This window comes from Canis lupus, chromosome 23, assembly GCF_011100685.1.
Source record: "Canis lupus familiaris isolate Mischka breed German Shepherd chromosome 23, alternate assembly UU_Cfam_GSD_1.0, whole genome shotgun sequence".
Taxonomy (NCBI): Eukaryota; Metazoa; Chordata; class Mammalia; order Carnivora; family Canidae; genus Canis; species Canis lupus.
In genome coordinates this window covers 52611971-52756149 of record NC_049244.1, presented here as the reverse complement: position 1 = coordinate 52756149, position 144179 = coordinate 52611971, and the positions used below count along the sequence as shown (strand labels likewise).

The following is a 144179-nucleotide window of genomic DNA, read 5'->3' as shown; positions in this document are numbered from 1 at the left end:
CGTCCCTCTCTGCCTCCGCACTGTCCGTCCCTCTGAGGGGCCGGGTGGCGCCCGAACTCCGCCGGGTGCGGCAGAGCAGGCCCTCCCGGGAGGAAGGGAAGCCGCGGAAGCTTCCGTGGGAGCTGGCCCGTGGTGACTCCCGAGGCCAGGGCTCTAACCATCCTCTGGGCCTCTTCCTTCCCTTCCTTTCCTGACAGAACCGAGAGTGTGGCTCGCACGCTTCCCAGCCGCAGATCCTGAGCCTTCTGGAACTCTCTGTGCGTCGCTGCTCCCCCAGCCGGAGCCCTCGCGGGCCCTCGGGGTGCACAGCGGGCTACCTGGTTAGGAAAGGGAAGTGCCCTTCAGCGGCACCACAAAGGCCACCTGGCAGGTGCTAAGTCTCCCCAGGCCCTGGCGCCCCGAGAGGGGCAGGTGCGTGTCCCGGAGCCAGAGGGCCCGGCCGCGGCCTGAGGCTCTCCCTGTCGCTGGATCTCCCAGGAGGCCGCAAACCCATTTAAACAAAAGCCTGGAGGGAGGCTCCGCTCGCTGAAGCCCGTGTGCTTCGGTCATGGCTCCGGAGGTATAAATACACCCAGATGTTTTCCACTTTTCCCTTGTTGTATCTGATCAGCAGGACAACCGGGCCCCCCCACCCCCGCAGGGACACGCAGAGAGCCTAATTAGACGGGGTCTCCTTTGTTCCCCTAATAGCTCTCAGCCCGGGGAGCCCGGAGCATCTGGTCAGCAAGAGACTGTCGAAGGCTCCCCGTGAGGTGACTGCAGGGAGCCGAGGGGTGGAAGGGGGAGCTGCGGCGGGGACCCCCCTGACGTGGGTCTGGGCGGGTGCTGGGGGCGACGCGGAGCCTCCTGTCCGTCCAACCAGCGGCCACTGCCCAGGTGCGCCAGGTGCGGGTCTCTCCCTCCAGCCTCCACCGCCCCCTGGGATCGCCAGCGGCCCCCGCGCAACCTCACCGCGGCTTGAACCATCTTCCCCCTCGGTCCCCGGCTCTGAACCTGCTCCTGGGCCATCCTTGCATCTAGAGTCTGGAGCGAGGCTACAATCCTCTGGCTCCGGGCTCATCTTCCCCCGGGGCCCCGCCCGGCACCCGCCGCCTGCTCCTTGTTCTCCCGACGCACCACCCGCCCTTCTTGCCCTGCTTTCTACGTGCAAAGCAGCTTCCGCGGTTTGGTCTGGAAACAACCCAGTTGCCCCTCGAAAACAAATCAAGTGGCCTCCTCGCAGATCGATGGAGGTCGATGGCAACTTTTCGCGTCCTCCCAACTGTCCCTGAGGGTCCCCACTCTGCAGCACGGGCCCCGGCAGGACAAGAGGCCCGACCAGGCCAACCGGCCGCTGGAACCTCCCCCCTGCCCCCCAGCACAGGCCTAGACGGGTCCCGGAGCCCGGCCAAGGAACACCCCGGCCTAGCCTGCGTGTGGGCAGGAGACCATCCCGGGGCCCCACCTCAGACAATTGACCGCAGGCTCTGGGATGAGGCCCAGCCTGGGTGGCTCTGAGCTCCCCACGCGCAGTCAAGACTGAAGATCACGACTTCAGTCCAAAACAGCAAAGCCCTTGCAATCCACTTTTGAACCCTCCAGAACACAACCAAAGCAGGCTTTCCGGGGCAGTTCTGTAGAGACGGCTGCGGCAGCGCCCGGCTGGTTGGAGGATCGAATGGAGCCAGCGCCGGTGGCTTCTCACTACGCAAACCGCCGGCTCCGCGGTCACAGGAAGGTCGCAGGGACATTAAGGAAACTCCTTCACCACCGCACGGGAGCAGACTGGGATGGAAGCTCACGCCCCCCCCCCCCCGGGGGGCCGCCTCCCTGGTGGTGCTTCCATCATCCCTAACATGGGTTTAGCCGCGATTCGGGCCTCGCCGTCCATTGCGGAGCCCCCGTGACCGTGACGGGATGATGGCCCTTGTTCCTTTTGGCGCTGGAGGGTGCGCTTCGGGGACTCAGGGCCCCGGCTCACTCGTCCTGCGCCCTCACGCGAGACGCCGTGTGGGGCTCAGGCCCTGCCCCGAGTGCGCACTGAGCACCTGAACGAACCGATGAGGGGAAGAGTAAGCTCGCAAATGAGTGGGCAAGCGACGGAATGGGGGACGGACGCCGGCCTCCTGGGCCGCCGGGTCCCCGCACCAAAGCTCTGCAGGGCAGAGACAGAGCCTGTCCCCTCCCCGGCCTCCCGCCTGCGGCTGACGGGACCCACACGTGGAGCGACTTAGCGGGAGGCAAACATCTGGGCGCCAGAAGCACCGTTGACGAACCTCCCTGGACCTGCGCCCGACGCGCAGGATGTGTGCAGAGCCTTGCGGTTCCCGCACCGTCCTCACGCCCTTCCCTCTGCACCGCGGCCGTCCCTGGGCGGGGGCTGGCCACGGCCCGACGACCAGGACGGGGGTCGGGGCAACGGAGCACGACGGAGTGGGGCCTCCCCAGCCACTCCAGGCCCTCGATCAAGGTGGCCCGCAGCCGGAGACCAGCCCCCGCGGCCCGGGCCGGGGTCCCCCGTCGTCCTGGGCTTGGAACCCAAAGACCCATCTCAGTCCAGGGGCCACGGCTCGAATCCACTTTTGTCAAAAGGAGCCACTAACTCCTGGGTCACAGAGCTGCGACAAGAAGTGGCAAAGAGATCTTTCTGGAAACTCCTAGCATGATGCCTGGCTTTATTTATTTACTTTATTTATTTATAAGATGTTATTTATTTATTCAAGAGAAACACAGAGAGGCGGAGACGCAGGCAGAGGGAGAAGCCGGCTCCATGCAGGGAGCCCGACGCGGGACTCGATCCCGGGTCTCCCAGCGCCCGGCGGGGGAGCGAGCCGAGGGGAGCCCCGCACACAGTAGCCCCGAAGCCGCTGCACCGCACCGCGGGGGGAGCAGGGCCCTGCAAGGCTGCGGAAAGGCCCACCCAGGTCCTGTTGCAGTTGGAGGAGCCCAGGCCACAGGACGCGGGGTGCGGGGTGTTTGGGCTGTGGGGTGTGGAGTGTGTGGGCCGCGGGGTGTGAGCTCCTCCCGCCCCCCCCTCCAGAGCCCGGGGACCCCCACCCCAGGCACAGCCCCCAAGGCGCCGGCAGCCCCCTGGTGTCCCGGCGCCCACAAGCACAGGCAGGAGGTGCAGGGCCTGCGAATAGACTGTCGCTCGGGGTCCGCAGCACCCAGCTCTGTGGCACCCGGTCACCCCCACACCACCACGTCTCCACGGCAACGCCCCCCCCACGGGCCCCCAGGGGGCGGCTTCCTGGACACGGAGGCAAACCCAGCGCTGCACGGGCGGCCCCACGGCCCCAGCCTCGGCTTGTGTTTGGGACAATGGCCCGGGGCTGTGACGGCACTAATTAGGGCACCAGGGGGACGTGCACAGCGTTTGCACAAAGAATTAAGGCCGGGCCGCGGGGCTGGAATTTGTCAACACAACCGACATGCTCTTTCCTGGAAACCCTCGAGCTGAAGGAGCCCAGAGGACCCGATTTCAAGTGTCCGGCTGGGGACGGGGGTGTGGGGAGAGACGGTGCAAACCAACAGCCAGCTCCGCGCCACAGAGGGGGCTAAATGGGGGGCCTCTGACCCCGAGCAGTCACCCCTCCACGGGCCTGCACCCACGGGCATCTGGGGAGAGGGTGGCCCCCACCTCAGCATCAGAAGCCTTCGGGGGGCTGTGCTGGGAGGGAGGGAGCCCGAGAGCCAGTGCCGAGAGCCAGCACCACCAGCCCCCAGCCCCAGCACCAGCACCGGCCCCACCGGCCCCACCCCCAGCGCCGCCACTGCCGTCGCAATCAAGGACAGGGACAACCCAGGAGGCAGGGGCTCGGTGCTGTCCACGTCCTCACATACTGAGGCTCCGGGAGGAGATGGGGCACCGTGTCAGGAACCCAGTCTTTCCAACGGCCGACAGCTGGGCCCAGGCACCCGCCCTGCCACCCTGTGTCCCCGTGGGCCGCCCCGCGCGTCCCAGGGCAGGGCTGCAGGAGAAGCGGAGACCGGGGGGGCTTCGATGGCACACAGCCTCCCGCCTCCGGGCCTCCACCAACTTCCCCGCGACTTAGGCAAGTCCTCAGCCCAGCTTTGCCTCCCGAGCTTCACCGGACGCCGGGCTCTGCTTTTCCCTTTTCCTCCCATTCTGCTCGCTCTTTCAGAGTGGATCCTCCTTGGATGCGGCGGCAGGAACCGCGATGATCATTTGTTTTCTAGTTTTCAGGAGCCATAACGAAAGCCTCTCGATTTCTTTCATATCGAGACGCTCTTAAACACGTATAAATTAGACCGATTAAATCATTCCCTTCCCTGGGATCCACGCGTCGAAGCAATGATCTCTTATAGAATTAAAAAACTCTATTTACACGGTTAAAATACACACTTTATATCCATTTGAGACGTAGCAAATATTAATTTCACTAATATGCACTGACTTCTCTACGTCACTGTTAAACTGTATGACTCCTATACATTTGTGGGAATTTCTACAGGGGCTGCAAGACTGTGAGAAGGACTTAAAATATGTAATTAAATTTATTTTTTTCTTCCATTTAATAAAATTTAAAAGAACGGCACTTTTAAGTTCAAAAGCAACCAGTTAGCTCACTCAATGACTTTTCATTTAATTTTTAAATCAATGTCTCTCCGGGGCAGCTGGGTGGCTCAGGGCGTGACCCCGGGGTCCTGGGATCGAGTCACGCGTCGGGCTCCCTGCATGGAGCCTGCCTCTCCCTCTGCCTGTGTCTCTGCCTTTCTCTGTGTCTCTCATGAATAAATAAAATCTTTAAAAAAATAACAATAAAAATTTTAAAAAATGTCCTCTGTGACACAACGACGATATGAATGTTTTAATAAACTACCTTGGTTTAAATGACTGGTATTAAACCTTATAAAAATCACTACCCGTTCTTACTCTTTTAAAGATACTTTTTATAGTTAAATCAAACTTTTCTTCATTTTCACCCTGCCGAGAGTTGGTTTCAGCCCCGAAGAGAGATCCATGTGTGACTGTGTGGTTCATACCCCTCGATGATTAACACACGTGGAAAGTGCCGGTTTTCTTTTTTTCTTTCTTTCTTTCTTTTTTTTTTTGAAAGTGCTGTTTTTCGACCCTGTGCTCATTGAACTGATGACAATTGTCATCTCTCCAGGCGTCGGCACCTCACATCCTCAGCTGTCTGCTTTTGAGCTTGGCCAAACGATTGAGTGAGCTTCCGTTTATTTTTCGCTCCAGGGGGGGCTTGTGGAGGTCTCTGCGTCCCGCTGCCCGGCCCCTCTCCCTCCGCTGCCACCGAGGGACCAGCAGGAAGGTCACCGCCTGAGGTCCCGTCAAAATGCAGGCCCCACGAGTCCTCGGGCCCGAAGTTCCAGGAGACCCTCCCGAGCACAGGACGCATCAACTTAAAAAAAAAAAAAAAAATCACACGGTGAAGTTGGGGCCAAATGCTTAGGAAAGGGGTTGTCCGCTGACTTGCTCAGGACTGGGGTCGAGGTCATGGGTCCCAGCAGCCTCGCCTCAGAGCATGGCGGGGGCAGGACCGGGCGGGGCCCAACCTCGGGCTGAGAAGCCCTGAATGCTACCTCTTGGCGTCTCTTCCTCCAATAGCCGGGCAAGGTCTTGGCGGATCACAAGTCTCTTTACAGACAGGGAAACTGAGGCCGCAGGGCTGTACCTGCCCACGTTCATGTGGCGAGTGAGACGGGAGCCAGGTGCGCTGGCTCCATGGCAAGGCGGCCTTGGCCTTGGGAACGACTGGGTCAGCCGCATCGCGGGCAGCGCTGGGCCCCCGTGCTGTGGTCTCCGCGTGGGGACCGCGATGGGGGTCACAGCCCACGGGGCTTACTGGGCCGCGCTACCCACCTTGGGCCCGGAGCAGCCCGCCGGCCAGGCAGAGAGCTCCGGGGTCAGGAGAGTAAGGGATGCGGGGCCCCGGGGGGGTGCAGTAGTCAGGGCCTGGCCACGGGCTCAGCGCAGCCCCCCCGCCCCCCAGGCTACATCCACGCGGCCCTTCGGAAGCCACGAGCGCTCGGCGGCCGCCAAAAGGGAAAAAGGCACCCGGCGGCCTTCCGTGCGGTTCCTCCTTCACAACCGAGTAACACCTGCCCCGTGACCCCTCCCCAATGTGGGGCTCGGCGCCGGCGGGGGCTGCGCCAGGGTCAGGGCCAGGTGGAGGCGGGCAGGAGGGCAGCGCAGCCGCCACAGCTCGCAGCAAAGCGTCCGGGGAGACCCGGGGACCCCGGCCCCATCCCCGGGTGCAGCTCAGAGCCAGGACACCGCGCCCCGTCCCGCCCCGCTCCCCCAGTGCAAGGGGCCGGTAGGTGGGCGACCTTGGGCCCCTGAGGGCACGAGGGGCGCGGGCAGCCTCCAGCCCAACAGGTGTAAGTGGGGAGCCCTGCGCTCTTGGGTCCCGTCCCTGCGGAGGAGGAGTCCTTGGGGCAGAGGCCGGGTCTTCTCTCTTGGAGCCCCAGGCTGAGGCTCACGGGCAGAGGGAAGCTGCCCAGCGTGGGGGGCCCAGGCCGGGGCCGGGGTGCAGGCTGGCTGGGTCCCCGGAGTCCCAGTTTCATTTCAGTCCCTACAACTCACCTTTCCAACTAGTCTGATCCCCAAAAAGTAGGTCCTGTTATCACCTCCATCCTACACATGAGTAAACTGAGGCACGGAGGAGTGGAGACCCCTGCCCGTCACCCGGGGAGCGGCCAAGGCCGAGCAGGGGCTTCTGGCCCGGGCGGCCCGGTTCCCAATCAGCTGCGCACAAAGCCGCGTGTCGGGCGTGGGAAGAACCACAGAGGCGACAGAGGACACCCCACGAGGAGGCCGCCGGGGGCTCCACGGTGGGGCATCGGCCTCCAGCCCAAGGCAAAGAGATTTTGTCATTTTGGTGGTTTTTATTAGTTTTTATTGAAACATTGGCTAAAGAGCTCTCGGGGCTGAGGGTGCGCAGAGACTCCGGCCCTAAAGCTGCTTCTTGTGTCCCTGCCCCAGCTCGGGGGGCGCCCACCTGCCTCCTTCCCCACCGGGCTCCTTGGCACCGCCTGCGAGCCTGGTCCTCACGGGGACTCCAGGGCACCACCTGCGCAGAGCCGAGCGGCCCGGCCGTGCTCACCGTGGCCCCAGCTGAGGGCGTGGGCCACAGCAGCTCCTCCCGCACCGTCCAGGCGCCCACACTGCGTCACACCCGGGGAAAGCCCGCAGGCCGGGGAGCCGGCGACAGGGGAGGGCGCCTAGGCCCCGGTGGCCGTGAGACCTGCCTCGCCGCGCGCTTCGCCGCCTTTGCCCTGAAGGACAGGTAAGAGAACGAAGAAGAAATGAAACACGGGACCCCAGGTGACCCCGCTGGGAAGCCTGAAACGGGGACAGAAGGTCACACTGGAGATGGCCGGGCAGCCCGCCGTCTGTGCACAGAACGTGCGTCCTCCCGGGGACGCAGGCGACCTCAGGGCTGCGGGGCCTGCAGGGGGAGTGACACCGCGTGGCCGTCCCCCCCGAGCCCGGGGCCTGGCCTGACCCCTGGAGCCTGGCTCCCCCGCAGGGCCCTGCCCGCCCGGTTCTCTGCACACCCCCGGGTGACGTCAGCAAGGCCGGGCCGGCTGTGACCTCACTGAAGGTGTTGCCCCCGCTCAGCAGCTGGGACTGTTCTCACCCCGCAGAGGCCTCCGGGGTGCACCCGGCTGAGCCCCAAGGGGGCCGTGCCTTCCGCTCCGGGGCCGCCGGGCGTCGAGGTCAGTGGTCCCAGCGGCCCCAGGCTGCGCTTTGGGGAACCTGACGCCGCCCGCAGCCCTGCAGCCTCCAGACGCAGCAGCCAGCACGAAGTCACTTCCAGTCGCCCAGAGCCAGCAGGACGCCGGACAGTCCCTGACCCCCTCTGGGCCCTGCCGCCGCGCTTTGAGCTCTTCCTGTGGCTCCTCTGAGTCGGCTTCGGATCAACGTTAGCTGTCTGGGGGGCACCGGGGAGCTCAGGGTTAAGCGGCTGCCTGCAGCTCAGGTCACGATCCCCGGGTCCTGGGATCGAGTCCCACATCGGGCTCCCTGCATGGAGCCTGCCGCTCCCTCTGCCTGGGTCTCCGCCCTCTCTGGGTGTCTCAGGAATAAATATATAAAACCTTTAAAACCAAACCAAACGCGCACGCCAAGCGCTCCATCGGGAAGAAGCCCTCCCCGGAGCAGGCCGCCGCGAGCAGGCCGACAGGGCGTGGGTCTTTGGGACGAGAGCCCGAAGCCGCCGAAGCCCCGACGCAGCCTTAGGGCACATACACCCTGGTCCCCGTGGGCAGGGTCCCTCAGTCGGTTCTGCAGGGACAGCTCCGTTTTCAGGGGAAAAGTAGCCCTTGACAGTCACCTCTGGCCGCGTCCCTGTGGCCTGTCGATCAGACACTGCAGCTATTCAGGAACTAATCCTTTCTCTGGCTCAAATCCTTAAGTCCCTCTGTGCATCCTTTTTGGCTGAACCCCAGAGGACTCGGTTCACTCGGGGACTCACTCACCCGTCCGCTCGCTCGAGGAGCGCTCACTCCCTGGCTCCTGTAAGCCAGCCACTTCCTGGGGCTCCCGGCCTCGAGGAGCTCACGGTGCATGACAGCGGGGGGCGGGGGGGCGGCTGGAGATAGCCCCGGCGTCCGTGTGGTCACAGGCGGCCTAGGGGCACCGAAGTACGGGGCGGGGGGTGACAGCACGAGTGGCAGGTGCACTGACTCACCCCGAGCACGTGCCGTCTAAGCTGCGACATTGCGAGGATGCGTGGTGCCCACCGGCTTCAGGCAGGTGTCCTCTTTCCGCCAACCTGGAGACGGGGACCTTGGGAGGAAGAGGTGAGGGCGACGGGGCCACGGCTTCCGCGCTCCGGCCCCACGCTCATCCCCCAGGTGGAGGAGCCGCGGGGGCTGAGCTCACAGGCCGAGAAGGTACAGCCGCCTCTCGGGTCACCGAGCACCTTGGCCTGTTTGCGGTGACGCCCCGTGGGCGACCAGCCGGCCCAGCCTGAAGGGCCGCGGGGAGGGTCGCGGCGGCAGGGCGGGAGCGGAACGGGGAGGCCCCGGGCCCCACGGCGCCGAGTGGGGGCGCCCTGAGGATTCACCCGGGAAAGCCCCCCTTGACCTAGAATTAGGGCCAGATCTGAAGCTAAGCACGAAGCAGACACGGACTCACTGTGGCAGAGAAAGAGACAAGCCTGGCTGGACCCGAAAGATCTTTCCGTCGGGTAACTGCCTTCAAGAACAAAGTCCGACGCCCTTCAGAGGACGACACCGTGGTCCGGGCTCCTTACATCACTCTACTCGTCCTGGGGAACGGCCATCAAAAATGAGCAAACGGAAATAAATAAATAATAAATAAATTAATTAATTAATTAATTTTTTTTAAAAAAATGAGCGAACAGGGATCCCTGGACGGCCCAGCCGTTTAGTGCCTGCCTTTGGCCCAAGGCATGACCCTGGGGTCCTAGAATCGAGTCCCACGTCGGGCTCCCTGCATGGAGCCTGCTTCTCCCTCTGCCTGTGTCTCTGCCTCTCTCTCTCTCTCTCTCTCTCTGTCTATCATGAATAAATAAATGAAAATCTTTTTTAAAAATGAGCAAATAGGGGACACCCGGGGGAGCTCAGTGGGTTAAACGCCCGCCTTCAGCTCAGGTCATCACCCCGGGGTCCTGGGGTCAAGCCCGAATCGGGCTCCCTGCTCAGTGGGAGGGTCTGCTTCCCCCTTCCTCTGTCCCTTCCCCTCCCCTCATGCTCTGTCTCTGGCTTTCTGTTTCTCAAATAATAAATAAAATCTTAAAAAAAAAAAAAAGAGTTACCAACCTGTGAAGTAGGAAAGGGTGACCCCACGGGATCAAGAGAAAAGACTCAATTTATAGAAACGGCCCCTGGGGTGAAGGAGACGTCGGAATTAACAGACGACGCTGTAAATCCAAAGACGCTCTTGAGAGACAACACGTTGACCTGAGCCGCGATTAAAAACACATCATCTCGGAGTTTGTGAGCCTCCTGGTGCCAGTCGGAAGCTGCTACGCTGGTCGAGATGATCACTCGGGACCAGACTTGCTCTTGCGGCCGAAATGACTGGCAACAAGGAGAAACCCAGTGGAGTCCCAGGGAGCAGCCGCCCTCGAGACAGCGGACATCGGGCCGCGAGGACCCTCAGAGAGGCAGGAAGCACGCGGCCGAGCCCGTCATGGCCCTGTGGCTTCTGGCCTGAGCCGAGGAGGCAGGGTGGGGAGGACCCAGGGGCCCAGGGGCCTCTCCCACTTGAGCGGATGGAGGCGGGAGTCCTTGGACAGGGGTCGTGGGGCGGAGCGCCAGAGGTAGCAGAGTAGGGGTTACACAGGGAACTCGAGGTTCTCAGAGGCGCCCACGAGCCCCTGATGGGCGCAGGTGCATGAGAAAGCCACCAACGTTGGGGAAGAACCTCCCCAAAGGATCAGGGGAGCAGCACCCAGAGTTCACGTAGGGCTGGGAATAGTATCTGCTACCAAGAGCTACAATGGACGGCCCCATAGCTGTGAGCCTATAGGTTGGAGGACAAAGAACGGTCATTGAAAGGGCGAATGTGGCCCCGCTAGTCATCTCGCCCGAAGCGAGAGCTGTAGGAACCCAACAGCGTCCAACACCCGAGAAGACCGAGTCCACGCGGTGCGCCCTTGGGCACTTCCCGACAAGGTGCATGAAGACACAAGCCGTGACGAGGAGGAAGATCCTGCAGGCGACACTGACCCGGAGATGGTGGCACGTGAGTAAACAGAAGCTTCTCACGTATGGAACCGGTTCTTGACAAAGACACGGAGGCAGGTCGGTGACGACCTGAGGTGCTGCTGGGACGCCCGGACGTCCGTACGGAGGACACGCGCCCCGGTCCCCATCTTAGGCATTTCCAAAAAATTAACCCAGGATCAACCCTAGATCTAAACCTTAGAACTATCACTAGGACATTTCTGGGGAAAGCAGACGAGGACATCTTGGGGATTGGAGATTCACCGAGTTCTCTTTGAGACGGCGCCAGAGTCCCAGCCACGAAATTTAAAGATCAATGAACTGGAGTCGTCACAGTTACGCTTCTCTGTGCATTAAAAGAAATTTTTTTAAAAGTGAGAAACAAGCCGCAGCTGGAGAGAAAATACGTATAAGAAAAGGTCCCACTAAGGGGGTCAGGGGAGCCCCGTGCTCTGTGCGTGGGGACGCCAGCTGGTGCCCCCACCGTGGAAAACGGTATCAAGGTTCCTCAGAAAATAAAAAATAGGATGACCCACTGATCTAGCAATTCCGCATTTGGGTATTAATCCAAAAGAAATAAAAATACTCACCTGAAAAGGCATCTGCACACGCGTGTTCCTTGCAACCGCGCGTACAATGACCAAGACACAGAAACCACACCTAAGTGTCCACCGACGGACAAGCGGATGCACACACGCGGGCGTTAGGCCGAGGGGAATGTCAGAGAAAGACAAATAAATACCTTACGATCTCATTTACGTGGGATCAAAAAACAAGACAGGGGATCCCGGGTGGCTCAGTGGTTTAGTGCCTGCCTCTGGCCCAGGGCGTGACCCTGGGTCCCGGGATCGAGTCCCACGTCGGGCTCCCTGCAGGGAGCCTGCTTCTCCCTCTGCCTGGGTCTTTGTCTCTCTGTGTCTCTCATGAATAAATAAATAAAAATTAAAAAAAAAACATTAAAAAAAATAAATAAATAAAATAATAAATAAATAAATAAATAAAATAAAAATAAATAAAAAAATAAAAATAAATAAATAATAATAAATAAATAAAAAAAAAAACAGACACAACAAAGTGACCTGAATTCCTACAGCGGGTGGGTGGTTGCCGGGGAGGTTGTGGCGAGGTGAACCGGGTTGGCAGCGGTCAAGGCACGCAGCTCCGGCCATAGAACACATCCGTCCCAGGGACGTAAGGCGCAGCGTGGTGACCGGGGTGACCGGGGTGACACTACTGCCGTGCGCGTTTGAGAGCCGCCCCAGCAGCGCCCGGGAGGCTCAGTCAGTCGAGCACCCGACTCTTGATTTCAGCTCAGGTCGCGACCTCGGGGTCATCAGATCGAGCCCTGCATCAGGCTCTGCACTGGGCATGGAGCCTGCTTCGGATTCTCTCTCTCCCTCTTCCCCCCACCTCTCTCTCTCTCTCTCTCTCTCTCTTTTGTTTTTTTTTTTTTTAAAGAAGGAAGTTGTTACAAGAGTAGATCTTAAGAGGTCTCATCACAAGAAAAGTCGTTGTGCAACGTAGACATCACCCAAGTATTCTGTCCTTATGTACCAGGACTAACATGTCCATTATTATAACTCAGGTTTTTTTTTTTAAAGATCTGATTTATTCATGAGAGACACAGAGAGAGGCAGAGACCCAGGCAGAGGGAGCAGCAGGCTCCATGCCGGGAGCCCGATGCGGGACTCGATTCCAGGACCCGGGGTCACGCCCTGGGCCAAAGGCAGGTGCTAAACCGCTGAGCCACCGGGCTGCCCCTCAAGGAGGGATTTAAGGCTGCGTGACACCCCCCTCTGATCCCTCATCCCCAGATGGTTCCCAGCGTCGGATCCCACGGGGAGCCCCAGGAGGCTGCGTCTGTGCGGCAACCCTCGACGTTCGTCCAGGTGGTCTCCTCGGGACAGACACGCCGCTTCCTGGCTTTTTAGGAGTGAAGAAGTTTTGGGATCGTGAAATAGAAAATGTGTAAGTGAGAGCGTGTGGAAGAGGCGCAGGCCCCCCACAGGACGGAGGAAGGCCAGGAGGCCGGAGCCGAGGCCGGGGAGCAGCCTAGGCAGGAGTCGGGGTGCTGGGGGCTGGGGGCTCCGTGGCCGCCCTCCTTGTTCCTCGCGTCCCCTTCTCCAGACGGAGCCTACACACGGTGCTGAGGCCGGGACACTGGCTCGGAGGCGAAGCGGGTCCGTGCGTCGGGTGCCCCGGACGTTACCCTGCCCACGTGTTCCGCACACGGGAGTTGGTGTGCGTCCTGGGGGCCCACGGGGTGGGGGGTCCATGCTGAGGCGCCCCCGATCCCCTTCACTGGCCCGGGATCCTGCACACGGGGACCCTGATCCCCCTCACCAGGCCGGGATCCCGGACGGGCAGCATTGCCCTGCAGCCAGCTTCCCCCAGCTCGTCCAGAGGCCCGCGGGGATCCGGCTGCCCTGCCCCCGACTCTGGCCTGTGGCCCCACGATCAGCTGTGAGGACCCCGGGGGGGCTCAGTGGTCGAGCATCTGCCTCCAGCCCAGGGCATGACCCCGGGGTCCTGGGATCGAGTCCCCATCAGGTGCCTGCATGGAGCCTGCTGCTCCCTCCGCCTGCGTCTCTGCCTCTCTCTCTCTCTCTCTCTCTCTCTCTCTCTCTTCTCACGTCCGCTGTGAGAAGGCAAGGCTGGCGGGGGGCGGAGGCGCTCGGCGGGGGGGGGCGGCCCCGAGCTGCTTATTAAGCACTTGATGTCAGCGAGCGCGTCCCCGGGGACCTGGGAGCCACAGGGCCGCGCAGATAATGAAGATCTATTGCGTCCGCGGGAAAAGCTCGATGGTGGAGCCCCACGCCCCGTGGCCCCCCCGCCGCCGGCCTCCTCTTCATTAGCTGGGACGAGGCTCGCAGGGATCTTATTTTCTCCCTCGTTGTGGGAAAAGACATCGATTGGCCTAGAAGCCCCGAGCCCCTGCCCCGGGCAGAGCCGGCCTGGGCGGACGTGGCCAGGCCTCCAGCTCAGGCCTGCCCTCCGCAACCGGGGTCCCGGGCGCTTGCTTCACCCTGAAGGCCCGCAGCAAAGAGGAGATGCCCGGGCCTCCCGGTGCAGCCGAGGTCCAGGCGCCCGTCGGGGGGTGCAGGGTCCAGGCTCATCCTGAGCAAGGGGCCTCCCCGCCGACCGGGCTCCCTGGGCCCCGGGGCGAGAGAAAGCGCTGCCAAGCCCCCTGCTCATCTCCAGCAAACGTTTCTCGAAGCCTCCCTGGCCGCGTCCCTTCCTGCCTGCCTGGGCCTCGCTGCCCAGTGCGTCCACGCCAGCCCCCCGCCCCCGGTGTGTCGCTGGGGTCCCTGCCTGCACCCCGCTTTCGGTGCTCATCCCACTCTTGGCCTGGCCAACCCCCCCAGCCCCGCCTGCACCCAAAGCCACAGCTGTGATGCCACGAGGCCGCGAGCGCCCCCGGGGCTGGCTGTCTCCTGCGCGAAGTGCCCACGTCCCCTTGTGGCAGAATGGTGACCTTGCGGGAACGTCAGGAAGAGCTTTCCTCTTGGATGCGGTGAACCACCTCGCCCGAGGCAGAGGCCCACCCGGGGCAACGAGCCACACACCCGCCCCCGGGGCGCCCACACCCGCCAGGGGAGTGGGAACAGGACAGAGGCGACCTGGGGTGAGGCGAGCCCAGCAGCACTGCCGCTGCCACCCAGGGGCGGCCCCCAGCACTCGGCCGGGACCCCTCCCACCCGCAACAAGGCGCACGTGCGCAGCAGGGGGCTGGCACCCGGCGCCCAGAGGCCGCGTGACACTTGCCACTGGGAGGACAGAAAGAAAAGAGTCCAACATCTACATATTTTTGTTTGATGATGAAATAGAGCATTTAAGTGTGATTAACATGAACGATGCCATCCCCCGTGCGCTGTCGTGAGACAGCCGTAACCTGGCAGGTCCACGGAAAACTCATTTGTTCCATCCCTCCCAGCTACCAGGAGGTGTAGTTCACATGGTCCCAGTCAGGGGGATTTAGTAATTATTTTACATAGTAGATGGTAAACAGCCATAAAGACCCCACGCATTATCTCATGGCAAGGCCTTAAAAATGAGGCACATGTTTTTTTTTTTATTATTTTAATTATTCTAAAGTTTTCCTTTTCTGTCGGAGGGAGAATGGAAGCAATACACCCCCCTCCCACTAGACATTTCCAAAATACACACAACCCATCCCTTCAAAAAAGAAAGAATAAAGGTGATATTTAACAACGAAGTGACAACACGACTACTTTCCGAAAGGAGGTCATGCTGTGGCACTTCTGGCAAGTGGCTAGAAAGCTTGGAAGTTCCTCCCGCAAGAGAGCATCCAGATGCTGCGGGTAAACTACTCCATGCACACCGTTAGGTTCAGAAATGAGCTGACTTGACAGTAAGGGAAACGGCCAGGAGCCGGGACAGAAGGGCAGGGGGTGCTGAGTCTGCAGCTCCTGAGCGCTGGTCGATCCCTGGACGCAATCCGGGTTCCCGTGCTCCTGCACCCCGTGAGACCACGCAGCCTGAGAGCCCTGGGGAACTGCAACCGGGCCCCCACGTCAAGTGGGAAGCCTTAGGGAATGGGCTCGGTAGAAAGCTGGACTGGAAATAACCACCCATTGGTCAAAGGAAGATGAAGATGAAGCTTATCTGCAGGAAGGGCTAAATCCGCGCCCTCTGTGTTGAGGGAAGCCCCAAGCAGAAGAATTAACTTTAAAATGGCCCGGGGGTTACAGCATCCCAGGGCCACCCGGCCGGAGCCAATGCGTATCCTTCTGTGAGGATGCACTTATAAGCCAGACGTCATGTGTCCCCACAGAAAACCCCAGCTGGACATGGGATTGTGGGAGCCCACAACCCCAAAATCTAAAACGAAAGGAAACAGCCGCTCTAAACAAAAACCAAAAGAAACAACAAACAGCCTCATTAACGCCCGAGGACTTCACATATATGGATTAAGTGACACAGAATAAAAAAATCGGTACGTTTTAAGGAAATTAAAGGAAATGCTTTAGGGAATAAATGAGGGGATCAAAAAACTTGAGCAAAAAACAAAACACTCTCAAAAAGGCCCAGGCATTTGTGGCAAACAACCCAGTAGAATTCTAAACATGAGAAAATAGAATTATTGTAGTCAAAAATTAAGTGGATGAGAAAAAAAAAACTAGATGGCCATTAAACATTAAATTGGGCACAGCCAAAGAAAGAATCTGTGAACTGGGAAGTTGATCCAAAGAAATACGAAGAATACGTATTTTTGGAGTCAACAGAAAGAAGGAGGTCTAAAAGAAAACAATTGTCAACCCAGGATTGTAAACTCAACGAAAAACATGATTCAAGAAAAAGGAAAAAATACATTTTCAGATGAATAAAACTTGAGAAATTTTGCCATAAACAGAATTACTAAAGTTACTAAAGGATTTTCTAAAAAAAAAAAAAAGAAAAGAAAAGAAAAAATTATTTAGAAGGACGAAAACATTCCTGCCGGGAAGTTTCCGAGCTTAAGAAGGAACGATTTTACATGTAGAACGAAGATTCCTTTAATAGTTCCTAATTGCTAACTATTTACATACAAATTTATGTTTCTTTAGAACTTAAATGCAGTGCTATGATTTGAAAAATAAATGTTAGACATTAAAGACTTTTTGTCACTTATGCACATTAAAAGGTTAGACTTATTTTTTTAATTTTTTAGACTTTTTTTAAAAAGGAGGAAAACAAGTAAAAAAGAAGTAATAGTATGTTAAGGTTATTTAAAAATAAATGCTTGCTTGGAAGTACAAACATACAGATTGGGAAGGAAGGGAGAAATAAAACTGTCTTCGTTCACAAATGATACGATTGTCTATGTAGAAAATCCAAAAGAACTCGCAAAAACAAACAAACAAGCAAACAAAAACAACCGCCAAACCAAAAACAACGCGTGGAACTAATAAGCCATGGTAGCAATTGCAGGAAACGAGGGTGACACACAGCCAAGAGCTTTTCTGTATACCATAAAAATGAAATACTTGGGTATAAATCTAACGCAAAACTTGCAAGATATAAATGAAGAAAAGTGGAAATCCTAACAAAAGAAATCAAAAAGAGGGCAGCCCTGGTGGTGCAGCAGTTTAGCTCCTGCCTTGGGCCCAGGGTGTGACCCCGGGGTCCTGGGATCGAGTCCCACGTCATGCTCCCTGCATGGAGCCTGCTTCTCCCTCTGCCTGTGTCTCTGCCTCCCTCTCTCTCTGTGTCTCTCATGAATAAATAAAAATGTTTAAAAGAAAAAAAAAAGAATAAAATCATTTTTAAAAAAAGAAATCAAAGAGAAACTAAATAAATGGAGAGATATTTTATGTCTGTGGATAAGGAGACTCAAAATCATCAACATGCCAGTTTCTTCCCAATGTGATTCAATGCGACCTCAATCGAAGTCCCAGAAAATTATTTTGTGGCTACGAACACGCCGATTCTAAAGTTTACATGAAGGGGCAAATTATGGCTGCACAACATTGAAGGAGGAGAGCAAATTCAGAGGATTGGTATTGCCTGGCTGCAAGTCCTACTGTAAAGCTATCGTAATCAAGACAGAGTGGTATTGATGAAAAAACGGACAAAGAGATCAATGGAACAAATAGAGAGCCCAGAAACCGGCCCCCATAATACAGTCCAGTGATCTGGGACAGAGGAACGAAGACAAGATGATGAAGAAAAGATCATGTTTTCCACAAATGATGTTAGAGCCGCTGGGCATCCACATGCAAAAAAAAAAAAAAAAAAAAAAGGATCTAGACCCAGACTTTACATCGTTTACAAACATTAACCCAAAGTGGACCAGAAACCTAAAAGTAAAAGGCAAAAGTCCTAGGAGATAACAGGAGAAACTCTAAATGACCTTGGGTTTGGTGGTGATCTCCAGGATGCAGCAACAGAGGCGTGATCCATGAAACAAAGGATCGATGAGCTGGACTTCATTAAGATTAAAGGCTTCTGCTCTGCAAAAGACTAAGAATATAAGCCACAGACTAAAAAAATAAAATAAAAAATAAATAAGCCACAGACTAGCAGAAAAATATTTACAAAGGACACCTCTGATAAAGAACTGGCGTCCAAAATACACGAAGAATTCTGAAAACTCAACAATAAGAAAATGAGCAACTCGATTAAAAAATGGGCGAAAGGTCTGAACAGACATGTCACCGAAGAGGCAACACAGATGGCAAATACGGAAACGAAAAGAGTCAAGGCCGCGAGGCATCGGGGAAATGCGAATGAAAACAACGGGATGCCACGTCGCGTCTCCTGAACCGGTGAAAATCAAAAATGTTGACAACGCCAAATGCTGGCGAGGAGGTGGAGCATTGGGACGGTCACTCTGCTGGTGGGAATGCAGAGCGGCGCCGCCGCCCTGGAAGACAGTTGGGTAGTTTCTCGGAAAGAGGAGCGTCGCCTTACCTTACAGCCCACCGATCACACTCCTGGGTGTTTTGCCAAATAAGTTAAAAAGTCACGTACACACACACCTGCACAGTGATGTTCACAGCGGCCCTATTGGTGACTGCGAGAAATCGGAAGCGACCAAGAGACCTTGCTGCAGGCGAACCGATCAACTGTCACACGGCCAACCGCGTGTGTACGGTTGCTGCCCACGGAGGAGAAGTGAGCCTTCGAGGTATAGGAAGACCTGGTGGAACCTTCGGGGCAAATCGCTAAGTGACGGAAGCCCGTCAGTCTGATTCCGACTGTGCCATTCCGGGAAAGGCAAGACTGTGAGGACAGTAAGCAGAGAGGGGGTCTTGGGGGCGGGGGGGGGGGCGCACAGGTGGGGCACTGAGACGGCCTAGGGCGGCGGACGAGACCTGTAGGACCCTGGGATGGTGCACGCGTGACGCTCTGGGTTTTTCCACATCCATAGTCCTGACGGCACGAGAAGTGACCACGAAGCTAAGGACTAAGCTAAGGACTTCAGCTCACAGGAAGGAAGTCACCAGTGTGACAACCTGGGCCTAAGGTAGGGGAGGCGGTTGTGCAAGGCGGGAGTTCACAGGAGGGTCCCTGGGATGATCTCTCTGTACCTTCCACCCAGCTGTTCTGTAAACGTCAAACTGCCCTAAAAAATAAATTATGTGTAAAAACTAATAGAGGGGCACCTGGGGGGCTCCGTGGTGGGGGGTCTGCTTCCGGCCCAGGGCGTGACCCCGGGGTCCCAGGATCAAATCCCGCATCGGGTCCCTGCAGGCAGCCTGCTGCTCCCTCTGCTGGGTCTCGGGCTCTCTCTGTGTGTCTCACGGAGAAACAAATAAAATTTAAAAAAAAAATTAAAAGCTACTAGAACGACTGAATTCAGCAAGTTTACAGGACACGAGGCCAACATTCAGAAAGCGGCCGCACCAGGCTTCCCGCAGTGCACAGCCCGCAGGGAGGCTGCGGCTGCCCCGGCCCCGGCACCCCCACCCCCGCTCAGGTGCACCCCACTGCCCTGCCCCCCCACCCAGGTGCACCCCGCTGCCCTGCCCCCGCAGGTGCACCCCACTGTCCCAGGCCCACCTCCCTGGTGCACCCCGCTGCCCCAGGCCCCCCAGGTGCACCCCATTGCCCCAGGCCGGCCCCCACAGGTGCACCCCGCTGCCCCAGGCCCGCCCCCCCAGGTGCACCCTGCTGCCCAGGCCCGCCCACCCAGGTGCACCCCGCTGCCCCAGGTCTGCCCCCCCCAGGTGCACCCCGCTGCCCAGGCCCGCCCCCCACGTGCACCCCGCTGCCCCAGGCCCGCCCCCCAGATGCACCTCGCTGCCCCAGGCCCGTCCCCCCAGATGCACCCCGCTGCCCAAGCCCGCCACCCAGGTGCACCCCGCTGCCCCAGGCCCACCCCCCCCAGGTGCACCCTGCTGCCCAGGCCCGCCCCCCAGGGGCACCCCGCTGCCTCAGGCCCACCCCCCAGGTGCACCTCGCTGCCCTGGCCACCCCAGGTGCATCCCGCTGCCCCAGCCCCCCCAGGTGCACCCCGCTGCCCCAGGCCCACCCCCCAGGTGCACCCTGCTGCCCAGGCCTGCCCCCCCAGGTGCACCCCGCTGCCCTGGCCCCCCCAGGTGCATCCCGCTGCCCCAGCCCCCCCAGGTGCACCCTGCTGCCCAGGCCTGCGCCCCGCACCCCACTCAGTGCCTGGGAAATGGAGGCCGTGTCGCCGTCACGCGTTGCTGTGACTACTCTGCCAAATGTCGGGACCGCATTAGCGGTGAGCGCGGCTACTGTCCCGGTGGGGGGACGAGCAGCAGCCGTGCTGGTGACTGGAGCGAGCCCCGCCCGGCCCCCTCGGGCCACCTCACCCCGCCTGTCCCCTGGTGGCGCATCCCCCGCCTTGGGCCGCACCGTCTGGGTCTGGGAAGCGCGAGAGTCGCAGGGGGCTTGTGACGACATTTGAAGAGCCCACGGATCAAAGGCTCGCGCAGTGACAAGTGGTTAAAGAAACGCTCCCACGGCTCCACAGGACCAAACCCTGCCGAGATGTCGAGAAAAGGACCCGCAGAAGAGGACTTTCTTCTTTTCACATTTTTACGAAACGACCTAGAATTCTTGGCAATTCCCTGGTCCCACACGCTGAGGGAGGAAGGGCGCGGGGCGGGGCCGGGTGGGGGGAGACAAGCCCCCGAGCTTGCAGGTTTGCTGACCTGTTCCAGCTGGGGGGGGCGGGGGTGTGGGGACACTTGACCCCCGAGTATCTGCCCAACAAAGCGGGAGGGAAGGGCTTCCTGCGCCCTTTGTCATCGGGCCGGCCAAGCCTGGCTAATGGGACCTGTCACCTGGGCCTTTCCAGGTCAGAAACGAAAAACAGCAATTAACTCCTCCCCGCGGCCAGCAGGCCCTGCGGGGCCCGGAGCTAAATCATTAGAGACGCGGATCTTTTCGGTGATAAATTGTGCAGGCGCGTGAAACCCGCTGCTGGCCATTAATCTGGGCTAATCAGGTTGAAAGCTCGGTTGTTTTATTTAGTAATTAACGGGTTATGTGAAAAAACATGATCCATGGCCTGGGGCGGGAGCCGAGAGCCCAGGCAGGGCAGGGCGGGAGTGGGTAAGGGGGGGTCTGGGGGCGGGGGGGGGGCCGGGGGTGAGGGGCAGGGGGTGGGGGCAGGGGGTGAAGGGGTGAGTGGCAGGGGGTAGGAGGGTGAGGGGCCGGGGGTAAGGGGCAGGGGGTGAGGCGGGCCGGGGGGCAGGGGAAGGGGTGAGGGGGTGGTGGCCCGGGGGCCGGGAAGGGGCGGCAGGTTCTCCGGGCCCCCTTGGCAGCCGGCGAAAACCGAAAACCGAGCGCGGGCCAAGGGCCCAGCCGAGGAAGCCCTCCTGCCAGCAGCCCACGGCTTGCCGCCCACCCCTGCAGCCTCCCACCTCCCCGCACCCCCACCCCAGCCCACCCACCCCCGCCAAGCCCGAGGTCTCCCGGGGCCGCGGTTGTGCTGCACGGCGGGCTGCCCGGAGGCGGCGCCTTTGCAGAGGTGCACCCGGGTCAGGGCAGGCTTAGGGTTTGGGACACAGGGCCCTGGGCTCCAGGCTCGGCACCCTGATGCCCGGGGGCGGCCCCGGCCGCAGACAGGTGGACCCGGGGCCCGGGGGATGCGGAGCTGGCTGGGCCCACGTGGGAGCTGGACGCCCTGTGCTGCCCGCCCCCCCACCCGCACCTGCCCGTGTCCCCCTCCCACCCCCCTCGCGGGCCACGGGCCTGCTCCCACATCCGGGCCCCTTCCACGCGGGCGCTGGGGCTGCAGTGGCCGCTGCGCAAGGCCGCCCTCGCCCGTCCCCTGGTCTCCCACGCCGGTCCCCACGCAGCCGGTGACCTTCCTAAACATCTGAAATTCTTGGGATGCTCTGAATCCTTTAAAGATAAAATCAGGGGCACCTGGTGGCTCCGCAGTGGAGCTCCCGCCTCCGGCCCAGGCTGTGACCCGGGTCCCAGGATCTAGTCCCCTGTGGGCTGTGGCTCCCCGAGCCCTCGGAAGGCGAGGACCCCGTCCCCGGGCGGCTCAGGGCGCGTGTCCAGCCCTGGCGGGCTCCTGTGCGTGGCCGCTGCCCCACGCTGGTGGGTGGAGGGCGGCTGATCAGGGAGCTCCCGGGCCGCTCCTCCGTCACGCACCCCCCCCCACGTGGGCACGGCGCAGCCCTCAGCAAAGTCAGGCGTCCCTGAGCCCCGACACAGCAGCGCCGCAGCTCGGACACGTCCTAGGAGGCGGAAGGGACAGTGCGAAGGCTGAGCCTGGACCCCGGCAGCGTCTTCTCCAGGTTGGGCCCAGGCTGCGTGAGCCCCGTGCCCGCACGTCCTCCTGTGTGCCCGGGGGCCCCTCGCAGCGCCGCCTCCGTGCAGCTCTGTGGGCGTCATGCGTGGCAGCCCCCCAGGGGCGGACGGCTGATTCTCACTGCCGTGACCGCGGCTCAAGCCCGTGTCCACTTGACCCGTCTGGCGACGGGAAGCTCAGCACCTTCAGGGCTGCTGGGCACTGGGCCAACCGTCACTGTGTGGCAAGTGCAAAGGGCCTGGGGCAGGTGGACGTGTCCGAGGACGGGCCGACGTCCCACACGCGTCCAACCAGCAGATGTATCCCAACTCGGCTTGCCCGGCCCACCCCGCAGGCGCTCCGGGACCGGCAGCAGACGCCGGCCCCCCGCCTGGGTGACTGGGTCCCAGGGCGAGGTCCCTGCTCGTCACCTGGCAGCTGCCCACCATCCAGCCGCGGGGCCGGCCCGTCCTAGACCTTGGCCGAGACTCACTGGCTTCCGGAGCCGTTTAGGTTGGTGTGAAGGCAGCGGGGGATCTGGAACTAGCGCCCGAGAAATCCCGTTGTGGGGGGGGGCGGGGGGACAGCCAGAGGCCCCGCCGGCAGGGAGCCCATGCGGGTCTCGACCCCAGGACCCTGGGCCCGTGACCAGGACCGAAGGCAGACGCTCGAGCCCCCGGCGCCCTGCTCTGGTTCCTCCGATGGACAACAGGAAGCCCGCGAACCAGGGCCCCCGTCACCCTGTCAGGCCACCCCGAGCCTCCCAGAGCCCCCCGCTCCCCTCCCCTGTGCACCTGCCGCCCGCATGCGCAGGGGAGTCGGATCTGGCGGGTGCTGTTAGGTGGGCGCCGCGGCTCCCTCCTGGGACGTGTGCACGGGCTGTGGGCGCCTGCAGGCCACCCCGTACCCCTTAGTTCATCAGGAAGCAGGCCATGCCGTGGGCCTACCCCCATCTTGCAGGTGAGGGACGGAGCCCACGCGGGGGCGGGGGGCTGGCGGGTCTCTGCCTCCCGGCTCCTCAGCGAATGTCCTCACTGCCTGCCTGGCCCGGGAGCGTCCTCACTGCCTCCTGCCTTTGCGCTGGGCCCCTTGTGCTGTGCCCTCACGCCGTGGTGGGGGGGGGGCTCCGCAGGACACAAAGGGCCGGGAGGGCCGGGGGGCCGGCAAGCACAGCCGAGGGGTGCACACCCCGCGCAGCCCAGGGGCCGAGTGCGAGGCTCGGGCTGAGGACGGGGGCGGGGGTCGTGCACGCTGGGCAGCCGAGCTCTGGGGGGGCCGTGGTCCACGTGGCTCCGAAAGGGCCCGGCAGGTCCTGGTGCCGCTTCCTTCAGCAGAGGGTGCCCGCGACCCGGGTGCGGCTCCTTGGGCTCAGGCCGTGACCCCGGGTCCCGGGATCGAGTCCCCATCAGGCTCCCCACACGGAGCCTGCTTCTCCCTCTTCTGCTCCCCCTGCTTGTGCTCTCTCGCTCTCTCTCGCTCTCTGTCAAATACATAAAACCTCAAAAAAAAAAAAAAGATAAGGAACAGCAAATGCTGTCGGAAGTTGACAGGGACATGCCCTGAGCCTTGATCCTCGGGCATTAGGGTCCCCTGTGGACACAGGAGCTGGACACAGAGCCTCGCGCTGCCCCGCACACGGGGACAGGGCGGGGGCACGGGGTGGGGCAGCCCACAGTGTCCACGGAACCCACCGGGTGCACCCCAGCTCCCAGCCCGTGTGGCTCCTGGGGACCCCACTGTCCCCCCCACAGGGGGCCTGGTTCCTCTGGGAGCCCGTCCCCGGGGAAGGAGTGGGAGACTTCAGCCGTGGAGCTGGACTTTTGTGTTACTACAACTGGGTTTTGTTCGGGAGTTTTGTCTTTTTTCAAAAACCTCCATACAGAGAACCCGAAGAGAGTCCTCACCTGCGACCCACGGCCACCCCGGCTCCTTTTATCCCGTCAGTGAGGGGAGAAAAAAGTAAGAGAGAGGAAAGAAAGGGACGAAAGGAAAAGGCAGGCCCTAGAGCCGCTCTCCGTCCCCCCTGACCCGTGGGGTCGCCGCTCCCGCTCGTGGGGCCCGCCCTCCCCCCAGGGACCCTCCTCTCCGCACGGGTCTCCCGCCCTGGCTGCTCCCAGCGACGGAGCCCGAGTGGCCCAGGTGGCCCGGCTCCCGCCTGGAGAAGCTTCCAGAAGCCACTGGCATCCCGGGCACTTGTGAGGCTGCAGGGGCCGCCAAGTGTTAGGCCCCGAACATCCGGACAGGACGCGGTTTGCTCAGGTCGGGGTTTGTCCTATTGAGGATCCATCTGAGGCTCCATCAGGATCATGTGCTTTCAAGATCCTTTACTATTTTTTATTTTTAAGACATAAACTTTTGATTTATTATTATTATTATTTTTTTTTTTTAAGAAACAGACTTTTTAAAAAATTTTTATTTATTTATGATAGTCACACAGAGAGAGAGAGAGAGGCAGAGACCCAGGCAGAGGGAGAAGCAGGCTCCCTGTGGGTGGCCCGACCTGGGACTCAATCCTGGGACCCCGGGGTCAAGGCCTGGGCCGGAGATGGATGCTCCACTGCTGATCCCCCCCACCCAGGTGCCCCTGTTCCACATTCCGTTCTATAGACCCGTATATCCACCTGGTATCATTCTCAGTGGCTGGCCGGTGACCTTTCCTGCAGTGTAGACCTGCTGCTGACGAGCCCTTTCGGCGTTTTATGTCTCAAGAAGTCTTTACTTCTCCTTCCTTTTTGGAGATATCTTCGCTGGGTATAGAATTCCAAGTTGGTTTTGTTTTCCAGGACTTTAATGATATTCCTGCAGCATCTCCCGACTTGCGCTGTTTTCCACGGGCAGCGTGCTGTCCTTCTTGTTCCTTTTTTATATACTGTGCCTTTTTCTTTCCGGTTGCCTTCCCCCCTCCCTTTTCACCATTGTTTTCAAGCTATTCAATTAGGATATGCCTTGTACTTTTCTTTACATTTTTGTGCCGGGGGTTTGTTGAACTTCTTGGATCTGGGGGTGTCTTTGTTTTTTTTAAGTAAATGTACAAGGACTTCAGCTATTGCTCTCTCGGTGTTTCCCTGAGCACCCTCTCCTCTCCTTCTGTGACCCCATTACCTGTATCAGGCCACTTGGAGCCATCCTGCAACTCGTTGATTGAATATTTTTTTCTTGTTCTCTTTTTATCTCGTTTTGGCCCTCACTTGGTGTTCTGATGCAATGTCATCGAATTCCCTAATCTCGTCTGTAGTCACCAGCCTGCTCTTCATCGCATCCAGAGGATTGTTCACATCAGCCCCAGGATGAGGGGAACTGGGGGCAGTGGATGAAGAGCCTGGCGCCTGCGTCTGGAGGAAGCAGGGAGGTGTCAGGGAAGAGGTGGCATTTGAGATCAGCCTCAAGCGATGGGGAGTAAGAGTATTTCAGGAAGAAATGGGCACAAAGAGAAAAAGGAACGTTCATCACTGGCAGATGGGCCAGCAGCCAGCCGAGCGCAGAGGCCAGGGAGGCTCCTAGCAGCGGCCTGGAGTAGGGCGGCGGGACGGGCCATGGCGGGCATGGAGTGGGGAGAGCACTGAGCGGCAGGACGACTCTGTTCCATTTTTAGAGGGAAAAGCATTAGGCTGGGATTGCAATAAAAGTCCTGCTGTACCACAACCAAGTAAGGACAGCGGAATCCCTAACGGGTGGAGTCACAGAAGCCTTGCGTCAGTCGTTGCTCCTGGCGTAGTCAGCTCCGGCATCGGAACCAGGAGGGGTGAGCGCGTCCTCACAGTCCCGTCTGCTTCATCTCTAAGGTCTTTCTCCTCTGCACGTGCACAACTCCGTGGGTCCACATGACGTTAGTGGCGACGGGAGCCATGCGTCGTGTTTGCACAGGAGAGGGACATGCTGTCAAGGAGGGGATTACTGGAGCAGCGTGGACAGGCCTGGTGAGGAGGTCCCCGGGATCCTCATGCTCAGGGGGACTTCGAGGGAAGGTGCCATACGCCCAGGTGAGACTGCTTTCCGCACTCCCGCGGGGCGCGGCGATGGAGACGCGGTGGCTCGAGCGCTGCAAGCAGCAGGGCGAGTTTCGGAAGGTCTGTTTTGCCGTCACGCTTCAGGGGCTGACTAGGCCCCAGGGCGTTGCAGGGAAACCGAGGCTGACGCTGACGGCCGGGCCTCGTGACCCACCCAAGCCCGCCAAGCTCTACAGCTCTAGCAAGAGCTGCGGCGGTCGTGGGTGCCGGCTCTTACTCCGTCCCAGACGACGCTGTGACCTAAGGAGTCTCGGGTTCTTCATCTATGAGACACTAAGAATAATGCCAAACACAAAGATTTTTCGTAAAATTTAAGTATAATTAGCATGTAGTTAGCAACAGGCACTTCATCAATATACCAGCAGATTTTCAAAAAAATTTTAAGGGCCCCTGGGTGGCTTGGCTCAGGGCATGACCCCGGGGTCCCGGGATCGAGTCCCGTGTCGGGCTCCCTGCGGGGAGCCTGCTTCTCCCTCTGCCTGTGTCTCTGCCTCTCTCTGTGTCTCTCATGAATAAATAAATAAAATCTTTAAAAAAAAAATCAAAATGAAGAGGTACAGCTAATATGTTGATAAAGGAGATAAAATGGTCACAAAATACATTGAGTTATTTCAAAAGGAGGAGAAAAGGGGGAACAAAACGTCAATCAGACAAGTAGAAAGTATCCAGAGGACGGACATAAAGGGACGAGAGGACAGGTGTGAGCCCGACCCGCCAAGACTCACACTCAGGGAACGGGCGCTGAAGGCCTGAACTCAGAGGCGGAGCCTGCACAGCCGTGTCAGCCTTCCAGCCCCAGTCCAGTCCGTGGGTGACACGGACACCGAGTACCTGTCACTGTTCCTCTAATTGTTCTGTGACTTTGAAGTCATTTAAAAATCATTATTTAAATACAATTTAAGAATATGATCCTTGTGGGGCACCTGCGGGGCCGTGGGTGGAGCACCTGCCGTGGGCTCAGGCCGGGATCCCAGGGTCCGGGGACCCAGCGCCTCCTCGGGCTCCCTGCTCCCCGGGGGTCTGCTCCCCCCCATGCTCGAGCTCCTCGCTCCCTCTGTCTCATCTGTGCATGCGCGCTTCCAATCTCTCTGTCAAAGAAATAAAATCTAAAAAAAGAGAGAATATAATATTTGTAATTATTTTTTTTAAAAAACCCAATAAAGGGGATCCCTGGGTGACTCAGCGGTTTAGCGCCGCCTCCGGCCCAGGGCGTGATCCTGGAGTCCCGGGATCGAGTCCCGCGTTGGGCTTCCTGCAGGGAGCCTGCTCCTCCCTCTGCCTGTGTCTCTGCCTCTCTGTCTCTCTCTATCATAAATAAATAAATAAATCTTTTAAAAAATAAATACATTAAATAAAATAAAAGAAATTAAAAACCCAATAAATATTGTTTGACAAACCCCGTGAGGTGTCTCTCCCCACTGTGCTGTAGGCCTGGGCAGCTGTCAGCGGGCTCAAGGCCGGCAGGGTTGTGCTTGGGGGGGGGCTGCGCTCGAGGGGGCGGGGTCCGCGCTGGGGGGGCAGTGTTTGCGGGTCTGTGCTCCGGGGTGCCATGTTCTGGGGGCTGTGCTCAGGGTGCGGGTGTGTGGGGGGTGCGGGTGGGGGTCCAGGTGTGTGTGGATGGGGGTGGATGCGGGTGTGGGTGCAGGTGGGAATGTGGCTCTGGATGGGGGTACAGGTGCAGGTGCAGGTGCAGGTCCAAGCAAAGGCCCAGAGAGCTCTCCTAATGGGAGCCGTCATTTTTGTTGTGTGTGTCCATCCGTCTGTCCCTTGACGTGACACCCCGGGTCCTCCGCAGCATCCTAGCACCCCAGGACTGGCCAGGGCCGCCCGCAGAGAGCCCAGCCACACGCCGTCCACCCCTGCCGGGTGAGTCCCCTCCACTCCGGGCCTGTGTCCCGCCGCTGCACGAGGAAGCTGACCGCGACGCCCGGCAGGTGACCTGTCGTCCACTCTAGGCTCCCGCCGCGCCCTCCCGCATGTGTGTTAGGGACGCAGGGGCACTGGGCTATCGCAGAGGGAGTGCGGCCAGCGGAGCTTCCCCGCCCGTCTCCGTCCGTCTGTCCCTGAGGGTCTCCAGGCGGGACAGTGGAGCAGACTCAGGGCGGAGAGCCAGGTGCAGCGTGTGGAGGGACCCCCCGGGACTGTCCTCTCGTGTTTCTGGACCGAGTCACGGCAGGTGCAGGTGCAGGGAGGCAGCGTGCGCAGGGTTGGGACGCCTCCGCCTCGCATGCCACCCTCATGGACGCTCCCCCCGCGGTCGCCCCGCCGCCCATCACACTCAGGACGGGATAGTGGAACCAGGGGCCACGGCAGGCCCCGGGACACTGAGACCCACTCTTCCCTTCACCGGCGTCCCCCTCGTGCCGAGCAGGGCAGGGCCTCACGTGGGTGACGGCACAGCCAGCCTCGAGCCGGCCCAGTCGCGCAGGTGATCCCCAGGTGGCCTTGGGGTGCTGGGCCTGGGCAGGTGCCTGAGCTGTGGCCTGTGGGGCGGGGGACGCGGGTCCCTACACACCTACTGGGTCATCTTTAAGAAAATCGGACTGAGGGACACCCAGTGGCCCAGTGGTGGAGCATCTGCCCTCGGCCCAGGCCGTGACCCCGGGTCCCGGGATCGAGTCCTGCGTTGGGCTCCCTGCAGGGAGCCTGCGTCTTCCTCTGCCTGGGTCTCTGCCTCTCTCTGGGTCTCTCGTGAATAAATAAATAAAACCTTAAAAAAAAATCGAACTGAAAAGACAAGGAGGGAGGCACGGAGTCCGAAGCCGCGCGGGGCCCTCGTGGGGCACACCCCGTCCCCCCGCGTCCCCGCTGTCCCCGCTGTCCCCAGGCGGTGCTGCAGGGCCGGGGCCGCGGGTGTGGGCAGAGCAAACATGGCTCCGAGCCCCGGCCGCCTGTGTACACAGGACTTAGGCCTCCGGCCGCACTTCACGGTGACAAAGGCGACAATGGCACCATCTCGTAACTGTCAACAGCCCCGCTGCGCTCGAGTCTTTGGTCCAATATTTGCGGAGCCCGAGGAGCCGCGTCTACTCTGCCGTGTTGACTTAGGTTCTCCACTGGCCGCGCGGGGTCCCCGGGGTCCCCGGGCCGCTCAGCTGCGGGGCCTCCAGGCCAGGGGAGAAACCTGCTCGGTGGCCCGCGTAGACCTGGGGGCTGGGGGGCTGCGGGGGCCTGAGGCTCCAAGTTCACAGCCTTGAAGTTTTCGGGAAATGGCAACTAGGAAGGGGCTTGTTCCCCCCGAAGTTTTCTTTCTCGCCGCGGAGTTAAGGCCCGCAGATGCCAACCGCGCCGGCCCGCTGGGGTTTCCTGCCCCCCAGTAACTTCTGAGTGAGACACCGTCAGCGGGGGAAGGGAGGGGGGCAGGGGACAGCGGTCGGGGCGGCCCAGGGTCGCCTCCCACCTCGCGGCCCAGGGTGGGCAGGCCGGGACCCCCGCCGCCCGCCTTCCCTTTTCATTGCTGGGACAAGCTCCGGCCGCCCGCGCCCTCGCGGAACAATGCACACATGTTCCGGAGAATTCCGTCCGGCCTAATCCGGGCTGGGAAGAAAAGGGCTTTTCTTCTTCTTGTCAAAGGGGGTCTCCGATGCTAAGATACCATTTTGTGTCCCGAGTCATGTCACGGGACTTCTGCCTCGGCCTCGCTGCGGGCTCTTTACAAATGAAAGACGCAGCCCGGCTCCACCTCAGGACCAGTGCCCCCCCCACCCCCCGACCCCCACCCCCCACCCGCCCTCTCGGAAATAAAGGGGGTCGGCCGGGAAGCAGGAAGAGCTCCCCGCTCCCACTGTTCCTTTCTCATGCTGCGACCCCGGCTTTCTGGACTATTTGCCCAAAGGATGAGCGGGGAGGGCCGAGCCTCACCTGCTGATCCCAGGGTCATGAATATTCTTATAATCCCCTGGAAAGAGGCTCCTTTCAGCACGGGAGCCACCCTCCTGCCTGGCGGCCTGCGGCCTGGGGGCCTGGGGCTGGGGGCTGGCCGCACGCTGCCCTCCCTCCTCCTGGCTCCCCATCCCTCCTCCTCCCCTCCTCCCCTCCTCCCCTCTCCCCTCCCCTCCCCCCCTCCACTGCCTCCCGGCCGCCTTCCTGCTCCTGGACGCCCAGCACAGGTCGTAGGCCCGGGTCTTCTTCATAAGGCACTGCCCGCCGCTCCCTCCCTGCCCTCGTCCCTCTCTAGGGACAAATCACAGGACACACAACCCCCGTAGGCACAGTGCTGCTCAGGAGGAGCTGGTGCGGAGGGAGGCCCCCCACAGCGCAGCCGGGGGCCCTTACCGTGCTTCCCCCTCACTGGGCCCAAGGGGGTGCAGGTAGCTTGGGCCCCGGCCAGGTTCACGGAGGCCAAGGTGCTGAGCGCGAGGTGGAAGCAGGGGGGGTAACTGACCCCAGCAGACGTGAGCGGCCGGTGACGGGGACAGGTGGCGGCCGCGTGCAGCGGGGCTGAGCTGAGCCTAACGCTGGGCTCCAGCAGCCGCGGGAGGGGGCGACAGGGGGCGACGGGGTCCCGGGTCGGCCAGGCCGCCCGTGCTCAGGGGACGCGCCGCGGGGGTGACACCCTCCCCCAGCAGTGGGTCCCCAACTAACAAAACCTGCCGTGCGCTGCCCGCACAGGCCGAGCCGAGTCTTAGGGCGTCCCTGAGTGTCGCCCCAGGGCCCGGGCGCGGGTGCCACCACCTTCTGACACCTGTCCGCACCGACACCCGCGCGACATCCGCCTGGACACGCGGTCGTTCTCCGGGTGCTGCGCCGCCCCAGCGCTTTTAGACGAAGGGTCAGCGGGTCGGGCCGTGAGCTCCCGGGGTTCCAGGTCCTGGAACTGGTGCTGGTATTTGGCACCTCGTAGGGCGCTCGGTGCGCTGTATTCGAGCCTGAAGCGGAGAACTGTTTAAAATCTGTGCTTCTTAATCAACTTAAAAAACAAACCAGCTCCGGGCCGCCCGGGGGCTCCACGGTGGGGCGTCTGCCCTGGGCCCAGGCCGCGACCCTGGGGTCCCAGGATTGAGTCCCGCATCGTGCCCCGCAGGGAGCCTGCTGCTCCCTCTGCCTGGGTCTCCCCCTCCCCTCTCTCTCTGTCATGAATAAATAAATACAATCTTTAAAAAGTAATAATAATAATAAAAAGAGCGACTCTCCCCAGAGCCTCAGCCGTCCTGCGAGGAACGGTCCCTGGCAGGCTCGTCTCGTTGTCCAGGTCCTTAAGGTGTAAGTGGCGAGAGCGGCGCAGACCCAGCTGCCCCCCGGGAAGGTGCCACCTCGGGTCACCAGGGTCACCAGGCAAGCGGCGTGTCCCTCCCAGGACGGGCGTCGTGCTCGGGGTCGCACAGGCCGGCACGGGAACCTCCTCCCCTGCCACACGCGCCGCGAGCAAGACGCGCACTTGTCGGTGGAGGCAGCTTCGTGAAACTAAACCATCAATAAAATACTACAAATTACTGAAATAAATGATGCGATGATGCGTGCTTGCTACGTTACCAAACCAGTGTTTAGGGAAAAAAAAACAGCTTTTCTTTTTTCCTAAGCTGTGGGTGCGAGGCGGATGCCCGGGAGGCCCGGGGTGCCACCGCCCTGAGTCGGTCCCGCAGCGTCACCCCCCACGATCCTGCACAACCCGCGCCCCCGCCGTGGTGAGGAGGGCCAACAACCGTGAGTATTGTCGGGAAACCACGGTGACCTCGTGAGCGCCCAAGAGGGGGCCCTTCCATGACGAAGTCGAGACCAAAGATGAAAGGGACTTTCCAGGTCAGACCAAATCCCAATTACGGGCCCAGGTTTTTGCCGGTTGAAGTGCAAGCTAGCTGCTTGCACCAGGTGGCAGTGACACACACACACTCGCAGACGCACCGTGAGGACGTGAACAATTTGCTCATTTAAATGGTCTTTCCGGATTCGTGAGGCGCTGGGCACTGTCGGGAGGTAGGGAGCCGGGGGACCCACGGGTGCTGCCCCGGGGAGGAGGGGCCCGGGGGGTCCCGCCCTCGGGGACCTCCCAGGGGCCGCAGCAGGGTCTCCGGGCTCACGCGGGTGCGGCTGGGGCCTGAGGAAGGACCCACGGGTGCTGCCCTGGGGAGGAGGGGCGGGGGGGGTCCCAGGGGGCAGGGGGCGGGCGCTCACCCGAGCTCCGAGCTGGGGTTTGCTCCGGGGACATGCGCTGCCCTGAGCCACAGGGTGGCCACGCCGCAAGCCGCATGCCCCCGCCACCCGCCCGGTGCCCTCCCCAGAGGCCAACCAGTGGGGAGCGCACCCACACACCTGTGTCCTGGGCGCCCGGCGGCCTCCCCGATGGTCCGGGCCTGCGTGCGCCCTGCGAGCCGGGGGCCTGCGTGCCTGCCCCACCTGCCCCACCTGCCGCACCTGGCCGCAGCCCTGCTCACCTGCAGCTCCCAAGGGCCGCCGCTCTCTTCTTCTTTTAAAGATTTTATGTATTTACTCCCGGGAGACCCAGGGAGAGGCAGAGACACAGCAGAGGGAGAAGCAGGTGCCCCGCGGGGACCCGATGGGGACTCGATCCTGGACCCCGGGGTCGCGCCTGTGGTGGGGCGGGGTCCACCAAGGCCCAGGCTGCGGGGCTTCCGTCCTCAGGGGCACCAGCCCCGGGCACGACGTGTGCAGGTGCGGGCCGTGCCCGTGTCCACACAGACCTCCTGCACACCGCCCAGCTCCTCCTGCTCCGGGCCGCACCTGGACCTGGCGCCGGCCCGCGGCTTCCCCTCAGGCTAGGGACCCTTCACTCGGTGACCCGACGGCACTGGAGCTGACCACGCAGAACGGCGGCGGGACCGCTGGGCTGGCCCTTCCTCGGTGACTCCACGCGGAATGAGCTCCGCAGGCTCGGGGTTCAGTTAAAACGCGTCGGATCGGCCTACGTTCACCAGCGTGACTTCCAGAGCTTGAGAAAGTCAGATGGTTAGAACAAAAGACTTTCGTAGACGTACGTGCACGTTGCCGGTCAGGCCTTCCTCCCGGCCGGCTTCTCCGAGCGGGTGAAGCGTGTCCTTGCGAGTGTAGACGCTTGGCGTGAAGGGGGCTGCCGCTCGGGACGGGAGAGTGCGGCCGGCGGGGCTGCAGGCGGGCGCCCACGCGGTGACACCTGCTGCTTCCCGGGCTCCGCGCAGACTCGGGGGGACCCCTGTGAGCGGCGCCGCGGGCTGCAGAGCGGCCTTGTCCACCCTCGGGACCTGCAGCCACGCTCTGCCCAGAGGTCCTTGGCAGGGCGGCACCTCGGGCGTGCAGGCTGCGGGGTGGGGTCGCCGCGGGTCACACCCAGGGCTCGGGGGAGCCGCCAGGCCGCCAGCTAGCGGGGGGCTCCGGCGCACACAGTTTAACCTGGGCTTTTCAAGAGAGAAGAGGGACAGGGGCAGAGGGGGAGAGAAGCTCAAGCAGACGCGGCGCTGAGCCCGATGGGGGGCTGCATCCCAGGGCCCTTGAGGTCATGACCTGAGCACAAGCTGAGAGCCAGACGCTCAGCCCACTGAGCCACCCCCGGTGCCCCAAGATTTGTTTTTAATTAGCTGCTAACATTCAAAAGTAGGGAAGTTTTAAATGCATATCTAGATCCCCAGCTTCTTTTACAAACCGCGACTTTGGAGGCCCTGGTTTGTGGCCTTAGATGGTCTAGGAACAGAAGCACTAGGGCCGCCCCGTGCTCAGCAGGGGGACCCCCGAGCCCCCGAGGGCACCTGAAGCTGCAGGCCGTACCGGCGCCCCAGGTCCCACCTCCCCCCGACACCTACACCGATGATGGAGTTAACAGGCAACGAGCAGTAACGAACTAGAACCATCCCACACGGTGCCCTGGTGGGAGCTGCTGGGCGCGGCCTGTCCCTCACCGTGTTCACCCTCCTGCGACGAGGGGAAGCACAGGGAGCGGCAGAGGGGCTGTGGCGCAGCGTCAGGGTCACTGGCCTGATGGCACCCCAAGGGGTGACCCAAGGGCAGCCTCCGCTTGGGAGCACAGCCCTGCCTCGGACTCCGCGGCGGACGGCTGGGGGTCGGCCGCTGACTGAGCCGGTCGGTTCTGCCCTCCGCCCGCTTTCCTCCTTTGGCAAAACACGAGCTGTCATCGTTCTGAGACCAAACTCCCTGCCCGATAAAGTGAGGCCAGAGGAGTCTCGACCGCCGGGCGTCACGGCCACCCTGAGACCTCTGGGGGAGCCCAAGATCGTTAAAGAGGACCGAGAGGTTCAGCAGCACGAGTCAGACCGATGATGGGTCAAAATTAAGTGCAACTGGCGGAAACCCAGAGGCACCGACAGGAGGGCACATGGGGGATTCGAGGGCCAGGTCCTGGTGCCCGGCGTTGGTTACGGGAGCAACGGGAAAACCAAGCACGTGCCGCCCAGTGGCTCCCGAAGTTCCTCGTGCACAACGTCAAGGACGGGAGGTGCCGCTGATGTGCAACAAATCTTACTTTGCTCACAGTGTCTCCTCCGAGGACCGCAAGCCACTGCGGAAAGAGCAGCCCCGCTGGCCATCAGAGTCACCAATCCCAACGCCAGGCTGCGTAGCGAAGGAAACGAGTAGACGGCTTATGTGCGGGTCAGTTGTGTTAATAAAACCATAAAGCTACCAAAAAAAAAAAAAAAAGTGAAGCTGAGGGCAAAAAAGATGCTCTGCAAACCCCTCCGCTCTCTAGTGGAAGCCTCCGCGGGCGCCGGCTTGGACGGGCCCCTGAGTGTCGCCTCCGGTTGCACAGGTGACCCAGCGACGGGCGTGAACGACGGCTGTGCTGCTCATGATTCGATGGTACAGGTAAGAACAAGGGCCACGCTCGCCCGCAGAACCACTGATCTGATAGACGCGGGAAGAGCTCGCTTCCATGGTCAGACGGGAAACGTGTGCATGCGTCGCCTTCGCATCTGCTCTGGAAACTTCCCCCGTCCACACTCCCATCGAGCGGCGTCGAGGAGGCTGGGGCAGCGAGCCACGCCCGGCCCGCTGGGGCTTTCCGCTCCGCCGGCGTCGGACAAAGTCACCATGAACTCCCCAACCTGCCCGAAACCATCCAACACAAAGGATCCCCGAATGTCCTCCTCTCCCCCTACAAGCCTGCAAACAAATGGTACAGGGACGAGGTCAGGGAGGGATCCCCGCCCACCAGGGCCTGGGAATTCATTTACCTACCTCGGAGCCCGCGGGGAGGCCGGGAGGCGAGGAGCACATCTGAGCGGCCTTTGCCAGCCCTCCGCGTCTTTGTGGCGCCCGCACAATAGAGGAGCACGAACTGAGCAGCCCGGCGCCCCGAGGACCCGCTCTTTGCAAATGCTAATGGCATTGTGGCTCCTGTCGCCCGGCGCAGAGGGATGTCGATCTTCACACGAACCAGAACAGGCCCATTGTACGCAGGTTTGTGGCCGACGTGCGGTGTCTGCACATCAAAGGCGCAGCCCGTGGCAGGGCACCCAGGCGGCCAGCTGCACCCGGGGTGCCCGGCGGGGTGCCCGGCGCCTCACCCGCCGCCTCACGGTCCCGCTTCGGCCACGCGAGTACAACCGGCAAGGCCGAGAGTGCGCCCAGGGTTCACGGGGCCGTGGCTGCTCGAGCCGAGAGCCCCCTCCGAGGCGGCAGGGGAGCGGGCGGTCGACTGGCTCGGGAGGGGGGCCCAAGGGAACATCGATTCCACGCTCGACGTGCTGGGAAACTAGGAAGGCAAGGCAAGAAAACTAAATAAACTGTGTACGATGTTCTGCAAAGTGAGTCAAGACTGCAGAAGCTTCTGCCAAGAGCCTAAGTTTATTAGAAACAAAAAGGGAGTCAAAATTTGGGGAAATATTCGATGAAGGTCTTAAAAACGGGGGTGGAAACACTTGTGGATCTGAGCGGCTGGGCTAACCCTAAACCTTCTCGAGAATCCACTAGGTCGGGTGGGAAAATCAACGAGAGTAACGAGTTGAGGAAACCCACGAAGTCCTCATCTCTGCTCCTGCCGCTGGGGGCCTGGGGCAGACGCGGGGCTGCAGCTCGTCCTGGGTCGCAGGGACCGTCGCGGAGGCCCGTGCCCGGGGGTGCCGCAGCCGCTCAGCTCGTCGCCTCGCAAGCGAGCTCCGTCCTCTCGGGACTCGCGACAGATGGCGGATCCTGCAAACCGCACACAGGTTCGTAACCAGACTTGCTTTCCAACCTAGACTCCGCTACCCACTAGGGTGACCTTGGGCAGGTGACCTTGGGCAAGTGCCGTGACTTCCGGGCCAATTTCCCCGCCGACGAAATGGCAGTAACGCTGCCTGTGGCAGGGAGCGCAAACCACCAGTCATGCTGGCGCCTTCGAGCTAGATTCAGGTTTTCCTAACTTCAAGACTTAACCCCCCCCAATTCCAGGGGCTCAACCTTTGGCAAGACCGATCCCAAAAGGGCTTCGGGGTCTTCTGGAGGGTCCCAGGGCGCCGGGGCCGGCGACCGCTGTGAGCTCGGCCTGCGAAGCCCTTGGACGGGCCCTGGGGAGGGCGTCCCCTCGTCCCCCCGGCCTAGTGGGGTGCGAGCTGTCACCGAGGCACAGCCGGGCTGCGGCGGGTGCGGGTCCTGCCCACCCAGACCCTGCAGACAAAGGCGGTCCTTGGCAGGGAAACGGGGAGCACTTGCTGTGCTAAGGGCGTACGGCCACCCCCACGGGGCATCTGGAGGCGAGAGGCTGGGGACTCCTCCGGGGAGCAGTGAAGGAATGTGCGCCTTCCTGGGGGCTGGAGCGAGGGAGCGGGCTGCGGCCTGGGCTGCAGGACAGACGTGTGTGGGGGGGGGGGGGGGCAGGTGTAGGGCTGCGGGACCAATGGGGGCGGCACAGACGGGGGGCAGGCAGGGGTAGGGCTGCTGGCCCCAGACCTCCAGGCCATCCTTACTGGGCGGCCTCCGACGGTAGGACACGCTCGAGGTTCTACTCCTGCCAAGTACCTTTTGCAGAAAAGCGGACTTTGCTCTAGTGGGCACATCACGCGGTACTCGTGAAAGCTGAGGACAAGGGAGGGAACCGGGGCGGGGGGTCAGGCCAGCCCGGGCACTGCTGCCCCCCGAGGCCTTGGCCTGATCCTCAGAAAACCTGGGGTGCAGCCGCGGGGTTCGTGCGTGGCAGCTCGGGCCTCACCAGCCTCCGGTCGGTGCCAGGCCCGGGCCGCCAGGGTGAAACCCTCCATTCCAGGCCGCCGCTGACCCCCGACGGCAAGGGCCTTCCGCTTCAGGCCGCTCGGCGGGAGGCGGGAGGCCGGAGGCGGTGGCCGGGCCCTCACTGGGGCTCGGGGCCTGTGGGCCTCTAAAACCCGAGTTTTTTACATTTTCTCAGACAGCAGGACAGGAACCAGGCTAACACCTGGATTCATCAGTTCAAAGCGACGAAGAACTCTGGACCACGAAGGAAGAAAGGAAGCGCACGGCTGTGAAGACGGTGGAGGGACTCCCTACCCCGTGGCCGGACACACGAGCTCGACGCCGGTCCTGCGAAGCGAGCAGGCTCGTCTGCAGTGACCGTACACGCGCGTGTTCAAGCTACGGACTCAACTCCAACATCTCAAGGTACTTCTTTAACCTGACGATGTACTTTTCTCTTGCCCTTACTTTATGGAACTGTCCTCTTGAGCATAAAGGTCACTCATGTTTAAACTGTCCTGAGACTGTGCTGCTTCCTCATCTTTGACAGTTTCTGCGGTGCTCACCTTAGCTCTTAAGTTTTCTACATCCATCAGCTTAGCTTAGTACGTGCACAATGTGACCGTTTTACTTCTTACAAACTGGGTGTGTTTATTTTAAAACATTTTGGAATAGGGCAGCCCGGGTGGCTCAGTGGCTTAGCACCTGCCTTCGGCCCAGGGCGTGATCCTGGAGACCCGGGATCGAGTCCCGCGTTGCGCTCCCTGCATGGAGCCTGCTCCTCCCTCTGCCTGGGTCTCTGCCTCTCTCTCTGTGTCTCATGAATAAACAATAAATAAAATCTTTAAAAAAAAGTTTGGAATACAATTAAACAATACATCTGTGAATTTTTCATATACCTGAAGCTAATTTAATATTACGTGTCAACTATATTCAAATTAAAAAATAAAGAATGAGTAGTTTTTAAGAAGATTTTAATACTTCAATTGGAAGTGTGAGAAGGAAACAAATCACTATTGAATCGATAGAAAGTAAATTCTTCAAACTTTTTTGATACATGAAGTTTTTTTTAAAGGATTTTATTTATTTATTCATGCGGGACTCGATCCCGGGACCCCGGGGTCACAGCCCTGAGCCGGAGGCGGACGTTCAACCGCTGAGCCGCCCAGGAGCCCCATTACATGAAGATTTTGACCTTGAAGTGTACAAAGGATAAAAAAATTAAAGTAAAACTACTATTTGAGCCTCACACTGTGACTGACCTGTTAACTGTGTCAAGTGTGTCTCAGGCTGATGAGACTGAAACATTCTTCCCCAAAAACCTTCCAAAGGAATTCAAAGACTGTCTCTTGACATTTACTCACCCGAAATAAAGCACATCCAGCTATGAGGTGCCACCTAGTGAAGCAATCACGACTTTGAACCTTTCCCTAGTTTTGACTTCAGCCAACCACAGCAGTCCTGGAGAAGGCACAGCACACCTATGCGCTGCTGCCTTATTTTACACATCGAATGATGAACAGACAAGAAGTATCAATTAGACGCAAAGTTCTGGGGGAAAAGAATGAGAAAAGGGAGTTCACAATTAAGTGGTAGATGAAAGTAAGGGATCCTCAAGGGTCCTTCCCATTCTGAGACTCAGGTATGACTTTGCAGTAGGCCCCGTACGGATGAACGTGCTAGCATCATCAATGAAAATGATGGCCGTAGCAGCAAAATCCAATTAAAAGACATTTTTAATATATTTTATCAAAGAAAATAGCAAAATGTTTTGACAAGTATCAAGACACGAAAAAAGACAGCATTGTCTGACTGTGGATTACAAGTGTGAGACGTGAAGCATGTGAAGTGTAAGGACCCAGAAGAGCCACGTTAGGCGGCCTGTGAGACCACGGATTTGGTGGCACCGTGAGATCACATGAGGACCCTGTGCACACAGGTCTCTCCTCTCTCTCTCTCACCCCCTCATTAATACAAAGAGAAGTTAAAAGATGCTCTCCAATGTAGAATCGGGATGTGACTTAAATATCTTTAATTACTCATCTACACAAATGACCTTAATTAAGCACAGGCAAAATATAAATTGCAGTGACGTCTACGCGGAGTGTGATGGTTTCAAGAAATAATACAAAGTTCATTCACAGTGCACAAGTAAACACCAGGTTGAATTTTAGGTATTTAAACACATAGCCATGATCATTCAAAAGTAAGTGTATTTGTAAGCGCGTCTCTGTACTCCTGAAGTACCTGAAACTACGGCAAACACCAGCATTATTTTGATCCCTCTTACAGGAAAACTAAAATACCGTATTTCTTTCTGCAGATAAATACATCCGAAATATACAATTATTAAGTAGTCAAGGAATTCACCTCTTAAGCCTATGCTCTGAACCTTTATCACGGGTGAATTTCCCAAATTATACGGTGAGGAAGCACCACTCTGCAATGTTCCCTACTCATTTTTACACACCTCCTTTGCACGTGGAGGCCACGCCGCTGGTGGGAAGGGGCCCACTGGAGTAAAGCCTGAAAAACGGAGGGAACACAAAGAGGAGACGACGAAGCCACCAGGAAAGGCGGACGGCTCACCTGCAGCTGGGGCTCCGCGGCCCCGTGAAGCAGCAGGGCGGCCTGTCTGCTACTGTGCATTGCCCACCAGTACTGAGCTCGGACACTCCTACTCTGTGTGGCTGTTCGTCTTCCATACGGAGCTCTCCTCGCTCCGTTCTTGGCAAATTCTGCCACGAGAAACAAAGGATTCCTGCTCGAGTTAGTACTTGACTCCTGTACGTTGAATTTCTGAAGTGATTTGTTTAAATTTGAATCATTTGTGATTTTTGAACTATAGACACAACACACCGGGTTTACCGTTGAGAATCTGAATTTTATTTTTTTCTTTTAATAACATATTATCAACCTAACATTCAAGGAAGAAACTAAAAAAAGCATGCTTAGAATGAGATCAGCTAAAAAGGAGAAAAAAATACGTAGTCCATGATAGAAAGAAATCCTATTACTGCGGGGGAGGAGGTGGTGTCTGGACTCTTACGTGGGATTTTTAATCACATTAACTTTTATCATCTATTTGTAAGTTTAAATTACAAACACTGACCTCGAAATGAAGACCCTCCCATCCCCGTTTCTTAGATTTATACAAAGAGATGTGAAAAAAGTACTGACTTAACATCAGCCTTTTGCTTGGGAAACATCTACAGACATACAGCTGAGGGTATTTTTCCTATCCACAGCACAAATAAACGTGGTCCTATTTCTTCAGAAATAGATTTATAGTTGTAGGTCGTTGTGTTTTTACAACTATAAAAATATTAATAATTGCATGGTGCCTGCTTCCGTGAGGGGTAGTTGCCACCAAGCAGCACTGGTTAGAGGAGTTAACCAGTGAGGTCATCTCCAAATTCGGCACAGGACGCTGGGCGGCTCTGCTCCCTTTCTGTTCACCCATCAGCCCTAGGGCTGAAAGACGTGAAATGTCTTTGGCTACTTATCGGCCACAGAACGATGTGGGCTGCTGACAGCCGTGTGCAGCTCGATCTACCTTTCTTCTCAGACAGTATAAAACAAATATTCACCAGATTCTGAATTTGTGAAATAACTTTGTGATATCCCTCCAACTTTGCATATTGTCATCAGACCTTGAAAGGAATCACAGTGAAGAATATATTGATGCTAAATTAAAAAAAAAAAAAAAAGTGGGGTGGCAAGGGAACTGTTACCCACCATAATTCTAAAAAAGCTGTAAAATTAACTATAAAATAAAAGCTGTCACACAATGGGCCTTTTTATTAGAATAATAAAGGCTTAATGAAATGGCAACAAACAGCAGAGACGAGAAAGACTATCTAAGTCAAAAATGGCATATTTCTGTGCTTTAAAGTCCTTTAGCCAATAAATAAAAGTTATTTGTATGAAACACAAGAAAACACTGTGAAGGGACTATAACTGAATAGCAATGAACCAAATCTTAGGTTTTTCTTTTTTACACCTTCAGCCAAGAGGGAGGTGGTCAACATTATTCTGTTGAAATAAGTCCTATTTAAAAGAGTCTTGTAACAGAAAGTAGTCTCGTTCTCGCTTTTCCCGATGCCCACCTGAAATGCTTGACCACCGTCTACATGAAATCAGTCAGCTGATGACTCTTTGTCTTCCTTATCCTGTGTCACAATCCAGTAGCTCTGTCAACAGGCTCAAAAAACCCCGCGAGTTAACAAAACCCGGCTTGCCTATACAACATTCAAAATGAATGAATCTGAAATGGGTGCAGAAAGGACAACAGGGCCAACGGAAGCGAACAAGGAAGCGCTGCTGACTTCACCTCGAAGGCAGCGAGCGCTCTCAGCTGTCACCGGAGGCGGGACCTCTTTCACTGGACATGGAGCTGTGATCGTCCAAATTAACTTATTTGAGGTGCTCTGCTCTTAGCTAGTCCTCTTTTCACATGATAAATGTACACTGAATTTTCATCATCAGCTTCTGCACATAGAACGTTACGGATACAGACAACAACTCCGCGGGTTACCATCATCTTATATACAACTGATAGCTTTTCACAACACCTGGCATTTTCTCCCCGGAAAAAAATGGACACTGCGTAACATCCCCTCATGAATTAGTTGAACGAGTGCCACCACAAATGAGACAAGCAGGAGAGCAAGTTTCTTATCTTCAAGGACTGACCCTAAGGGCCACACCGCTTGTATTATCTCAATTTGTCACTTCAACACAGTAAAATAGGATTTTAATGCCATTTCCACTGTTCTTGCATTCGAAAGGCAACTGATGGTTAAAGTGCCTCGAACACGCATAAATTATTTTTATCCCATGACTTTATTTTATGTTTAGAAAGGTGAAATAGAAGGAAAAAAGGCAGGACAAGAGACTTTGGAGTTTTCTTTCTTCACATGTATGCTGAGGTGATTATATTATGAGTAGGATTCTGTAAAAATAAACACATTTGATAAATTAAGGCATGAGGAGACATATGCAGACTTTCTAAATTTTATTACTGCATGATCCTAAAAATACTGAAGCTTAACTGCCTGTCTGCTAGTCTTATTAATTTCAAAGTATCACCTACTATAACAAAAGAATGATATTACTAACATGATGTATGAACCAAAAAATACTGTAATTCATTTTTTTATGGAAAAAATTTAAAAACACACGAAAATCAAGCAGCAGGAGGAATCTGTATATGGCTGTGCTGGGTATATAATCATCAGCAATTATCGGAATGAATTACGTGTAACTCTCAGGCTGAGGAACTCCACACATGTTAAAACTATTACTAAGAAACTATCCTTAAAGTGCCTGGTACCTTTTATAAAATGGTCAGCATGAAGCAAGGCGACTACTAGTTTGCCACATTTATTCTTTTCAATGGATCCGCAAGGTATAAAACAGATCATGTGTCCAGCAACACACAGATAATTCTAACAGTTCCCAGGGTTATACATCCCAAGGGTTGGGAAGGGCTGTAGAATCTAAAGACATGTAAGGAACAAAGTTGGGATGGTTTCCCCATAGATGATTAATCATCACAACTCAGCTCTGGGGCCTGCCCTGGCCTCCACCTGAGACACACAGTCTGGCAGGAAAAGGCATGTTCCCAGGAGCGACGGTAACACTAACATGTCACACTGACCAGCTAGGGAAGTGACACTGGCCACTGTGTAAAACACTGGCTCACTTTAGGCTTCCTCATTTTATTAAAGACAGAAAGGCAGCTTATATCTTTAATGGGTTTCTGTGATTTTCATGAATGTCCCCCTACCCCCACCTGTCCCGAACCACACTTATAAACAAAATTATCAAGAGAACTTTGGTACTGAAGAGGAGAATTTCCAAATCAAAAAGGCTCTCAAAATGTTTATTTCTCACATTAATTATTGATAATAATTATGACAACAAGGAAGATATCATAACAACCTTATGGCTTTAACAGAAAATTTTCATACACGAAGTTGTGTAAAGCATTTATGAACACAGGCACTGAACAGCAATGAATTAGTCTGGGGCTGTGTTAAAGACGATTGATATTTAGTCTCTAGATACATTCTGCATCCATCCACACCATCCACAGTAGCAGGTGTACTTCGCTTCCCGGAGAGGAAACAAAGTGACAAAGCATTACTGGAAAGCTTTCTAACTCCTTCCTCTCTCCTTCATCCCTAGTAAGCTGTTCTGAGGGATAAGGGTCTGAGCTGTGCTTCCTTTTCTAGCTTGCTTTCTCAAATATACTGTCCTCCAGTGGAGGAAGACCCACAGTTTGGGTAAAGAGCCTCTTTTGAAATGAATGCAGCTGGGGAGGGGAATCTTCTCCTCCTTCCAGTTCTGCCTACGGGGCAGGCTGCAGGCTGCCTACAGGGTGAGGCTCACAGATAAAGTGATGAATTAAATATTTTAAATACACAATAATGTCTTAATTATAGCATTTTCCCTTTCTCAACTTCTTCAATAAAAAGCAAAAGACTTACTAATTAGAATTCTTTAGCAATAATTAGGAGGTTACTATGCTACTAAGGCAAGTCTTTAAATATGTAATACTTTACTTGGAACATGCTTCCAACGCCAGACTAGAGACCTACACTAAGAGTCCACGCATTCAGAAGAGTACCACATTCTAAGGCTATCTGAGTAATTTTAAATGGGAGAAATGTTTTTAAATATAAGAGAATAAGATTAAGAACAACAGTTAGGATTATTAATCAAGCCAAATAAATGCTTTGCAATTTAACACACACGTAATTATCCACTGAACGTGAACAATGAGGAATAAAATAATGAGAGCTACAGTTCAATTCTTTACATGCAGAAAACTGACGAGCCACATGCGTATTATGAAACAGCTTAGCTTTGTTTACCTTTGTTCTGTCCAAAATGAGTTCTAGGGAATATTTTTAGTTCAGCCAGAGGCAATCAAGTATTGAAAAGGAACATTACACATATGAAATGTAGAATTAGTTTCAGAGATTCCTGCCATTAAAATGATTTAATTACATTAAAATTGCTATTAAGGAATAAGCAGGATATAGTCAAATACAATGATAAACTATAATAATAAGTTAAAAAATATAAATTTTGCATCTAGTCAGTACCAATGCAGGAAGAGGACTTTGACTTATTACCATTTATTTTTCCTGATGAAGAGCTTCAATAAAAGCATCAAGTTTTTCTTGAATTTCTCTAACTTTCTCTGTGGAGTAAAAAAAGATAACAAATTAGTTAAAAGTGAATTTCTTTCTCAAAGACAATACAAATCTTAGAAGATAATTATTCAATAAATGGTCTGGGATACTCTATTTGGGAAAAGGGGAAAAAATTACTTTAGCACCACACACCATCTGATATCCAAAAAAGGTTCAAATGGATTGTAGTAGTAGCTCTTAACAATTTTTTGGAAAGGGAAGGACTATGGGGTTGGTGACAGACTCTTCTGAGAATGTTTTAAGAGTTATGGAATCTATGTAGAGAAATGTATGTATAAAAACATATGTAACTGCTTATAGAATTTTAAGGAGTTCTCTGATTCTCTGGAGTCCAACCAAGGACTCAGCAATATCTGGAACAGAAGAAAATATAAAATAAAATAATGGAACTATTTTTAAAAATTAAAAGAGAATACAGGTGAGCATTTAATAGGCCTTAGACTGGAAAGAGACTTTCTAGGATAAATGGGAAAAGTTATAAAGGATAAGATTACCAGTATTACCACATTAAATCGTATACTTTATATGTCAAAATGTCCTAAATTTAAAAGATAAAAGAAATTGTAGGAAATATTTGCAACAAACATGAAAAGGGAAAAACACTTTAAAAATACATACAAAAAAATTACTTTTCTAGCTATAAATTAATAAAGTTTAAAAACACCACAGGTACTGGAGAAAGACTTAGATTATTTTATCTGAATTTTATATTTTCATGTTTACAGCCTTCCAAATAAAATCTATACCTTCTCTCTGAAAGATTTCCTTCACAGGAAAATAAACTAGTCACAGTACACGTCAACCTCTGAATGTCAAAAAAATAAATAAATAAATAAGTCATGATTTATTCTACTTCATCGCTAATTTAATCATGCAACTCCTCCTTTAAAATATAGCTTGTGGTAAGCCCAGTAACAAATATTTTTTGCCTGTTTAACATAATTCTACACATTAGTGGGAATTAGCAATTAAAGTGAAGTGACTGGTTCAAAACTATTGGTCTAGAGGCAAAACTGTAAAGCATTCTGCTTTGTATCTGGAAAAATCATTGTAATATTTTATTTATTTATTTGTTTGTTTATTCATGTGTTTGAGTGGGAAGAGAGGCAAAGTGAGGAGAGAATCTCAAGCAGACTCTACTGAGCATGGAGCCTGACGTGGGCTCATCTCCTGACCCTCAGCTCATGATCTGAGCTGAAACTTCAGGTTTCAGACACTCAAGTGACTGAGCCACCCAGGCACCTCAGCACTTCTATATTTTATATTTAAAAATAATCTGCAATTGAAGACATAAACATTTCTGAAGCTGGACAATCTGTGAGCGGGCGGTACAGTAGCATCACTCACGAGACACTGTTCAGAGCAAGATCTGTTTGTACTGAAAGAGACCAAGGGCTACTGAAGCAGTTGTGATGAACAGCAATGAAAGGAAGAACTGTCCTCTTTATGAATTCTTATTAGCAGTGCAGGAACTCAACAAAGCCTATAAGGCTGCATATCAAGAACATAGTGTCTTCATCTTTTTTTTTTTTTTTGCCAGTAATTTAACACTTCTACCTCTTGGTATTAGTCTGAGACTATCACAAAATCAAAAGAGAAAAAAAAAAACCCTACTGTTTTTTAATCAAACTATTTACTGAGCAAATATGAGAATAGTTATCGCAGAGGTGGCAATAATTCCTTAATTGCAAAAGTAAACTGGAGAAATGGTAAAAAATAATCCTAGCCCATCTCTTGGAAGTTTAGTCTGTACTATCTGTAAAAGAACAGTCAAACCCCGTAAACTACATCCTTTCTCAAAATAAGGCCACATTCTTATTTTTAAAATTAATTCATCTAGTTGCTTAGAAATAGCTTCACCTATTTTCTTCAGTACATTTTAGAGAGTTCCACATAGTGCAGTTCATCAGCTGGAGAAATTTTTTTTTTTTTAAAGGGGAGGGAGAGTAGGAGAAAAGGAATTTTCTATATGGCCTCTGAGAAATTTGGAAATGAACAGGGTATTTAAAAAAATCATCTGGCTTAAATAGCACAACGCATGAAATTTAAACAGGTGTTTGAAAGCCTTGGAAACCCCTTTAAACATTTCACTAAGAACTATTTCTCCTTGGGAAACCTGTACTGTATGAAGAGAGGAAATCTGATTCTATTTGCTCCATGATCTGAGTACAATCAGGCAGCTGCAGGGCCAGCTCCATCCATCCTTTTCCCTGTCACTGACCTCCATCCGTAGCTGGACAATCTGTGAGCGGGCGGTACAGTAGCATCACTCACGAGACACTGTTCAGAGCAAGATCTGTTTGTACTGAAAGAGACCAAGGGCTACTCTAATGCAGGTGACTAACTGTAGAGTCCGAATCAAATTCAAATACTTCTAAAATTAAAGACAGGCAATTTTTTTCCCAAATGAAAGCAAACAGACTTACCTAATTACTTTAATAAGAAAACCACAGAATAAAATTGTCAAATTTTGCTTTTAAAAAGCTGTTTTTACTAAATATTTTACAATTAGAGTATCAGGACACCATGCCACCGTATTCTGAAACCTCAAGAATGACACAAAGGGTATTTACTTAAGTAAGTCACTGAGAAGTAATGGCGGGGGAGCAGGGAGAGGAGGAGAGGAGAGGAAAGAGGTAAATGTTAAAAGAAAAAAGGGTAATTGTGATAAATGTATCCTTTATAAATTTAAAAATTCATTTCTTGCCCCTTCATTTTATACAGTGCACTCAAGGGAGTAATATGGGCACACAGATGCCCTCTTGCCTTTGAGAAGAACTCCTTAGTCACCTCCTACCTACTTCATTCTAAGTCTATGAAGTGTCTACTCTGGGATGATTTTAAATCCTGTGTTTCAAAAAAAAAAAAAAAAAATCCCATGTTTCATTTGGTCCTCATACGACCCTGAAAGTGTCACTCTCAAAGACGAGGACACGAAGCCTGGAGAGTTATTAGCTCTGGGACATGCTTCTGATTCAGAAACATACTAAATTTGCTACCATATATAGACTCTAAATGGTAACAAAACAAATGCTATTATTTCAAGTGTATTTGTTTTAAGTTTTACCTTTAATGTGCAATAAGATATGTTGTGCTAAAAGTTTGGGAATGGAATAGTTACCAAGTACTCTCCTAAGTAGTTCTGAGCCTAGGAAGGACTAAAAAACATACAATACGTATTACCTCTTGAGAAGACTACATCTATACACATTTGAAGAAATCCTTGCAAAACCATACAAAAGTATGAAGCTGAACAAAGAAAGTCCAGCATCTTCAATGTCTACAACGTCAGACTCAATATACACACTCAATAGATACTTGATAAATGGTAACCGAAGTTCCCAGAAATACAGCACAGAAAATAAAGGCTATAGGTTATCGAGAAAGAAAACATCACTGGACGGGCTTCCTGGGTGTTATGCCAGTGACCAAGAGGGCAGAAGCCAGGAGCTAAGAACCAGAGCCAGCCTGGGCACAGGAGGCAGCGTACACACTGACAATGAAGATCAGGGACAGCTGCTGGGTCACCCGAACCACACAAGCAACACTGAACAGAGAATACTCAGATCTCACGATACAATACCAGGGGAAAGAGAAACTTCAATTTAATTATTACACTTATTAAGACTAAAATATGCTGACCTTGTGCGTGTACACACATACACACACAGAGCTTTAGAAAGTAGACTATTTCATTCTTTGCAAAGAAGCTATATTACAAATAACAGCATTATTTCTCGTATTTGAATTCACTCATTTTAAATTCTAAGTTTTCAGCACTTTTATATACTAACTATGCCACCTGACTACGTACAGAAAATAGAGTTATCCATAAAAATAGGGTTAAGTGTGAGCAACTAAAACTTTCTACTTTCTGATCCTTCCAAATTAATGTCCCAGTATTAGTGTTCTCAAGTCCCAAGATCTTACTGTATTTAACTATTTTGCTATTATAAATTTCCCACGGAAATGTGTGCACAGATTAGCATGGCTAATTACAAAACAAACTCCTTTTTCTATTAAATATTTGCATTTAATATTTATAGCTAGAGAGTTCTTATAAAATTTTAGATTAACTTGATAAATTAAACCAACTCAGGAAGGGATTAAACAAACCGCTATTTCTGTTTGAACTGCTATTTCGGTTCTGAAATAGGCAATTCTACATGTAGTGAATATGGAGTCTACTTTCCATTTATCCAATGTTTACTTAAAAGATGAACTATTTCAAACATCAATTCATTGTACTTCTTGATTGAGTCATGAATATTCCCATAATCCCCACCTCATAAACCGTTCATCTCAGTGAATGAAGTTCCTTCTCTTTTTTCTTTTCTTCAGATGACTTGACACCCATTCATGTTTTGGGTCCCTTTATCTCCACATGAAATGATACTGCTACTCTCAGTTTCTTTTTGAATCTTCTGATACTTGCTCTAAAAGTCTCAAATTTGGACTAATCTGTAATTAGGTTTTGAATACACTGTGAATACCAAAAGGCCAAACCTGGGAGAAGGTTCACTTCAGTGGTTAATAACAGTTTAGAACAGGAACAAAGAACCACACACAAAACACTACCACATGCACTGAAATAAATCTTTTACAACTTCTGAGGTTTTCGGAGAAAGCACAAAGACACGAACTGCAAACTTACTAAGGCAGTGTACTTTAAGTAAACCACACATCCAAAGATCAAAATGTACCTTAACAGAACTGTTTTATAACATGCTGCATACATACTTTGTACCAAGTTTGAAGACACCCTGTAGGTGAGATTTTGCTGTAAAAAAGCTGATCACTAAAGGACTGAAAATTAAAAGAACAATTTTTAACATGTGATATATGTTGCTCCTAAAAAGGCCTGCCTTTTATTAGGCAATTATACAGTAAGTGCTCATTAGAAGTTCAGTATTTAGAGGAATTACCCAGAGTACTGGGAAACAAGGAAAGAAAACAAAAAAAAAGGTGAACAAGAGACCAGGTTTAAGATTCTCAAAGGTATAGTCAAAAAGATTTAGATTTAGCACAAGTCAAAATTGTGCACCTTTTACATCGATGAGAGGAAAAACCAGAGAGATAGTCAAAGGCGTATAGCTAAATCCGACACTTCCCTGAATCTTGGCACTATAGTTTTTTTTCCCTACAAATAGACATGAATATTTTAAACACTCATTAATGAAGACAAACAGAATACTTCTGCTTCTTACAGAAAAAGGAGGCATCATTTCCTGTGTCCTGGAAAGCTATTTGAGACTGAGATGGTAATTTCAAAGCTAGGCGGGGTCCCTGACTTCTAGGGGTCTGCTGAAGGTGGTAATAGAGTTGTCTGGGTCATTTTCATTGTCTCAAAAGTTCAAATGGAAATCTTTGGCCCAAACTATATCTACTTTATAGTTTTCTTAGGAACAATGATTATTTAGGCTGATAGAAGATATAATGGTAACTCTGTGTTTCTAAGGAAAAAGATTACTGTAGACAGATCTTCCAAAACATAGACTTCACAGGAGTATACAATAATGAAAGGTGTGTTTTATGACAACAAATGCTACAAACCCCTAGTCTAACACCTTTAATAATCAAGGGAGCAGTAATTTTATATGGTTTTTGCAAAGATGAGGACATAGTGGATTAAAAGCTATGTGACAGCAGCAGTCAGGAGAAGCAGGTTTCTAGCCCCAGCTTTGCCTTTAACTTCACAACCACAGTCATGTCACAGCTCTAGTTTATCTATAAAGTAAGGAAATCTGTCCAGAAGCATTCAAAGCCTGTATTGCTTTAAAACTTAGGACTGAAATATATTATTATGATTATATGTTTTAACTGCATCCTTTTAAACTTGTCTTATTTGCTTAGTATTTTTTATTTATTGGATATTAAGCTCTAGTAAAAATTCAACTGCATATGACAATATTATCCTCACAGGGCTATATAATTTTAGAAATACCAGTTTTATACTGTCCCCACCCCCATCCCCACCCCCAGCATAGAAATCAATGTGGGACCGCTTGCATGAATTACCTACGTACAAAAAAGTCCGTTATTTAATATCACTTGGCCTAGCACAGAACTTGCTATGCAATAGATGTCTATGGATATTCATTCACTGTTGAGTAATCTACTTAACAATACGTAATTCAAACGTTAAAGATGACCATTTTAAAAATTTGCTATAATTAGACCCCCCCCAAAAAAAAACAGTATGATTTAGAAAGCTGCCTTAAGAAAGTCTATGAGACAAATTACTTTATATTCTTCTAGTTTCTCTTTTCTTAAGGCTCTTTTAGCTAATATAATCAAAACCACTTAAAACACTTTCATGATATAGTAAAGCTAATTCTCCATAAGACTTCGTATGAATGAACACAGAGCAGCCTTACACTTGGGTCTTTCACTTTCATAAGTAAATGGCAATCGTAATTTCATCTCGGCTAACTATTAATGCTTATGGAACTGCTCTTAATTAATAGAGTAGCTCCTTCCAGGTTTCTGTCACTGTCAATGAGTGTAAAACCTTGAACTTTGTGCTACCTGTTATTAAAAGGCTCAGCTGCAAGAAGAATTCATATTTATGGAAGATTGTATGGAGGACACTAGACATTAGCTACTACGTAAGTTTATCTTTAGATAAGTCACACAGCTACGTATCTGGACTGCATCATTTTGATTTCACCTAGAACTGCTTATGCTATTAGCCTACATTGAGCCAAAACCCAGTAAAGAGCCCTGTGAAACTCATGATTATATGTAGTCACTTGATTTACTTTATCCTATAATTCAGTGAGGATGAAGGAAATTTCCCTGAGGCGCTGTATACTAGGAACACCTATGCTTCCACTAAGCAACGGTGTGTCTGTCAGCCACCAGCAACACCACGTCATCGACTTTGTTTTCCATTTTGCATCAGCTGTCTAGGAAATTCAGAGCTAAATTTTCAGGTCACTTGCAAAACAAGAGAACCCCTGAGCAAGTATTTTGAGGGGGTACCAATCTTATCCCAAGTTTCACATCATTCCACTTGCCTTAACTTTCTTTCCTTTCATTCAACTTTCCACTTAAGCATTTTTACATCTTGTAAAGGATAGATCTTTGCAAAAGCTGCCTCGTATCTTTTGGAATAGGGCAGGGAATTAATGAACAACCTAACAAACTAGTTCATAGAAGGTGTACCACTAGGCAGCCGATTCATATAATATGCCATAATACTTGAAGAGTGGTCTTTTTATGCTGGTAATGTTTTTAAAATCAGTAATTTAAAAATATATTGAGGGGACAATTAATCGTCCATTAATTTAGTTCCATTAACCTTCTATAAGTAATTTCTGCATGGGAGAAAACATTTTTATTTCTGCTCAATGTTTGGAAAATCCAATGATATAAATACATATATTAAAGCATTTCTTTTTAGCAATGGGAGAAAAAAAATGGTAAGTTTTTATGGGATTCAGGATTGTCTTTTAAATGTAAAAAATAAAAAAAGGGGATCCCTGGGTGGCTCAGCGGTTTGACGCCTGCCTTTGGCCCAGGGTGTGATCCTGGAGTCCCGGGATCGGATCGAGTCCCACATCGGGCTCCCTGCAGGGAGCCTGCTTCTCCCTCTGCCTGTGTCTCTGCCCCTTTTTCTCTCTCTATCATAAATGAATAAATTTAAAAAAATCTTTAAAAAAAACTAAATAAATGTAAAAAAAATAAGATTAATAATCATCTACTGTGAATTGTTTTATTCTGTACCCAGTACATAAAATGTTACACATTATTTACATCTGTCTACTCAAATTATGGTGAAAAAAATCTTTAAAAGTTATATTTTAGCTCATTAATGATACATTGTTTTATTCCCCCACCAAAGGGTTTAAATACACTATTTCAAAATGAATATATTCCTTCTGTCTCCACAGAAAAATCTAAATATCAAAACAATTTCTAAAATATGATTTAGGTTATTAATTGAGAAGACTAAAAAATCGTTAGCCAAATGACCAATAAAATATTCGGTCTAAATCAATTAAGAAAGCTTTAAAATAACTCGTCTTTTTTCTTTTCTATTTCCCTCTTTTTCTTAAAAGTACATTTTACTCTGAATTTTGTTAGAAGGAAAGTTGAAACATTTTAAGAAAAGGAAAACCACCCAGGCAGCCTTTAAAGAGACAGGACATCATTTATCACCTGTGAAGACAGATTTATAAGAAGAGGGCCCCTTCTGTTCCTTTAAGGCTGCAAAACAGATGGGAAGTGAATGGACAGTCAATGGGACAAGAAAACACATGGGAGGTGCTGCTGTATGTATGTTCCCAGCATAAGAAAGAGGTCAAGATTGTAACTGCATGACTGGGTCCTGGAAAGGGTCTTTCTTCAAGCTGTTACAAAGACAAACGCTGTTCCTCATCCTGCTGTCAAACTGTTATAAATATTGGTTTGTCAAAAGACCTTCAGTACTGAAGCCTTAAAAAGGAGGCGTAACAGATGAATGAATCATGAGAATGATTCTTAAACAGTCAGCTCATTAATGTAATTTTTAAAAGTAAAAAAGTAATATGTGAACAGACACTGTAATTCTGATTTATGAACCTACCCAAAAGTTTGTGAAAAAAATATGGAACTAACAATTGCAGGTTTTAATAAAGCTACGATTTAAGCGAGATGAAAAACAAAAATGAAATACAATTATATCTCTTAACTATGACGCTGCAGCAGGACAAAGGATTATTATTAAACTTATCACAGGAAGAGCTACCGGCATTCATGTTTTGTTAGGCTGATTCTGTACTGAATTTCAGTCATTTCTCACTATAACCCTGTAAAGAGGCATCATTGTTGATGCTGGTTCCAGAAGTCAGGATAAGGCTCAAAGAAATGAAAATAACTTCAGAATCAGTATTACATATTCATTAATTTAGAAAATCACCTTTGCATTTTGCCACAATTTCTTATTTTCTACAGAAAAGGCAAATTACAAAATTGAAACAGCAGTAAAGAATACACAGATTTATAAATCTGTATATTGATCTTTTTCGAAGAATGAAACCATTACATTATGTCTTTAGGAGACAAATTCATTGTTCAAGATTCCTAATAATTAGTTTAGGAGAGTAGGTTCAAAAACTAGCACACTGAAAATAAAAAAGAAAGCCAAATTACATGAACTCGCTTACCCACAAGCAAAAACCCAAAGACTAAAGAGTAGAATCGTTAAAACAAATCTAAGAAGATACTACCTCTAACACATGTTGTGAGCTCCAGCTTTGCCAAAAATATTTACGTAACTGGCTAAATCGTTTCCCTCAACGAACATTAATTTCCCCATCTGAACAATGGGGATAATACCTTACAAGCGAGCCTCCTATGCCGCGGAAATATGTAACACTTTCTATAAAGTGTAAAACTGTATACAAACGTCAGAGACAGTTGTAGAGCTCCAAGCACGATTTGGATCCCAAAGTACCAAATACTGCAGTTACACGGGAATACATACTTTCAATTCCTTAATGCTCCCCTGCCCCACTGCTTTCTCTTGGTTGTCAGCAATCGTGGAAAAAACAAATTTGGCAGAAGTGAGAAAAAAAGATTACAAAGCTATGAGGGTGGATGGTTCAAAGTGGTGGTAGCAGGCAAACGTTTGAAGGTTTTTCTGGATAAGAGAATCAAGATCAAGGCAGAGCAGTCTTACGATGGGGATGACATGAGCATCTTTGGAGAAAGGACAGACATAATGCAGGCATAAACACACACAGGAAGTGCCCGGGTCCTGGATACAGGTGGGGATTAGCTTTCAAAGCAGAGTGTACGTTTTGAATGTTCTGTGTATGTTTTGCTAGAATATAGCCTTTGAGATACCTGACCTATTTAAAGTAACTAGTACCATATGAAGAAAAGGAGAAGAAATTTAGCTTATTCTGATAAATGAGAGACCAGAAATACGAGCAATGGCAAAGAAGTGAAGATTGGTGGTGGTAAGGGAAAGCTAACCTAAGATGTCCTCAGGAAAAATGTTCCAGAAATGTGCAGAAATTATGTCCCTAAGACCACATTAAAATTTTTGTTAAAAAAAAATAGAAAATTTTTATTAGAATACAATGTTACAGTGGTTATCTCTGGGTAGTGCCAATTGTTTTAAAGATTTGCCATCTATGTTTTCTAATTTCCATGATGCATATATACATGTACTAGTTCTATGCTAATAAGAGGGATTAAAACAAACGCCTCAAATCCTGGTAGTGTACTTGGTGGAGACAGGCAGTCTGTCTGTACCTATGACTCAGAGAATGAAGTGGTGCCTCAAGGAGACTAAACAGGCGAGGTTAGAAAGACTTGAATTCCTTCACCAGGAAACAGATCTAACTGAAGTGAATAAAAAACAGCCAACTCGTTTCTACAACGGACAATACTAAGGAAGAAATGAAACAGCTGTTTTAAGAGAAATTAAAATGGACTATTTCCATATGTAGTAGGTAACAATGAGGCAGGGAAAATCTATCATCTTACATGGGTTGCATGAGCTGAAATTTTTACCAGTCTCAAGAAAGACTTAAACTCATTTTGCAGATATAGATCCACAGTGGGCATTTACTAGAAATCAAAAGAATTCAAAGTGAATCCCAACCACCAGGGAAGACCTCATGATGTGCAATTACTATCTAGTCCCATGAAATGTCTCATGGCATCACTATCACCAAGAAATTATTGGGAAAATATTCAGTCACTTTTAAAATTGATCATAATTAGCTTTGTCATTTCCACGAATACAGTAATTAAGAATATGAAATTTCTAAGGCAATTTTGAATTATGCTTATTTGGGAAAAGAAACAGTTTAGAAATGTATAAAATAGTAAACAGTTAAGACTTCTTTTGCCTTTTACTCCCCTCTTTACCCTGAGAACTGAGAACCCTACTTCATAGAGATTACCAGTTTTAACATGCACCAATTCATCCTTTAAGACTGTTGCTTGGCGGGGTGGGGGGTGGGGGGCGGCGGCTCCGCCCCTGCCCCCCCCAAAAAGACCTTTCCTTTTAAAAAAAATATATTCATATCTTGCTTAATTTTATTTTTTTAACATAGTGTTTCACAGGCCAGTAGGTTGTTTTATGATTAGATTTAGTTTCAATGAGTAGATTTCATTTTTTTTCCACCTTAGCAACGGAAAGAAAACATAAAACATAATTAAAAAAAACAAAACAATCAAAATTTAATCCCAACTTTAAGATGTTACTTCATTCTTAAACTCTCAGTAAGGAAGTGGCAAGCATGATTAGGTGAAAAAAGTCTCATTTCTAGCTGAAAATATGTACATTGGCCTTTTTGTATATCACAATATACACATAAACACGTATCAAAACACATAAATATAATCTACTTTAAAATGATAAAGACCTGTCTCATTTTTATTCCTAGTTTTAATAAGTTAAAATTGAGTTTAAGGCAAAAAGAATATACTTGCTAATAAAACACTGAACACCAGTAACCTGTATAACATAACAGAGAAGTAAATATCTTTTTAATCTTGCACCAATTTATCAATATCCTCAATGCTGCCTTTAAAAGATAAGACTTAGGCCATGAAAAATGTGTTTGATTCTAAATGCCCCATTTTGAGTCTGGATTTTCTCATCAATAACCTGGAAAGCACACCACTCAGGCTCGTCACATGAAATTCTGTGTGTAAATAACTACTTCTCTAACACAGAGGCTTCTCCCCGAGGATTACTGTATTCTTTGTGCCATGTCTCTCTCTCTCTCTCTCTCTCTCTCTCTGGCTACAACACAAAGCAGAGTCTACTTCACCTACGTAGACTCAAGGTAAAAATAATCCTTCCTTAGTTTCTTTGTCAATTTCACCTTACTATGAAAAATATTAGTTCACAAAGGCAAAATTTAAAATCCAATTGCTTTTACCCTGAACAGGTGCCTTCAAGACTTCACAAACTGGTAACACAAAACAGAAAGAAGTAATCTTTTTCTGCATGGACGAGAGAAACATTCCAAACTTTCCAGTTTTAAAAATATACTAGTTTCTACTAATAACCACTCCATAAAATACACAAAAGGTACATGAATGTCAAAAAGAATGAAAATATTCCAATCAACTTAAAAATGCCTAACAAACACAAAAGCTTATGAAAGCGTTTTGGTAAACTGGACGGGGCTGGCAATTAGGAAATCACTGGTGTCCTAGAAGTGGTTTCATTAGGAATGAAAGTCGTATCACAGGGTGTCAGCAGGGGAGTGGGCGGGTGGAGACAGGGGTGAATGCAGCAAATGCAAGCTGCTCTACAAGAGAAACGATATGGTGGCTTTCCTGCTTTCTGGCAGGACAGAGGGTTAGAAAGTTCCTTAGGAGAAGAGTGAGCTTCCTTCTTCCTCCTTTGTAAGCAGGGTGGGGCTGGGGGGGGAGGGCGCGGATACAGACAGATAAAGAATCTGTATTAAAAGGTCATAATTAGACAGTCACGGAACATACCACACATACCATACAAAGTATGGTGAATTTATGAAAGAACTGTATCACTTTAGAACAATAAATACACATGAATTTTTAAAATTTGAGAGAGAGAGAGAATGCACACAAGCAGGGGGAGGGGCAGAGGGAGAAGCAGACTCCCTACTGGGCAGGGAGGCGGTGGGGGGGGGGCGGACGGGCAGGACCACACACGACACAGGGCCGTGGACCCTGGGATCAACACTTGAGCTAAAGGTAAGTGCTTAACTGACGGAGGAGCCACCCAGGTGCCCCTCAAATTTTTCTTTCTTAAACTGGTTATTTCAGTTGATCTATACAGTTGCTTAAGGTGGGAAGTCTGCCTTCTGCTCAATTAAACAATACTGGTAAGGTTTTTAATCACTGGAGGAAGGTAAATAAGTAGCAAGGAGGAAAAATCCTGGTTGAGCAAGTGATAATAGTCTGGAAGAAGACACAGTGAGAGACATGAAAAGGAGACAAAGGGAAAAGACGGCTCAGAAATGTGCCAGATGTCAGGAGAAATTACAATTATTGGCCAAAGAAATGCAGTAATGGTAGTCAGATATAAGTGAAACTATAGGGGTTACAGTCCTTACACTCCAAGCTTTCTCTCCAGGGCACCTTACTCTAATCTCTGTGACTGTGTCTTTATAAAAAATCTGGCCTATGTACCTAGATTTCTACAATTCAATGCCACCTGTTCCCTTTTCAAACCTCTTTAAGGTTAATTTTCTCTGGTTACACAGACACAAAATGAATATGCTACTTCAGATAGAGTTCAAATAATTACCCAATTTTCAACAGTCACACAGTTTCTAAGACTCCACTAAAAGAAGATATGTCGATTTTATCCCAATTAATAAAATGACAACTTTTATTCCTGTAAATAGGAAGAATTCTCTGAAGTGTGGACTTGGAGGCAGAAGGGTGGGTGGTACCCAGCAAAAATCCCCTATGGAAACTTGTTAAAATTTGTATGCCAGAGCCCTACCCCCAGAAAAATAGTTTTAAATACGAGTTCCCTTTTCCATAACTTTAACTTCCAGATTCTGAGTATAATGATCATTTTGTAGGATAATTTTCAGTCTCACACTACCTCATGGCCACTATTTTCATCCATAATGACTTTCAAGGATATGGCAGGTTTGCGAGAAGTTTAGGAATGTGGAGTAACCAATAGAAATTAAATTTGAGAGTATCCTGATATTCTTCTTCTCTAAATAAAGAACAACAAAATCATTCTGGCTGAGGGTTCCATCTAGATATGTTCTGACTACTTTTTACTCAAGTTTTACCATGGCACAGAGATATATTTCTTAACTATCCTATAAATTAGAATCGTGCTTTATTTATTTATTTATTGCAGGGGGTTTTTTTTTTTTAAAAAAAAAGATTTATTTATCTGAGAGGGAGAGAGAGAGCGTGTGCACACACACATTGGGGGAGGGACAGATGGAAAGGGAGAGAGAATCCTTTTGGAGCAGACTCCCCGCTGAGTGCGGAGCCCTACGTGGGGCTTCGTCCCAGGACCCTGAGATCATGACCTGAGCTGAAATCAAGAGTCAGCTGCTTAACTGACCGCGCCACCCAGGCACCCTTAGAATTATGTTTTAGATCTAATAAAAAAAATCTTTAAGAAAATTTTAATTGAAGTATAGTTGACACGGAATGTTACATTAGTTTCAGGTGTACAACATAGTGATGTGACAAGTCTATGCTATTCTACGGGCACCACAAGCTTAGCTACCATCTGTCACCATACAATGGTATTACAATACCAATGATTCTATTCCCGACGCTGTACCAATAAAGGATCTTTCTGGACTTAAGCAGCTATGGTGCGTTTCTCTTCCAATTTTAGCTTTTAAAATGGCAGTAATGGTTCATTCTGCTGTCACGCCCTTTTTATCACCATAATTTCAAAAATATACTAACATACTAATAATGGACAAAGTTTTCAGTTTAATAATGATTTCTGTTAGTAAATATCTGATGCTCAGAGAAAAATAAAATTTCCATTTAAGTTTTCAGAGTCAAAACTGAATCTTATGCACACTGAGATACAAAGCTGGTAACTTTGCTCTTTTCTCATTATCAAGAGAAAGCACAGGATGGATTATAAGAGGAGACTGGGAAAGTGAAGAGACACAAAGACAAGCCCCACCAGCATTGTATACTCCCAAGAGAAACAAACTTTAAGTTTTAAGAAACAATTGCTGGCTGTCTGGGAGATGCCCAGGCATCAAACAATAAAGAACAGTCAACAGAGGCGAGAGGCCGAGCACGCTGCTGTGACTCCTGCTCCCTAATCCCCGGGCTCCAGTGAAAGGCCAGCTGTTGCCACCTCGCGTAGGGAGTCAGCAGAGCAAATTAACTGCAGGAGAAAAAAGCTGCGGATATTGGAAAATTCTAATTTGCTAGGCTGTATAAGCTATACTATTTTTAACATTAAGGACATCAAACTGTATAATTAAAATAAAATAAGCCTGTGCAGTGGCAAGCCCAAGTAAAGGAGTTTATCACTGTTGCACATTTAAGTAGGGAATGAGATGGAAATAGGAAGTTTCTCAATTTTTACTGAAGCACATCTTCAATTCATGTAAAGACAAGAAGTAGGAAGCAATAAATTGAAGCCTATTATCACACATTTCAACACTCCTAGCATAAAACCACCACAAAAACAAAAATGAAAAACCAAAACCCTCACCAATCTTTATGCTCAAGTAAAGATTCTCTATCTGTTAAAACTAGATCTTAAGACTCTAAGCATGAACACATCACATTGAAAAGTTGTGTCTGAATTCTGGGCAACTTACACACTACCTAATTAACTACGGGAGAGTTTGATAGCGTACAACGTGAGATATTTACAGGTCATAAATTACCTTTCTTCAGTCTGGTCAGTGGCTTGGTTTACACTTTAGCGTTCCTTCCTTATCTAGATGTTCTATCAGTTTTCATATCATTTGAAAGTTTAAATGTTAAATGACTAATACTATGCTTTTCTGACCCACTCCATAAAGGACACTGTTAACTGTAAGCTTCCAAACGCAAAGGACTATATTTTAGGTAATTATATTTCTCAAAGGCTTAACTTTTCTCGACTTATCTTGGCACAGTAGTTAAAAGGCCTGGACTCAAATCTTGGCTTTACCACTTACGTGTTTACCACTACGTGTTTCAAGGTTTCCATTTCTTTATAAAGTAAGAAAATGACTGTACCTATGAGAACGCATACAAGGCCTACAAGCTAATACCTGGCACAGGAAAAGTATCTAAATACTAACTCACATTCATAAACAGTTTCAAGTTTTGATATAAATTTTAAAAGAAATGCATTGTAAAGTAAGGGAAAGACTATACATCTTAGTGATCTAAATGACTTGTGATGCCCCCTTAATTCCTCGGTCTCAATGATTCTTTGATTATGTACACAGAGAATGAAGAATAATTCGGGCTTTAGTGAATAAGAAAGAAACCTAAGCTCTCACTCCCAAGCAATTGATATAAAGGTCCCAAACTAACAATAACTTAGTTAACAGTTGACACGACATTCATATAACAAGTAATAAAAGAATTCCATGCTGTTTTGCTGAAACTCAGCAATTGTTACCAGTGCCCAGATATTCCATTTCCAGGGTGGGACAGAGAACAAATTCCAAAATGTCTATGAGATGTTAGCATTATCAGTTGTTTTATATGATGACAATCATAAAATAGATTTTATAAATCATAAAACAGCTCATTATGAAAAGAAAAATCTGAATTGAGCTATATTCTATATAATCTTTCCCTCTTCAAAGAAAGCATTTAAACATATAGTCTGTTTCAATAAAGAGATTAAACACATTATTACAAATTATACTGGAAATCCAAATAGGTTCTATCTAAGTTGATGTTGTATTTATAAATTTTTTTTTAAATTTTTTATTTATTTATGATAGGCACACAGTGAGAGAGAGAGAGGCAGAGACACAGGCAGAGGGAGAAGCAGGCTCCATGCACCGGGAGCCCGACGTGGGATTCGATCCTGGGTCTCCAGGATCGCGCCCTGGGCCAAAGGCAGGCGCTAAACCGCTGCGCCACCCAGGGATCCCTGTATTTAAATATCTATTAAAAAAATCCTTTGAAATAAAATTTGCTACAAAGTCAAAAGTATTTCATCAAGGTCATAATGGGCATATTTCAACACTAGATAGTTCTAAGTGTAATTAGATAATGCAAATAAGGAATTAAGGTGGAAAGAAGAGCTATATACAGGAGGTGCGGCGCCTGACTGGCTAAATCAGTAGAGCACGTGACTCTTCATGTTCGGGTCATGAGTTCGAGCCTCACGCTGGATATGGAGCCTACTTAAAAAAAAAAAAAAATTGTCCAAGAGGTACTCACTGCCTTCCAAAATATTCAGAGATCATAGTTTTCAAATTCTCATTTTTTCTAAATCATTTTCATATGACCATGATCCATTTATGTAAGCAAATCCAGTTATAAAAATAAAATCAAACCATTTTTTACGCTTTTTACATAAAAATAATTTCAGATATGGAGAAAAGTGGTAAGAACACTACAAAGAACATATTTTTCCTGAATAATTTATGGTCATTACATCCCATAAACCCCAAATTTGTACTGTGTTCTAGCTATAAATAAAGATATCTTCCTAAGCAATCTCAATTTAACAATAAAAATTTAAAAATTAACACTATGTAACATCCCATTCAAGTTTTACCAACTGTCCCATTAATGTCCTATAAAACGAGATCAGGGTCTGGATCATACACTGTTTGTTTTCATGTTCTTTAGTCTCCTTTGACCTGGAATAGTTCCTCACTATTTTCTGGTTTCTCATGGTCTTGACACATTTGAAGATTACATGCTACTTATTCTACAGACTGTGCCTCAATTTGGGTTCATCTGATGTATCTTCATAATTGGATTTAAGTTACACATCTTTGGCAAAAATATCTAAGAAGTGCTGTTGGTTTTTTTTTTTTTTTCTTTTTTCACTGCATTCTGCAAGGTGGAACAGTTCTGATTTGACTGTTACCGAGAATATTAACTCTGACAGCTTGATGAAGGTGGTTATTGCCAGGCTTATCCATTGTAAAGTTACTCTTTTTCCTTTTTAAATTATTTTGTGTGGAGATACTTTGCGTGATTATACAAATATCCCATTCCTCATCACTGATTCTGTTCATTTATTTATATAATTCATTTTATTCATTTATATAATTATCAATTTGTGGAATCCTATTTTATTTAGTGGGTTATAATTTGTACTGTCATTATTTACTTTGATACCCAAATTGTCCTACTTTTGGCCAGCGGGAGTGTTTTCAAGCTGGCTTTTGCACCTTGCTGACGTCCCTATCATCCTTCAAATACTTCCTTACTTTGTTACCTTCGGATGCTCCAGGTTCATCCTAACCTTTTCTTGTTCCAGCTATGGAGTCCACCTCTCCAAGGAGGCCTGGTTCCTATGTTGGACTTCTTTTCTCGAGACTAGAAGGGGTGGGCTCTTGTCTCTTTGATTTTCCTAACTCAAGACAATCAGTGAATATCCAAAGTAAAGTAGTAAAAAGATTTAAAATGGAGCAAGTTTAATAAGACTGGCAAAAAACATGATGCACCAAACTTTCCCAAATCCACAATACTCTACTCTGTACTATTCTGAAATTGTGGTAAAAACTCCTTTGTTTCCCTTTCTCTAAATTCTACTAACACGCTATATTCTAATTGAATATGCTATACTAAAAACTTCGATCCAAGTAATACAGTAGTTACTGTTAAAGCTAAATTGTCTGGCTGAAGGGATCCAAGATCATATCCTTAAGTGTTACATGAAAGATAAACAGTACGGAAACGGTACTCCCAAGATTCTTCTCCAACTAATGGACCATATCATGGCTCATCTCCTTTACTGTGAAGATGAAGCCGAGTCACTGGTGAAACACTTCCTGTCAATGACATTATTTGGTACATTAACACAACCATAATTTTATAGTAAATCATTCCAAGGAAGTCACAGGAGTACTTTCTCGGGGAAAAAAAGCAGGATAACATGAATCTTGGTTTGATGGGCACAAATCTGTGTTAGCGATACACCATTTTTTTTAAATTATCAAATTGGGACTGCAAAGTAATGGGGTTGTATAAAGCTCTCTTAGAAAACATAAAAGATACATTGTTTTTAATTACTTAAAATTACATATGCTAGTAAAATACAGTGAAGTATTCCACGGTCTGATAATCATGTCCTGAGGGATACAAAAGAAATATATCTGTACACCTTACAACACTGGCACACCTCTTCCTGGAACAGCACTAACAAAGCATAAACTTGTGAGGCAGGGACTTGCAAGTGGTTTTTGAAGTTATTTTCCCAAAGCCCCTCCTAGTAATATAATAACTAATTGGAGGCATTTTTACAAAGAGGCTAAGGCTCTGAGAGATAACGTGCCTAAGGGAACACAGCTAGTGAACGGCAGTGCACAAACACAGATCGTCTACGAGTTAGCACAAACTTACTCTGATCAAGTGGCATGAAAGAAACAAAAAGAAAAGCAACAGAAAACAGAATATGAACTAAAATAAGATACACTTCAAAATAAAGATTAAGGGAAGAAAGGGCAGAAAAGACAGCAAATGACGAGCTGAGGTAACAGAGGAGGCGACGGTGCCAGTGGAGGAGCACGCTGCTGAGGCCTGGCGGGGGTGGGGTGGGGGTGGGGGGGCAGGGTTTTGACAGGAAAACCACTGGTTTCTCTTGGATATTCTAGGGAGCGTATTGTAGTGACCTAACTTCAGATTAGAAATGATTTTCAAATGTGAGGAACTTCTTCTTATTCCGTATCTGCTTTCTCTTACATACCGGAAAACTCCCAAGATGGTAAATTTAAGTATATGCTGAAAGGAAAAATACCGTTTGGGAAAATTAAATGAGGAGAAGCTTGTAACAAACGAGGTAAGCTCAAACCGAAGCACCAACCTCAGTGTTTTTATTTTTATTTAACATCACTCCTTCTGGGATTTCCTTGGGTTCTCAAAGCTCTAAGTAAATCTTAACATTCAACTCAAATACTTTAAAGCTAGGAACACCAGCATTCAGGAAGAACCAAACGTCTCCAGAGAGAGACCAAGTGATCAATAAGGCCAAGTTAGGTTGGGGGTAGGGGACGCGTGACGGAAGGGACAGCCCTACGGGCCAGTGTAGGCGTAACGCCTGACCCGGTTGAAGAGGGTGCTGGTGGCGTGGCCCAGTAGTGGGCGAGTATCCGTGTAGCAGGGCAGTCCAGTCTGCTGCAGAGTTCTGGAGCACATGTAGGATGAAGAGGGAGTCCACTACCAAAGCATGGCCTGGCTTCAGGAGGTGCTGGCGCAGGGGAAGAGGCAGGAAGGATAAAAGGGGATCCGCCTACTACACAGTGCCAGTGCATGAGCTCCCTGAAAAGGAGTCTGTGAAGAAGGGTAACATGGCACGGGGTATCCGAGCCTGCATGAGGTAAAAGGGGTGTCAACACAGGGCAAAAGGGATGCTTGCGCAACGAAGGGGACAGTGACAAGTCTGCATACATATGGGAAGGCTGATCAAAGTAAGTAAATATATTAAGGAGAGCTGGGAGCCAGATTTCTCTTTCCTCAAAGAAAAAGGAGACTACTAGGATGAACCCTGAGCTACCAAATTATAATGGAAAGTATCATTGTTAACTTAGGGCTTCCAACACAGACATATACTTGTGATTAGAAACAGAGATATAAATGTGTGGACAGGTATCCACACACGTATACACGCGTGCACAGAGACCTGAATGCAGGCAAAATCTGTTCCCCAGCTCTTTCCACGGAGAGAGTCTGTGAACAGTGATAGTCCAGTAACAATCAGCACATCTAGCTTCCTACTCTTGACTTCTAAATACCATTCTCCAGAAAAAGGAAGCTGGATCAGGGAAAGTACAGGCTGAGCATGAACATCTTCTTACACAAAAGGACAATACTAGGACGACACAGGATACTTGAATGGGGTCTGAAAATTAGATTCAGCAATGTATCAGTGTCAACATCCTGATCTGGATGGTTGCTAGGAAAAAAAATCCTTGTTTCTAAGAAATACACCTTAAAGTACTTGAAAGTGATGGGGCGACAGGTCAGCAACTTTCTTGCAAATAGTTCATGGAAAGAAAGTTCTTTGTATACACTTCTACAGTTTGCAATTAAATGGATGAACGAATAATGGAAATGAGGAAAGAGAAAAGGCAGCACGGGGCGGAGGGCGGGAAGAACTACTTACTGAGGTCTTCAGCCAGCTGAACTCGTTTGCCAGTGAGCAGTTTTACCTTCTTTTCACTGTCTTCAGCAAAATCTTCCAACACCTCTTTCACATTTTTCTCTAGTCGTCTGACTGTTCAAAGTAAACAAAAACTTGAGGAGCATCGTTATTATGAATGCATATGGAGGATAAATTAGCAATACATGGAGAGTAAGTTTGGATTTTTCTCATGTCAGACTTACAGAGTTCAGATTTCTCACAGCTATAGGGAGAATCTCTACCTGTTATATAGTACTTTTGTCCAACATGAATCTAATATCCTCAGAGAAACTCATATTCTCAAGTCCTAACACTTTAAAGAAGTGCAGATTTCCCCCCAAAAAACTTAAGTGATGCTTAGGAGTCCTTTTCTAACAGTTTTTGTGTAATGAAGGGAGACTCCTGGTATGTTTTATCTCCCATCTTTTCCAATTATGATTTACTTTCATTACTATTTTATGGGCAGATGATAATTTTCAGTTTTTCTAACAGATTTATTTTCATTTAAATTTATTATTTGCAAGAGAGAGAGAGCATGCATGCGTGTGCGTGGAGGGTGGGACAGAAGGAAAGGGAAGGAGAAAATCTCAAGTAGAATCCCTGCCAACTCAGGGGCAAACCTCAAGACTCAGATCATAACCTGAGCTGAAACCAAGAGTTAGAGGCTTAATCAACCGAGCCATCTTAGGTGCCCCCAGTGAATCTATTTTTAAAGAATCACTTTGATATCTGTCTATTAAAAATGAATGCTATTGCTATTTTTTTGATGTTAGAATTAGAAAGTGATACCTCTGTGGCTTACCTTCAGTGTTTGTAAGTTGCTGCCTTAAAGTATTTGCAGTGATAGCAAGCATACGCTGTATTCGCCAAAACAAGACGACATCATTGCATTCCAACTGAAATTTAGGAAATGAAGATTACAGATGCAAATTTAAAAAATGAAAGCTATGACCATAAACACACACAACTACTAAATTAGGCTATTATCTACACCCTAAACTTTAAAAATCTCAGACCTAACTAATACATATATTCCTTTTATTTTTTTTACCTAATACATATACTCCTTTTTTTTTTTTGAAGATTTTATTTATTTATTTGACAGAGAGAGCCAGAGAACACAAGTGGAGGGAATGACAGGGGCGGAGGGAGAATCTAAGCAGGGAGTCCCGACGCAAGGCTCAACCCTAGGACACTGGGACCTGAGCCGAAGGCAGATGCTTAACCGACTGAGTCACCCAGGTGCCCCTATACATTCCTACTGAAGATATAAGCCACTGAATCTTTTCTGCAGGTCAATGAACTTCTGCATGATTTGGCTTCAAACTGCCCCTCACCTATAGAGGTTTGTTTTGATTCCAATGACAAAGCAAATCAATTTGGGAAGTAAAGAATTTCATGATTTATATACAAGTAGAAAATCACAGGATATAACCTTAATTTTTATTTAGTTTCAGTTAACAACCATGTTAGCTTAAATACACCCTTAGGTTAACCTCTTTTCTTTGTGCACTCAAGCCAGTTTTGTAATGCAGCTGTAAAAAAAATAAATTAATGATATGTTTTAAAAGAAGCTTATTCTGTAAACAGGTCTTTTCAACAATTAGGCAAAAAACTTGCCACTTTTTACACAAGTATATTTAAATAAAAATTTATTTTAAGCTGTAGAAAACTCAAAAGCATTTTACGAGTCTCAAATAAGATCATTGCTGAATAGCTCTTTCAGAATGATACTCTAAAAAAGCGTTTCTGCTTGTAAGAAAATGCTCAAAACACAATCAGTCTGCTGCCACCTAGGGGTTACTCTGTGAAACGTGGCATTAAACAATGTACAACTTTATATACTTCTTTTAAGTAAGCAGAGATTTTAATGATATAAAGAAAGAATTACAATAGACAGGAAAAAGCACAACAAAAAATTGTTTTTACAGTAGGATTTCCACTACCCAAATGGATTGTTATTGTCATACACGTGCAGATACACAGTGTATAGAAAGAGTTGAACATACACATAAAATATTAATTAAAATTCCTCCTAGGTCAGGGAATTATAAGTGACTTATTCATTAATAAGGAATATTAAAATAACTGGCTATGTCCTTTTGAAAATTTTTTTACATTTTTTATTGCATTTCCACGAGAACATACTTTCTAATATAAAAAGCTAATTCTTAAAAAAAAATTAAAAAGTGGTTTAATGCCTATTATCTGCATACACAATCTTTTAGTGTGTAAAATATAAACTGGTAAATACCTCAGAAAAGACAAGAGTTAGGGTATTCTTCATAACCCACATATGCTTTTCCCAGTAGATCAAAGGACTTAAAACTAATGCTAAAGCTACTTTTTACTTTTAAGCATCTAAACAACAATCACTAAAAGCATTTCCCTTTGTTTTTGGACACCTTACCTCAGAATCTACAAAATGCCTTTGGTAGTAGTAAAAGCCTCTTCGACAAAGGTTACAATGGTTTAGAGCTGTTTTTAAGAAGTGTCTTCTATAAACTTGGTGCCAAGTATCCTTAATCTAAAATGAAAAAAGAAAACAAAAACCAAAGAGTTTCTGGATACTCTGCAGGTTGACCAAACCTATCCTGAAAGGTCAGCTACAGAAGTTATTATAAAAAACATAATTAAAACTAATGGTGATTTTATTATTCTTCCAACCTTTTTTAACCATTTAAAAAAAAATTTTAAGACAAAGATTATATTTACCACTACTCTGACCCCTTACCAGTTTATGTACTTCCAAATACACAATGTTTTTAACAAGGATTGTTGTAGTCATAGAATCATTCTGCAGAGTAGTAGGGTTGGGATTATCATCTCCCCCGGATAGAGGTAAAGAGCCCCAAGGAAAAGAGGTTGTGAGCCTAATCGAAGGACAGAGTTAGTTAGGACTAGGAAGCTGGTCTCAGACCATGTCCATCAATACAACATTTCCTTTTTGATTATTACATTTCATTGCTGCCACAGCAAAATGACCCCCCAATGTCATTACTATGAGGTTTGTTAGAGTGTTCAAGGTTCTTTCACACCATTGCCTTTTCTGAGCATGACAGTAATAAAGTTAAGCAGGTATAGCAAATATCATCAATGCTGTGTGACGGATGAAAACAGTGAAATGTTCAGAGATTATACTAGTTACTAAAGGTATTATTACTAACGAATGGGATGAAACTGTGCTAGAATCCACGTCTCTGACATGTAGCCCATCTGCTATTCTTGCCATAACGTTTTGCTAACTACTTTATAGCTTCATAGAATACACTGAACAAAATGTCTCTTGGAAAAAACCTGAGATTTTCTTGCTGAGAAAAAATAATTAAAATACACAGTCAATTCGTATCCTAATATGTGGGCAAAGTCCAAATGTGGATAAATTAAACTTACATTCAACTAATAATTTCATGTATCATTAGTTTCAGTTTCATTTTCAATTTTTATAAATAATGCTAGATGTAACAGCTTGAACTGCTTTGAGTTTTACCCGGTTTCTTTTCTTGTTCTGACCTCTGGTGGAAATCACATTAAGTATACTCATTTCTCAAGTGCAGAAACAGATCATCTCTAAAAGAATTTATGTGTGGTTCTGAAATTTCTTATATGATTATTTTTCCCCTTAGAATTATTTTTCTAATTGGGTTTCACTTAAGTTAACTTAAGCTAATGTTAAAATGAAGTTTCGATTCCTTACACCCTAACTGGGGCACACAAGCCCAGAAAGTTGTTTTTTTTTTAATTTCCCAAATAAGTATCATGAAGTATTATGACATAAAACATAGTCTAAACTGTAATTATTTTTATTCTTATATTTTCCGAGTGAGGAAAATGAGATAGAACCCTAAGGCACTATCCAATTTAATAAAAACTTAACATTCATATTTTTTCTAAACCCACTCATATTTGATAAGGTACATGTGACCGAGAAAACACACATATAAGTGAATTTTATCACAGAAGAACTTGTATTTTGCAATCTGAAGGAGTATAGCGTGATGCAGAGATGTGGCGGCCTTTACCCCCTTTTGCCAGAGCTCCTTTCTGACCTTGCCCAGATACCTCACTTTTCTAAGTCTCAATCTCCTCACTTACAAATAAAGCATTACACTTAAAGAAATACCAACAAGAAATCTCTACTCTCTACAGTCAAAATGACTGTTTTTTGTCAGCAAAAGTACACATGACCAAAGTCAAATCAAGCACTTAAATATCCAAGTAACGTGTGAGAAGTAGTAACATTTTACCGTAAGAAACAGAGATTAAGGAAGTAAGTTCATATCATCAGCAGTATGTATTACCAAGCTTGGGTCCACTTCTACTCCTCGGGATTCAAGGTTCTTTCGGACTGTAGTTATCTCATCGCTCGCCAGATAGGCTGGGTGCTCCTCGTTACACTTCAGCATCTTCTCCAATTCACTCTTGGTTTCATTATGCACAAACTTTAAATTGTTTAAAAGAGGACTGTGATTTAGATGGATCATGATTTGGCAAATGCTTATAAAAACAGAGCCCTAGTTTTAATAAATATATTGCTAATGCACCACAGGGAACACGAGCTCCACATAGGAAACAAGAACATAGTATCTTGGCTTATGAATACAGAATATTGGTATTCTGGATTATGAAGGCAGAAGAAGTTGGACTTAGGCAAGGCAAAAAAAAAAAAAAAAAAAAGGAAATTTAGCCTTATTTGTTATATATTTCGCTTTTGCTGAAATGTTTTATTGTCAAAGTTACCTCACCAGGTTCCTGACTCTGTAAGCTTCTTGACCTTAGGATGGGATGTCAGTCTAGGAAAAAGGACCCTGAACATGGGGAGAGATAATGTTCTATAAATGCCTCGTATCTAAGAACTAGATGACTGTAAGGACTTGCACCTGCTGTCTTTTTTGATAACTATGAAATTCATAGTTGGATTTTTTAAAAAACTCTTTTCATTAAAATTGTGCTTTAGACTGTTTCTGCAAGGTGTCTATCATCCCTCTCTTTAAGATTATTTTATTTTTTTAGAGATCTTATTTATTTATTTGAGGGAGAAAGAGCATGAAAGACAGAGCATGAGCAGGGGGAAGGGGCGGAGAGACAGAGAGGGAGAACCAGGCTTCCCACCAGGGAGCCAGATGGATCAAGGACCCAGTATCTAGGGATCATGACCTGAGCTGAGCTGATGCTTAACAGACTGAGCCACCCAGGCACCCCTAAGGTCTTATTTTTAAAGCAATCTCTACACTCAACATGGGGCTCAAGCTTACAGCCCTTAGATCAAGGGTAGCACGCTCTACCCACTGAGCCAGCCAGGTGGCTATCATTCTTAAGTATACTTCCAATCTCTTCTCTGTAACTGTTCACAGTCTGATGACCAAAGGAGTAAAAGATACATAGTAGTGACAGATATAAAAATAAGATTTTTATGCCGTGTCAAATCACGTTTATCTTTTCTTTTCAATCCTTTCAAAATTGCATGTTAAAAAAAAAAAGTCTAGCTTCAAATGCACTGATTACTCTGAACAAGCTACTAGCACAGCACTTTGCCCCAAACTGTAACAAACTACGATATCCAAGTACTCACAGAATAAAATATAAATGCAAATAACTGGCTTATAAATGAAACTACTAATATTCTCTGAAAACACGACATTTAGAAGAGAAATTTTACAGTTTCCTTAAACATTTGCTCTTGGTCTGAAGTAAGATGGAAATCTCCCAGTTAGATGATACTCCCCAACTCTCGTCCTGTTTTCACTTCCATCTGTGCACCTGCTCCCTGACCACACAGCGTTCAGGAGAAGACTACTCTCCCATCCACCCTGAACGAGATCACCACAGTTCAGCTCAGGCAAGGTGAGAATGTTTCAAAGGGATGGATTTTTCCCTAGAAAACGAAGGAAAAAGTAACAACATAAAAGCACAAAATAGTTTTCAGAACAGAGACTTATCTTTAACATAGGACGACCTAAAATGTCTTTTTCCACTAAATCAGTCATTCAAAAAGACAGAAGGAATTGTTACATAGCCACCTAAACTTGCAGCGTGAGACATGGGGACAGTCTCAACCTCTTCCAGAATCTGTTCCTCACCATAACCTCCAGGAATGAGGGTTAGAATAGTGGTTTTCAACAGGGAGTGGGAGGGATGAGAAAAGTCAGAGAATGAGAATGTGATTCAGTGAGTCTTACAGGCAGGGCTTTCTTCTGAAACAGAAAATGACACATAACACACACAAACCGTTCCCCAGGTGGTCCTGAGGTCCCTCCTCCTACGCCCAATGATGGCCTCTGTTTCACAGAGTCTTACGCTGGCTGCCCTGAACCCCTGGGAAGGCTCTTCTCTGAAGCGTTTCCATGTTCCTCTCCTAGGCCACGGATCCCTGCACTAATCTTAAAATTAATTCCTCTACTTTACTTGCAGAGATTCCTTTTGGATTCAAATTCCTGAGACAATAACTTACAACTAAGAATTATTTCTCTCTGAGAGTGTTTAGACCAAGTGTACTGGCCACTAGTTGCTGAGTTGCCATCATTGATTATTCTGGAGACTTTAGGACTAATTTCCCTTAAGCCTTTATGGTCAGACACCATTTTTCTTCTGAGTTTATCTGCCTCACCCCAGTTCCTTTCAATCAATGCGTCTTTTAGTCTTAAAATCAGAAACCTCTGATGGATCTCCTAGAAATTCCCTTTGACAGACCTCATCCTCTCAGCCCATGTGCAGAGAGAGATAACCGATGCTCCCTGAAAACACGCATGATCCAACCACTAACTCTGTCCACTTCCTTGGCCTCTCTGCAGTCTCTTAATGACTCATTTTTCCACAAGAATCCTATTAGGAAAAAAGAGAAGAGGGAGACTGTCCCTTCACTTTTTTAAGACAAATTAGGACTCACATCTGATAGATTATGAGGCAAAAAAAAGGCATGAAACTTAAAAGAAAATAGGGTGTTGATTATAACTTAAATCTGTATTTAAGACAAAAACAAAAAATTAGTAAGAAAACAGGCATGACATGTAATTTGGTAATTTTCCACTTTTTAAATTTTCTTTCCTGATATTCCATATCTTGGTTTCCTTTCTCTAACTACATGGATTCAAAGACTGAAGAAAAGAAAGGGGATTGGATGCCACCTCTTTTTCGTATTATTTCCTTCACTTATGTATGTTCTGTATCTTGTTTTCACTCTTTTGTTTAAGGAATGAACATAAGAATGAGATGTGGTGTCAAACTAAATCCTAGATAGGAAGAGAAGCCATAATAAGAAATACAAAGATCAGGGACACCTGGGTGGCTCAGGGGTTGAGAATCTGCCTCCAGCTTAGGGTGTGACTCCGGGGTCCTGGGATCGAGTCCTTCATCGGGCTCCCTGTGGGGAACCTGCTTCTCCCTCTGCCTGTGTCTCTGCCTCTCTCTGCGTGTCTCTCATGAATAAATAAATAAAATCTTTACAAAAAAAAAGAAATACAAAGATGGTAGGAAGTGGGGCCTTAAATGTTCTGTACATCTTCCCTCTATTTACTCATCTGTCAAGTTACTATACTTGCTTTTACCATTTTGTTCTTCAGACGTGCTCATTAAATATTTACTGAATAAAAAAATTCTACAGTTCTACTTCCTGTCTGAATTTTTACACCTATTTTGCACACAACAGCAAAAAATGCAGAAGAACAGAATATTTGAACAGACAACAACAAAAAAATCCAGAGGTAACAACAGATGAAGTAAAAAAATTAAAAAAAAGAAAAAGTTGCTATAGGTTTTATTCTAATCATATTTCCTCTACATCCTCTGAAATCCTTGTCATTTTTAATTTTTGTTCATAGCTTTAATATTCGCTTTACCTCAAACCAGGAATTGAAATGAACAAAGTAATCTACCACAGAAAGGGCATGGTTCATTTCCCTTTCCTTTTAATAACACAGCTACTTCACTTTAAAAAAAAAAAAAACCTTTCTTTTATAGTTTTCTATTTATTCTAAAGATTCATTATGTTTTAAAAAGGCTGATGTAAAACATTTGAAATTATTAAGATTGGTCTGTAGGCATGCAAAAGTTACATTTTAATGCTTGAGTTAAACAAAATTCTATAAGACCAAAGATTTGTTTTTACCTGTTCTTGGGTCCGGTTCTTCCAGTATAACCACCTCTTTTTCCAATCTGGACCTACCATGTTTTCAATTGCGTTTTCAGCTAGAAAAATTTTTAAAAATTGTTTTAATTCACCAAGAATTTTGTCACTTACCAAGCACAAAAATTATAACTACTAATAAATAGTCATTTTCTTAATTACTTCAAACTGCTTGATCAATATAAAATCAGTTAAAATAAACAAAAAGATTACATGATTGATACAGTACATATATAAGAAATAATTTAAGCATATAAGTTTATAATCTCTGAAAGGTATAACTGCTTGTAAAGTTCCTGTAAGTACAGAGTCTTCAATTCAATTATAGTTTTTAAAAATGAGTACATATAAACATGTGTCTATTTTAATATTTTCAGTAGTCACTAAGCAGTTGACCGAAAAATTTCACAAAAAATATTTAACTATGGTATTAATGACAAAGACTATGAAATATTAGTTTTATTTATTTTTTAAAAAACATTTTCCCCCCAATTATCAAGTTGGATAACTTCTCCACCACCGGGAATACTCAAAACTCAACAACCTGTGTCCCTACTTACTATCCTTGAGACGAGCCTGAAGAGCTTCTTCCATAAAATATATAGCTGCATCCCACTGCTGTTTATCAGATATGGAGCGGTCTTCTAAAGCATTGTGTTGAATAACCCTCTGAAATAACAAGGAAAGAAAAACAGCTAATTTGATTTATGCCTTATCATTTTAGTAATTTTATTCAAATTGACAGCTTATCAAATATACAAAATAATAGATGTACCTAAAACAACATAAAAGTATGTCCCTCACACGCAAGTGCAGGAGGTCCTATTATCTGCCTATTGGTCACCTTTCTTTCAAAAGAATGAACAGTGAAGATTTTTTTCCTATCTCAAATAAAATAGGCTATGTCTAAGACAGAGAGAGGCATATTATACATGCAGCCACATATAAATCTGCACCCAAAACACTAGTTCTCAGAAATTAATGATTCAGATCACTACTTTTCCTTTTTGCCATATTGTCTGTGTTAGCATTTTCAAAAAAAGAGGAGAAAAACAACCACTGTCTCACTGTTAACATCAATGAAAAGTGTAAAGGAGGGAAGCTTAAAATGTCTAGACCATAAGCCAATATGAGTTATATAAGAAAATTGATTTCTAAATTTTATAACTTTTGAACGAATGAATGAAAAAGGACACTTCTGGGGCGCCTGGGTGGCTCAGTCAGTTAAGCATCTGCCTTTGGCTCAGGTCATAATCCCAGGGTGCTGGGATCAAGACCCCTCATTGGGCTCCCTGCTCAGCGGGGAGTCTATTTCTTCCACTCCTTCTGCCCCTCCCTCTATTTGTGCTCTCTCCTTCACTCTCTAATAAATAAAGTCTTCAAAAAAAAAAAAAAAGAAGAAGAAGGAAAAAGGACACTATTCTCACAAGAAGCTAATCTTAATAAGGTATTTAACAAGAATGAATATTGTTTTCAAATATGAAGACAAGTATTTGTTTAAAAATAAATTACAACCAGCCCACAGTGAAATAAGCATTTTTCTATTGCTTATTGTTGCATCTTATCTTTCAACAGTGCCTCCTCTGAAGTGTCTGAGCAGAGCAGGTGCTAACACAGGTTTGATTATGGTGATGAGAACGTTCTCCATAACAAAAGATCTGTTGGAGGTGGAGGATTTGGTGCAGGTCAAGAGCTGGGGCTTTGTAACTAGAGCAGGGCTTGTGTTAGGGCTTTGAGAAGGACAATAATAGGACTGCTTAAGAACTAAATAAAATAGTGCTTACAACATATATTGTAGTTTCTAGCACCTTTTAAGCATTCAACATGTGGTAGTTAGCATTATTTTAGGAGTCTAATATTTTATGACTCAAATCCACAGAAAACCAATGAATCTAATTCCTTTCATTACCACCAAGAGTAAAATAAGAAGCAGCTATCTGAGCCATCTGCGGTTCAGGCCCATGTATTGGCGACTGGACAATTTGTGGAAGTTTACAGAAGCCTGTTTACTGTGAAGTTGGACTTTTCTCTGAAATGACAGCCACAAAAGAAATAGCAGAGAAATGTTAAAGGGCTGATTATATACAGATAAAGATGTCTTTCCCTCATTATCTTAAATTCAGAAGCTAATTGAAATGGTCATATAAAGACAACTTCCTCTAAAAAGATTATCAATTTGAGAAAGTATGTAAAGCCGTAAGGCTGACACCATAATATACAAATGACGTACCAAGCTGTCCTCCGCAAAATCATTCCATTTGTGGCGTTTAATACTTTCTTCTTTAACAGCCTCTTTAAGTTTATCAAATATGTCATCATGTTCTTTCCCTTTTGGTTCTGTCATAAAGCGAGAAAATTCTTCCTGTAGGGTCTCCCACGCAACCTAGATTTAAAAGAAAAAGCCATATTTATAATACAACTTTAATATGTAACATGACAAACACCTGAATTTAAGCCAAATAGATGTAATAAATCAACTAACTTATCACAAAATATATATGAAAGCACAAGTTTTTTTTTTGTTTTTTTTTTTTGTTTGTTTTTTAAAGGCAGCAAATACAAACTCCGGCCTAGAGATCTCACACTGGCAGCTGGCGGGGTAGGTGTGGCACCCTGATATGTCTTGCTAGACAAAATGCGGTATTTTAAATTTTAAGAAATTAGTAGCCAGCATTATAAATAGCCTTCATATAAAATCTCGAACTATCTGGCGGCACTGCACCTGCACTCCTACGGGACACTAACCGGAGACAAGCAGGAGCCACCCCTTGAGACAGGTTTGCACTCCAGTCAGCCACCAGACTTAGTTCACTTATTTCATTTTGTACGTGGGAGTCTGCCTGCTTTGTCCACACTGTAGAAAGTTTAAGATTTCACAGTGACTTCTTCACATCTATGCCCTTATGTAAATATATGAAGCAAAGCATCAATACCTTCAATCACAGCCGAGAAACATTCAACTACGTTATAGCTAACTCCCGATTACTTGGGCAGTGAAAGGAAGAACACAGTGTCAAAAGTAACGAAGAACTAAACCTTCTTATGGTTCAGTGGGCTAGTTAATGCTGTATTTTTTACTCAGCCCTCTTCATTTCAAGCATTAAGAAATCATGGCATAAACCACGTGACTGTCCTAGACTACCCAGTGAGGTATCAGCACCTGTTTCCTGACCTTGAGCAGATCCACATCTTTCTGCCACACCCAGGCATGAAGGGAAAAGCAGCAGGAGACAGAATGGCCACGTCCACTGCTGAGCCTCAGGATGTGACAATACCCGTGGGACAGGGCCCAGACAGATGCCAGGGACAGTTGTGAGGGGAGCTAATGGGGCAGTGGCAGTAAGCCCTTGGTTATTTTAGGGGTAAACGTGGAGAGAACTGACAGGGCTCAGCAATATGCAGCTTCGGCACAACAGCTGTCAGTTCTTTGAAAGAGAAGCAGGAAGACACTGAGTAAAGGGGTGAAAAAGCCAGGAGTGCAGTAGGACAGGAAAAGGGGAACCACACCCAAAGAATTAAAAGTTGACATTTTCTTTTTAAGGTAATGAAAAATAAGATTATCTTTAACGCTGATTCTAATTTTGTGAGCAACCTCACACAGAAGCACAGGACACGCTGAGCCTTTGCTAGAACAATCATTCTTCAGAGTAACACGCATGGCAGATCAACCCTGATGATGAACATCATCACAGTAAAGCAGCTGGCGCTTACTGCAGTTACCATGGGCCCGGGACGTATCATACACATTTCATGTTCACTTACTCCTCATAACAATCTGTGAGGTAGGCAACCTATCCTCCTAATGTACAGACAAATAAACAGAGTAAGCAGGAGTCCAAGGATCCCACAGCTACTAAGTGGTACAGCCAGTGTGTAACAGAAAAGCATTCTTCAAGGTACTCTCCTAGAATTCCTCGTCTAACCTGCTGGCAGGATCCTAAGAAAATGATTATTTACATATAAATGAACCCTGCAGAAACTCAACAAATGAAATGTTTCATTCATTAAATATTTTCCTTAAAATAGTTATTTTAAGGAAATATTGTTATTTCCATATTCTGTGGAATTGTTATCCACAGACAAATTTTTTAAAGAATTTCCCATTCAAGCAAACGTTGCCAGTTTTGTTACATGCTATTTCTGAAACAGAACCGATACCCTCAGATCAACATCATACCAAATAGTAAATTTTTATGATGGCAGCAACTGGTAATAGCATTAAGGTTAACCCAACACAGAGATGAGGAGTAAAGAATAAACGGAGCATAATGGCCCTAAGAAGAGACAGTAGGCTGTGATCGGAATAAAACCTAAAATTCACAGCTCCTACTCCCTTCAGATAATGCTTCTTACCCATTTAATTAAATTATATCCTAACCTCTACTGCTTTATTAGGAAGCTGTTTATCAGTCCACTGTTTAAGCTTGATATCCACTGTTGTATTGAAAGTCCCTGAATTCATGGTCTGTGCAGCTGGAAGATATATGTTTTCAATCACATGAGTTGATACTCTTTCCCACAAGGACTGCTGAAGGATTTCCTCCCTGAAATTAAAAAAAAAAAAAAAAAAAGTTTCAAGAACACCAAATTTAAATATAATATTGGCTTTAAAAACTGCTTTATCGAAGTATCATTCACTCCAATAATTTGCACGTATTTAAAGTTCTGACATATGAGCACACTGGTGCATAACCACAATCAAGATAATGGCTACAAGTTCTAGCCACTGGATCTGCTTTCTGTTACTAGAGATCAGCTTATATTTTCTAGAGCTGTAAATAAATGCACCCGAACAGCATACTCTTATTTTGCCTGCCTTCTTTCACTGAGCAGATTTTGAGATTCATCCATATTGTTGAGTATATCAGCGTTTCACTTCTTTTTATTGCCGAGCAGTACTCCACTACTTGAATGTGTTTATCTATTTAGCTGCTAGTGGACATCTGGGTGGCTTCCCATTATTGGCTATTCCAGACAAAGCAGCTATGAGCATTCACGTGCGAGTCTGTATGGACACACACTGCTGCTCCTCTTGGGTGAAATGTCTAGAATTGGAATACCTACATCATATGGCAATTATATATATAACTTTTTTTTTTTTAATTTTTATTTATTTATGATAGTCACAGAGAGAGAGAGAGAGAGAGGCAGAGACACAGGCAGAGGGAAAAGCAGGCTCCATGCACCGGGAGCCCGATGTGGGATTCGATCCCAGGTCTCCAGGATTGCGCCCTGGGCCAAAGGCAGGCGCCAAACCGATGCGCCACCCAGGGATCCCTATATATAACTTTTTATGATACATTCAAACCGTTTCTCAAACTGGCTAAACTATTCTACATTCCCATGGGCACAGGATGAGGGCTCTAGACACCCCACGTCTTGCCAACACTTGATATGGTTAATCATTCTGCCGGGCTGACGGTGGTATCTCATTGTGGCTTTCATTTGCATTTCCCTAATGACCCATACTCTTAAGCGTCTTCTCGTGTGCTTATTTGCTTAATATTAATACATACTTTCTATGTATTGACTGTGGAGTCCAAGTCTGAGAACTTCTTGGTATGATTTTGAAACAATTTATCAGATCACAACACAGAGCACAGAGATGCTATGAAATATTGCTAAGTAAAACGGTCTAACACACCATGACAAAGGTTAACAGTATAAAAGATAATCATGTTGAGAATCCTGCCGTAAAGGCACCTTACAAGAACACAGATGTCTAAACAAGAAAAAGACAACTATTTCAATCAAGAAAAAAAAAACTGAACTCTTAAGAAAATATTTATTTGGCTTCTCCCAAACTAATTTCTACTGTAAAATACTACAACATACAAAAACATTCTGCTTACCAAAAGTAGTCAGTCTTAAGAGTAGCCCCAACCCCTACTACACAGCCACTAAGCTCAGGGCAGCAGAAACATCCCTGCTGGCCAAAGGTTTTCTTGGTTGAGGAGTGTCAACACTTCCTCCTATCCAAAGCTCCTAATATTCACTCAACATCTTGTGTAAAATCAAGTCTACCGAGTCAATGGGCTTGGTTGTGGCTGCCCCTTGCTAACTTTTGGGTCTTTTTCAGTGACAACCAGAACACCAAAGAGCATGAGGAAAGGGTACGCCCTGGGGCACCAGAAAGACAAAGTTCATTTAGTCACAGTGTTCATGACAGATAAGGACGGGGGAGAATTTTAGAAGCAAGCTGGAAGGAAAGAAGCTGCTCAGGGCCTCCTATTCAGATATAATTTTAAACACAAATCCAAGATTTCTGAAGATGGACAAAGGGCCAGGATCCAGCCTCTGACCACCAGGGCTTGTTGCTGCTCCCGCCTCAGAACAGACTCGGTCTGTTGTCTCTTCCTTGGAGCCTGTGGGCCAGGAATCGACATCCCAGACACCTCTTCAAGGAGGTGATAACAAAATCCCAGACCACCAAGTCCTGACAAGCCTGAGGTCCAGTCCACCCCAGGTAGCTGCTGTCACCCATCCTCACCCACCTTCCCGCGCCTGCCCTTCCACTGCCCAGCTGCTGTCCTCTGTCCATGCTCCCTGCTCCCCTTCATCACAATCACGTTCATTATGCCCCCAGTACTCGGCTCCGTAACAGACCAACCACTTTACATTCTCACATCCTCAAACCTTTCCTGGCTCTCCCTTCCAGGAGGTGGTTGTCCTCACATTCTGACCAGAGGTGCTCAAAGTTGGGAAGTGGAAGCCATGTGCTCCTCACCCTACACTCTTCCAGGCTGGACCAGGAGTCCTCAACTGCCCCACAGAAACTCCAGAGCCGTGAGGCCAGAACACGTGCTTACGCGGTCGGCCACCCTGACTTGCACTCTTATTTACATTTTCTAGTATATGTCATGTGACTGTAGACGTCTCTATTCTAAATTCTACCATCATCCAGGGAAGATTCCACAAATACACAAATTACAATTAACATTACAGTTCTACTCATTCCCCTTATTATCTCCAGGAACTTTACCTCCATTTGCTCCATTTAAATGAAAACACTTTTCTTTTTTTTTTTTTTAATTTTTATTTATTTATGATAGTCACATAGAGAGAGAGGGAGAGAAGCAGAGACACAGGCAGAGGGAGAAGCAGGCTCCATGCACTGGGAGCCCGACGTGGGATTCGATCCCGGGTCTCCAGGATCGCGCCCTGGGCCAAAGGCAGGCGCCAAACTGCAGCGCCACCCAGGGATCCCATGAAAACACTTTTCAAAATGGAAATTTGTTTTAAAGCAGACGACTTAGTCTTTACAATAACTTCAGTCAATACAGAAAAAGCAAGAAGTCCTCCGTAATTCCTTTCAGTAGTACAATCATTATTCACGGCTTGATTTATCAATAAAAACATTTAATGCAGGATCCCTGCATTAAAACATAAATTTTAGATTTCTTTATACTTATACAGAAAACAACGGTAAAGATTCTTACGTGTTCATCTTTGTCAAATATATCTTCATTCCTATAAATTCCCAGCAATGTAATTACTGGGATAAAAATGTACTCACTGTTTAACTGACTTCTCTATACCTATACATCCAATCACTAAACCCTCTCAATTCTGTCTTCTAGGTAACTTCTCAGATATTTCAAAATTGTCTCTTCTTCTCCATCTGCCCAACCACTCTTCAAGTTCAAGCTGCCATCACCTCTCATCTACATAACTCCAACAGCCAACTGCCTCTTTGCTCACTGCCCCCTTCTTCACAGCCTACCACTTTCCCTACTACGGATCTTTCTAAAATGAAAATCTGCCCTAAAGTTATTCAGTGGCCCTCCGTGCTCATGGGATAAATCTCAAGCTTCTGAACACGGCTTGTATGGCCCTTGATAATCGCTATCTGGTTTGTATCTACTGTTTAATCTCCTGCCTCTTGCCGCGTATGCTAAAGCCAGAGCTACCTGGGACACCTCCCCGGCTCTGCAATTTTCTTGTCACTGCCTTTACCTAGCACCTTTTATCCTTTAAATCTACGATTTTGATATCAGAAACCTTTTTAATTCCTCAACTCTGAGGGGACTCAACTATGCCTACCCATTTTCCTTTCATTCTTTCAACAAAATAAACTTAATACTTCTAACCAAAAGTTATATGCGTACCATCATACCATTTTTTTAAAGTGGACTTCTACTAAATGACATGAAAAATAGATAAATCTATAATAATGGTCCCATAATGTTAACGGTGTATCAATATCTCCTGCTTGATGTCAGTAATCAGTTTCTGATGATCAGGTATGTTGTGTGAAGACACTGAGAGCCAATTTCTGCCTATAATGCATCATGTAAAATATAAACCCCCAACAACCTTTTAAGAATATAGTTACAGTAGAATAGAAGGTAAGTAAATAATAAACTATCACATAAAGGACATAAAGTACTTGTAACACTGCTTCCAGATCACCAAATGTAGATCAAATAGTCCTGGCAATTAAATAATTAACATCTTAGTCATGCATCCTAAAATATCACATAAGGCATATGCAACAAAAAAGTACGTTGGACAATAATGACTATGGGTACAATGCAGTTCAATTCAGTGTGGCATGAACTGTACAATTAGGATCTGCTATTTTGATCTATGTTTTTGTTAAGCGATAGAGTCTGGGGAAAAAAAAAAAAAAACAAAGAAAGCTGATGAAAATATACAGAATCATCTGATCCAGCAGGTCACAGAATAATTCTCTTGCAGCCAGACGTCCTACTTTCCTCCCTTGCCTTCTCAATAGACAACCTGGAAATACAGGCTTCTCGTCCCTTCACAATTTCCTTCAGACACCTGCATGTTAAATAAATGACATCTATCTTCCTTGCTCACCTTAGTTCAGGTATACTTTGATTTCAGACTGCTCTGCCCAAACAAAACTAACCATTTCATTTGACGATACCAGGAATTTACAGAGGCACCATATTTTTCTCCCATAAGCAGCATAATTAGTTATAACAGTTTACAAATCACTTTTCATGTACATTATCCTCATACAACCTACTATGACAAGTAGTATTCACTGTGTGTGTGTCTGCATGCCAACAGGGGTGTGTGCGTGTGTATACACACTATTTCCTGCACATTCAAAAGCTAATTGGCTTACAGAAAGCCATAGAACTGGCTTAAAATACAAATAACAACAAAGATAAGCTGGGTTGTATATATCTGATTAATCAATCAACAAGTAGAGATAAGATCAGAACTCTTTTTAAGATAAGGAGAGGAGATTAAAAATAGGCAAATTTTGAATCTTTGAAGAGAGAAAAGGGGTCATCATCCAGGACACGGAGGTGGGAAACTACTAATACTGAATTTAAACTTAAGGACTGGCCACTCTGAATGTGAACTGGTGCAGCCACTCTGGGAAACTGTGTGGAGGTTCCTCAAAGAGTTAAAAATAGAGCTGCCCTACGACCCAGCAATTGCACTGTTGGGGATTTACCCCAAAGATACAGATGCAATGAAACGCCGGGACACCTGCACCCCGATGTTTCTAGCAGCAATGTCCACAATAGACACTGTGGAAGGAGCCTCGGTGTCCATCGAAAGATGAATGGATAAAGAAGATGTAGTTTATGTATACAATGGAATATTCCTCAGCCATTAGAAACGACAAATACCCACCATTTGCTTCAGCGTGGATGGGACTGGAGGGTATGATGCTGAGTGAAATGAGTCAAACGGAGAAGGAGAAACATTATATGGTCTCATTCATTTGGGGAATATAAAAAATAGTGAAAGGGAATAAAGAGGAAAGGAGAGAAAATGAGTGTGAAATATCATAGAGGGAGACAGAACATGAGAGACTCCTAACTCTGGGAAACGAACTAGGGGTGGTGGAAGGGGAGGTGGGCTGGGGTGGGGGTGACTGGGTGACGGGCACTGAGGTAGGCACTTGACGGGATGAGCACTGGGTGTTATGCTATATGTTATGCAAATTGAACTCCAATTAAAAAAAAAAAAAAAAAAAGAAAGGACTGGCCACTCTGGGCAGCTTGGGTGGCTCAGTGGTTTAGCGCCGCCTTCAGCCCAGGGCCTGATCCTGGAGACCAGGGATCAAGTCCCACGTCGGGTGTCCGGTTCCCTGCATGGAGCCTGCTTCTCCCTCTGCCTGTATCTCTGCCTCTCTCCTCTCTCTCTCTCTCTGTGTCTCTCATGAGTAAATAAATAAAATCTCTTTAAAAAAAAAAGGACCATGGAGAAAGTAATTTTTCAGAATACCTCTTCTGAAAGATACTTAACAGATACATAACTTATTGCACTTAAATAATTAGACTAAAATAGTGGTTAGATTTTGCAAAAAGACATACTTTTATGCTATTGCCTATTTACTGTTTGGGGGGATAAGCCAAGGCTATAATATTTTTTTTTTTAATTTTTATTTATTTATGATAATCACAGAGAGAGAGAGAGAGAGAGAGGCAGAGTGAGAAGCAGGCTCCATGCACCGGGAGCCTGACGTGGGATTCGATCCCGGGTCTCCAGGATCGCGCCCTGGGCTAAAGGCAGGCGCCAAACCGCTGCGCCACCCAGGGATCCCCCAAGGCTATAATAAATCACTGCTTTATGAATCTAAATTTTAGTATTTCATTATAATCCATATAGTAAAGTCTTTGAGAAAAGGTCAAATACTCACCAATGTTTTGGTGTAACCTGGCTCAGACTGATAACTTCATCGAGGATTTCATTTTTAGCCTTTTCAAATAGTTCGTTCTAGGTAATACAGATATAAGTAAGTAAGATTTTCATAAGATTGTCAATCTGCCCTGCCATGAGTTTCAGAGACCACTAAAAAAAAGGCCTCTGACAGGCTGGTAGGCTGAGCTTACATCTGAACACGCATGACTAGCAAATAATGTTCCCTCCTACCCTCTTTTACACAAATACCAGTGGCCATATAAGGACAAAGACATGGACACGGGTGTCTACCTTATTCATTTAATTCTGAGTGCAGTTTTTCACATAACATTTATTTCGTCAGGGAAGTTTTTCACGTAACAAATGTTATATGAAAATATCAACGCCTATTAATTTAGTCTATTTGCATCAGCAAATTGATGCTCCTTTACAATGGATGGCATTTTAATATCAAGGGAAACCAAGACTGAAGTCCCACTAAATTAGAATATATTTCTCCACAGTAAATGTTGAAAAGGTAAAAAAATTGGTATGTAATTTTTAAAAAGTTTACTTCACATATTAATTCTCTAAGACCTTTTAAAGAAATGTTCCTCACTTTTTCAGAAAACATTTTACACTTGCTTTAGAATCTTATGATCTTTAATTACTTTTTAATATTATGTACTAAATAATCTAAACTACTATAGAAGAGGTAACTGCATTCCTGCAGTTAAACAGAGAGCTGTATCCTGGCAGCTCTAAATTAGTAATCTTAAGGTCAAAACCAAAGCAGTTTGGCTGACCAGGTTTTGCTCATCAACACAAATTCTGTTAGAACACGATATTAAATAAGACATCTGTATTACCCGGTCGAGTTCTCGCAGGCGAGGATAGTTATTCTTCCACTCAGTTTCAAGGTTAAAACGTGTTGCTGAGGAAGAAGGAAAGATGTTCCAGTTTCAGGACTTTCTTTCCAGCTGCAGTAGTTAAAGCTGATCTCACACACGTCTGTACTAACTGAACTTCTGAGTGTACACCTATGGTTCCTGAGTGTTCTGGCTCTCCACAACTCAGAGTCTCACCACTGAGACAGTTTTCCAAACCAATCTTCTGGACTTTAGTTTCTCCATCTTCAATCCACAAAACAGAGCTGACACAGCTTAGGATAGCCGCTAACGGCACGGACTCTGGAATCACATCGCCACGATTCAAATCCTGGGTCTATTACCTATTGTGTAGGATGCTGGGGGCACCACTTGGGTAAGTTACTGTTGCCCCAGTTTCTCTTCTGTGGAATGGGAACACAACAATACTCATAGGGTTGCGGAGGGACCCTGTGGGGGTCCTTGCCAAGGGGAAAGGGGAGGGAAAGGATACTCTCATCAAATGAAACTACGACAACAAAGCCACAGAGCAGGAAAGTGTGGGACTCAGGAACTAGTACAACACAGCTGAAGCACAGGCCGCTCTGCCTCCCAAGGCCATTCCTCTCGCATCCCTAAAAAACGGGGAATCTGAGTCCTCTGTAGTTCACTAAGCTTTCTCCCAAACAGTACTGCCAACCTTCTACTCGGTTTCAACTCTGCAAAGTGCTCCTTGTGATGTTTCCCCTGAAGGAAAAAGTGTTCTTAACAAGTGAAAATTTGTATTTTTTCTACTTTCCACATACTATCTAATAGAAAATGAACTAATACGCAACTACTCAGGGAATAAAGAATCTGCTGGATACCCAAGACTGCCATCTAATAAAATGTCTGAAGTTGTTAGTTCATTTTAAAAAGCCAACTTACCTTTGAAACTATCAGCCTGTTGCTCAACTGACTCTCGTACCATTTTCCAAAAGCAGTCTGAAACAGCGAGGCTTAAATTTCTTGTGGTCACTTGGTGTGCCTTTAGCATACTTGTCCTAATAAAAAATAACAAGAGCTACAGTACATAAAAATGGCAAAAAGGACAACATTACTATCATGTCTGAAAATGTGCTTGTTATAATATAATGAGAACAGCCACCCTCACATCTTACACCAGCACTGCTGAATGAATGTTCTGTGATGCAGAAAACGTCCTCTAACTGAGCTACCCAAAATGGTAGCTACTAGCCCCATGGGGTAATTGAGCCCTTGGAAAGTATGGCTAGTGTGACTGAGGAACAGAAGTTTTCCTTTCTTTAAAGTTAACTAATTCAAATTTAAGTAACCCGAGGCTAGTGCCTATTCATGCTGGACAGCTAGGTGCCATACACCTGGCTCCGGTCCCTACAGATAACACTCAAGACCATGTCTGCAAGAACTATCTTGATTTACTATACCAATACAGACACAAACATACTTTGCCATTTTAAGAGATTCCATATATAAGGTTTTAATATAATTCAGTTGTCCTTTAGTTCTTCTTTCTTGCTTTTTTTGTCAGGATCTTATTTTCATGAATTTCTATCAATATCTATGTAGGGTACCCCTCTGACATCCCCACCCGACTTCAACTTTCTCCAATACTGAAAGAGAACGGAATACATTTACACAAAATCCAACTGTTGGGGGCACCTGGCTGGCTCAGTTGGTAGAACATGCAAGTCCTTTTTTTTTTAGAAGATTTTATTTATTTAGGAGTACCTAGGTGGCTCAGTTTGTTAACCATCTGACTCTTGGTTTCACCTCATGTCATGATCTTGGGGTCATGAGATCGAGCCCCATGTAGGGCTCTGCACTCAGTGCAGAGTCTGCTCCTCCCCCTTCTCACTTGCTATCAAATAAGTAAACAAATAAAATCTTAAAAAGTAAAGAAAGATTTTTTTTTTGACTTACTTGAGAGAGAGGGAGGGAGGAAGGGTGTGAGTGGTGGCTGGGGCACAGGGAGAGGGAGAGAGAGAGAGAGAATCTCAAGGGGATTCCCGGCTAAGTGCAGAGCCCAACATGGGACTGGGATCTCATGACTCTGAGATCATGACCTGAGCCAAAATCAAGAGCCAGATGCTTAATCGACTGAACCACTCAGGCGCTCTGGTAGGACATGCACCTCTTGTTCTGAGTTTTGAGACCCACGTCAGAGGCAGAGTTTACTTAAAAATAATAATAGGGCAGCCCGGGTGGCTCAGCGGTTTAGCGCCTGGCTTCAACTCAGGGTGTGACCCCGGGTCCCGGGATTGAGTCCCACATCGGGCTCCCTGCATGGAGCCTGCTTCTCCCTCTGCCTGTGTCTCTGCCTCTCTCTCTGTCTCTCATGAATAAATAAAAATATTTAAACATAATAATAATAAACATAAAACACCAGAAGGATTGGTTCCTTTAAAAGATAAATAAGTAAAAATATAAGTGCTGATTTTTATTTTTTAATGATTTTTTAAAAATTTATTTATTCATGAGAGACACAGAGAGAGAGAGAGAGAAAGGCAGAGACACAGGCAGAGGGAGAAGCTGGCCCAATGCAGGGAGCCCGATGTGGGACTCGATCCTAGGTCTCCACAATCACGCCCTGGGCTGAAGGCGGCGCTAAACCGCTGAGCCACCCGGGCTGCCCTAAGTGCTGATTTTTAAATATCAGCACTTAGGGCATACTATAAATACTATAAATACTTATTTATAAGTAAAACAACTAAAGAGGTGTCTGTGTTGTCTTTCAGAGGCAGTTTATTATACCAGCATGTACTGTATCATAGGATAAGCTGTCCCTAATTCTGACTAGTTGAGGACTTGGCTATTAGATACAGATCACTATTTGGGACAAACTCTGGAAACTCAATGTTAAACTAACAACTACAAAACAAACTTTTAAATAAAAACAGTGTAAGCTACTCCCGCACTACAAAATCTTTAAATATTTAAACCATATACCTACTTTAAGAGTTTTGAATTCTGAAAAAATTCTTCTTCATATTCTCTTATAGCTTCAATGCTTTCCGAGCTGTTTCCTAGGAAAAGATGGTGAAGGTCTAAGAAAACTAATCTTATCTGAAGACAACAAAAACTTAAATTATAATAATCCATCTTTGCATACCTTTTCCTGTTACAACAGCAAAATAACCTAGAGCTTTCATTGGGAAGAGTTTTCCTTCAATTATCTGCTGAATCTATTTTTAAAAGTGGGAAAAAAATTTGAGATGTACGTTTATATAAGGTTTTTAAAGCATAACACACTATTCAGAAAGCAAACGATAATGCTGTATATATATATATATATATATATATGTTCAGTCAAATATATAAATCTGTACAGAAGTATCAAAATGTTTTTCAATTGCTATTTGAGGGAAAAAATATTTAATTTCACTACACTAAAAGATACATTATTAAGATATAAATGTATTATTAAAACTTGGAATGATGTGTAGTGCTTTGGGGTCAGGCTTCGTTTAATTTTAGCTCCACCACTTACTAGCTATAAGGCCTTATTACTTTTTTCAAAATGACTGTTGAGAAGATTCTCTGAGGCACTATGATACATCCCACAGTGCCAGGGACGCAGGGGCACTCGATAAATGGCAGCAGCGATGATTATTTCCCCATGCTCTTCTTCAAATAGATATATTCTATCCAAGTTGGACTGTCCTATCTTACTCCCTTTTTTAAAATATTCGGGTCCACTGGCTCTCATCTCTTTTAGGGTCAAAAACCCTTTTATAAATATAATAAAAACTAAAGACTCTGTCCCCAGAAAAATGCGTATTTGCACAGAGATCTATCATTCACACAATTTGAGTGCTCCTGCTCCCAGGAGCCCGTTCACATTAACACTGAGATAAGAATCCCTCCTCTAAGACAAGTTACACTCCTGAGCTAATGCTGACTCTTTGGCATAAAAAAGGACTGATATAAACTTCAACTGCATTTCAAAAGAAATACAAACTCACTACCTAGAGAAGAGGGGAAAGGAATGAAAGAAATGAAGAGACATGGGAAGGAGGCACAGAATTTGCTCCTACCTCGTTTCTCCCCGCCTCCATACCAGGACCACTACCCACCACAGTAGGCCTTCCCCCTCAAAATATGGCGAAGCAAAGGTCATGGAGGCTGTGCAGAGAAGAGTTAACATAGCAGGTCTGAGACTGCTGTCCTGGAAAGGCCTGCTCGTCCCTGGCTGGCATCTGAGGACCTCAGTGGTAAACAATTACCACATTGATACAAAAGTTTCCCCATATAACAGTGGTTCATTGTGTAAGTAGTGTGGTTTCTGCTGAACATCTGCTTTCCTTTGGGTGTCTGGAATCTGAGGGTGCCTACATGCACAGCCCCCAGTCAAAACCTTAGGAGCGGAGTCTCTCATGAGAAACTTGTTGCTGGAGGGATAAGCACTTACTGCAGGACTCTACTGGGAGAGGGCTCCGGAAACCTGAGCCTGGTTTCCGCCGGATACCATCTCTTACACTTTTGTCTTTTGTGATTTGGCCTTGTATCCAATCACCGTTAACAGATCTTAGGTTTAAGGATGACTGTGCAGAGTCCTAGGAGTCCTTCTATAGAATCAGTGAGCTTTGGGGTGGTCTATCTTGGGAACCCAGCACAAGAGGCACACTGGCAGAAAGTTTCAGGTGGAAGGAGAGAAACTCTGCGCAGTAGCACAAGAGATGCACACTTGTATCCGAAGTTGCTCTATGGGGGAATCAAGATACAATAGCAGATGACAGCCACCATGTATGTAAGACCATGCCAAGCATTATTTTAACCACTTTACAACGAATATTTGACTCATTTTGCAACCTAGTACCATTAATATCTTCATTTCCAACAGATGAGGAACTGAAAGCACTTAAGAGGTTTAAAAATGTACCCAACATTACACAGCTAGCAAACACTAGAGCCAGCATTTGAAACCAAGCACTCTGACTAGATTCTGTACTCTCAACCGCTACGGTCTGCCTTTACAACTCAGTAAAGAACGTGTCCTCAGTCAGGACCTGCATCCTAATATCACTTACAATGTTATCTTGAAATAAAACTCTTTTGTTGATACAGGAGAAGGACAGGAGGGACACTGAACCCCGCATATAAAGTTGCAGAATTTCAGAAAGAAAATGACCCAAGAGATCAACTAGATTAATAGGATGGATTATGCACTAACTAGATGCAGAGAAGTAACAAGATTTGCCCAAGGACACAGAGACAGTTGGTAGTGGAGCATGGATAAGAATGCTGAGGCCTGACCCCAATCCAGTGCCTTCCCTATTAGAAAAATCTGCTTCATAGTCTTTGATCAGTTAGGAAAGATAATGTTTATTTTGGGGTGGGGGTGGGGGGGAGGACACAATGTCCAAAAGGAATCTATAGTGTCACTAGGTCTACACTAATTTATGAACATCAACTAAAAACAAATTAGAAAAGAAACACCACAATTGTTACTAATTTGTGGTTAATTAATAAGTGGTTAATGACTGTCAGCATACAAGATTTAAATCAGAGTAAGCAACATTAATATAGTGTTCTAAGAATTTCTGAAGCAAACAAACCAAAATTATGGGATTTTATTTATATCTCAAAATTGCACTTAAGAATTTACTATAAACTTTCTAATACTTTGTTTTTCATAAGAAAAATCCCACTAAAGTAATCCACAGAAGTTTTCGTTTGCTTGTTTTTGTTTGTATAACGAGTCCCTGTCATAGCTGAAGCTTGTACTCTAGACACTGTTCCGTGACAGTACAGAACTTCCCTCACCCTGCTTGGGCTAGCCACGTTCTTTTCCGCCAGGTCAACTTTGGTCAAAACAAATATCGTCCTCCTTCCATGAGGATCCATTTGACTGACCAAGTCTGTAACAATGCTGCGTTCAGCATCCACGGATCCATCTGAAAAAAATTTGAAAAACGACACTGTAACAACTGCAAAGTAGATCTCAAAATTTCTATATGCTACACCCTTGTATCTACATTATAGTTAAGAAAATATTTCTAATTCATTTATTGTAGTTATGAGAAGAAATTTTAGTCAATAAATATCTTTGATGCCTACATGAAATTTATCAGAATATTCCCAACTTCAATTCTATTTACTAATAAAATGAATGACTTAAAGGAGGGCAAGACATATTTATCTTGTATGTTTATGTAACACGCACATTTAGAGCAAAGCTGAGACTGCTAACGAAGGAAGCATATCAGTGCAGTTAAAACCTTTTGATAAGATTTACCTTGAATACATAGTATGATGGCGTTAGGATTCTGCATATAAGCTTTGCTGATACTGAAAATAGTTTCCTTTGTGTCAGGAGCCATGCCTGATGTCACAGTCTTGAAGAAAAAGGTTTTAAATGTCATTATACGTATTTTTCACAATAGGAACAAGACAAAATATATGTTTTATATACACTTACATTAATCACACCTGGTAAGTCAACAAGCACCATTCTCTGCAGTCCAGGGCCTTTTACATTTAAGGATATGGTCTACTCAGGGAGCAAAACAAAAACAAAACTAATTGTCAGGGGCGGTTTGTTAGGAATTTATTGATGATATATATTCTGAAAATTCTGTACCTCACCCATTCAGAAAGAAGTTACTCTTTTTCTGATCCTTTTAGTTAATTATTCTAGATAACTACCCATAAAATGATACATTATTTAAAATATTAAAAAAAATCTATGTATTTTAGAATAGCTGCAATCTAAACATGAATGCCAATATCATGATTTATATCAAATCATAAACTTTGGATTTCCATAGAACATTGTTAGAATGAATTATAACACTTACCTCAGGACTAACAGTACAGCCTTCTTTCACATTTTTCCTCATTCGGAGTTCTATTTCATGTCTTAATGCCGCAAGCTATTAATGGAAAACAACAAAATCCTATGAAAATCTTCGGCTAACAAATATTCCAGTTAGTTCTCTTTCATAAGCTTACACGAGTTACAGAGTTACACACATGAACCTCACGTAAATTCTACTTACATCCTCCTCTTTGGTAAGATCGAACTCCCGAGAACTATCTTTAAACAAGGCCACATGGTGAGGACCTTCACTCAGGGTCACCTGAAATCAACGGAAAATCGAAATGCAGTAATGCATTTACAATTCATATTGATCCCATAGGCCTTATATGGTCTTCGGCCCACTGCACTGCATAAACCCGGGCATCCCCTCACAGTACACTTCAGGAATATACCGGAAGGCTGTCAACATGTCAGTGCCGAGACTACAGAATTTTTTATCTGTACTGTCCATACATCTGTTGCATGTGCTATAATTTCCCAACAAGACTGCCGGCTACTCTTTATCTCTCATGACCTAGAATAAAATGCTGCCACCCTTCTCCTTTCCCGGTCAATGCTATTAAGCCTAAGCACAAAACCATCAACCTCAAACTTCAGAGACAAAAAGAAATCTTGCATTTAACTCCCAAGGTTAATTTAGGTAAAGGACAATCCTTTTATTCAACTTCTATCTATTGAGGGTTCACTGCGTCAAGTGTTGCAGGAGGGGAAACAAAGAACCCAGTGTCCCTGGTTTAGACCTCACTACCTCCTGGGAGAAATACACACAGAGCCAACAGGACAGTGAAGCAAACCCAGGTGCACACAAGACTGACCACAGGGGAGCTAAGGCAGCCTTCACCCAAGGAGTGTGACGTGCACACAGCAGTTCTCTAGCAACTTATATATCAACTATCAGGGCTTTCATGACAACTTCTAAACTTCATGTTCCTTTACTTTTCATTCGTAACTTTCAAGCTTCTTTAGAATGATTCTATTTCACTTTTAAAATACAATTCCTTCTACTGAGACTAGCTAAGCAGGCGAGGTAACCAACATAACTCAGCTGTTTGAAGGCATCAGAGAGCAACCACGGCTGCTTGGCCTTGGTCCGAGACCCCAGAGGAAATCAGGGCACATTCTTATGGTTGTTTTCCCTCAGGGTGCTTGCAGATTTGTGGCACAGGGTAGCGTAAGAGAAAAAGTTAAAAGTTGAGGCAGTGTTACTGGGTTGAAGAAGGAAGATGAGAGATCAGGGTATCAAGCAGCCCTGGGTTAAGGTGCTGAAGCCCCAGAAAAAATCGACACCCCCATGTCAATTACATGCTGCGATTTATTCAGGCCAAAAACACTGGCGTCATCTTAACAACTGCCTCTCTCTATATCGAGTACGTCAAGAAATCCTAGTGATTTTGTTTTCAGAATAGATCCATAATCTAACCATCTCTTATCACCTTCCTGGCTAGTTCCCTGGTCTAAAACATCACCTCAACACTGCAATAGCTCCCCATCTGGTCTCCATGGTTCTACCTATCTTGCTTATGTCTACTTTCAACATAGCAACCACAATGAGCTTTTTAAAAAGTAGTACCATATAGGGTGCCTGGGTAGCTCAGTTGAGCACGCAACTCTTGATTTTGGCTTAGGTCATGACCTTGGGGCCCTGGGATCAGCCCTAAGTCAGGCTCTGTACCCAGCACGGAGTGTGCTTGGGATTCTCTCCCTCTTCCTCTGCACCAACCCCTCACCTTGCATGTGTGTGCATGCTCTCTTGCTCTCAAAAAAAAAGGTAATATTACTCTGTTCAAAACCCTGGACTTGCTCCCTATTTTATTAAAAATAAAAACTGAAGTCTGTGCAATGACCAACAAGGCCTTAATAATCTACTTCCCCCTGCATCCCATTATTCGTCTCATCTCTTCATCTGCTACTCCTCACTCTGCTCTAGCCACACTGGCCTCGAATACAATAGCCACCTAACCACCTCAGGGGCTTTGCACTAACTTTTTCTCTGCATGGAACACTCTTGGACTAGATATTCACATGACTTCTTCTCTCACTTTGTGCAATTCTTGGTTCAAATGTCACTTCAATGCAGTCTTCCTGGCACCCTCCCCTCACCTGGCTCCACTTTTTTTTTTTTGGTGGCATAACACTTACCACTTCTAACATACTATGTAATTTAGTCATTTATTTTGCTTATTATTTATTGCCTGCTTCCCCTTCTAGAACACGCCCTGCATTATGGCAAGAATCTGTTTTGCTTAACTAACACACTGTCTAGAACAGTGCTGGAATATATTAAGCACTCGAAAAGTATTTGTTGAATGAAAGACTGTAGCCACAGACTTTCTTGCTGTGACCATGGATGAACTGTTATAACTTCTATCTAATGCATGCTGAGTCCCAGCCTTTTACCTCAAAGACTCTGCTACTGCAATTGTTCCCTCTCTCACCTCATCATTTTTACTTCTCAATCTAGATCACTACAATCAGTATGTTATCTGTCCCTTGACCCAAAATATTTCAACTGCTACTGCCCCAGTACTCTAGTCTTCTTACAGTAAAACTGGAAAATTGTATCTACTGACTCCACTTTCAATATTCTCATTTTCTGACTCTTTTCACTGACCTCAATCCGAATAAAATCTAGAGTCCTAACAATGGCTCTGTGTAGCCCAGCCCACCATGCCTCTGCCTTCCTCTCCCATCTTCCTTCTATCACCCCCTCGGCTCCTGTCACACTGGCCTCTAGGCTGTGCCTCCACCAATTTCCACAATAGGGAGTAATTCCCAATACTAAGCATCAGTTCTTTTCAGTTACAATTCTTCATTTCAACACAATGAACAAACTTCACTGTAGTAGCTACCTTCCAAGGAGCTTCATCCTGATGAGCTGCTGTCCTACCTTAACCGGAGAGCGTGTCATCATCTCCCCAGATCCTCGAGGGAATATCCGCGCCTGAGCAATCATTTCCAACACACTAGTTTTTCCAGCACTCTGGTCTCCAACCACAACAACCTTACCAGAGAACAAATAACATTTAATTCAGTTTTTTTTTAATTCAGATTTTTTTTATAAGCATTTTTAAAAATTTTTTTTTATTTATGATAGTCACACAGGGAGAGAGAGAGAGAGGCAGAGACATAGGCAGAGGGAGAAGCAGGCTCCATGCACCGGGAGCCCGACGTGGGATTCGATCCCGGGTCTCCAGGATCGCGCCCTGGGCCAAAGGCAGGCGCCAAACCGCTGCGCCACCCAGGGATCCCTTTAACTCAGATTTTAAATACAAACTTATCTTTAAATAGATTTGAAATACTGCTGAGATTTTTCAGTCTTTTAAAATATCTACAGTTAAATAATTTTAAAAATCCCATTCATTAAAACAAAGATGGTTGTTATCTCTATGCAAATTGAAAATATAAATAGCAAAATATTAATTGGGTCCATTATTTATAACCAAATTTTTAATAAAAACTTGTGTTAATTAAACCACTACTTCTAAAACCAGATCGTTCATGTTCTACAGCTAGTTTACTCTGTATAAAGACATTTTCAATTCTATGATGTTAAATTTCACTTGCTGATAAATTTAATCCACTGTTCAGGTTTTTCAGTTTCAGAGATGTTATAATACATAATTCCAGGGATCCCTGGGTGGCGCAGCGGTTTGGCGCCTGCCTTTGGCCCAGGGCACGATCCTGGAGACCCGGGATAGAATCCCACGTCAGGCTCCCGGTGCATGGAGCCTGCTTCTCCCTCTGCCTGTGTCTCTGCCTCTCTCTCTCTCTCTCTCTCTCTCTGTGACTGTCATAAATAAATTAAAAAAAAAAAATACATAATTCCAAATACTTGATAACCTTGCTTCATCACATAAATATAAGTAAGCTAAAGGACCAAAAGAGTCAAACAACATTTAGTGCTTAAGACATCATCTAGAGCACATAAATAAGTAAAAAATATATGTCTCTGTTTATGTCTGTGTGATGTGTACATATATATATGTCTACATTGTGTCTGGGTATGTATGTATGTATATATAACTTTTTTATTTTTTTTACTTTTTATTTATTTTTTTATATAACGTTTTAAAAACCTAGTGTTCGTTTGCTAAAGAGCAGGTTCACTGTGTATTAATTTTTCACTTACCCTTGGCAGATGATCTTGTGTATTATAACTGGCGTCATAATCAGATAGAACATCCAGAACTTCAGAATACATGTCAATCAAAGATTTCTGTGAAATTTTAAAAATTAAAAATTTTTAAATATTAAAATTTAAATTTTAAACAATGAACAAATTTTAGAAATAAATATGTCAAGAGGGAAAAAAGCTGATAAATACAAAATGTTCTTCCATAGTGATTATATTGTTTTTTTCTAACTACATAAATGCACTTTCATAGTAAAACAGTATAGAATAAAATTTCATTTTTTCTTATTCAATTTGTTTTATTTAGAGATATGCTAATTTTATTTTATTTTTTAAGATTTTATTTATTTATTCATTAGAGACACAGAGAGGAGAGAGAGAGGCAGAGACACAGGCAGAGGGAAAAGCAGGCTCCATGCAGGGAGCCCAACGTGGGACTCGATCCTGGGACCCCTAGCCACCCAGGTGTCTCGCTGATTTTAATACAGTAAATTAACTGAGGCTTTCCCAATCTTCCGATTAAATTTTAAAAGAGGGAAGTTACTGTTTAATATTGAAGAACTAATATTAAATAGTAAACAAAGGGAGACTATTAACACCACAAAGGCCAAACAAGGAGTCAGGTGACCAACTGCAAGGATATCATCCTGTATCAAGTTTGGTATGTATATCAGAGATGGGGGGGGGGGGGTTTGGCAGAAAGAGAGAGAGAGAGAGAGAGAGAAACTTCAGAAAGGATAAAAGTAAAGAAGAAATCACAAGACTGTTAAATCAGTAGGAATGAGTAAGTGTACTATGAGAGTTGGGCAGACTCAAGTGTGAGAGCATCAGAGGCAGATATCCTGCATTGTTTCTTTCTCTAGAACCAGGACAGAACTTGGTACCTGGCAAATAATAAGCTTCAGAAAAGTATCTGATGAACGAATGAGCAAACAAAAAAGTAGGAGAAAAAAGGGCTGCTATCAAGCATGTAATAATTAAAGACAAGTTTCAGTGCACGGTAGGAACAAAACGAGGGCCCACATTTCCTTTCATCTCTTAACACCTAAAAGTAATTACATAGAAAGCAACTGCTATTCCTTCCATCAAAAAATAAACAAAGTTCTTGAAATGTTCATTACCATTTCATTTTATGACAATGCCATTTCTGAGGTGAACTCTCAAAGTATATTAACACTTGGACATGACTTTTCTCAACTGCCATGTGTCACTTGTGAATAAAGCCATGCTATTTGCTTTAGGCAGTCATGATTTAGCATCAGAACTACTAATACATGTCGGTCAAACTAAACTACTTCTTTGGACTTTGGCTTCAGAATACTTCTGAAATGATTTACTGTAGGTTTACTACACACAAATTGTTTACTTGTATGAGATTAAAGTTAAAAATATTACTTCAATTTAATTCAGCACATACAGCTTGGTTTAGTGGGCAATGAGATTTAACTTACTGATAATGGTAATTACCAATGTGCTGATGATAAAAATACCAGCATATGCTTTTTCAAAAATGCTTTAAAATGCCTAAGAAACCTTGCAGAATATTTTTTTTTTTTTTTTTTGCAGAAGAAAATATTAATTCATTTAAAACTGAAGATGGTGGACTAATCATTCACTGGAAATATAAATAAGTTATGATGCTAAGTCATATCTAAACGTCCCTCAACTCACAATTCTGATTTATAGCTGTAGGAATTAAAGAAGCCTAAAAACAATTAGGTATTTAAAAAAATAAATTCACAAGAACTGTTAAAAGGATGAAGATTTTATGGGCCTCACACGAAACAAATGTCTGGAGACTATAATTTATGAAGTGTCTTAATATAGGAATAGATTTTCCTATCTCCCAAGAATACCAGGTTAGAAAGAAAAGGACAGAACCTTTAAAAACTAGTATTGACAAATGCACAATGCGAAGTGGCAAAGTTCTGGAACTAACAAAATTAAGGTAAAATGAAAATACCTTAAGTTTTCTGTGATGGATGCCTTTGTCATCTTTCTGCAATACTAATTTTCGTAATTCTTTGTTCTCTTTTTCTAATCGCTCCAGGATCCTCTGGTACTTTAACTGTAACAAAATAATACCATGACTACATAAGAAAAAGATGAGTTAATTAAGTCTAAATCAAAATCTTCCAAAATCCTGAAGTCATATCTCCTGAATATTTAAAATGAATTATTTCATTTAAAAAGCTTTGAAAATGTTGAGAGAATAAAATAAATTATGAAAATTCTATCATACAAATGGGGGTATTCATTACAGTTTTCGATTGAAATTCAGCATTTTATTAGGAAAATTCTTTGCTATTTACATTGAAGAAATTGAATTATTTAATAATACTAAAATATAAGAATTTAAAGAAGCAAGTCCTTAAGTGCACTCTTCTGAAACAGTATTTCCTATTATATCAAAAATTTAAGCCTTCATAATAGGGACATTTGACAAAAATTCAAATTCTTTCCATTACCCATGTTATTTTATATAGTAATTAAAACGATATAAAAGAACAACAGCTAAAAGTACCTGAGTATTATGTAACAACAGGCTGGATGCTGAGTGTTTTACCTTCATTAGCTTCCTTAAATCTTTACATGAGGCGAAGGTTATCTAGATTAGGGACCTGAGGTTAGGGACCCTTGGTTGCATATCCAAGGTCACAGGGTTTTGAATATAGGTCAGAGTCAAGAGCTCAAATTCTCCAAATTTTGGTTAAGTTTCCATGGCCAGAGAATTACACATTAATTTTTAAAATATTGATACAAAAACAGATTTAAAGAAGCTTGTTTTGTCAAAGTAGATGCTTAGCTACACATTTTTCTCCTCAAATAAATGTGATCCTTTCCTACTTGGTCATCTCAGTGTGTATACTATCATTTCTTCTCTAAACATGAACAGTGTTCAGACACTAATAAGAATTACTTCTTCCTACAACCAGGAAAATGTTTATGTCCAACTTATATCATGACTTTCAAAATGGAAAATCATCATTAGGAAAATTTTTAGGTTGCTGTAATCTCCTAAGAACAAAGTAAGTAACAGGAAGTCAGGGCTCTATCCTCAGGGAATGTCCAACTTCAGTCAAATTTTAAAAATGCACGTTCTGCAGTAGGACTGTACTATGGGATAGGTAGAAGCTAGACTCTGCCGTAAGCATCTTCAACAACACTGGTCCATTTGTATGTGGTAGTAACACATACAACAAAATTCTTGCATGATTATTAGATCCTGGCTGTGTATCATGGTAGCCACTAGCCCCTGGGGCCATAGGGCGCTCTGCAATGTGCTTAGTCGGAACTGAGACGTACTGTTCAGCGTAATTTTTCAGCGATTTTTACCATTCAGTAAATAAATGAGTAACTAAAATACCTCTTTACCATTTTTATACTAATTACATGTTTAAATGATATGGACTTGGGATTTACAGAGTTAAATACAATATGTCACCAAAATCAGTTCTACCTATTTCTTTTTATCTTTTTGGAATCTAAGAATTTTAAATGACACATGTGGCTTGCATTCTATTTCTATTGCACACCACTGATACAGATAGCCCCATGGCTTACTGTCGGGAAATGTTCACACAGTGTGTCAATGCCCACTGGCTGACACTACAAATCTGCACAAGTCAGAGAGTTGCTATCAATGGATATACAAGGGTGGTAGGACACTGGCTCATTTCTCTGTAAATACAGAATCAATTACGGGGTCTACATTCCAGAGAAGGTACCATCTTTGGTATAGGTACCATCTGCAGCCATCCTGCAGAGATGTGTTACTGAGCTGTCCTCCAGAGATCTAGGACCAATAGTTCTCAAACTTAAGGATGTATCAGGATCATCTGGGGGCTTTTAAAAAGAAAGACTGCTGGGTTTTACTTCTAGAGTTTCTGATTCAGGAGGTTTAAGAAGGGGTCAATAATATGCATTTCTAACAAGTTCTTGAAAGGATACTGATGCAACTGCTCCAAGAGACTACACTTTGAGACCAATGATTCTTAACCTCTGGCTGAAGATTGGAATTGCGTGGCAAGGAAGCCTTTAAAAACATACATGGTGATGGCCAAAGCACAAGTGACTCTATGGTAGAGCCAGACATGAGGATCAATGCATACGTATCAAAGAAATCAATGCACAGATATTAGGAAAACCTGTGACTTGAAATATAATATTTAATTTCATCTAGACCGCTTTTATTTTTTTCCCAAAAGTTTTTCCTTAAAAAGTTTTAACATAAAAAACAAAAAATTAATCATTGCATATCATTATCTATGTAAATTAACATAACTGTTTTATATTACAACTATATTTAAATTACATTATAATACACTAATAATGATAATAATATATGAATTAATGATGGAGTGGGTGATAAGGCAATTTTGCACTAGAATTTACCAACTCATCAGGTTGCCCAGAAAAACATGTCTTTAAAAGAATGGTAAATTAAAAAAAAAAAAAAAAAAACAGAATGGTAAATTAACTAGAGGAGAAGAGTTTTTCAAATTAGTGCCAGAAATACATTTAGAAAAGTCATTAACTGATTGGTCCTGGGATTTAGAGAAGTAAAGGAAAATGATCCTGAGGGATGACTCGAACTATAGTGGACTCAAATCAACTTTCTATGACTTTAGCCTACCAATGTAAAAATGCAAGCATAGGTCTCTATAAGAAAAAGTTGCTTTTCTGCACTTTTTTTTTCTATAGCAGTTTTTCTTTAAAATTAGAAGCACAAGATTCACTCAAAAGTAGGTTTTTATACATAAAGGAGTTAATCATACTTATCAAGTTCCTTTTGTATTCTTTACTTCTCAATTTACTTTTGCATTTTTTTACATCTATCGATAATAAGGTTGTATCATCAAACCACTCCAAATTTTGCTCTCTTAAAAAAATTCCCACATCATCAAACTTAAGTATAAGATAAAGTCCCTGGTTCTTTCTACACATCAGAATTACCTGAGTATGCAGAAGTTCTTCTTGAAGCTGGTCAATTTTCTCTTTGTCTGTCACCTGAATATTTAAAAAGATTAATTTTATTCCAGTAGAAATAGATTTATATTTTTTGAAAAGTAAATTTAAGTTAAATTTTTTGAAAAGTATCTTTAAAATAAAAACTACTGACTTTATATGCATATTTAATCAAAGTAAATTTTAAATCAAGTGATTTAATAAAGAAACATCTGTATTCAACATTAAAATTGCTTATCAAAATTTTGTAACTGTATTAATACATAAAACCTTAAAAAGCAATCATTTTCCAGATGCTATTCTAGTGATTTCTGATGAATGGCTTGTTAGAAAAATAAGAGATCAACACGTATGGTTACTACAGTTTTCATAGGTTGTTTTACACTCAACCCCAGGCATTTGGATGCTTGGAGAAAAAGAGCATTGACACCTACAGAAATGTGTCTGGGGAACTAGATACATGTTATCATTTATAGCTACTGAAAACATTCCGTGGTCATAGTGTATATGTTAAGCATCTATTATCCATTTCTCTTCTGTAAATAGGGAAATATCTAATAAATGCAAAAAACAACTTGTATTTTCAGAGCTTTAAGTGGAGCCAGGCACTTGTTTTTAAATTCAATTCCAGCATAAAATCTGCTAACCCTTAACAGAGTGAATGCATCAGTAGCGATAAAGTTGAGTAAGGCAACTGTAATTGATTTAAACATAAAACAAAAAAATAGGATAAAATTTATAGCTATTGTGGAAACTACTCCCAATTGCTATTAATGTTAATAGTTCTAAGATGAAATATCCAAAAACAACAAAGAACTTTACTGCATTAACAGGCTCTAGTCAGAGTGTAATTCTAAATATAAAACACAATGATCAATTTCAATTAAAATGATGTTATTTATGACAAGTCCATGTAACTGTGCTTTGACTCCCTGATGAGGAAGACAGAAGTTGTCGTACTCTGTCTTTCAAAATAATTGTCTAATTTCTGATAATCAAAATTCATAAATATGAATTTATTTCATAGGAGACAAAACTCAAGGTAAAATTCATGGAAGTCCTGTTCACTTTCATTCAATGGCTATTTAAGCAATCAAGACATCATGGTATCAAATATATATGAAAAATATTTAAATGATTTGTGGTAGATATTAATAACTCTTGTCCACACAATAAAGATATTCTGAGGTTTTAATTCCTATTTCCAAATACTTTCTCAAAGTATTCCCTAAACTTCTTTTAAATAAAAATGACAAACCATATGTAAATATTATTTTTTCCCTAAAAGTCTATACCTAAAAATCTCCAAATGATTCAGTAATTAGAAAAAATATAAAAAAATTCTGTATTACTGTTTTCTCATTCTTGTATAGCAAGCAGACACAGAGAGCAGCTTTCTCATTTGTGTAAAATGGACAAGAATTACTAATAGTCTTCTAAAATGTAAGGAAACAAGCAAGTTGGGAAGGCTCCAACAACCTGAAGAACAAAATCTTGAAGACCGATGAAGAAATAAACAACTCATTGTTTTCACATGGCATGCCATCATACTCTAATAATGTGGTCATAAATATTTTGCTATGTAGATTAAATTCCCAATTCATTTTAAAAGGTAACTGTGTTCCATTAAGTACTCATCTGATTGCAGCTAAATTGAGATGAAATATATAAGCAGTATTAGTTTTGAATGTGAATATTTAATGATTTCATGCAATATATTCTAAATTATAATAGAAAATGCAATAGTACTCTACATATGGGACAATAATTAAGAACGTAATACAATTACACAAAAAATGCTTACTGCAAGCCAAGGTCTAGAGAAGGTTAACTTGGTAGTTTGGTAAAATAAAAAGGGTATATGTAAAGTTAAAATGTTACAAAGTTATTAGACTTTTGCAATTACATAATTTATACTAATATTAGTATTTAGTAATGATGACTATTAAGATTTTTATAATTTGGATTTTAGGAGTATTTATTAGATTTATCATTTGCCCTTCCGGCACAAGTGTTAGGCATAACTCATGCATAGTTTTATTATTATGCTTCCTATCTGCTCAGTTTAATGGAACATCAAAATTAGCATTCTATTATAAGACAGGTATTGTGGTGGAGTCAAGAATCAGACCTTGGTATCTTTTCTGGGAAACAAGATGAAAACCTTTACGTTTACAAAGTAAATATTAAAGATAATGAGAAGATACTTTTACATATTTTCTTAAGGGAATAGCACATGTGATTTTTCATCTGTCACTTATTCAATAACTTAACTAGCAGTCTGAGTATATTTAATGTTGATGCACTTCACTGGTAAAGTTCTGCTACTTACGACAAGAGTTAAATTCTTGTCCTGTTGTTCAATATATTCAGTTTGCATTATAAAATTAATTAAAACTCACCCTGACAGAAATGGGTATCAATGGTCTTGAAACCAGAGCTTTTCTACAATTCCAGGGCTGTGAAACTGATGGAGAAAGAGCGGAATCCTCCGCAGAAACAAGCTAAAGCTGAAAGAGAAAAACCTTTACTAGCTCCTCACAAAACCAAGCCCGAGTGTTATATTTTAAGTATTTCTTCCTACTGAGCTATTGCGGCCATTCTGAAATACCGAGATACATAGGTAAAGGACTCATAAACATTGCCATTTATGTGTATGTATTCATAGAAGGCAAAACTACCAAAGGCAGTTTGAATTGACTGTCTCTGCATGAGCTATAGGGACAGTTTATTAGCTGCTACTAGTAAGATATAAAAAAATGATAGCCTACTCAACATTTTCAAGAAGGTAAGGGAGGAAGAATGATTAAAAAACAACAAAAAGCTGTGGTTTTGTACCTCAAGAAAACCTCAAATGCCTGGAGGAATGATACAAATCTCACGATTTAGGATGCAGATCATGAGGACAGTGAAGGGCAGAAAAGTCATCTGCGTACCCACTACGGGGAGGAACGGGAGAAGATACAGTAAGGAAATGATCTTTAAAGACAGTCAAGGGAATGATGTCATTATAGAAGAGTGTGAATTGTTTTTGAAATTCCATTTACTTTCACACGGGGTAACTCCAGAATGGGCCAGACTGTCTGGTGCTCTACTAAGTAGGCCTCAATAAACTAAACAGATGGAGGTGCAGGTCTGTTGGCTGCTATTTTACAAATGGAGAAAATGAAGAATAAAAGGGTTACATGGATCTGATGACATCAGAGATAGAAATCAGCTCTAAATCTGAAAATACTCTAGTAAAATAGGTCTGCTAACCTTGGGCAATGTAGAAAATGAACATTATTCACTACTAATATCCTTTAAATCATCCGATTCAAAAGTATATTGATAATCTTAAGCCATATCTTAGAATAGCAGATCTGTGGGACTCATTTCAAATTATTTTACCATTTATGAAAAAACAAGAACTTGTAACTGGAGCTTTTCATATTTCTAACTAACATACCAAACATAGTTCCTTCTTCTTTCTGTAACAAAGCTAAGGAATAGATGGCTTAGCTTAAGCATACAATTTGTTAGAATATTTAAATAGCACTTCAACGACATACAGAACAGAGAATGCTAAAGCACCATCTAAAATAGGCCCTTTCTTGGTTTAATACATCTACTTGAACTTAATCAAATAGGAAAATAACTTATTTTCGATTTCCACCCATGTTGTTCATTTTCTGAAAGCTAATATCTAGGAGTTGATTCCACAGCCATGGAATTGAGAAAAGCCAGGAAGGGGCACTGAAAAGACAAATGGAAACCGTAAGGAGTATGCTCAAGTACTACCCATCACCAAATGAGGTAAGGTTAGGAAGCAACATTACTGCATTAAATCATCGTCTGCGATACTGGTTGACTTCAAACCAGACCTACAGGAAGCTAATGAAATGGCTGGATCTCTTTTCCTGACTAAAATTTGTAGACGATTTTAAAACTTTCCTGATCTAATATATGTCACCTAATTTAATTAAGCTCATGTCAAGATCTCAGAATGTAACTTTAAAGCCGTTATGTTCATTTTGACATAAGTCTCTTCAGAACATTAACCTTGGGATCTACACCGTGGGATCATCTAACAGCCAAAAGCATATTTTCAAGGACTTCTTGATTATACCTATAAACAAATATTTATATGGGTTTATGCCAACTTTTATTAGAAGCTGTTCCTTAGCACCCTGAATTATATCAAATTGCCAACATCACTCCTTCAGTAGTCCACGGTAAAAATGTATTTGTGTTGACTTCACTGATAATTGTAGAAAAACTTAATCAATGAGTTTATCAGGATGTATAAGAATAATTCTGTGCAAAATTTATACCAAAATAATATTCTTCTGTAAGAAATAGTCATGTTTTCGTTGATCCATTTTACTAAAACAAGTATATTTCATTCTTTAGTAATTTAAATAGTGGTCGTCCACAGCAATCCTTTACACTTTAGGAATGAAAACTTGGGAGAACCATAGACAAGCTGGCTACAAACTGAGGGTGACTCAATACAATAACCAGATCAAGCAAACCACAATTCAGGATTCTTCTCCAAATACAAATCCATGGACCCTCACAGGGAATCTCAGGTTCAGAATATAAATCCCTTTTTTAATATTTTGGGTTTACTTATCCACTCCAACAAAGTTACATATTTGTATTATATATCTTTCATATTTTTACTGTCAAAAATAATTTTTCATAACTAAAGTCCATGAATGGATTAAGGTGACATGATCTTGGTAGAAATGGCTGATTAGTGTGAACACATCAGTAGCCCCCTTAAACCATCCATCACCTTGCGCTTCTGTTGGGCATAGCTCGTGCTATATTGGCCAGCGGCTCTGCGGGCTTCCTCTTCATGCTCTTGAATTTGCTGTTGTAAGAGAATGAGCTCACCAAGCAGACCCTGCCGTGAGTTTACAATGAGGAGAAGAGGAAAATCGGGGAGGAGAACAATGTTAAACCAAAGGGCACAAGCAAGGAAAAGATGTAAGTCAGGGAGGAATGGATAGCTTATAACAAAAATGGAAACGTGTCTATGTACCTTTAGAGCCACTATGTAATAGGGCTTATACCACATTTCCATTTTCCCCTCAGTAAAATCAGATGCCTCAGAAATATAAAACAGCAGAGTTTAAAAAGTGAAAAGCAATGATTCTGTCTGCTGACTAAAACAAGCCAGATACATATTAAATTACAGTAAAACCTAGACTAACTGGAATCCTCGAGGGAAGTGGCATTGTAGTTAACAACTTATTACTTGAAACCTTACTTTTGAATAGCCAACAGGAACTAATGTATGCTCCTGGCTTGATACAAAAGGGGGAAAAAATCTTTTAATTCTCAACCATAATTTTCACAAGACTGAATGGGGTATACGTAATAGCTTATCTAATAATTATTATTAAGTATTTTTTCCTTGATACCTAATGACTTCAGTTAAGGATTAGAGCTCCTCAAAACCATTAAGTTTCCAAGCATCAAGTTAATTATGGCTTTACATTAATTCATATATTCTACATGCTTACACAATAAGCTTATCTGACAAAAATTTAGGATTCTCTTTTTTGCAAATTAAAAGACAATGTTGGGGCATCGTTTTAACTTTATACAGCATAAAAGTAGTTTGAGTTTTCACTTTTTATGAGCTGTTTTGATATTCAGTTTAAAAATGGCCTCTACAAACAGAAGAATGTATCAATTACTAAAGCAAAAGCACTCTAAAAGAACATAACTGAGATTTGGAGGTAATACAGTTATCATGAAAATTTAAAATGAAACAAAACCTAGTTTGGATCTATGTACAACACAATCACTATTCCTATGTTTAAAATTCATTTCATTAATAATCATGAAATGTTAACTGGTGCAATTTTTATCATAATGTATTCACATGTGGCATGGTACGTGTAATTTTCAATACGTGTAATTGCACAGTATTTGTAATTGCTGGCCTATTAGATGACAAATCTCAGGAGATGTGGGAGAAAAGACAACTAAGAATTGACAATGATACAAGCTTAATATTTTTTTCAATTAGGCACCCTAGAAGAGGTAACATTCTAACGAAAGAGGTCACTATTTAAATCTGCACAAGAACAGTGTTCTGGGTGAACAATGGGCTCAAATTTTACCACATTATAGAAAGAGCTAGGAAAACTAATACTCATTAAAATAATCTAAATTGGCAGTTTCAAATAGCTTCAGAGCTTTTTAAAATTATTGCCTAAAACATTGTATTTTATATAAGACAACTAAAAAACTAAAAGTTTCCTAAAATGCTGGTTAACGTTACATTCAAATTTTAATTAACAGACTCATGTAGAGGCTTAATAATTTACTTTTATAACCCAAAGACTTCTATAAATAAAAGTTTTCCTTAAAAGAAGTAAATACAAACAGAAAAGCCAATATAATACTAAAGCATCTTAAATTAAGGGCAAGTATTAGCATATAATTTGTGAGATTTTTGTCTGATTCTTAGATTTAATACATTAGGCTATGCCAACAATAATGAAACTGACTTACTATAAATCAAAGGATGAAACTAGTTGATATTTCTGTATGACAAGTGAGAGAACATCAACATGATAGGTAACATAACTGAACTGTCATCATCTGTTTCCAAATTCAACAGCACAAAACACATTTATAAAAACCTGTGGTTATCCATAAGGTAGATCTTGTGAGTAATTTTATGGCAATAGATAGATCTATCAAAGAAAGACAATGTCAACTGACTACTCTCACTGTCCTCATCATTCCCCTAATATCTGTCACTTTTTCATTTTTTATATCATTGTTTTTCATAAAGCAGAAAGAAGAGTAATCCAACTTATTTTTATTAGTTATTTACTACAGTTACTTCTCATATCCAGTGTTTAGATATCTCAAAACAACACCCTTTTAAAGGTTTCTTGTGCTGGCTTGCATAGCCACGTACCTGTGCTTTAATTAACATATCACCAGTACTCTCATTTATAACATCAAAGCAGTGAGCAAATATTCCACATTTCTTAACTGTGCTAGTCTATCAGGCAGAGGATTCCTTTTTACTTTTGAGTTAAACACCCTTCCCTAATCTATTGCTTGTATCTATATACAAATTGTACGGTAAATACTTAATAATCTATTACATTATAAGCAAACACCCTCTTTCTAGTGACACCTCACTTTCCTTCCAAGTCTGTTACTGAAGCACTGCTATGTGAAGATAGTTGAAATTAACTGTTACCTCCTGAAAAAAGTAGGAAGAAAACAAGAATTAGACACAGAAAAAACTATTTACACTATACTACATGACTAAAGGAGGTTACCTTTTATTCAATTTTGGGCATCAAATCTCACCCTAACTGTAATTTTTGAGCTAAGGCCATGTAGAATAAGAAGGGAAAGAAATGTGACTACTGTACAAGACACATTCCTTAAATGGACAAAATACATTTTGTTCAATAAATATTCTCCCAAGCTCAGACATTTTTCCCTCGAGAAACAGCATGTAATTATGTTAAAATCGCATACATTATATATAAAACATAATTGTAAATAACAAGTTATTGTGAACTACAGATGATACACTCTCTAAACAGCTAGTTATTGTCAATTTCACACCACAACTCTCACAGTCTAATGGTATTTCTACAGTATTGTCAGATTTTTAAAAAATTGTATGTTAGACCAAGAAATCAGGCATAACTCCAAAAACCAAAATATCAGCTGAAAATGCAAAAACCTGAAAGTTAGAGTTTGAAAGGAAAGATTATAAATAATTTTAAAACTAGAAGTCATTCGTATGGGAGTACATTTAAAATACTGTATTTGCAACAGCATTTTAAAAACTCAAAGCAGAACTAGGCCCTTATTCTGTTTATTCACACACCTAGCACCTAGAATAAGCCCTGACATTTGAGATGTGTTACAGCTGACACTTAAAGTAGGGCTTGGCACATGTTTGTTCTTTGAATGAATCAAACTGTGACCTGACCTACTTTTACCTAATGATGCACGTCTAGTTTCTAGTATAAAATCCAAATCGGTGGGTGCCTGGGTGGCTTAGTCAGTTAAGTGTCTGCCTTCATCTCAGGTCATGATCCCAAGGTCCTGGGATCAAACCCCACATCAGGCTTCCAGCTCAGTGGAGACCCTGCTTTTCCCTTTCCTTCTGACTCCCAGCTTGTGTGCTCTCTCGCTCGCTCGCTCGCTCTACCTCAAATAAATAAAATCTTTACCCCCAAAAAAATATATCCAAATTTGGGTTTCTAAAAAAAAATGTGTATTCTGTAAATAAGCTATACATCAGCCCCATAAACTATTTTCCCATTTTTCATAATCCCCAGAACAGACTCCACAGAAATTAAGGGGAGGAAATGAATCAAATAATGTTAATAGGCAATTAACTTACTCAGTAATTAAAAATGTAAGGTAATAATCATCATCATCACCCTCATAGCCAATATTTGTTCAGTTTTATGATGTGCAGATCTTGTGCTAAAGGGCTATACACAATATTCAAAACAACCCTATCAAGTAGGAATTCCCCCTTTTACAGAAGAGGAAATCAGCAACTCAGAGTATGATCTTGTCCAAACAAGGTCACATAGCTCAGGAAGCAGGAGGGGCAGGATCTGAGTGACTACAAAGTCTGTACCAACACCATCCTGTTGGCAAGATGGTCTATTTACAAAGTGGCCCTGACTCCATCAGGTTTACTCCACATTTCAAAGGAGAAAATGGTAATACTACAATATATCCGAAGGCATATCTGAATTACTAAGAGGATGGGCGGGCTGAGTAGTCCACAGAGACCTTAGGGCCTACAAAGCTAAAATAGTCACTACCTAGCCCTTTAAGGAAGAGTGTGACAACTGGTGCCGTATTAATTTTAAAAGTAACTTGGGTCCAGAAAAGAACTTCATGAAATTGGAGACTTCCTTCCTCTCCCATTCAAAAAATACTGTTGGCATTAAACTAGTTTTCAAAATTTGAATAATTCTATTTGATTAGCTAAAAATAACTATTTTTTTAAATTTTTCCCCTCCTAGTAATACATAACTTTGCTCAAAGTATTTATGGTCAACAGAAAAATGTTTATTAGTGGGTATCAGAAGGAAATATGTCTTTCCATTTGGATTATTTAACCTGCTTCTGTTCAGAAATATCATTTCCAATTTTACTACTTGGATAATTTCTACAACTGATAATCTTAAGAGATGAACATATCAATCTACCAATAGTTATTATCATTGTCCCAATTCCTACCAAATCCCTTCTAAATTTTTTCCAAAAAACAGTATTATGTATATATACTTAATGTTTCTTAAATGACATGAAAGTACAGTGTGCTTATAAAGGAATAAGATAAGATTGCCTATTTTGCCATTCTACTTTTCTCCATGCACATCTTCCCTCTTCTCTTCTCGGATCCCTCTGCTTCCCAACTACTACACCCAAAGACGTTAAGTGGGTTGGCTTCCCGGCTAAGATTCTAACCTAGTACAGTTGCCAGTTAGCTGTTCAGGAAACTTAAGTTTACTGATCTGTGGTGACTCCATGATGTTGGTCGTGGGAATTTCATTTTGCCAGTTACAACATTATTTGTTGCATGAGGAATCCCAGAAACGTAAATCGTACTTAAGCAACTCTGCTTCATTACAGTTTAGAACACGAAGCGTAGGTACTACTTTTCACACATCCTTCTTTTTTTTTTTTTTAATTTATTTATTTATGAGAGAGAGAGAGAGAGAGAGAAAGAGAGAGAGAGAGGCAGAGACACAGGCAGAGGGAGAAGCAGGCTCCACGCAGGGAGCCCGATGTGGGACTCGATCCCAGGTCTCCAGGATCGCGCCCTGGGCAGAAGGTGGCACTAAACCGCTGAGCCACCCAGGCTGCCCTACTTTCACATTCTCATTCTCCTCAGTAGTTGCCAAATATCAAAGATCAGCAGAAATTCACATGTGATCACAGTGAAGAGACATATAAAATTTGTGGCCTACTTGCTGGCATTGATGAAATTTATTTCAATTAGCCTCTCTTTTACTGTGTTAAATCAATCAGTTTTGCCAACAGTACAGTATTATCCCAGGTGTTCTGAGGAAAGAGATTTCATGATAGAAAGAATGCAAGCCAAAATAAATAATATTTCAGCTGGCAGCTTTTCAGTGCTAAGAGTATAATTAATGGTACTAAAATAGTCAGAAGGCTTTATGAAGGGGACAATAGTGTGAGGCTTGAAAAATAAGAAGAAATCTGACAGAAAAGGGAAGAAAAATTTCAGCTGGAATATACAAGAGAAGTAAAGCCACAAAATTAAGAATTAGAATAACGTGTGAAAAGGAAAAACATTAATTATTGTCTAATAATTATACTTAAAACAGTAATATTACTCTTCATGATTTGGACTTTTAAAAGATCCTTCAAATATCTTCTATAAGTTATAAATGTGCTTGTAACCTTCAGAATAACCATGCTGCTTACTTCTGTGAGATGTTTATGACCAATCAGAAAGATGAGAAAACAAAAGCACAGATAATAAAACGTCTCATTTAGCAAATTAGTTTTCACTAGAACAGACAATCTTACTGAATCCTAACGGAGATTCACTAAGTTGTCTTGTCACCTATCTGTGTCATGATTGATATACAGAAATCTGCAGATTTACAGATTATTCACTAAAATAGACTTATTACTTCAATTCCCAATTTGTCTTCAGGTGGTTCTGAAAGTCTCCAGGTCTCAAGGATTTTATTCAGTTCACATCAAGGGCTCTTTCTAATATTTTTCTTCAGTGGATACAAATTTTAAAATTTGATTAACAGCATTTACTGAAAAGTGGTTTCAATATTTTTCCATTTTTTAAATTTATTGAAAGTATTATCAGAACTTCTGGTCAACATGATGTAAATAACTACTGTCCATAAACCGAATGGATATAAATCTAAGTAAAATCAAAGAAACTTGATATTTAGTTAGCCTGAGCAGCATTATTCAGAAATATATGCTTTTAGAGCTTTTTGTAGACATTTTGTAGACCTCAGTTACAACTTTCCAGAGTACCCAAAATTCTAGGGACTCCAGAATAGGTAATCAGTTCATTGTATTATCCACTCTGTCCAACTCAGGTCAGTCTAACATTTATGCTTTCTCAACTCCGTCATTTTCACTTCAGTTCACTTTGAAAGGTCCTAATTGTGCCTCTATTTGCCAGCACTTCTCCAGATGTGTGTGTTTTTTTTAATTTACTTATTTATTTTAGAGGGAGAGAAGTGGGGGAGGGGGTGAGAGAGAGTGACCACAAACATGCACAAGTGCAAGAGCTCCCCGGCATGAGCAGGGGATGGGGCAGAGGGGAAGCTGACTCCCTGCTGAACCGGGAACCTAAAGCAAGCCTCCATCATCAGATGGGAAGATCATGACCCAAGTCAAAACCAAGAGTCAGATGCTCAACAGACCGAGCCATCCAGGTACCCCTGTGTTCTTTTATTAGAAAGGACAAATCTCTTTTTAATTCTAGTTAGAGAAATGTTTTTAATTTATTATTATTTTTTTAAAATCAGATTCACCTTTACTTTTCTATTTCTAGCATAAGTCTGGCCAGAAATTTTGGTACAAACCTGACAACCATTAAGTTAAGGCATGATTGCTTCAAACTCTGAAAAGCATTTCCGATCTGGGGCTCTCGCAAGTTAGAGTATTTACAGGTAAGAGCCAAGCCTTGAAACACGAAATGTAGCACAGTAACAGAATTTAAAACCACTAGTTGAGGCTGGAAATACTATTCCTGTAAATTCTTATACTAGCATTTGTTACAATCTAATTTAGACTGTAATGAAAGCAGCTTAATTACAACTCCAGATTTAGTAACAGTAATTGCTGAGTTTTTAATGAGAAAGATAATCATCATAAATTATGAAAGTTATAAGGAAATAGTAGATGAGGGCATTTACCTCCAAGCAAAGTAAATTATAAAACAAACCAATAAATTTACTTTTATGTCTATTATGTAAAATAACATCTGAGAATGTGATTATATTCCCAGGTATCCATTCTCCTGTACTGCAAAGCTCCTGATCACTTACCAATTATTCATTAAGCATCTTAGCAGGATTTTAAGGAGATTATCTGAGTTAGACCCTGAAACAGGTTTTTCACTCACCAGAGTAATCCTAGGCCATACCAGAGAACAGCAGAGATGCCGACCTCCCTAACTGATCTAGGCAACAAGACATCTTGTCGCTCGAAAACCACACTACTAATCCTGCAGGAGAGTTTCCTTCTCCCTCATGAGATGAGCTTTTCTCTGCACATTAAGTCTACCTGCATTAAGGGCCAAGGCCTTGCCTCAAAATAAGCTTTGCATAATAGGCTAATTGCTATTCAAATTTTTCTCCTCAGTAGCATGAGCACCCCTTTGGTTAAAATGTCAATGGAAAAGGTATCAAACAAGATCAAGTTAAAAGGCAAATACACTTACACACATACACACATATGCACACATATTTTAAAATGTTTTCTCCAAAAGATCTAGTTAAAAGGCCAGAGGAAAGTCTTTTGAAATACTAGAATTTAAACCTGGAATATCACGTAAAAGTTCGAAGTTAAAGGACAGGAGACAGATGGAAATTTGTGCATAGGAATTATTTTCTTTCCATTTTCTAAATAAACATAAATTATTTCCCTTCAGTTTATAAAAACCGTAATAACCTTCAATATAAAAGCTATATACTCCACATTTAATTTTAAAATGTTCATGGAGTATTTTTCATGTATCTATTTGTCCAGATTTTTTTTTTTCAGAAAAACTTTCAAGGAATCAGTTATGCTACCAATTCCAAAAGATGAATAAAATGAAGACTAAGAGAATGTCAGGTTAACATATGAATATAAATAAAGAGCAATGCATATGTTATTTTAAATCAGCAATTCTCCCAAAACTTTCGTATGAATTTTAACACAAATATTGAAATTGACATAACTGAAATAAGTTCATATATAACTGTTCACTATTAATGTAACAGGTTCAATTTATTCCCTAATAACCCATTTCCTAGTCCCTTAATATTTTCCCTAAGTGTATGCCATGAAACATCAGTCCCTAGAATATATTTCATGGAAAAAGGGTTATGTTGCTAAATAAATCTGGACAACTCTGTACACTTTGACTTCTCCTGGGATTCACAATGTATACAAGTATATTAAGGTCTGAGAAGTCCTAGGGAAAAGAAAAGCCTGCTTGTTTTACTTAATCAGCTTTTCCTATACATATTAAACAATAATGCCCTTTGTTGAAAACAATCCTTCTAACTAATATTTCACAGAACACATTTGAAGGAAATGGGCTCTCCAAGAACTGTCACATAGTATCTCCACTTTGCACCAAGATTAAAAATACCTCTACTTAGATGCTTTTATATTTGCTCCTCAGATGTTACTGTTTTCAAATCTTCCAGGTAGGTAAAAACTGTTTTCTCTTTCAAGACTACCTATGTGAAGAATTCTCTTTTATACTTACCTTTCTATAATGCTTGTCACTTTCAGATCCGTGATCTGTTGCTCTAAATGCTGTTTCTCCAGGTGACCCTTAAAGATAAATATGCAGTCCTTTAAATTCTCCATCACTGCCAACGGCCCAAATTCAACTTATGTCTAGTTAATTTAAAGGCAAATGATTTTTAGAGCAAAAATCACTTTTTTGAAAATTAAAAGCTATTCTTATAGGAATATATTGGTAACTTATGCAAAAAAAAAACCTTTTAAATATTATAGGACATGTTTAAAATATCACTGAAAATTACAATTTAAAAAAAAGACAATCTTTGATAAGGATTATCTTCCATGAGAGTACTTACAGTTCAGCCATTTACCACTGCCATTACAGACTACATAGTAACAAGATAAATTTAAATATCAACTGTGACAGGACAGATGAGACAAACTAAAATTACTTTTCATTTCAATTATCAGAAATAATCATATCAATTTTAAGAAAGTATTTTGGTTAAGCAAACTTTCTAATAGTTTTAATTATAGATACGTATTTAGGAATTTTAGTTTTACTGCAAAATGATTATTTTCACCTGTACGATAAGGAATTTGCCCAATATTGTTCTGGAGTTTTAAAATTCAGCATAAGCAGCATAAATTTGGTCTGCAATTTTATTTGCAACTAGTTTATTAGAAGCATTTAAAAGGCATGTTAAGGTCAGCAAAAATGTCTGTTTACACACCTAACAAGAGAAGTAGGTCAGAAGCTCCTATGACTTCACTAACCAATTTGTGACCTGTGAAAAATCAGCAAAAGGGGAAATAGAAATGTAAAATTTGACAGGAATGAGCAAACAAATACGTCTGAGATCTCAGAGTTATATAATGATGGGGCATGAATTGGGCAAATATGCCAGATTAACCTCAGTATATTCTACTCATTATTGTCCATCATAGTTAAATTTGTTTTAAAATCACCAAATTGGTTCTAAGCAATTATGAAAAGCAAGCACATAGGAAGTCTCATCTACCTGTCAGGAACAAGAGATATTTTTTTCCCCTCACTGACTAAAGCCAGGCATGTTCATGCTCTTACAAATTTTCATTTTGTTGCACTAACCAAAATTTAAAACCACTGAGCAACAAAACTTTGTGCACGCTTCTTTCAAAAATCTGTTTTTCATTTGTATTAAATGTTTTCACTTAAAAGATAGGAATCAACACATGAATACATCTCAGTATTTTTCCTCTGGGGTTTCTGAAACTTTAAGTGAAATCAAACAGAATCTTCCTTACCTGTGGTGAAAAAGTCCTTCAATAAGCTGAGGCTCTCGACAATCTTATCAAAGTCAGGTGCCAATTTTGCAAGGTCCTCTGAATTAGGAAGTGCTTTTCTAATTTTCTCTGGAGAAGATGGAAAAAAAAATTCACAAAATAAGAATTTCACTATTAAAACAATGATAAAATTTAAATAATCATCATGTATAAAGTTAAAATATTTTTCTATTTTCCTTCCTATTACAACTACAACTGCTACATGTATTTAAAACAATGCCTAGCTCTAAGAATATTCCATAAGCCATGAAATTTGTTTAAAAAGACTCACCAAATGTCTGCCTTATATGGACACTTTTGATCTATAAGTTAAATGCCTGGACTCAGAAGCACTATATTAACACTGTATTGGAATCAGAAGTATTTTTAAGGAGAAAGTCACAACAAAGAGGCCAAGAATCAAAAAAAAGAAAAAAAAAAAAGAGAGAAATGCCTCTTGTCACACCTGGCTCAAACTCAAAGAAAGTAATGAAAACTCAGTCCAAGTTCAAAAACAGAATTCCAATACTTTTGTCTGTCCTTTCACAGACTCTCAGAAAATTCACACTTGTTACTATTTGGAAATAACTAAGAGCCTAAGGCAAGCTGTGGTTTTATTTTTGCTAGCTTTATTTATAAAATGGTCAAGGTACATAGTTTTGATTACAAACACTCAATAATTTTGTCAAAGTTTGGTACAGCTTTACAGTATCTTCTCAATTAGGATGAGCTTTTCTTAATTTTCTCTGCAGAAGACCAAAGCACAAATATTCTCAAAATAGGAATATGTGTCAGCTATTATTCTAAGTGCTGTAAAAAGCATTCACCAGCTCAACCTTCATAGCAACCCTACAAAAAAGTTATCATCAACTCCACTTTACAGGGTGAGGAACTGAGGCACTGAGGTTAAGTATCTGGATGTGCACACAGAGCAAAGTGGGGAGTCAGGCTTCAAGCCTGGCCAGTCCAGCTTCAGGATCCAGACCTTCACGCCCACACTGCGGCACTCGCAAATTCATCAAGGTAAAAGGCTCTCCTCACGAACATCAGAAAAATACTGAAGGAGTGCTGCAAATTCCGGCAGGTTCCTCTGTCAATGCAGCACGGTTTTATCTTTGGGAAAATGATATCACTGAAGTACATAGATTAATTCCACTCCCATACACACTAAAGTTTTAGGAAAGTCTAAAAAAAGAGACTGAGGAAAATAATTTCACTCAAAAAAAATTTACTTAAATCACAACTTAATCTTGGCAATCAGAACTATCAAATACATTTTTTTTCTCACATACCTGTTACAGAACAAGGAGAACAGTGACTGTCTATGGGGAGAAATTACTACGCACACTAGCAGGCATTTAGGGACCTGGTTACAAAAAGTAGAAGTAACCAAGGGATCTAGTTAGCCAGTTAGGGGGGGTCACAGTGCATCTGTCCTGGGTAACAGCATACAACACTGAAAGTGACGTCTCGCAAGGCTGTTTAGCTGACAAATTTGTTAGGTAGCAAAAGATAAGAAACCAAAGTGTGTGTTCACTGTGGCTATATAATTTTTAAAAAGGAAACTAAAATGTTAACCACACACACAGACTAGCTACAATTAAAAGAAAATGTCCATAAGGATAATGGCGGCTATGTGAGAGTGATGGGCGAGGGTGTTATTTTCTTTTTCCTACCAATTTTTTTTGGGGGGATACTCTATTACTTTAATCATTCAAATAAAACTGCTACATAGTAAGCTCATGAGTGAAGAAACTATCTCAATAACACTATTTCTATTTCCCAAAGACACAAACAAGAAACGCGTTTTAATGTTGATTATACAAACCTAAATCGATATACTCGTCAATCTCCCATACAATGTCAGGCACAATCCATTTATAGTCACTCAGGTCAGGTATCATATCTTTCCACTGATCAAAAGTCTAAAAGAAAAGAAAGTGTGCCGATCAAATGTTCTGAATCTCAAACAAAAATAAAGAAAAACCACCTTAGTTTATCTAATCAAAACACGCTGATCTGTTAAGAACGATGCATTATGTTAAAAAATTTTAGAAACAAAGTAGCCTCAGCTCTTCTAAAAATAAATTAGCAGGCAAGCATATACAATATGTAAATCTTCCTTTATGAAATACAGAAAGTGTAAAAATTCAGAAGATAGTCTTATTTCAAACAGGTTTCATGATTTGGCTTTCAACAATACTGTGGAATAGAAGGCAAACTAGGGGTCAGGACACGTTGCCTTTGCTCCTGAAGCGGCCACAGAGTGGGAGTGCTGGCAAGCCACCTACTTTCCTGTCTGAGCTACTAAGTGGCACGCTGAAAATCAGATCCCGGTGACCGCACCCCAGCCCAGTGCTCCTTCCACTAGGCCGTTCTCATCATCTGTAAATATAACCAACATGCAAAGAGCATTTCCCTATTAGCACCATTGAAACAATATATACACGGTAGAGATACACAAGACATTCTTAAACATCTAATTACATTCTACTGTACTTAAAGAAAAGGGATTTGTGCTATAAAATCTTCAAATAATCATGCTAAAATAACCGAAAGAAGAGGGGAAATCAGACTCACCTTTTTGGCTGTATAGCCACCGCCAACAGCAGATCCTAGGATGAGATACCGCAGTTTTAAGAGTCTTGCAGCTAATCTGGCTGGCCAAAAATTCCTGCGTGGCTGGTAGCCATATTTAATTGGAGAAAGTTTCAATTTACGTAATGGAAGGTTAGTTAAAGAAGAGAACTGATGAAATGATGTCCTGAATTGGGGTCTTTGAAGCTTTAAGGTAGGATGATGAGAATGATAAATACTTCGTGAAACCAGATGCAGTTTTTGTAGCGGTAAAGTTCCTTGGACTCCAGAGCTACGTTTCACTAAGGAGTGGCACACCTCACTGAAAAAGAGAAGGAGCATGCGACCAAGATGAGACTGGGCAACAGTGCAAAGGAAACGGCAGAAGAAGAGCAATATCCCAAGAGAAAACACACACGTGTGCATGTGCCCAACCTGGTGTCCTAGCACACCTCACATCTCGAGGGCATTTAGCACGTGCCCCAGACCCTGCTGCAGCGTGGGCCGCCTCCTTGAGTCCTGCTCAAAGTCCTACAATGAAGACCCTCGTACTCCCTCCATTCTACCGACGAGGGGAAGGGGGCACGCACACATAAGTAACTTGCCCGCATCTACACTGATACAAGGATTCAAACTCACGCAGTGGGACTGCAGAGCCTGCCCTCCCGTTTGCTATCTGTGGGCTACAATCCCGATCCAGGGAATTGAAGCTGAAAAAGAAAAAGGGCGGAGACTTAATTTATTAACTGCTATTCACTGTCAGTAAAATCAGAAACAAAGTGAACGCAAACCTGCTTTTAAGCACAAAAATTCCAACAACTTGGGGATCCCTGGGTGGCGCAGTGGTTTAGCGCCTGCCTTTGACCCAGGGTGTGATCCTGGAGTCCCGGGATCGAGTCCCATGTCGGGCTCCCTGCATGGAGCCTGCTTCTCCCCCTGCCTGTGTCTCCACCTCTCTCTCTCTCTGTGTCTCTCTCATGAATAAATAAATAAAATCTTTAAGGAAAAAAAAAATTCCAGCAATTTAGAATAGCTCTTCTTTGGCCTGTCCCCTAGGTTTCGGGGTCCTGAGCTAGCCCAAGTTAAGGAAAAATCACGAATATATAAGGCCCCTGGCTGAAAGTTTTTGAGTAGAATAAGATTAATTAAGCAGTAATAAAAGAAGATACTAAGGGCCACGTGCTACAACCTGAACATGTGTCTCACCCAAATCTATATACGGAAGCCTAACTCCCAACATGACGTATCTGGCGGTAAGGCGTGGGGGGTAGTGTGCTTTCCGTGGGTCATGGACGCGGAGCCCCGGGCTGGGCCTGCGCCCGGGTACGGAGGCGAGCAGCACAGCTCTCTCCCTGCGTGTCACGGAGGACACGAAGTTGCCCCGCTATGGACCAGGACGCAAGTCGTCACCAGACCCCACGACGCCGGCACCTGCATCCAGGAGCTCGGCCTCGGGAACTGGGAGGACTGAGTGCCCACGGCCGGCGCCGTGCGCTCCTGGCGATCGGGGCAGCAACGAGGCACTCTGCATCAGCTGCGCAGGGGCAAGGAAGGTGCTGGAGGGAGGTGGCGGCTCGAGGACGGACGGGGGCAGACATGGGCACGAGGGCAAGGAGGACGGGGCACTCCTGAGCTTTCGGCGGGCACCAACGCTACCACCCAGGGACAGAAACCGAGCAAGGGCCAGATCGGGGGGGGGGGGGGGGGGGAGCCCACGGCTCCACGACATGCAGCTCAAAGGTCGTTCAGCTCCGTCCCGACAGCCGCTCAGTGTCTTGAGCCGGATGAACTTTGGTTCCTTTATCGTTTCACGGCTTACCTCTCTGCAACCAAGAGATATTACGACCTCCACAGCCTCAGTTTTTCAATCTGTTAAAATGGGGTAAGAGCTGCACCAGAGCTCCTGTCCGTGATCTCTAATTCGAGTACCCTGTCAGGCCACCTCGCCTTCCCTACGCCGCCTCTGAGCCCACTGGAACCACCAAGTCAGGGACACTTCTACCTTCCTCTACCTGTCAGTCTCCATCTCCCTACCTGCCCACTTAGCCACCTTCTAAGTTCCCCGATTCATAGTTGCAATGACTCTTTTGCAGATACCGTAAAGTCACTTGCCCTCTGGCTTTTTGTCACACTTGTCTGGCAAAATGCAAATCCTAGATGACCCTAACTATCATCTATGGCTGCAGCAAGGGAACGAAGCACTGCTGGGGAGAGCTGCAGCCGCTGGACGGACAGACATCTCACCTGGCCCCCCAGGGACACCCGACAATCTAACTTTATCAGCTCACCCTTCCCCCTTCTGCCAGGACCGTTTCAGATGCTCTCCACCCTCCTCCACGCTCCCACGTCTCCCCACACTGCCTACCATTCTCCAGAGAAAATGGAAGCATTAGAAGGAGACGCACCGTTGCCTCCCCATGGCGTCTGCACCCACCCTCCTCTAGCCCCCCCACCCAGGTTACAGTAAGTACTCCTCCTCCCTTCAAAGGCAAATCTTCCTCCATTTCCCCTGAATTCTTCCTGCCTTTTCAGGACTCACTAGTCAAGTATCTCTCTATTTAAAGAGACAAAAAAAAAAAAAAAAAGAAAAAAAAGCCCTGGTTCCCTGCTCTCGCTATTCTATTAAAAGCCAAACCAACCTGATTTCTGTTTGTATCACTTCAGTGAAACAGCCCTTACTGAGTGCCCTGACGCCTTCCAATGGGCGTGTGTTTTTTCAATTCTCATTTTTTCTCTCTCAGCAGTATCTGACACCCCCTCCTTGGAACTCCCTCTACACTGGCAGCAGCTAGCTTTACTCCTACTCACTGGCCACTCTTTTTCAGGCAGCTCCTCCCCAGCTACCTTTCTTTTTTTTTAAAGAGAGAAAAAGAGACAGAAAGAGAGCCCACAGCATGGAGGGTGGGGCAGAGGGTGAGAGAGAATCCCAAGCCGACTCCTGAGCGAGTGAGGAGCCCAATAGGGCCTTGATCCTAGGACCAGGAGATCTCCACCCCACTGGAAATCAAGAGTCAGATGCTCAACCAACTGAGCCACCCAGATGCCCCTCCCCAACTACTTTTTAAATGTTGGGAGTTGGGCAGCCCCGGTGGCTCAGCGGTTTAGCACCGTCTTCAGCCCAGGGCGTGATCCTGGAGACCCGAGATCAAGTCCCACGTCGGGCTCCCTGCATGGAGCCTGCTCCCCGCTCTGCCTGTGTCTCTGCCTCTCTCTCTGTCTCTCTCTCTCTCTCTCTGTCTCTGTCTCTCATGAATAGATAAATAAAATCTTAAAATAAAATGTTGGGAGTTCATGGGACTAGAAGTAAAGTCATTTCTCATCCTCCCACTCTTCCTGGACAATCTTATCCATGCCCATTTCCTCAATGAACATCTACATACCCAGGTTTCTCAAAACTTGTATGTCTAATACAAATGGTTAAGTTCCAGATCCTTGTGTCCAACTGCCTACTGAACGTCACTCCTTAGATAGCAAAAAAGTGTCCAAATCCATGGTATCTTTCTGTCTCCCCCCACCCCCGGGAAATGGCACAAATACCTGTCCAGGCGCATAAGCCACCAACTTGGGGCTCATCCTTGAAACCTTCCTCATCCTCAAGTGCTGTTACTTGTACCTGCAACATCCATCTTGAATCTTTGATTTCTTCCATCTTCTCTACCCCCGTTCCTTACCTGGATGCTGGAACAGTCTCAACTGAGGTGTTTTCCGCAGCACGACCAGGCCACTCTCCTGAAATGTAAATCTGATCGCTGTCACTCACCTGCATAAACCTCCTCAGTGTCTCCTCCTACCCTCCTCACTCAGGGCCTTGATACCCACTGTGCTTGCACAGACTCTTCTACCTACTTAACTCCCGTTACTCACAAATGGGTTCACCTCCGCATTCCCTCCTCTCCCGGAACCAACATGCTAATTCGAGGGCCCTGCTACAGTTCTTAGCTCCCCCATACTTTTTGTTCAATGCACATAAAATTGGTATTATGTAATAGTGTAATGATTGGATTTATGTAATAGTGTAATGATTGGATTAATATTTGTCTCTACCATAAACTGAAACCTTCATAAGGCCAGTGGAGTCTTGTCTGTCTTGCTTATTCTTGTATTTCTAAAGCCTAGTCCGGTGCTTCACAAGTAGTAGACAGTTAATACATTTACTGGATGAACATATGTTATTGGGGAGAAGAGCCAAAACAAAACAAAACAAAAAGTGAGAGAACCCAGCAATGACATAGAGTCAGTGCTCAGTAAATGTCATTTCAACATTAACTACACTAAATTCTACTAATGTATCAACGAATAGCTCTCTATCCCTTTTTGCTACCTATAGCAAAAAGTTGTTTGCTTTTATTAAAGAAAAAATGTATATATTAAATATATATATATATTCAAACAGATAAACTCCAGCCCCAAGTAGTCCTGTTGCTAAGATTCTAATACAAATTTTTTTAATTAAACATGTCTTTAAGAGTTTAATAAATGTTAAAAAGGAATTCAAAGAAATTAAAGCTGTAATTGTCGATTAACAAAATGAATAGCAACACTAGAAAATGTACTAAGGAAATTCTTGGGAACTTAGAACATAAAGAAAAATGGTAGAAACCGTGAGGAAAAAATTTACGTGACTCAGGGAAGTGGTATCCAAAGTGGGGATGTGTGTGGAATGCATTCCATAGGATACATAAAATGACTCTCTGGGATTCAGGAACAAAGTACCAAAGCTTCTAAAAAAAAGTACTTAAAAAAAAAAAAAGTTTTGTTTTTTTTTTTTGTATCTTATTCTTCAAATTATGTTAGGGTAGAATTACAATGTAGTACAGAGATACCATATATAATTTAAGAATAAGTGTGTATATACACATATTATGACACATGCTTACTTTAAAAAAAAAAACCATATGAGAAGTACAGATTGTATTTTGCAAATCATGGACATACAGGATCAATCTGAGAAGACCAGTTCTGTCTAACAGGAGTCTAAAAACAAAAAGAAGAGGAAAAGTGAAAGGAAGAAAATAAGTAAGAAAAACTTCCCAGAACTGAAGAAAAATATCTCTTTAACAGAAAGCCCCACTGAGTAACAAGCCAGATTTGGGGTGAAGGTGGAAGTGGGGGGGACCACACCTGGACAGAGCCTCGAGAAATTAAAGATAAGGCCAAGACCCTGAAAGCTTCCATGCAGAGAAAAACAGGATACCTACAAACACACAAACATCAGATTGTCCTGAGGGTCTGTATTAGTAACAAAGGATGCTGGGGGGGGGGGGGGGGGAATGTAGCAATGCCTTTACCGTTCTGAAGGAAGAGGATTTGCAATATAGACTTCTATACTTGGCCAAACTAAAAATCAGTGTGATGCACAGCAAACCACCGCCCCGTCACTCCCAGACTCACGTGCTCTCTGTCCTCTACCAACTCTTGACCTATACACCATTGCCTAATACGAATTCTTTTTTTCAACATATTCACACAAATACTTATTGCACCTAAATGAATGTTAGTCACTGATCTCCTTACATGTCAAAAACTGTTTTGACCCAACACGTCCGAGAACGGGACTCTAAACGTACTCCTTCATAGCAAACATACGGAAGAAACACAGCAAAGGACAAATTCTGGAGCTTGAGGCTCCTGACCTTCCACATCTCTACTTCTGCAGTAGCCGGACTGCGCTGTGCACAGAAACACTTCCAGGCTATGACTCTATGGGGTCCCTGGTAACATCAACGATTTAGCCCAACGGCACCCACCTGAATAGACGAGTACCAGGTACTGATCAGTCTGTTGTTAAGCTCAAATCTTAAAAGTTTTCCTCCATATCTCAATTGTTCCAATGAAGTGTGCTATTTCCTGCAAAGTCTCTTCCCTTTTTATTTAAGTAAAACTACATGATGTCTCTCCAGGAAACAGTGAGGGGTAGAAATAAAAAGGTAAAAAGTAATAATAATAATAATAATAATTTACTGCAGTATCAAGGGCTGTGGCTTTACTCAGAAACTCAAATTTAGGGCAGCCCCGGTGGCTCAGCGGTTTAGTGCCACCTTTGGCCCAGGGCCTGATCCTGGAGACCCGGGTTTGAGTCACACGTCAGGTTCCCTGCAGGGAGCCTGCTTCTCCCTCTGCCTCTGTCCTGCCTGTCTCTCTGTGTCTCTCATGAATAAATAAAATCTTTAAAAAAAAGAAAGAAAAGAAAAGAAACTCAAATTCTATAAAATGACAAATAATTATGCTGGGCAGCCTCAGTGGCTCAGTGGTGGAGCATCTGCCGTCAGCCCAGGGCGTGACCCTGGGGTCCCGGGATCCAGTCCCACGTAGGGCTCTGTGTGTGGAGCCTGCTTCTCCCTCTCTCTCTCTCTCTCTCTACCATGAATAAATAAAATCTTTAAAAAAAAAGAAATAAATAAACTCAAATTTCATAAAATGACAAATAATTATGCTGGGCAGCCTCAGTGGCTCAGTGGTGCAGCATCTGCCTTCAGCCCAGGGCGTGACCCCGGGGTCCTGGGATCGAGTCTCACGTCCGGCTCCCAGCACGGAGCCTGCTTCTCCCTCTCTCTCTCTCTACCATGAATAAATAAATAAAATCTTTAAAAAAAAAATAAATAAATAAATAAACTCAAATTCCATAAAATGACAAATAATTATGCTGGGCAGCCTCAGTGGCTCAGTGGTGCAGCATCTGCCTTCATCCCGGGTCGTGACCCTGGGGGTCCCGGGATCCAGTCCCACATCAGGCTCCCAGCACGGAGCCTGCTTCTCCCTCTGCCTGCGTCTCTCTCTCTCTACCATGAATAAATAAATAAAACCTTAAAAACAACAACAAAAAAAAACAATAACAATAATCATGCAATCATTCTGACTACGACTATTGGAGGTCGCCCGGTTCCAGATTCCGACTCAAACGAACCTTCATTAAAAAAAAAAAAAAAAAAAAAAAGTGCACTCCACTCCCTATGCAAAGCGTAAGTTACCTGCATCCCTCAAGCATCCCTTAAACAAGCTTCCGAAAGAAGTTCCAGGCAGGCGGCGGGAGGCGGATTCCGGAAAGGCAGGCCCTGCCGAGCTCCCCGGCTGCACAGGCACGCGCGGGAGGCCGCCGCGACGGGGAAGCCTGCAAGCGCCGGCGGCAGAGACGCGGCCCGCGCGGACGTAGCGGTGATGGGAATGCGACGGTGTGCACGTTTGCATCCTAATGCAAGGTGCAAAGAAAAAGGGTTTCTTTCTTTTTTTTTTTTTTTTTCATGCTCAGGACCAGGGCAGGCCCGGGCAGCACGGCGCAGCCAGGTCCCCGCTCGGCGCCGAGGGCCGCGGTGCAGCGGGGCCGCCGCCCGCGAGGTCCCCCGGGCTGGCTCGGGCAGACGCAGGGAGAGGAGCCCGGGCACCTGCCGCGGCGGCGGGGGCGGGGGCGGGGGCGGCGGCGGCAGGGACGCGAGGCGCGGAGGGGCCGGGGTCCCCGGGGCGGGGGGGGGAGGTCAGCCCAGCGCGGGCTCCGGCACGACGCGGCCTCCAAGCCCCGGGCGCAGGCCGGAGGCGGCGGGGACGCGGCGCGGCTTCCCGGGCGGGAGCCCGCACTTACCAGGCCACGGCGGCCCGCCGCAGTCGCCACATCCCGCCGGCGAGGACTTCCCGCGGGCGCTCGGCCGTCCGCCCCCGCCCGGCCCGGCTCCGGGCGCGACCGAGACGCAGCCGCCGGCAGCAAGGGCACCGAGCAGCCGCTGCGGGCCTCCCAATGGCGCGCCGACTTCCGGGGGCGCCCGCCCGGCACCCGTACGCCGTCCGGCAGGGACACGGGCCCCCGCGGCTGCTCCCGGGGCCGCGGCACAAACGGGCCGCGCCGGGCCTGCAGCGGAAACGGACACGGACACGGACGCCTTCCGCGGCGCACCGCTCTCCCGCGCGGCTTCCGGGACGGACCGAGGGGACCCGCGGCCGCGGGAGGGAGGGCGTCGGGCGGGGACGCGGGCGCCGACCCCCCCACCCCGGGCCGGTGAGCGACCCCGAGACGCGCAGGCGCAGGGGCGGGGCCGCGCTCGTCCGGCGCTGGCCGCGTCGTGGGAGCGGGAGCAGCGGGCGCCCGGCTCGGACCTTCCGCAGGTCAGACCGCGCGGGGGCGGGGTGGGGCGGGGCGGGGTCGGGTCGGGGTCGGGGTCGGGCCCGCAGTGCGGCTGCGCTGAGCCGGGCGTGGGCAGCGCCGTCAACTAGAGAACACAGTCCGCCCCTTCGTTCTTTCCGTTTGACATTTGCTCCCGCTGCCCTGTTGAAATGGTTCGTGTCAAAGCCCCCCCCCGCCCCTGGACCTCGGCGGGAGATGCTCCCTGTCCTCCCGGTGCTCCTCCCCCATCCCTGGGGGTCACGGGGGTCGGGTCTCAGATGCGCCCCCCGCCCGCCCCTGGACCTCGGCGGGAGATGCTCTCCGTCCTCCCGGTGCTCCTCCCCCATCCCTGGGGGTCACGTGGGTCGGGTCTCAGATGCACCCGCCCCGCCCCCCTCGCCCCTGGACCTCGGCGGGAGATGCTCTCCGTCCTCCTGGTGCTCCTCCCCCATCCCTGGGGGTCACGGGGGTCGGGTCTCAGATGCGCCCCCCGCCCGCCCCTGGACCTCGGCGGGAGATGCTCTCCGTCCTCCCGGTGCTTCTCCCCATCCCTGCGGGTCACGGGGGTCGGGTCTCAGATGCGCCCCCCGCCCGCCCCTGGACCTCGGCGGGAGATGCTCTCCGTCCTCCCGGTGCTCCTCCCCCATCCCTGGGGGTCACGGGGGTCGGGTCTCAGATGCGGGCCCGCCCCCCTGGACCTCGGCGGGAGGTGCTCTGCGTCCTCCCGGTGCTCCTCCCCCAACCCTGGGGGGTCGAGGGGGGGCTCGGGTCTCAGATGCGCCCCTTCCCGCCGCCTCCGCTCCGACCCCAGGCCATCGGAATCCGCTCTCGGACTCCAAACACGGTTCCCCCTGCACTCCGGTGTTTTACGAGGAAGCTGGGGAAAGCGATGTGACCCACAGAGGTGATGCAGTCGACGACTGGCCTGACCTGGACCAGAACCCAGGGGCCTGGCGCGCTCCTCCCCTCGAGGGCCCCCCCCTTCCTTTTCTCCCTTAATCGTCAGGACCCTGAATCTGTAACCTTCCATTCACAGCCGTTGGTCGTGAACTCCCCAGATGCCCCACTCTGGCCATCCATTCTCTTTATCATTTTTACTGCAGTGACTGTTTTTAATGGCAGGTGCGGACAGAAACTTGCTCAACTGACCTGTGCAAACTGTAGCTTTTCCCGGGACTGCAGAGTTGTGCAAAAATTCCTTGTTTGGGCAGCCGGGGTGGCTCCGCCGTGGAGCGCCTGCCTTGGGCCCAGGGTGTGACCAGGGGTCCCTCCAGGGAGCCTGCCTCTCCCTCTGCCTGTGTCTCTGTGTGTCTCTCATGAATAAATAGATAAAATCTTTAAAAGAATATTCCTTTGCTACTGTTACTTCTCAGTTGTTTTAGAAAACATTAGAGAAATCAAATAGTAGCAACCCCTTTCATATATGGGTTACCTTTACATTCCACAAACCCTTTTTTTTTTCTTACAATTCTACTCCTAGGTGCCTAGTCTACTGAATCATCCCCACATGTGCAGAAACACATGCGTGATGTTTATTTTTGCTTTGTATGAAAGAGTGAAGGATTGGAGTCAACATTGTTAAAAGACAAACTGAGGCATAATAAAAATTCTAAACATTTATGTGATCAAAATTGATTTGAATTAAGCAGCGCCAGAAGTGGTTAGGAGTGCTCCGCCACCCGGAGCAAAGGACAAGACTTCTATAGGGAAGACAGGGAAGCAAAGGCAAGGAAATCATTTGATTGGCTATAGCTTACCTGATTGCCTTATTTGAAAAAGTCTAGTTGACTGTGATTGGTTGCCTTAGATACTGCTTTCTTTCTTTCTTTTTTTATTTAAATGCAATTATACAACATATAGTAGTACATCCTTAGATTGAGATGTAGAGTTCAGTAATTCATCGACATTTTTTTTTAAGACTTTATTTATTTCGGGCAGCCCCGGTGGTGCAGCAGGTTTAGCGCCACCTGCAGCCTAGGGTGTGGTTCTGGAGACCCTGGATCGAGTCCCACATCAGGCTCTGTGCGTGGAGCCTGCTTCTCCCTCGGCCTGGGTCTCCGCCTCTCTCTCTCTGAAGAAATAAATGTCTCTCATGAAGAAATAAATAAAATCTGAGGCACCCAAGTGCCTGGGATTGAGCCCGATGCAGGACTCAATCCCAGGACCCCAAGGTGACTCCCTGACCCAGAGGCAGATGCTCAACCACTGAGCCACCCAGGCGTCCCCCTCCCCTCCCATCAGCATTGCTTTCTTAAGTTTTGGTTTACTTAGTAGGCTGCCAAGACATTAGAACCAAGTTGGTTCGTATATTCAGTCTATTCCCAACATAATCCCCGCAGACATATACTGTAGAAATTAAAATATTCGGGGATCCCTGGGTGGCTCAGCCGTTTGGCGCCTGCCTTTAGCCCGGGGCGCGATCCTGTAGTCCCAGGATCGAGTACCCTGTCCGGCTCCCGGCATGGAGCCTGCTTCTCCTTCTGCCTGTGTCTCTACCTGTCTCTCTCTATCATGAATAAATCTTTAAAAAAAAAAAAAAAAAAGAAATTAAAATATTCTAAAATTTAGATAGAAATGCAAAGTGCCTAGAATGTTCAAAACAACAAAACTAGAGTATTTATGGCCATCTGACTTCAAGACTTAGTATTATAATCAAGAGAGTATAGTATCAAAGTAAGAACAACTAACTCAAGAGCCCAAAATAGATGATTCAGAAATAGATCTCTGTGCAGTCAATCGGTTTTTGACAAAAGCACAAAGCAATTCAGTAAAGATAGAAATCTTTTTAAGAAATGATGCTAGAGGGATCCCTGGGTGGCGCAGCAGGTTTAGCGCCTGTCTTTGGCCCAGGGCGCGATCCTGGAGACCCAGAATCGAATCCCACGTCGGGCTCCCGGTGCATGGAGCCTGCTTCTCCCTCTGCCTGTGTCTCTACCTCCCTCTCTCTCTCTCTCTCTGTGACTATCATAAATAAATAAAAATTTAAAAAAAATGATGCTAGAGCAATTAGATATCTGTATGGAAAAATATACGTGCTATGCATAAAAGTTAGTATAAATTTATACCATATACAAAAATTACTATACATAAACAAAAATTTATATAAGCTGGGACATAGCCCTAAATGTAGAAGTGAAAACTATAAATCTCTTGAAGAAAATTAGAATATCTTTACAACTTGTAAGTAGACAAAGATTTTTTAGGTCGCAGAACATAATACCACAAAATTAAATTTGATAAATTGGATTTCATCAAACTAAAATACATCTCATCATGAAATAACAATGCTGAGAAAATTTAACAAACATCAAATTTGGGGAAAATATTTGTAGAATATTTATCTGACAACATGTGCATGTCTGGAATATATAAGAAATTCTTACAACTCAGTAGTAAGATAAACAACCTGCTATGCTTTGAATGTTTGTATCATTCCCCTGCCAGTCACATATTCATACGTTGAGATCCTAAGGCCCATTTTGTTGGAATTAGGGGCCTTTGGGGGGCCTTAAATTATGTGGAGGAGCCCTCATTAATGGGATTTGGCTCTTACAAGAGACCCCACATAGCTCCCTAACTTTTCCACTCTGAGGTTACAGCAAAAAGCCATTTATGAACCAGAAAGGAGGCTCTCGGCGGCCACAACAAGATCATGCTGGCACCTCGATCTTGGACTTCCCAGCTTCCAGCAATGTGAGAAATCTCTGTTCTTTATAAGCTACTCCATTTATGATATTTTGTTATAGGAGCCCAAATGGACTAAGACACAACCCGGTTAAAACTTCAAACAAACACTATACGGAGGAAGATAGATAGATAGATAATCTCCAAAGAACACATACAGTGCTCCGTGTTCTTAGTCAGCAAGGAAATGCAAATTAAGACGACAATGAGATACGACTATATCACTAAAACTGATGAGTACGAAAGGCACTAACCTTAAGAGACTGACAATACCAAGTTTGGTGAGCATGCGAGGCAGCCAGAGCTCTCAGGCACTGCTGATGGAAACGTAAAACAGTATGACTACTTTGGAAAAATATTTGACAATTTCTTACAATGTAAGACACACCCTTCCCCTTTGGTCTAGCAATTCTAGTCATTCAGATCCAAGAGAAATGAAAACATATGTGCACAAAAAGGCTCGTACAAAAATGTTCACGGCAGTTTTATTCACAATAGCCAAGAACTAGAACCAGCCAAATGTGTGTCAACAAGAAAGTGGATAAATTAATTTACACAAGGCAATACTCCTCAACGCCAAATAGGAAAGAACTGCTAGACGTGTAACAACATGACAGTCTAACAGACGTGCTGAAATCAGGAGGGGATGTTGCACTTATGGGGAACATGGGTGTCGGGAGTGGGAAAGGAACACCGGGGAACCTCTCGGGAAGATGGAAATGTTAGGAGTATGAGTTACTTGGATCAAGTATCTGTTCATTACAATGTGCAGCTAAGAAATGTGCGTGCCACGTTTCAGGTGAGCGTATGTGCATTTTACACACATCTCTAATTGAGGGGGAGGATCAAAGTGGGTGGAGATTAGAATGAGCAAGAATGACAAAATGTGGGTAATTATGGAAGCTGTATGGTAGGCACGTGAGGGCTCCACATACTTGTCTGTTCACTTTGTATGTATTGGAAAGTTTTCACCATTGTAGCTTTAACATGGGGACGCTTGGGTGCCTCAGTGGGTAAAGCATCTGCCTTCAGCCCAGGTCATGATCCCAGGGTCCTGGGGTCAAGCCCACATCAGGCTCCCTGCTCAGCGAGGAGCCTGCTCCTCCCTCTGCCCCTCCCCGCTCATGCTTTTCTGTCTCTCAAATAAATAAATGAATAACATCTCTTAAAAAAATAATAGTTTTAAAATGTATCACATAATGTGTGACGCAGGAAGTAACGTTGTAAAAAGGTAAAAATGATGCAGAAAGAAAAATAAGGTGGATTTGACAGAGATACAGTCTCGTGGGTGTGAGAAGGAGGAGCAGAGGACAAGTACAAAAGGCACTCAGCCCGTGTACTATGTGGAATTTGCTCCAGCTGTATTTGTTTCCTACTGGGCTGTAATAAACTACCCCAAATGTAATGGCTGAAAACAAACCTAATTCCTTGGTGTTCTCCAGGTAAGAAGTAAGAAATGAGTGTCACCGGGCTGAAAGCAGAATGCCGACAGGGTGGCGGCTTCCCTTTGGGGGGCTCTCAGGAAGAAGCTGGCTTCTGGCCATTTACAGCTCTGAGGCTGCGTGCATCCTGGGCTCCTGGCTCATTGCTCCCCTCGAGGCCAGCAATGGCTGATGACCTTGGGAACATCATACACCTTGGACGCCGACGCTCCTGAATCCCTCCTCCACACTTAGGGACCCTTGTGGTGTATTGGGCCCATCCAGGTAATCTAGGATGATCTTCGTATTTTAAAGTCAGCTGGCTGGAAACCTCAGTTGCATCTGCCTCCTTAAATCTCCCTTGCTTGGCAGCCCCGGTGGCCCAGCGGTTTAGCACTGCCTTTGGCCTGCAGTGTGATCCTGAAGACCTGGGATCGAGTCCCGCGTCAGGCTCCCTGCATGGAGCCTGCTTCTCCCTCTGCCCATGTCTCTGCCTCTCTCTCTCTCTCTCTCTCTCTCTCTCTCTCTGTCATGAATAAATAAATAAAAATTAAAAAAAAAATCTCCTTTGCCATATTCAAAGGTTCCAGGAATTTGGATGCAGACTTCTTTGTGGGAGGCATTATTTTGCCTGTCTTATAGCTCCATTTAAATTACTTTCAATGATGTCTCTCTGACACTAAACTAAGGAGAGAGAGAGAGAGACAAGTTTATGCAGCTCAGCCCCACGTGGAAATAGCTGTAGTTTTAAAATTGTGCCTCTAATCTTTGTTCTTTATATTTATTTATTTATTTATTTTTAGTTTTTTCTTTTTTAAGATTTTATTTATTTGAGACGACTAGAGGGAGAGCTGTGGGGTGGGCAGAGGGGCAGGGGGAAGCCGACTTCCTGCTGAGCCCACAGTCTGACGCGGGGCTCCATGTCGAGGACCGTGATCAGGACCTAGCTGCCCAGGCGCCCCAACTGTAATGACTTTCATACCTTTCTCTTTTTTCCTGCGATCTAAAAAGGAATCTCAAGTCTGCGTTCCATGTCACAAATTTCCTTTTCTGCAGTGGCGTTTTTGCCTCCTAAGCAGCTTCTGAAAGTTACTTTTGCATTGTGAATCTTGAAATATTTCCTTTACTTACCATTATCTTTCTGTGCCTACATCTTAAAGTTCAAGCTTTTTCATCCTATCAAAGATGCAGGATTGTTGCCTAAAATTTTTTCTTGCTCCTCGAATGAATAAACTCATAGGTGATAAACTCACAGACACAATCTTCCACTGGCCCTTCCTACTGTAATGACTACCGTGACTGCTGTTACCAGCCGACACCCACTTAATGTGCTGGGCGCCGTGTTAGCTTTCGTGTATAGTATCTCCTTCCATTCTTTCCTACGGTATTTTTTCACGGACTTCATCTTTTTCTTTCTTCCCTGCTCTTCCAAGGCCAGAGGGTTTACTTTGCTTTATTTAGCAAAGGATGTATTGACCAATGACTGTAAACTTTAAATCTGCTGCATGGGTCTTACCCTTAGTGGTTATTCCTCTGTGAATCTGGTTATAAATTTTTATATTTTTGTTGTGTTTTCACAGGTATTCTAGTAATTAGAAAAAAAACTGCACCAAGGACAGCTAACCAAATACCGTATTGGCTGAGAAAACATGGCTCCGGTGTAGATACTCAGACTGAAGACTGCTTCAGCTGTACACACCCCTGAGGTGAGGTAAGCTTTTAAATTGGATTTATGTTATTTTTCCAGACTTCTCTTTTCCTTTCCCCATTGAAAGCATAGGCAGCTTTTGTAATTTCCTTTGCCTCATGGATGTCAGTAGGAAAGAAGTGTGGGGAGGTCAAAGGTTCTTTTGGTAAAAGCTCTCTGTGAAAGCTTAAGTCTGTGCTAGGGTTTTGCTAGGAGCCCAGGAGGTTCCTGGAGGCCAGGAAGAGGAGAATGTTCTCACCTAACTACCATTCCCCGTACTTGGAAGAGATCCAGACCTCTGAGGATTCTCAGCCCCCCAGAAGATTCCACCCAGGCATGATCAGAAAAGCTGATCCATCAGATTCAAAAGGGTCATGAGGACTAGGAATTTGCGGGGCCCCAGAGGTTACTTATGACCACTAATTAGAAAAAGCGCTATTTTCTATGCATGTGGCTACCTATATCCAGTATATCCGTGTGGTGAAATAAGTATCTAGTAGCACAATACTGTGTATGTCTTTCCAGTTCCGCCTTCACTGACATCTGCTTGGTAGCTTGAAACTAGTTATGGTGGCAATATTTACCCCAGAAGTCAGCAAACTCTACCAGTCGAGGCTCCATGTATTATTTTGTTGATCATTGAGTCTTTTTCAAAAATATTTTATTGGGCAGCCCCAGTGGCTCAGAGGGTTAGCGCCACCTCCAGCCCAGGGCATGATCCTGGAGACTCAGGATCAAGTCCCACGTCGGGCTCCCCGCATGGAGCCTGCTTTTCCCTCTGCCTGTGTCTCTGCCTCTCTCTCTCCTGTGTCTCTCATGAATAAATAAATAAAATCTTTAAAAAAATAAAATAAAATAAAAATGAAAAATATTTTATTAATTTGAGAGAGAGAGCACAGGTGGGGAGGCAGGAAAAGGGGCAGAGGAAGAAGTAGACACCACCACCTCCCCTAGCAGGGAGCCCAATGAGGGGCTCGATCCCACACCCTGAGATCACAACCTGACCCAAAGGCAGACGCTCAGCCGACTGAGCCACCCGGGTGCCCCTGACCATTTAGTCTTAAGGAAGTTATGGGAAAAAATAATAATACTATTATACAGGTTAAATATTATATTTAATACTGTTTAACCCGTAAAATAGTACTACTTAATACAGGTTAAATGTGTTTTGCCTGTGGCTATTTCATTCTGAAGAGCACAGAAAACTGAGGAAATATTCCTTCAGTATTTTTTTTTTTTAAGATTTTATTTATTTATTCATGAGAGACAGAGGGAGAGAAAGAGAGGCAGAGACACAGGCAGAGGGAGAAGCAGGCTCCATGCAGGGAGCCCGACGTGGGACTCGATCCCGGGTCTCCAGGATCACGCCCTGGGCTGAAGGTGGCGCGAAACCGAGAGCCAGGGGGCTGCCCTCCGTCAGTATTTAATTAGCAATAATCGCGCCTTGGATTAACCTCATTGGCTACGATACTGCCACTGTGCAAAGCTTCCTTCAGTATTTAAAACCTTTTATCTGATTCAGTAAAGAAGTCATGCACATTTTTATGAATTGCCTAAGTTCTCACATATGTCTTTGTTTCACTGTCTTCTTACTTGTTGGTGGGTAGGCAAAAAGCCACCAATATTCATGTCAGATTTGAACTCATAAATCAGTGATGTGAGCAACTTCTTGCTGAATAGATAGCAATAAAAATAAGCATTTATTCCTAGTAAAATGTACAGTAAACGTTCATATATATGCGTGATTTTTTTGTAGATCTGGGTGCTGAACACTTAGCAGCGTGCCAGAGGCACGCACATGTATGCTCGAGTGATTCACCAGTTCTTTCCCTTCGGTCTGTTTCCAACTTTCCGTCATTGAAAACTTCTGCCATTTAGTTTTTCATCTGTCTTGAAGTTTGCTCTCTCTCTGACCACTCACACGCTGTCTCAGTTTTGGGGGCCAGCGCCATGAGCAAAGCCTGCAGGGCTATTACTCCCTTCCACTCCCCAGGTTCTGAGGCTTTCTCCCTCTTGCTTGGAGCTATTTTTGCTCACACTTGGGAACATTGCTTTTTGCTTCCTTTTTTGGACTAAAAATATATCCTCTACTTCCACCATGTTCCCAACCTTGGCCTCTGTGAGAAACAAAGCACACATCAGTCCGTAAGTAATTCTGCACGGCCGTCCCTCTAGCATTACCCATACTAGTGTCTTCCTCAGCGCCAGTAGGCTGGCCTGTTTGCCTTGCAGAGGGACAGGCTCCCACATCCTGCTGCTCATTGTTGCAGGCTGTTGACAGCCCTCCTCCTTTCGCATCCTCTGGGTGGTCTTGAGGTGCCTTGGCAGTAGGAAGGGCCACGGTGACCAGCTGAGGCAGTAGCTGGCGAGTGCTGTAATCCTAAGACAGCTCACAGACGGCATCAGGAAGGCGAGCTCGGTCCTCTCCTGACCTGGGGACCCCCTGCACAGCCGTGGTGCCGGCATGTCGGGAAGGCAAAGTGATACATAAACATCTACCTGTTCCAGGAGGAGAGACGATAGGAGTGCGCAGTGCCCAAGGACTTCCCAACAAGCAGGGTTGGATTCACAGGTTCACACAAAACAAGCACAAATTAGAACCCCGTCTCCCTTTGTCTCCTTTTTTTGCCCTCTTGCTTCTTCCTTGAGGATGGGTGAGATTTAGAAAAGCAGAAAGGACAGAGGGAAGGAATACGGTAAGGTGTGTGTGGTGAATTTGGGGTTCAGTGACTCTTCGGTTCGTACTTCCACACCCTTCTATTACCATGGCATCGTGATATGTGCTGATGTGTCTACCTCATGGTAACACAGCTAATATATGAGAGGCATTTAGAACTGTGCCTGGCAGGGCCCCTGGGTGGCTCAGTGGTCGGCGTCCGCCTACGGCCCAGAGCGTGACCCCAGGGTCCTGGGATCGAGTCCCGCGTTGGGCTCCCTACAGGGAGCCTGCTTCTCCCTCTGCCTGGGTCTCTGCCTCTCTCTCTGGGTCTCTCATGAATAAATAAATAAAATCCTTAAAAAAAGAAAGAAAGAAAGAAAAAGAAAGAAAGAAAGAGAGAAAGAGAGAAAGAAAGAAAAGAAAGAAGAAAGAAAGAAGAAAGAAAGAAAGAAAGAAAGAAAGAAAGAAAGAAAGAAAGAAAGAAAGAAGAAAGAAAGAAAGAAAGAAAGAAAGAAAGAAAGAAAGAAAGAAAGAAAGATAAATGACCACTCTGAGAATGATATATATACATGACTCTTTTTACCCGTTCATCTATCATTGGACACTTAGGTTGCTTCCGTATCTTGGCTCTTGTGAATACTGCTGCAGTGGACATAGGGGTCCATAGGGACATATATCTTCTTGAATTAATTAATGTTCTCTTTTTCTTTGGGTGAATACCCAGTAGTGGAATTATTGAATAATATGGTATTTCTATTTTTAATTTTGGGGGGAAACTTCCAGTCTCTTCTCCACAGTAGCTGCACCAATTTACGTGGCTGCCATCGATGCACCAGAGTTCCTTTTTCTCCTCGCCTCACCCACACTTGTTATGTCTGTCTTTTTGATTCTAGCCATTGTGACCGATGTGAGGCGATACCTCACTGGGGTTTTGATGTGCATCTCCCTGAGGGTGAGTGATGAGCATCTTCTCTTGTGTCTGTTTGCCATCTGCTTAATGTCTTCTTGGGGAAAATGTCAATTCAGGTGTTCTGCCTATTTTTAAATTAGATTATTTGGGGTTTTTTGGTGTTAAGTAATAGAAGGTCTTTATATATTTTGGATATTAACCCCTTATTGGGTATCTCATTTACAAATATCTTCTCCCAATCAGTAGGTTGGCTTTTGTTTTATTGATGGTTTCCTTCTCCGGGCAAAAGCTCTTCAATTTGACTTAGTCTCATTTGTTTATTTTTAGCTTTTCTTTCCCTTGACCCAGGAGACAGCTAGAAAAATGTTGCTAAGGCCAGTGTCGGAGAGATTACTATGTTTTGTTATAGAAGTTTTATGGTTTCTGGTCTCATATTTAGGTTCTTAAACCATTTTGTTTGCACTTATTTTTGTATAGGGTGTAAGAAAATGGTCCAGTTCCATTCTTTTGCGTGTAGCTGTGCAGTTTTCTCAACACCATTTGTTGAAGAGACTGTCTTTCCCCATTGTATATTCTTGCCTCTTTTGTCATAGAAGAACTGACCACGTAAGTGTGGGTTTATGTCTGGACTGTCTATGCTGTTCCTGTATCTCTGTGTCTCTTTTTGTGTCAGCACCATAGTGTTTGGATTACTGCAGCCTTGTAGTGTACCTTGAAATCTGGCATTGTGGTACCTCCAGTTTTGTTCTTTCTTCTGAAGATTGTTTTTAGGTCTTTGGGATCTTTTGTGATTCCAAACAAGTTTTAGAATTATTTTTTCTGATTCTGTGAAAAATGCCATTGATATTTTGATAGAGATTGCATTGACTCCGTATATGGCCTTGGGTTTAGTTGCTCTGTTATACTATGGCTTTTGTGTGTGTGCCCCAGGGTGATCAGGGCTAGTGTGGTCTGGGGACACAGGGGTTGCTGAGGTCACAGGCTGGCTGTGGCACCTGGACGCTGCTCCCATCTGCATTGTCAAGGTGAAGAGGAACGTAAACTGTGGTGCTCGCCAGCTACTCTGAACCAGAAAGAGTTCCAGCATCTCCTCTGCCATTTGGCAAGTTTCTAGGGCTGATTCCTTTATAGTATAGTTGCCCTTTTAAACTGCACCTTTTGGGCAGTCCCGGTGGCGCAGCGGTTTAGCACCGCCTGCAGCCCGGGGTGTGATCCTGGAGACCCGGGATCAAGTCCCACATCGGGCTCCCTGCATGGAGCCTGCTTCTCCCTCTGCCTGTGTCTCTGCCTCTCTTTCTCTCTCTCTCTCTGTGTCTCTATGAATAAATAAATAAAATATTTTTTTAAATAAATAAATAAACTGCATCTTTTTTTCAGTGCTGCAAGGCAGACAAATTTGCTCACAGTCCCTAGGTACTATCCCTCCCCCCTGCAATTCACAGCACCAGGCCCCAGGGTTCTCTTCATTACTGTGTCTCCATCTCTCTTGCGGTTCTCTGTGTGGTCTCTATCTTTTGTGGGGCACAAGCTGTTCATTCAGCTCTCAGTTCTTCTTCAGGAGGAATTGCCCTATAAAAAGATGTAGATTTAATGTGTCTACAGAGGTGGTAAATTTAAGGTCTTTCTACATCACCATGTTGGACCCTCCCACTCAGCCATAGACACATTTAAATATATAAAAACAAAGATTGAAATTGAGAGATTAGAAAGAGTCACCATGCAAACATTCACCACAAGGAGCTGGTATAGCTCTCCTAGTATCAGACAAGATAAATTATGAGACGAGAAGTCTCACCCAAGAGAAAGAGAAACCCTTTATAACGATTAGGGAGTCAATACAGTAGAAATAATAGCACAGTCTCAAATCCTTGCACACCAAATAACAGCTTCAAAATACAAAAAGTAAAAAAATTGACAGATCTGAAATCCACTGAGAGGGAAATCGTTGATTAAGTTCAAAACTGATCTGAAGAGTGAGTTACTACTAATTCTGGACTCTTGATCACAAAACCCCTGATTTGCCTAAGTAGTGGCTAAGTTGGCCTTGAAGTTGCCCTAGGGACAGTTGGAAAGGGGCAGCAGCAGGTCAGTGAGCTACATCCATCACCTAGATTTCTTGCTTAGTGAGACCTCTAGAAAACATCTCCAGTACTTTAATGAAAACACTATGCAGGGGCACCCGGGTGGCTCAGAGGTTGAGCGTCTGCCTCTGGCTCAGGGCGTGACCCCGGGGGTCCTGGGATTGAGTCCTACATCTGGCTCCCTGCAGAGAGCCTGCTTCTCCCTCTGCCTGTGTCTCTCCCTCTGTGTCTCTCATGAATAAATAAAATCTTTAAGAAAAAAAAAAAAAACACTATGCAAATAGTACATCCTTACATGAGACTGTTGCATTCCATCTGCATTTTCCTAAGTGAGTTTTGTCGATGTCAGCAGATTACCAGATCGGATCCCAGCCTTAGGATTTTCGAGTCCTGGTGTTGTGAAACGATAAACATAATCTGCAGCTGCATCTTGGTACCTGACCAATCAGGAGTCCTTGTCAAGCACCCAGTGAAGTGCTCCAGGATTATGATCCAAAGGATCATAATCATGTAGAGAGAGGATTTTTAAAATATGGGTCTTGGAGATCCCTGGGTGGCTCAGCAGTTTAGCGCAGCTTTCAGCCCAGGGCGTTATCCTGGAGTCCTGGGATCGAGTTCCACATCGGGCTCCCTCCGTGGAGCCTGTTTCCCCTCTGCATGTGTCTCTGCCTCTCTCTCTCTCTCTCTCTCTCATGAATAAATAAATATATAATCTTAAAAAATAATAATAAAATAAATAAAATATGGGTCTCTTCCTCAGCAAGGAGCACATTACTCATTTCCCTCTGTCTTCACTAATTTTTGCCCCAAGAGCTATTATTTCATGAGTATCACTTGACTTTCTCGATCCTGTCTGTGGGCACCCCACACCTCTGACCCTAACATACATTGCCTACTTGGGCAAGCTCTCAGGTCATTGGCCATAATTTCTGCATCAGAATTTTTTTTCTCCAGGAAGAGAAAATTACTCTGCTACATTTGTCCAGCTTTAACCTTCAAAGGATGTGCACCATCCTTTTGGGGTATCCCCTCTCCCATTGCCTCCCTGACATGGGGCTTTTGCCCTAGAGTTCACCCATTTCCTTTCACCCAGGGGGAAAAAAAGGCCTCCCCTTCCTTTTCTTTAGTCCCTGGGACCTCCCTTGGGTTCTAGCCACTGCTGTCTCCCCAGAATTCTTGGTATTTCTGCTATCTCCATAGGGTCCTGATAATCTGCCTCTAGTGGCTCAGGGAGTAAACCCAGCGTCTCTTGCTGAGGGTAGGACTGGGGATTGGGTGCAACAATAGGCAGACCATCGTTAACAAACCTGGTAAGATACTATCTTGAGATATAAATCTGTGGAGTTTTTCCCCCACTTGCTTTTACAGTAAGCAAGTGGCCCCATGGAAGAGTAGAGTTGATTGAGAGGGATTAAAAGAGCTAAGAATAGTTATTGGTGAGCTATGTGACTCTAAAATAGAGAATCAAAAAGTGAAGTTTGAGGCATAAAGCACATGAAGAAACGCAGAGCAAGGAGAGAAACTAGAGGAATTGCCAGACAACCGTATCCCAGTGTCTTCAGGGGCACCAGTGTAGGTCTAATGGGTGGGCAAGGGGAGGAATAGAGAGGAACAGATAGAGAAAAGCGGGTCAGCACCGGGAACCTGGGGAGCACCTTGGAGCATTTCCCATTACCACCTTTCCCCCAGGAGGCCCTCAGCTGGCTGTGTACTCCTGGAGATGTTTGCCAGGCCCCTTCCATATGCCTCTGAAGGGTCACCCTTTCCATGTCAGTGTTTTGGGAATCTCATGGGCCCCATGTATATGTTAGGAATGCTTTCAGCTGCAAGCAACAAAAAATATGGTTAGTAGTATCTTAGACATCAGAGGTTTATTTTTTCATGCAACAAAAATGCTAGAGGTAGGTGGTGGTTTTGTAAAATGCAGATTCCCCAAGAATCCTGAGAACAGGATTCAGTTAGTTCTGGAATGGTCTCCAGGGATCTGTAATTCTAGATTCTTCCCAAGCGTTCTTAATGTGCAACCAAATGCCGGAGTCACTTTTCCCTAGTTTACTGTCCCCTCTTCTGAGTTTTCAGAGTCCTTTAGCTTCCAAAGGAGTCAGCAGCACTACCAGTGAACACCTGGTTCATGTATTCATTCAAATGGTCAACAAATAGTAATTGCTCACCTGTTTATGGCAGGCACCAGCTCTGTGAAGGCCGTGAACTGGTCCTAGAAACGTGAAGATTTATTAAAACATTCTCGAGGTAGGTAGAATTTCCACAGAATCTATTTTAAATTTTTTTTTTCCCGTTGAGGAAAGATGGTAACCATTCAACTAAACATAATAAACACCTGTTTTCTCTACATTTCTTCTCAAAACCTCATTACAATATGAAGATTTTGTTAAAGACAACAAAATCCTCGGGGACAAACTAAAAACGTAACAAGAATGGAAAGAAATATATGAACACAGTGTTGGCACCTGGAAAGCAGATGGTGATGAGTTACTCATAGACTGGGCATGGGGTGCAGGAGGCAGGAAGCTAACAGATTGGCCCCATAGCGCCCCTGACGGCGCAGGATTGGAGGCACCAGGAGCTGCTCTGGAGCTGGAGTGTTGGTTAAAAGCCTGTACTAAATGCAGGGAGATCATTAGATTCCTTCTCCACCCCGCCCCATGAGGCATCTCCCTCACCCCCACAGAAAGCATACTGGAGAAGATTGGGGGCCAGTTGGCATGCTGAATGAATGGTGAGTAACTTTCTCCCATCACGTCAGAGCATCCTGGTGGCCTAGCTTAGACACCTGAGGCAGCAGCTGGCAGTTTCCTTTTTAGGGAAACTTGAGTTCTTCAAAGAAAAAACTTATAGACATTGATTATTGGGAATCCTAATCAAACATAGAAATCCAGAGGAAACCAAGACCATACAAAGAGCAGAAGAAACTGTCAGGAAAACCATAATATCTTCAGGGAGATAATAAAAGATAACTGTATCAACAGAAAAACAAAAAGACTAGCTCATAGAAAAAGAGTTCTCAGTTTTAAAAAATATAAAAACAGAAAAAAAATTGAATAGAATCCAAGCATGCTTTAAGGGAAACTCCCTGAGGATATACTCTGCCAAAATGAGAGAATAAACTAGGAAAAAAAGAAGACTCAGGACTCAAGAAAAGGGGATCCAATTCAGGGAAGTTGGATGACACATGAGAGCTGGAGGCCAGTGGGCTGCAGAAGGGCTGTGTTAAAAATTTAAAAATCAACAGAGTACTTGATGAATTTGATATTCTTTTAAAGATTTATTTATTTTAGAGAAGGAGAGAGAGTGGGAGGGGCAGTGGGAGAGAATCTTCAAGCCGACTCCCCACTGAACACGGAGCCCAATGTGGGGCTCGATCCCATGACTCCTGAGATCATGACCTGAGCTGAAACCAAGAATTGGACACTTAACCAACTGAGCCTCCCAGGTGCCCCACCTTTGAATTATTAAGAGGAGATTAACGGTTTTGGCTAAGTATAAATCAAAACAAGGGAATTTTGAACCCCAGGGAGGAAAAAGTTGTGTAACAAAGGAAACCCTGTTAGTCCATGCGGCACGACTTAGCTGGGGAAGATATTTACAATAATCACAACAGTGTTAACTTTGAATACTGGTTTAACCAAATATTATGATATATTTATGTTGGAAGAATGAGGAGAACAAGATTGCTAAATCCTCACGTTTCGTAGGAGGAAGTCAAGAGTTTATATCTAAATCTGAGAAGTCAATACAGAAGCATATTATTTAAACACATGGAAGAAAGATCCAGAAGAAGCAGCTTAGCCAATTGAAAATGACACTTCTGTCTCTGATGAGCAGGGCCACGTGGGAAATGGCAGTCTGTCCGACCACAGGGAATTTTTCTGGTCAACAAATCCCAGACTTTTGTGATTCTTTCCCCCTAGTCCGCTGGGTTCAGCCAGAGTCCTCCCTTGAGGTTTGCCAAGTATGAGCTCTAAGGAACACACAAACACACACGATGAACTTCATTTGAACTTCGTTCATCTTTTTTCCTAAGCCAAAGGTGTCATAATAGGGAAAGGGCCAGAGCCCACCCCGATAGGAGGGACGTTAGTGCAGCAGGCCTGTTCCCTGCGCCTCCTGCATCTGTGTTTCCTATCGACATGAAGAAATAGGAGTGGCGCGTTCGCTAGCCACCCCAAATACCAGGCCCTCAGTGCGTGTTGGAATAGATGAGAGGATGAATGAATGAGTGACAGAAGAACCCACCATTTTTCATACATTGTGGATGCCTACAGCCTAGCGCCAACCCTGTTTTGCCTCTGATGCTTCTTTCTCATTCACTCAGACTTAATGGCCTGTTGTGTGTTTTGTCACCTATGAAGTGGGCACCTCCAATGTGCAAGGAACTCTCCTGCCTTCAAAGATTACGGTCGGTTTGGGGAGGCAAAATGTGACTAGACAAGTTTAAACACAGCCACGGAGAGCTGAGCGGTGGGTGCAAGGAAGCTCCTATGGGATTTGAACTCAACCTGAATGAGGGTCTGGTGCAGGGAGGCGTGACTTTCCCCATACTGGCTGCAGAGTCCCTAGAGTGAGTGCAGAGTCCACGTACTTTGTTCACAGTGAAGATGGGAAATGGGAAGATGGGAGGAAAGTGTTGTACTGAGGGTTGCTCTTGTTGACAAAAGTCAACAAAGCACAGATTTGGTTGGCACACCACGAGCATTCTCAAGTTCACCTCAACACTTTAAAGAAGAAAAATCGGGGGATCTGGGCTGAAGACAAGGATTTGGACAGCATCAGCACAAAGATGGCAACAAAAGCCATAGATGTGGATAAGAGTGTGTAAAGAGAAAACTGGGACAAAACCCTGAGGAGCACCAACAGAGTATATCATTAGTTTCAGGTGTCGAGTTCAATAATCCCTCAGCTGCGTAGAACACCCAGTGCTCATCACATCAGGAACTGACATTTAAAGGCAGCTTCTCGGCCTTTTGGCTAAGATCAAGTGTAGGAGCACCAATATTTAAAGGCAAGGTTAGAGAGAGAGAGAGCGAGGAATCTATAGCCTAGATTGAGAGGAAATAGCCAGAGAGTTGGGAGAGAACCGAGGAGTGTGGAGTCGCGGAAACAAGGGAGCCAGAGCTGTAGGTGTGGGTGGACACCAGTACCCAGTGCTGCAGGGAAATACGGCACCGTAAGGATGGAAAAGCGTATGTTGGATTTAGCAGCGAAGCAGTTGTTTTGAATTGAACTGCGCCCCCCGAGATCCATACGTTTAACTCCTGATACCTCAGAATGGGACTGTGTCTGGAAGTGAGATCTTTAAAGAGATAATTAAGCTAAAATGAGGTCCTGTGGGTGGGCTTGAGTCCAGCATGACTGGTGTCCTACAAAGATACTGGGACGCACACACTATACGGGGAAGACTGAAGACGCAGGGAGAGGGTGGCCCCCCACAAGCCGACGAGAGAGCTCTTGGAGGAAACCGACCCCTCCAACACCTCGACCTCGGCCTGCCAACTCCCAGAATAATAAGAAGCTAGATTTCTACTGTGTGAGCCCCCCCGCGCCCCCAGCCCCCCCCCCCAGTCGGCGGTACTTCGCGCTGCAGCCGTAGCAACACGTGTTGCTCCGCAGTCCTGGTGACCGATGGGAGGAGCTGCATTGAGAGCATGATGGGAGGGCAGGTGGCAGGAAGCAGGGGCCCGCAGGTGTGAGGAAACGTCCAACAGGTGTAGAAAATGATGTCAGAATTCCGTCTGAAGGGAGAGAGCAGACCGCGGGGTGCCTGGAGGCACCTGTGGGTCCGTGGGGGGCA

The 144179-nt window shown here is 45.1% G+C and overlaps 1 protein-coding gene and 1 non-coding gene across 11 annotated transcripts; both read right to left on the bottom strand.

Annotated features, from left to right (window-relative positions):
- Nucleotides 1–38961: 38961 nt before the first annotated feature.
- OPA1 (OPA1 mitochondrial dynamin like GTPase) lies at nucleotides 38962–125566 on the bottom strand. 10 transcript variants are annotated; one of them, XM_038571319.1, is made up of 31 exons: nucleotides 117843–118161; nucleotides 117091–117187; nucleotides 115245–115352; nucleotides 114692–114745; nucleotides 113976–114044; nucleotides 105265–105377; nucleotides 100473–100526; nucleotides 97480–97584; nucleotides 95514–95600; nucleotides 94272–94385; nucleotides 91563–91643; nucleotides 91362–91436; nucleotides 90983–91054; nucleotides 90800–90899; nucleotides 90328–90458; nucleotides 87674–87746; nucleotides 87515–87587; nucleotides 85471–85586; nucleotides 84547–84611; nucleotides 83697–83773; nucleotides 77442–77607; nucleotides 75294–75446; nucleotides 73624–73732; nucleotides 73046–73125; nucleotides 69243–69383; nucleotides 67352–67468; nucleotides 65744–65837; nucleotides 64924–65034; nucleotides 44103–44170; nucleotides 43839–43861; nucleotides 38962–41911 (listed from the first exon to the last, which is right to left on the bottom strand). In XM_038571319.1, exons 2-29 carry the CDS (start codon nucleotides 117164–117166, stop codon nucleotides 44106–44108), a joined length of 2679 nt encoding a protein of 892 aa, XP_038427247.1. In that variant the 5' UTR covers nucleotides 117167–117187; nucleotides 117843–118161; the 3' UTR covers nucleotides 38962–41911; nucleotides 43839–43861; nucleotides 44103–44105. The 10 variants fall into 10 exon arrangements, with proteins under 10 accessions (XP_038427247.1, XP_038427251.1, XP_038427253.1 ...); XM_038571323.1 differs by lacking the exon at nucleotides 43839–43861 and adding an exon at nucleotides 125413–125566 and having other exon boundaries at nucleotides 39821–41911; nucleotides 105265–105375; nucleotides 113977–114044; XM_038571325.1 differs by lacking the exon at nucleotides 43839–43861 and adding an exon at nucleotides 124808–124959 and having other exon boundaries at nucleotides 39821–41911.
- Nucleotides 125567–134061: 8495 nt separating this feature from the next.
- On the bottom strand, nucleotides 134062–134208 carry LOC119865477. Its single transcript, XR_005377306.1, has one exon. It is a non-coding gene; the product is annotated as a U4 spliceosomal RNA (small nuclear RNA).
- Between the last annotated feature and the right edge of the window lie 9971 nt (nucleotides 134209–144179).

Excerpts from the sequence above, each read along its gene's own strand:
- OPA1 (XM_038571323.1), bottom strand. The coding sequence starts at position 125,444 with ATGTGGCGACTGCGGCGGGCCGCCGTGGCCTG. Across the intron at positions 117,188-117,842 it reads GTGGCTATACAGCCAAAAAG|ACTTTTGATCAGTGGAAAGA; the intron begins GTGAGTCTGATT and ends CTTTTCTTTTAG. Across the intron at positions 65,035-65,743 it reads GCAACTTACAAACACTGAAG|TCAGACGACTAGAGAAAAAT; the intron begins GTAAGCCACAGA and ends TACTTTGAACAG.